At 50.0% G+C, this 133,009-nt stretch overlaps 1 protein-coding gene and 1 long non-coding RNA gene across 5 annotated transcripts; one reads left to right on the top strand and one right to left on the bottom strand.

The window, feature by feature from the left end:
- Nucleotides 1-18,926: 18,926 nt before the first annotated feature.
- On the bottom strand, nt 18,927-130,907 carry WSCD2 (WSC domain containing 2). 4 transcript variants are annotated; one of them, XM_061141671.1, is made up of 10 exons: nt 100,934-101,010; nt 76,081-76,293; nt 71,831-72,766; nt 58,648-58,762; nt 53,966-54,180; nt 38,844-38,965; nt 35,298-35,472; nt 30,239-30,403; nt 27,752-27,952; nt 18,927-20,932 (listed from the first exon to the last, which is right to left on the bottom strand). In XM_061141671.1, the coding sequence occupies exons 3-10, from the start codon at nt 72,207-72,209 to the stop codon at nt 20,580-20,582; spliced, it is 1,725 nt and encodes a 574-aa protein (XP_060997654.1). In that variant the 5' UTR covers nt 72,210-72,766; nt 76,081-76,293; nt 100,934-101,010; the 3' UTR covers nt 18,927-20,579. The 4 variants fall into 4 exon arrangements, with proteins under 4 accessions (XP_060997654.1, XP_060997655.1, XP_060997653.1 ...); XM_061141672.1 differs by lacking the exons at nt 76,081-76,293; nt 100,934-101,010 and adding an exon at nt 130,535-130,907 and having other exon boundaries at nt 53,966-54,150; XM_061141670.1 differs by lacking the exon at nt 76,081-76,293 and having other exon boundaries at nt 100,934-101,052.
- On the top strand, nt 21,160-31,558 carry LOC133056399 (uncharacterized). Its single transcript, XR_009692805.1, has 3 exons — nt 21,160-21,405; nt 22,990-23,079; nt 31,021-31,558. It is a non-coding gene; the product is annotated as an uncharacterized LOC133056399 (long non-coding RNA).
- Nucleotides 130,908-133,009: the final 2,102 nt, after the last annotated feature.

Here is a 133,009-nt window from a genome sequence, read left to right as displayed (position 1 = left end):
TCCCTGGTGTGGGAACTAAGATCCCAATTGCCACATAATGCAGCCAAAAAAAAAAAAACCGATGAGAGGAGGCCTGATGCCCAGGGCTGTTCTGGAGGACTAGTTAGAGAGGGGCGGGAGGGGAAGCCGGAGGCTGCTCCCCCATCCAGGTGAATGCCCTGGTGTCTGGACTGTGGGAGCCAAGGTGGAGCCTGAGAGACGCCGACTACTCCAGAGATAGTTAAAAGCTACCCAAAGCTTTCTCGGGGGAGCGGTTAGTGGGAAACCAACCCAGAGCTCATTTCAGCTGCATAGAGGCCTTGGTGTGTTGCTTTATTGACGGAAATTAATTGTAAATATTATTCAAATTTGCCTCCCAATGCACAATTATATTTCTCAGGGGAGCCCTCTGAGCATATAATAAGGCCCTATAAATAATACATATATTAACCTAAGAGGAACGAAAGCATATTAATGTAGCAATTGTGGGTAGTGGCTGCGGGGAATTTAACAGACTAGATGCCAAGTGCTTGAACTTGGGGTTTCACCTCGGAAGTCACCTAGAATCCTCCAGGCACCCACCAAGCACTTTCCTCTCATCATTTCACTGACTCCTTAACAGAGATCTTTGTGGTAAGGGCCATTTCTATATCCATCTACAGATGAGGAAATTGAAGTTCAGAGAGGTGAAGTGACTTGCCCAGTGTCACTCAGCTAGTAAGTGATAGAGCTAGAATTCAAACCCCAGTCTCTTTGACCCTAAAGCAACTTGTAAATATAAATTGTCCTCTGAAGAGACTCCTCTCTGGAGAAGGACGGTAAGCATGTGCTCCTTCTCCAGTGTCAGATTTTGGGGAGATGAGGGTGAGGAATCTGAGCAGTTGCTTTTTCATTTGGCGGAAGAAAATGTTGTCTGGGTGGACTTGCCACTTCCTCCTGACCCTGAGAATCTTAGGGTTGTTGAGTTTGCAGGAAACTCAGCTTTATCAGGTTCATCCCTTCCCATCCCCCCATTTTGCAGATGATGAAACTGAGGCTTCTTTGTAATAAGACTGGAGACCTCCTGTCTTACCCACTGCTGAGAGATGAGAAATGCATGGAAATGCTTACATGAGTCACTTTTAAATCACCATCATTCTAGAGACCTGGGCCTTCACCAAGCCACCCTCTTCACTTCTTGGTCTGTTGACAAGGGCTTTGGTGCTGCTCTGCCCTGAAGGACCCCTGCCTAGGATCTGGGAGTCACTTGGAATTTCCAGTGAGTCTTCCTTCCTGGGGAGGTAGGAGATCTTGGAAAAACCTGATACAGGACAGAGACGTGCTATGCTTGAAGCATAAACTGTACCCTTCAAAATTGTCCTGGGTGTAGGTGAGAGGGCTTCCCAGGTGGTACTAGTGGTAAAGAACCCGCCTGCCAATGCAGGAGACATAAGACATGCGAGTTCGATCCCTGGGTTGGGAAGATCCCACAGGAAGGCATGGAAACCCACTCCAGCACTCTTGCCTGGAGAATCCCATGGACAGAGGAGCCTGGCGGGCTACAGTCCACGGGGTCACAAAGAGTCAAACATGACTGAAGTGACTGAGCACACACACAGCAGGTGAGAGATGCTCTCTTTCTTGATCCAGGCGGTGGTTCCATGGTTGTCTTCAAATGAAAAACCTGCTAATCTGTACATATAAGATTAACACACTTCACAAGTGCACTGCACTTCATTAATTATCTCAATTAAAAGTTTTTAAAAATAAAAAAATTCATGGCACCTGCAGGAATGACTTCCCACTTGCATTGGCACCCTGGGCAGACCCAGGTCTGGGGGCTTCCTTCTGATTCAAGGGAGCAACTCAGAGAGGGGTGGTTCTAAAGGGGTCCATCCGAAGAGGCAGCATCTCAGGAAGGACTGAGCCCTTCCCACTCTGCCCTCAAACTCAAAGGGCCTTTGATGGTTAAGACCTAGGATCACATGGGCTCGGGAGTCAGACTGCCTGGGCTGGAACCCCAGCTCCACCATTACATCAGCTAAGGTTAGAACTAGGGTTAAGGCTCTCTGACTGTGAGCAAACTATTCAACATCTCCAAAGCCTCAGTTTTCTCTCCTGTACAATGGTTATAGTAAGGACCTGGAGCACACGGAGTTACCATGGAGATTAAAGGAGATGTGAAATTTAAGCATTCAGCAGGTGCTGGGCTCACATGCACTGCCCTCTTTTAGCAGACATGCATCTATCCCATCACTGGTCTCCCTATTTCCAGCCTTGCCCCCTGACAACTCACTCTCCACGAAGCAGCTAGAGTGAGTATCCATCTGGTACAGAGTACAGCAATCCAGAACTTTCACTGTGACTTACAAGGCTCTAGAGGACTGACATCACCTCTTCCATCTTTATCTCATGATGCTCCCCGGCCAGGCATTCTCTCTGTCTCCCCAGAACCACACGACATCAACAGCGGCAACAACACTAACACTTCTGAGCCCGTTCCCCGCTCAGGACTTCGAGTTTGCTGCTCTCGGGCCTCTGTTTGCATGACCGGCTCCTCCACTGCCTCCAGCTCTCAGTACGTGTCACCTCCCGAGACCGGCCCTTCCCGACCCCTCCCCCACTTCAGGGAGCCTTCCCCTCCCCACTCACGGTCCAGCAGATCTCCCGTTTCTTTTTCACCATAGTACTTCCTGTCATCTGGAATAATTTGATTTATTTCTTTGTTTAGTTGCCTTAAGACTGTCTGTCCAGGGACTACCTCTTGCCCACCTGTGTACCTCCAGCACCCAGAAGTGCTTCGTACAGAAAAAGTTCTCACCGTATTATGTTGAATGAATGAGAAAAAAAAAAAAAATAACCATCGGCTGATGTTATTTTTGCCATCATTATCATCTAATTCATGATGATGAATTAATCTAAATTTAATTCATCATCTAAATCGTGATTACCTCATTTCCAAAGTATTTTCACATTTGTTTTCTCATACTGATGGAAACTGGAAAGGGTAGGACTACCCCCCATTTCACAGACATGGAAACTGAGGCCCCAGGTAACATAGTTCGGAAGTGGAGTAGCCACAGTTCTTTCCCTTGTACCTTTAGGAGTGGTCACAGTGAAGGAGGGAGGCTACTGTTAAGTGCGTCTACCACCCCTGGCCTTTTTGCTTCCCCTTTGCTGATTAATTGCAGCCTGAAAATAAAGGATCCAGATGCCTCCCTCCTCCTCCTTCCCCTCCTTCTATTGTTTTATAGTTCTTTTCCGGTCCTGGACTCGGTTAAGGGTTTGGCTGGTGTGACCGTGGCCACAAACTTCCTGTGTTTATCCTGCCACTCAGAAATTGTGGATGGAGCAGTCAGCTGGGCTCCAGGTCTGTGTTGGGCATTGGGCAATGCTACAGCAGAAAGCACAGCGGCATGATTAGTCCCTGGCGCCCGAGGATCCCTGCAGTCCAGATGCCTAGCTTTGGGAGAGATGGATTCCAGATGATTTTTTCCCAGGCTTCCATCATACAGATGTGTGACATCTATGGAACAAACGTCCAGATAATCGAAGGAGTTTCCGGCTGACTCCCAGAGGCTGGCGCCACAGGGCAGGGACTCACTCCCAGAGGTGGGAAAGGGGGCCCTTGGCCGTGGCTGCTGGCTAGTGACAGCCTAGGAGCCCTGGTTCATGACAGGCAGTTTACGATGGTCAGGCCCCAGTGCTTTACTGGGGAGAACTGACTCATGATGGAATTTTAGGCAATTCCACATCCATCATCCCATGCAATCCTCATCAGAAGCCTGAAGCGTAAAAGCAGCTTAACTTTGGAGATGAAGAAGTTGAAACTCAAAGAGGTCAACTTTCCCAGAACCACAGGGTACTTATCGCCATCTGGAATAATTTTATTTATTTCTGTGTTTAACTGTCTTAAGGCTGTTCCCTGCCTGAGTGGTGAGCTCCATCAGGCCACAAATTGTGCTCATCTTGCTTACCTCCAGCACCCAGAGCAGTGCCTAGCACAGAAGAAGTGCTCATGATATTTAGTGGAATGAATGAAGAAATAAGCTTATGTTTATCATCGTCGTCAGTGAGTTTTATGACAACAATTATTACAATTCACCTTTTCAACTTTATTTTACCTTTTTTTCTATATTGATTACATTGTTCAGGTGCATTGATTTTTATTGAGCACCTCCACTGTGCTGGGCTTTGGAGATGTGAGAGCAGTCACTCTCTTCACTCTCCTGAATCTTACAACATGTTAGCATGGAGAAGAGCTAGAGCTTGAACCCACATATGTACAGCTTGCTTTTTCATTAGGTAGGCTGTTTCTTGTGTTCAACAAAGGACTGCTTTGTTGCTCAGTCATGTCTGGCTCTTTGCGACCCCATGGACTGTAGCCCACCAGGCTTCTCTTTCCATGGGGATTCTCCAGGCAAGAAAACTGGAGTGGGTTGCGTTGCCCTCCTCCAGGGTATCTTCCCAACCCAGGGATCAAACCCAGGTCTCCCCCACTGAAGGCAGATTCTTTACCAACTGAGCCAGCAGGGAAGCCCCAGTAAAGGAGGGATGAAGAAATTAGTACAAAAGGGAGAGAAAGGCTTTCTGTTGTAAAGCCGTGACCCTCTCAGGGGTTAGAGAGAGAAGGCTCATGTCTTGGCTGGAGTTGCTGACCTGGGATTGATTCTGGGGGCCAGGATGCAGCTGTCAGTGACTGCTCCCCCATCTCTGACTCTTCAAAATGGGGGAGTGATCTGATCCAATATTCCTTCCCACCCTTGAAACAGCAGCTGGGAGGTGGCACTGCTCAGCCCAAACGAAAAGTGTGCTAAAAGTGGAATTTCAGGAACCCTGAAGGTTGATGGAACAAGAAAGTGGGTATAGAGGTCCCCTGCTGCATTTGGGGAATCCCAAATGGGGGTTCCACACTCCCCTAGCAGGCTCACCATTGGGACGATGGGTTTTCAGCTTGTTGGAGCCTTAAATGTCACCCCTTTCTGGTTCCTAGATTTCCCAGTTGTGTCACTTGCTTATAAACCTCCTCCTGGTCCCCTGGCCACAGCATCTTCAAGGATACAGATAGTTCTATGGAAATGGTTTGCTCAGACTTAACATGCCAAAGCTGACAAGGCCCAGGTGGTCAGTCAAGTTGAGTCGGTTCCCTGCATGCCTGATGGGAAATGAGTCCCACAGTTCATTGGAGGTGGGCTAGGGCAAGAACCCAGATGCCCCCACGTCCAGCTCCTCTGTTCTCTGCTCTTCAACGTGGGTATACATCCCCTTCAATGGCTCTGTCTTTCTTTCTCTAACATTTTCGCTCAAACATATCATTCTGTGTCAACCACATATCGCTCCTTAGGGCATTAATTGCTGAGTTGATTGTGTAGCAGACCTAATAGAAGAACCACAATTTATTTAGCCAAGTCCTATTGAGAGACCTGTAGATTGTTTCCTTTTTACAAGTGTCATTGTTGCCGTTGTTTTTGTAACTCCCTGATGGGTTCTCCCCAGAGAAGCTGAGTACAGCCTAGCTTCTAAAGCCTGACCCTCAAGCCCAGGGACGCCTACAGATCTGGCTGATCTGAGCCTTCTGCACACCAGTACCCTGTTTCGGGTCCCTGCCCCACCCCTTCCCTTCAGGGAGAGGCAAGCACTCTTTAAGGCTTTAGAAAGAGGTCACCCAGCTCAGGAAAACGAGGTGGGTACAGCGGGCAGTGTTCACACACACAGCCTTTGGAATCAGGCCAGGTTGACTGGGCAAATAACTTTTCCTCTCTGAAACTTGGTTTCCCCATCCCTAAGCCTGGGAGAGTAGGAAACACGTCTTGTAGGGTTGCATGAGGATTCAATAAAATCATCTGTGTCAAGAGCTTATCAGAGCATCTGGAAAATATTACACATCCCTAAAGTTGCTAGCTCTCACTGTTGTAATGTTTTATTCCTTTTTTTTTTCCCTTTTACTGGAACAACAAGACTGCAACTTGCTTTGTTATCTCTGGGGGCCGTGCCTAATCCAAGCTATTGTTTCAGGAGGCTGCACAAATCTGCTTAAATTATGTATTGGGGTTGCACATTGAATGCTTGCTGCAATTTGAGTGTGTGAAGAAAATGTAATTGCTTTGTCTGTAGCTGATCTGGTCTTCCTTACGACTTCCATTCCCACTTCTCCCACCCCCCAGCACTGGCAGAAAACAAAATGAAAGCACAGTTAAGCTTTACCCCCGCTGCGGTTTGTAGTGTATCCCCCACACTCATGTATTGAACTCCTGACCTCCAGTACTTTCAAATGTGACCCGCTTTGGGAACAGAGCTTTCACAGAGGTGAGAAAGTTAAAATCAGGTCATCGGGGTGGGTCCTGATCCAGTTTGACTGGTGTCCTCATAGAAAGGGGAAGTTTGAACACAGACACATACAGAGAAAAGACGACATGGAGAGACACAGGGGGAAATGGCCACGTGCAAGCCAAGGAGAGAGGTGTGGGGAAGACCCTCCTGTCCGGGCTCTCAGCAGGAACCAGCCCCGCTGACACCTTGATCCTGGACTTCCAGCCCCCAGAATTGTGAGACAATGTTTTTTGATGTTTAAGCTGCCCGGTCTGTGGTACTTTGTTACAGAGGCTCTAGCAAACTAATCTAACTCTGTTTTGACATTTTAGTCCAAACGATCTTCATACAGGCTCCGGAGGCTAAGTGTCCTCTTGCTTGCCTCCGGGGTTCGTTTCAGGCATGTGCAGGGTGGGGCTTGGTCTGATGGTCCCAGGGAGTCAGGGGGGAGTCTGGAGTTCCTGAGGGCTCTGCCCCAGTGCATGTGAAGGAATGTCTCCACTCTCCCTGGTCCTGCACGTGTGAGTGTAAGACCAAGGAACAAGGATCTTGCTCTGGGCTTGGCTGATCAGTTGCCCGCCCTGGCTCCCCTGAAAATAAACCCCGGCACCCCTTCTCTGCCCTCCTCCCAGCTGGGACTGAGATGAAGCATCCTAGCTGGTGAGAAGGTCACTGCCCCTGCCCCATATCCACAGCGCATGAGAACCGAGGGCGTTGAGAAAGCCAGCGAGACCAGGCTGTGATCTGGAGGTGACCCCCTGTCCTCTGTGGGCCTGGGGCAAAGCTGCAAGGAGGACGCTAGCCAGTACCGGGGCAGTCCTCTCTCCCGCACACCCCCCCCCCCCCCCCGGCCTTTCTTCTGCCTCCTGGTTCTGTCCTTCTCCTCTCTCTGTTCTCTATTCTCCTATTATCGAGTGGTAAGCCTCAGAGTCCTTGCAGGAAGGGGGTCTGCTCCTTGCCCTGGTAGAATCCAAGAGCTGGGCTTTCTTTTGTGCTAAAACGAGAGAATAAAGGGAGGTGGGAAATCCTCCCTCAAGACAGCAGCCCGCCTTTAGTCCAGAGCCCGGCTGCAAATCACATTGCACACATCAGAGCAGATATCACATCATTCTTCCTCTTATGTAACTGGTCCAACTCTCCTCCCATGCGCACAGACTCCTGGGGCCGACTGGACAAAGATCTTGCACTTGCAGCACTAATTAAAAAAGCTCTTTCATCATTTGCAGCAGAGCCATCTACTACCAACACTTCACCCCCCCGCCCCCCCCCCACCCCGCACCGCACCGCACCGCACCGCACCGCACCATACAGCATGGCATGCAGAATCTTAATTCCCCTACCAGGGATCGAACCCGTGCCCTGGAAGTCCTGCAGTGGCAGTGTGGAGTCCTAACCACTAGACTGCCAGGGAATTCCCCCTTCTTGATTTTATCTGCCGCTCCCAACAGGGTTTGGGTCTTAAGAATTGGGATGAAAAGGTCATAATGATCACTATTAAGATCATGACTAACAACCTTCAACAGTTAATGACAATTATTCTACATTTCACATTTGAAGGATGTGTGCAGGCTCAGAGGGGCAAAGTCTCTTGCCCAAGATGACTGGGCTGGGAAGAGGATGTAGTGATTGGGAGCTGACCCCCCTTCCCCGCTACCCTGGTCTAACTTCCAGCTGTTTATCCTTGCACTATGAGGACTGCATCCTCGCAGCCCAGGAGGCTTTGGCATTACTGTAATCAATGCACAGTTGTACATGACGTTTCTGCCCACTTAGGTGGAATTGCTTCCCAGATTTCTGAGACCTGGGAATCAGCCAGGGACAGGGCTGGAAAAGCTCTGTGGAGAGGATGGTGCTTCGTGAGGTCACCTAGGACTCCTAATTCATCTGTAATAGGATTAACGCTGCCTGGAACCCTGGGCGTCTGCTCTCCCTTCCTGCGCTGTGTCCCCTGGGTCGGAGGGCTGCCAGGAATTAGAAACCCAGCCTGGATTTTTGGAGACCACAAGAACAGATGCTCAAGACCCGCCCCCCCCCCCCCCCGCCCCGTGTTCCATGTGCAGTGCTGTTTGCAGTCATTCTGCCTTAAAGGGGGCTTTCATCTGCCCGACCTCGCTGCACCCTAAACGTTTACTGGGATGGGGTGATGAGCCCTGCTTTTAATGAGGAGAAACGAGATGCTCAGAGAGGTTAAGACATGTGTTCAATCAACACAGCTAAGGAATGGCAGTGCCAAGAGGCTGGGACACAGAGGCTGCCAAGCTCTTCTGCTCGGCAACAATTTTTTTTTTTTTTTTTTAACCATTTTAAAAGTCTTTATTGAATTGGTTACAATGCTGTTTCTGTTTTGGTTTTTTGGCCACGAGGCATGTGGGATCTTTGCTCCCTGAGCAGGGATTGAACCCTCATCCCCTGCATTGTTAGGCGAAGTCTTACCCACCGGACCACCAGGGAAGTTCCCTCAGCCTCAAACTTGATGACCCTGGCCACCAAGTGCCCTCGACACTTTATGCCTCAGTGTTTTGGGCTTTTCTTTCATGTGCAAAGTGGAGAGGCAGTGCAGGTTCTGAAACGAAGTGCTAAATCAGAAGGCAAGAGACTCATGCTGGAGTCCTACCGCTGTCACGGTCTTTGTGTAACTTTGACAGTCATGCTCCCTTTCTGGGTCTAAGCCTTCCTTTCTGAAAATGTTGCAGGAAGGGGGACCCCTTCCAGGGCCCGAAGCTGGGCTCTTGTCTAACACTCGGAAATGAATTGTCCGAGGAGACACGTGCTGACAAAGCAAGAGATTTTATTGGGAAAGGGCACCCAGGTGGAGAGCAGTAGGTAAGGGAACCCAGGAGAACTGCTCTGCCACCTGGCGCCCAGTCTTGGGTTTTATGGTGATGGGATTAGTTTCCGGGTGGTCTTTGGCCAATCATTCTAATTCAGAGTCTTTCCTGGTGGCGCACGCATGGCTCAGCCAAGATGGATGCTAGCAAGAGGGATTCTGGGAAGTGGACGGACAGGCAGTGTCTCCTCTCGAACTTTCCCGAACTCTTCGGGCTGGTGGTGGCTTATTAGTTCTGTATTCCTTATCAGGATCTCCTGTCATAAAACAACTCATGCAAATGGTTACTATGGTGCCTGGCCAGGGTGGGCGGTTTCAATCAGTGTGCTTCCCCTAACAAAAACACAGGGAAGGGGAAGGAGATGGGTTTTGACAAGAGTGCACTTATCAGAAGTCAGCATATAACAAGCTCCTACTATGTACCAGTTACTTAAGACACACATCACTTCATCGACTCCTCCCCAAACCCAGGGAGGCTAGCGTGCCTGTACACATTTTCTGCTCTGCACGTGTGCTCGGAGTCCGACTCTTTGCAACCCCATGGACTGTAGCCCACCAGGCCCCTCTGTCCATGGAATTTCCCCAAGAGTATTGGAGTGGGTTGCCATTTCCTACTCCAGGGGGTCTCCCTGACTCAGTGATCGAACTCGAATCTTTGGGGTCTCCTGCATTGGCAGGTGGGTTCTTTATCACTAGCACCACCTGGTTAGGGATATGTAAACTCAGGGTCTGTGTGTTTCCAGAGCCTTGCTCCTGGCCAGACAACCTGGAAGGACCCTTTAAGCTCTGACATTCCAAGATTCCAGGGAGAGGGCTTAGACAGATCAGGACACAAATTCTGCCTTTGTCATTTCCCAGTTGAGGGACATTCTGGACAAGGTATTTCACCTCTCTGAGCCTCAGTTTCTTCATCTACAAAGTGGGTCAACTGTGTCCACCCCTTGGACTTACTGAGATAATTGGATAGGGAAGTTTGGCGTGCTGCACTCCATGAGGTTGCAAACAGATGGACACGACTTAGCAACTGAACACACACACACACACACACACACATAATTAAATGATGCAGTACACAAAAGTCCACCCTCCAGAACATGGTAGATGGTGGATCTTTTGGCTCTTTTCCTACCCACACTCATGGAATACTGGAGAAGTGTCTTAAGTGGGGATGTTGGAAGGTCTCTTCTCTCCCCAGCAAAAATCCTTTCCCTCCCTCCTTCCCTTCTGTTCTGCTCTACCACACTCAAGTTCCAGCAGCTGTGCTTAATTGGATTTAACTTAATAGTTTTATTGATGCCTTTTGGTTCAGGGGGACGAAGAGGCCTCTGGGTAATTTGCACATTTTTAACAAACCCAATAAAGAGCTGATAAGCATAAACAAGTCCGTTTTAATTGGATTAAGGAGAGGCTTGGCTTGGGGACTGCAAACCTCAGAGGAGGTGGAGAAAAAGAGGGCTCTTGGAGATTTCAGATTTTCTGCTTCCTTGGACCTCCAAAGCGCTCTGCACAAGGAGCTGGTTTCTTTCTGATCAACAGCATTCTCGAGTACGCGTGTCCATGTCTTACTTGGCACATGGGATGGCAGCATCTTTTCCCCCGCCTTCCTTCCCCACCTGTTGTCACTCTCCATGTGACAAGTGGTTCAGCCCTCTGGGCCTTTGTTCTTAGATCCGCCGAAGTTCAAGTCCTGGCCCTGACTCTTGCTTGCGTCTCTTGAACAATTAAGTGATCCCCTAAGCCTCCACTTGCTCATCTGTGAAAGGAGCTCATGGTGTTTTCTAAACCATAGGGTTAGTGTGAGAATCACATGCTGGGAAGTTGCCTGCTTCTGAATAGGTCCAGCAAAATGGCGGCCACTCATAGCAGGGGGAAGGACTGCAGTCCTTGTTCTTACGGGGGCTCACATGTCTGTGAGTCAGATGTTCTCACACTTTTTGTCCGAAGCAACCCCAGCTGATGGAGCAGGGGCGTGTTCTGTCATGTGGATACTCTCACAAAACCTAAATATTCGAACAATTAAACTCTCATACCAGCTTCCCCAGTGGCACAGCAGTAAAGAATCTGCCTGCCAATGCAGGAGATGTAAGAGGCACAGGTTGGACCCCTGGCTTGGGAAGATTCCCCTGGAGGAGGAGACGGCAACACACTCCAATATTCTTGCTTGGAGAATTCCATGGACAAGAGAAGCCTGGAGGACTTCAGGCCATGAGGTTGAAAAGAGTCAGATATGACTGAGCTCAAGCACTAAAAACTCCCATATACTCCTGGAGGGAGTACATAATGATGTTGACTCTTTGGAAAAATTTGGCAGTTTCTCTTATTAAACAGCTGTGTGTCTTGTGACTTGGCAGCAGTTCCACTCCTAGGTATCTGCTCAAGAGATTGAGAATGTTATATTCACACAAAGACCCACATGTGAACATTTGTAGTACCGAATTGGCCAAAAAGCTCATTTGGGTTTTCTGTAACATCATATGGAAAAAAACCTGAGTGAACTTTTTGGCCAACCAAATAGCTTTATTGATAATAACCAAAAACTGGAAAGAAGTCAAATTGCTATCAGTTGCTGAATAGGTTAAAAAAAAAGAGATGTGGTATGTCCATACAATGGAGTACTACTCAGCAGTGAAAAGGAATGAACTATTTATGTATGCAACAACCAGGATAAATCTCAAAAGTCTTACATTAGCTAAAAGAACAAGATGTATATGATTCCATTTACATGAAATTCTGGAAAATTATGATAGAAAAAAGACTGGTGGTTGCTAGAGGCTATGATGGTGGAGGAAAGGAATAAACTGCAAAAGGCATCAAAGAATTTGGGGGGGAAATGATAATGTTCCAGGGCTTCCCAGGTGGCTCAGGAGACGCAGAAGATGCAGCTTCGATCCCTGGATCAGAAAGATCCCCTGGGGGAGGGCATGGCAACCCACTCCAGTATTCTTGCCTAGAGAATCCCATGGACAGAGGAGCCTGGCGGGCTACAGTCCACAGGGTCACAAAGAGTCAGACACGACTGACGTGCCTGAGCACACACACACCATAATGTTCCATAGCAACGTGGTGATGGTGGTGATATGCCTGTATATGGCGACAGTTAAAATCCATCATATGCTATAAGTGAAACGGGCAAATTTTGTTATATGTGAAATATACTTCAGTAAAGCTGATCAAAAACCAAAACATTGAGTTTTCCACAGTGGAGGAAATACTGACATGGTCAACAATAATAATTAAATCCCCTACAGTGGGTCAGGCACTCCATATACATAGGTCTCATTTTCTAGATCAGAAAACCAATGCTCAAGAGCACGGACCTTCATTTCTAAGGTCGCACTCCTGGGAAGTGGCAGAGCTCAGACTTGAACCCGGGAAGGTGAAGGTACCTCATGCCAGTTCCGAGGCCCATGAGCTGGCCACCCTGTGGCTTGGGAATCTGGACGTTTGCTTGGGAAGGATGCAGTCCTAACACCTGAGGGGCTCCTGGTTTCTCTTTGGGGATTAGCTAACCATTATCGAATCCATGCATCTAATGAGGTAGAAAGCAACCTCTGATAACAATAATTAGTACCAAAGCACTATTCTTTAACATTAGCTTGCTTTGAAGGCACGTTTAGTAATTAAACACTTCCCACAGTCCTACAAGGCAAGAGAAGGGAAAATGGCTGGCTTTCAAGGACAGCAACCAAGGGGAGAAAGAGGGTGTGAATTTCCCTAGGCTGAGCTCCTGCCAGCCCGCCATCAGGACCCCGTGGCCTTAGTCCATTTAGCCCATCAACTCACAAAGAAAGGGCGTGTGGAGGATGACTGTTCTCAGAGCAGTAGGTTTGACATCAGGGAACATAGGTGTGAAACATGGTTTGGGGCCAGGCTCCTCCCTCTCCAGGCCTTGTTCCCCAGTGGGCTGGCTGGTATGATTCTAAGTTGTCCCATCCCAGGGATGACTGGATCCTCAGGGGATCGCCCAGGGCAGCGATCCTGGTTTTACGGAGGGGGAGACTGGGAAGTCCAAGATCAAGGTGTCGGCAGGTTTGGTGGGACTTATTGAGAACACAGTTCCTGGTCTGCCCTCACAGAGAGAGAGACCTACTGCCTCTTCCTTTCATAACGACACACAATCCCACGGACAGAGGAGCCTGCAGGCTACAGTCCGTGCGTGCGTGCGTGCGTGCTCAGCCGCTTCAGTCGTGTCTGACTGTTTGTGATCACATGGACTCTTTGTGATCACCTGCCAGGCTCTCTGTCCATGGGATTTTCCTGGCAAGAATACTGGAGTGGGTTGCCATTTCCTTCTCCAGGTCATAGTGATGATAATAAAGATAATACCTTGGGGCTTTCCACGCCCCCCCCCCCCCCCCCCATCCCCACAGTGTATAGAGTACTGGGCCCAGTACTTATAGTCCGCGATCATTTCCATTTTAGAGGTGAGGAAACTAAAGCTCGGAGATGTTTGGCAACTGGTCCCAAGTCACACAGCTGAGTTCAAACATAAGTCAGTTTAGTCTGATGCTGAAGGAACTCCCCACTCATTTCACTGAATGGGTCAATGAATGAGCAGAGCCCCTTTTATTGTATTACACCAGGGTCTGACAGCATTGGCACTATTGGATATTCTAGGTCAGATCATTCTTGGCTGTGGAGGTTGTTCCATGTTTTGCAGGATTTTGAGCTACAACCTTGGCTTCCACCCCCTAGGTGCAAGTAGCACCTCCCCCTCCCCAGACTGTGGAAACCAAGGACATCTCCAAATATTGCTAGATATCCCTAAGGGAAGATCCCTCCTGACTGAGAACCACTGTATTAGAGACTGGGACTTCACATCTGGTTTTGATTGAAGATAGGGTTCTGCTGCCCTAATTTGGAAGCCACTGGATTAGATGATTTATTTATATCCTAGTTTAGGTCTCAAAGAGGCTAAATGCTCTTTGCAAAACTCTGCCTGCGTGGGTGGATGTGCGGCTCACCTTTTCCTGGGGAGACAGTTCATGGCCTCCATGAGACTGATAAGCCCATCTGAAACCCCCTTCCCAGTCTGAGGAGTGGACCTGTGAGGTCTTAAGCTCCTCTTTGTTCTTTCTTCTGCCCACCCCACCCCCTCCGCCCACCAAACTTTGCTCCTCCATCATGAAAGGATCTCAAGGCCATTTCTTCTCCTCCGGCACAGTCTGTCCTGAGGAAGAAGCTGTCTCCCTGCCTCTATTGGCTGAGAGGAATGGCAGGAAAAGAGAGTGGGGTGGACTTTACAGAGAACCACTGAGCTGTGGAGTAAGAGATTATTGCTTGGCAGTTGCCATGGGAACCGGTAAACCACCTTGTCGCTAAGAAGCCAGAGTTGCTGGAGCATCAGCTCCCAGCCTTGTCTCTACCTCCTCTTTACCCCGTGGGTCCTTGGCCCCAGAAAGGCCAGTCCTTTGCCCAATTTGTTTTCATTCCTCATCTCCCACTGCAGCAATCTTCTCTGTGTTGACTTGCCAGGATCACCCTGACCTTCTGGGCTCTTGGACTGTTTCTCCTCACTGGGATACAGCATCGCGGCTAAACATATGGATTCTGGAGCTAGACTGCCTGAATTCAAAGCCCAGATCCAATCATTTCCCAGTTGTGTGACACTGGGCAAAGTACTTAACCTCTCTGAACCCCACTTTCGCTCACTATAAAGTGGGGAGACTGTGTCCCTGCCTCCCAGAGTTCTGGTGATGACTCAATGACGTTATACATATGAAGCTCCTAGCACAGTGCTCAGCATATAATTAGTACTCTGGGCTTTCCTGGTGGCTCAGCGGTAATCCACCTGCCAATGTAAGAGATGTGAGTGTGATCCTGGGGTCAGGAAGATTCCTTGGAGAAGGAAATGGCAACCTATTCCAGTATTCTTGCCTGGGAAATCTCTTGGATAGAGGAGCCTGGCGGGCTACAGTCCATGGGGTTGCAAAAGAGTCAGACACAGCATAGCGACTAAACAACAAAAAATATTAGCTACTATCATCACTGTGAGTGGTTTCTCATCCCCCTGTCCTCTGGGCCATTGTTTGGGCAGTGGCGGGGGTGGGGGTTCTTCTAGCTACTCACCCCAAAGTCTGTGATGACTGAGAGGCTGGTGGATGGTGTTAAATGTAACTGACATATCCATTCCTCCACTGGGTCAACATTTGCTCATCACCTAGTCTGGGCCAGGAAGTGCGTGGAAATCCAGAGGTAGAGTCAAGGTTCCTGCCCTAACAGAGCTCATGCCCTGAGGTCTGAGACTCATGCACCAGATTACTGAAGAGATCACAACAATGGCCATTTCCGGAGTTGTGATCAGTCAGGTTAGAGGAGGAGCTGGGATCAGGGGAGGCTGCCTGGAGGAGGAGGAGCCTGAGTTGCGTCTTAAGGAGGCTTTCCAGATAGAGGGGGACAGCACAAATCAAGGCATGGAAAAGACCAGAAGTACCACATGTGTGCCTCTGTGCCTTGGGCACTGGTGTGCTGGTAAACACCTAACAACTGGCTCTCGAAACAAAACCAAAAAGACCCTCACCCACCTGTAGTAGTGGCCAATTTCCATGGTGTAAATATTCTCACCATGGCCAATTTCAAGCTACCGATGTGATGTCACTGCATGTGAGTTTGAGACGCACACAATGGGCTTTTGAGAGCCAGTGTGAGTGGGCTGCACCACGCCATCGGCTTTAGGGGCTCAGGCTGGGGGTGAGAGAACAGAAAATCAATTCCGTGTTACTGGAGAGAAAATTCAGGGCAGCTAAGGGCCTGCTCTGGCTGATGACTTGTGGTTTTTCTCTGAAGATCCTTTAGATCTTCAGATCTTTAGTCCTCGATTCACTCATTCAGAAAATCACCAAGCACTTCTATTGCACTTGTTGTATGCCGGGCACTGTGCTGGTTCTAGGGATCATGCCTTGAGGTCAGTGGTTAAGACCCTGCCCTCCACTGTAGGGGGCTTGAGTTCAATCCTTGATTGGGGAATTAAGATCCTGCATGTCACACTGCACGGTCAAAAAAAACCAAAAACAAAAAACAACTACTAAAGTGGCACATAGATCAGGGCCAGGAATTATCAACAAGACAACTGTAAATACAATTTTTCCTCCCAGGAAGCCCAGCAGATCCTCTCATCCATACCTGGACTCTTATGTTTTGGGAAATTTGATCCTTATCCCATGTCTGGGATAAGGCATGGGCATTCCACGTTTTGGAAGCCCAGGGAACTCTATGGGTCAGGTGCTTAACGCAGGTATCAGAATAGAATCCGACCCCTAAATTGCCTCCCCCTCCCTCCCATCTCCCATTTTTCTAGGACACACACACACACTTGTCTCCACTAAGATCAACCCCCTCTCTCACATATGGCAGACGGTTCACTCCCCATAATTGTTTAGCAAAAGACTCCAGAACACACAAAAATCATTTTGTGGCCACACGTTCCGTCCTATAATGACTGTTCGTTTCAATTAGCTGTCAGAGACCAGAAATAGAGACGCATGGTCCTGCTCAGATATATCACCACCGTGGTTTGAAAGTGGATTTAAGGCAGCCTGGATGTGGGGGTGTGGATGGAGGGGATAAATATGCCATCATTTCTTCACTCCTTGATGTTCTGCGAGTTTGTTCTCATTTCCATGTCCCCCACCCCCCGCCACCCTTGCCTGCTGGCAGATTGCAGACTGTAAATTTGAGCGGAAATAGTAAATGTGCAAACATGATAAATAAACATGTTGCTTTTGTGGGGACGGATATTATTATCATCCAGATTTATAGCTCTCCACGCCTGCACGCTTTATTACATTTGGGGAAAAAATGGAGCGAGGTGTTGATGTTACATTGATCAACTTTCTGCCTTTCACCCCCGTCACCGGCTCTGACTCATTTAAATAGCAGCCTAGACTGGGGACACAGTCCATGTCCCTGGGAGTGGATGTGTCTTGACAGGTGTTTTCTTTGGGGACAGTTATTTATAGCTGCAAAAGCTATCACCCTGTAGGGGGCTTCTGTTTCCTCCCTCCCCCTTTTCTTGTTTCTCTAAAATCAAACGTCTGTTTTGTTTTCCCAGTAGGAAACATTGCCTGATCGATGATTTAAATCTCTCTTCCTGTTTTCTCTTTTCTCTCTCTCCCTGTCTCTTCCTCTCTGTCTCTTTATATTCTACCCCCTTCTGCCTTCCATCTTTGGGACAGGCTCTGGGTCCTTCCCAGGTTCCAATCCAAGAGTCACCACCAACTTTTGTGCCACAAGATCCAATGACGTGCCATCCCTGAACCTCTCAACCCACCCTCGGGGCTGTGCTTTTTCTCCCAGGCTCCTTGTTGCCAGTTTATAGGGCGAATTGCCTGAGATATTTCTGTGTCTGTTTCCACCTCCCTTCCCCCAATGTCACCCCAACTAGATGGTGAACTCTCGGGGACAAGGAGCTTACCATTCCCTCCTCTCCCACCCGCTCCTCTACCCTATGTTCTCCACCTCAAAAGCCCTCCTTCTGAAGATGCTCAGACAGAGTCTTGGTGTCCCTTTGCCTGTCCGCCCGCCCCCCCCGCCATGCATCCAGTCTGTCCCCAAGTCCTGTGGACTGCTTCCCTAGCTGTGTCCACTCTGCCTCTGACCCCACAGCCCCTCCACCTCTCATATTTTTGAATGTCCCTAAAGTGCTTATCTCTGACCACTGTCCCCTCTCAAGAGGATCCATACAGCCGTGTCTTTACTGACTTTCTCATCTCCAGGCTTGTCCCCCACCCTCTCGGTACTTACTGTCATAGCTAAGGGACGGGGCAGTGGAACGCGTGCCTGCAGATTCTGTTGCTAAGGAAACCACTTCCTTGGTTACCGGGCCGGGTAGCATTTGTCTCACTGTGTCTGGATCCCAATGAGTCGCCCCCACTCTCCAGGAAGATGAGGGGGAGGAGAGAGGAGAGGACAACAGAGGTGGAGAGGGAGAGAGAGAGCGAGCAAGAGACAGGCAAAGACAGAGACAGAGATAGAGAGAGACATGGAGAGACACATGGACAAAGAGAAGCAGAAATCAAGAAAGAGAGAACGCAGTCAGTGAGATTGGTTCAGGGATGGGGGCGGGGAGGAAGAGACAGAGAGGAGAAAGACGAGAAAGAAAAGAGGTTTAATGTGCATCTCGAGGAAATAAAAGAGACCACAAAGAGAGAAATTGAGAGCAGGAGGCAAGTGTAATAAGGAAAAACGGTGAGGGGGGGTAGGGATGAGGAGAAACACCAGTGCAAGAGAGACGGGGGAAGGAAGGAAAGGAGCTGGTTCCTGAAGGACCTTGCCCCTGGCAACCCCTCCACCTCCCCATCCTTTCCTCCTGCCCACACTGTCTACCAGGGATGTTTGTAGCAGCCTCAGGGATCCTGGAGAAATCAGGAGGCAATCCCTGCTGTCAGCAGATGCAGGCCCTGATGCTTCTCCTTGGGTCCCGGAGTCACAACGCACTGGGGGAGACAGCGGGATGGGAGTCTGGGGGTCCCGGTTTGTAGGCCAGGCATGTCCCAGGCCCTGGGGACCGCTGGACCACCGATCTCTCCTTCCTCCTTGAGGGCCGGGGTTTGGAGGAGGGGCACACAGACATGGGGTGGTCATCACACCAGCTGGCGGGGGAGGTGTGCAGTGTCCCCACACAGAAGGGCGGCTGAACACGGAGGCAGAGACAGTTCTGCACACCAAGACACACAGTTCTTCACAGGCAGTTAGAGCCGCACAGACACAAAAGCAATGATGCACCCAGAACATTCCTGTCTCACACACACACACACACACACACACACACACACAGCAGAAAAACATCCCCTGTGTAACCTTGCCTTACACGACACTCCATCACGTGGAAGAATTATCAACAAAACTTGCTTTTAATGATGGTGTTGACCTGAGGAGTCTTCAGACAGAGGCTGGTGGCCTGAAGAGACCACCAGCAAAGAAATGGCCCAGGTTTTGGACCCAGAGTCTCCCAGAGAGAAAGCTGACCTCTTAGAGGGTGGGGAGGCCAAGCCCTCTGATGCTTTGAGAAAGAAGACTAGAAATTTGCCTGGGGGAAAGAAACACGGTACAAAATACATTCAGAGCCCCCTGGCTGGGCCCTGGGGCGGCCCAAATCCTAAAGATGAGGGGCTCAGGGACAAGGACAACAGGTCCGATCCCCCAGCCCTTCTCTTTGTGTGGCTGGGTTCCAAGGGGGTGGAATGTATGAGTCATATTCCTCTTAGAAAAATATATCTCTTTACACTCGCCTTCTCCATAGTCTCTTGGCTATTTGGGAATGAGCATTTACCTGCACCCCAAGGCTTCAGAGGGGGCCACTTGGGGGGGGGGGTTGTTCCAGACAGAACAGCGAAAGAGCTGTGACCTATGGCTTTTGCATCTACATGGTGGGGGTGGGGTGCAGGTGTGCACGTGTGGGCGGGATGCGAAACCACGGGTACCCAAGGGGTGAGGGGAGAGAGGGAATTCTGGAACTTGATGCTTTCTAAGACAGATAATCAGCCACTGAGTCCTTTGGATGGACGTCTCAGCATTGAAAGAACAGTGTCTGTACGCATATGAGGAACCATCCCATTCACCCCTTTCCTTAAAGGCCCCCCCCCCCGACTATGACCAAAGCGGGGGTCGCTGGTCTGGGAAGGTTGTGGGTATCTCTTTCAGTCATGGGTCCACCTGATTTGGTGCACACTTGTTCTCCCTCCTGGACAGGGGAGGACCCGCTTGTAGGGGTCGGAAGGGCAGTGTCAGATCAATGCGTGGGACCCCACGGTGGAGAGAGGTGTCACCCCTGGAAACGGGTCACCTCCTGGATACAGCGGGGGAGGGAAGGGCAGAATCCCAGGTCCCGAGGTGGACACACCACGTGGGGGCTCGGGATGCCAGCGACCCCACCCGGTGGCCCCAGTTAACCTACCCTGAGCACCACGGCCTCTCTGACCCACTCAGAATGTCAGAAACCTAAGGCCACGGAGAAACCTCCCAGCAATCTTCCTGCAGACAGAAGCGGCCCGGATAAACTGTCAGCGGAACTTCCTGGGTGGGGAAGGGACGGGGCGGCTATGAGTGCTCAGCCCAGCGCGGGGGCGAGTCTGGGGCCACTCTGTTCCACGCCGTTCCCTTTAGCTCTTGCGCCAGGGTCCTCCACACCCGCGGTGGGGAACCCTGATATCCGGGACACCCAGGAGCCCTCCTTCCCACAGGTGCGGGGGGCAGGGACACGGGAGGCAGAGCAGGGTCCAGGCGGCAGGAACTCCCCAAACCGGCCGCCCCTCATCTCCAAGGGTGGGGGGCGGGGGTGGTTGCGAGTCGGTGGGAGGTGCCTGCACCATCTCTTCCCTTGAGCCTCCTTCGTCATGCAGGAAACTCATCGGAGGCCAACGCTAGGCCAAGGGGATGGTCCCTACACGGGAGAGCGGACTGGCAGGTGGGGATCCCCAGGGGGCCCGGAGTGCCCGGGGCCTGCTGGGTCTGGACGGCCCGCCCCCTGCCCCGGTCTGATCGTCCATCATCTGGGGTAGTAGTCGTCGGGCACGCCCGTGAGGTTCCTCCCTCGGAGCGCCGCGTCCACCGTCTTGATGTAGGCAGAGATGGTCCTCTGCATGTCCGCCGTGTAGGGGTTGTACTCCAGCTTGCGGAGCCCCGAACGCTTGAAGTTGCCGTCCTTCTGGCTCTCCACGCAAAGCAGCCGGTCCTCCCTGACGGCCACACCCAGCAGGCCCACCATGCGGCCCAGCTGCACGAAGAGGTCGCGCTTCAGGTCCTCGAAGTGCACCACCAGCACCTTCTTGCCGAACCGGAGCCAGTCCAGCGTGTGCGTGGCCCACCACGGGGCGTAGTTCCTCACGAACTCCGGCCACTCTGCGTGGACAGAGAGGGGAGGCGTGGTCGGCCACCTGAGCGCTGCATGCTGCGCCCCGAGTCGGCCAGACTCGCCCCCCGCCTCCCGCCTCCCGCTTCTGCCTGGGACAGTCTTGGTCCTTCCTGCTCTTTGCGGAGACCCAAGACACCTGTCTCGTGCTTACTCCACCCAGGCACAGGCTTATATATAAATCTTTGCTACTCTATTTTTATATTTTAACAGGCACGCCTGCTCAGTCGCTCAGTTGTGTCGGACTCTTTTTGCGACCCTGTGGACTGTAGCCCACCAGGCTCTTCTGTCCACGAGATTTCCAAGGCAAGAAGACTGCAGTGGGTTGCCGTTTCCTTCTCCAGGGAATCTTCCCCACCCAGGGATTGAACCTGCATCTCCTGCATCGGCAGGCACATTCATTACCACTGAGCCACCTGGGAACCCTGTATTTTAACATGCAGTGATCTTAATATATAATGAGGTAAATATATTAATATAGCTATTGATTCACATATTCCTCACAACAACCCTGTGAGGCAGGCATCCTCGTTATCTTCGTTTAACAGGAGAAACTGAGGCACAGAGAGGTTAGGAACTCGCTCAAAAAACTGGCTGAGCCGGGATTTGAAACCAAGTAGTCTGGTTTCAAAGTCTGGGCTTTTATCTACCAAGTTACCCCATGTAGGAATAGAAATCCTGTGTAGTAACAATTCTTCTCATGGGATAGTAACAGGGCCTTTGTATAGAGAGCTGGAAAAAGAATACAAACTTTTTAGCATGGCTCCCCGCACCCTGCAGATGCTCAGTAAACGTTGGCTATCATTACCACTGTGATTATTCTGTTCTCAGATGAGATGTCATCTTCCCTGACTCCCCAGGCTCAGGCAGGTGCCTCCTCTGTGCTGAGGGCATGATTTAAGGTGGATTATTTACAGCGTCAACCCTAAATATTCATTGGAAGGACTGGTGCAGAGGCTGAAGCTCCAATACTTTGGCCACCTGATACGAAGAGTGACTCATTGGAAAAGACCCTGATGCTGGGAAAGATTGAGGGCAGGAGGAGAAGGGGGCGACAGAGGATGAGATGCTTGGATGGCATCACTGACTCAAAGGGCATGAGTTTGAGCAAACTCAGGGAGACAGTTAAGGACAGGCAAGCCTGGCGGGCTGCAGTCCATGGGTTCACAGAGTCAGACACAACTTAGTGACTGAACAACAACAAATTTACATTGTCATCTTGACACCTTTCTATTCGACTCTTTCTCTCTTTGCTTTTTATTGAAGCATCACACACTGTTCCTCTGTGCTGTTCATTTCCTTGCCGTGGGAAAAGCACAGGATGGTTGTCACCAAAAGTGGGAACGTTTGTTTGGGATCTCCTGGCTCCAAAGAGAGGCTACAACAGAATGTAGGAAATTCCTTGGAGAAGACCTCAAAGAGACAGCCAGCCAGCCCCTGGGGCTGCTGAAACTCTGATCAAGGGGAACCCAAGAGGGGGGTCATGAAGGATGCTGGGAACAGAGAAGGTGATTTGCAGCCTCAATTCTAAGCCCCAGGTGGATAGTAGTCACAGGACTGGTCCTCAGGAACCCAGAAAGGAACCCTCAGGAACCCATGACTTCTCACAGGGGCAGTGCCACCCTGCACCTCCCAGAGGAATCTCTTTTTTGAATGAGAGTCTGCAAGTTTCCCAAGCTGGGCTGGGGAGCCCAGCTGGTCCTTCATAACTAAATTCTCACCCCTGTTGGATGATGGACACCCTTTATCTCATTTAATCATAGTGACTACCCAGAAAGGAAAAGACTACTGTTCATTTGTCACCAGTGAGGAAACGGAGGCTCAGAAAGGTGAAGTAATTTGCCCAAGGTCACACAGCCGGGAAGCACTATCCAGACCAGGCCTGCCTGATTCCAGGCCCCCATCTTTCCCAGGAACCGGCAGCCTCACCCCCAGCTCCCTCCCACTGCCTTACACCCAGCAGGGGCTTAATAAATGGTTGTTGAACTAAATTGAAATTCCCAGCAGCCAAGTGGCGATGTGATTAAGGGCTCCTCTTTCTTTGCAGAGCACATCAGAATCTGGCGAGGCTCCTGCTCCCCCAGCACCTCCCTGGAACACCATGGCTGCTTGGAAAATATTTATGCTGATGACAAAGGTATTTTTTTTAGCCTTCAAATAGATTATTTACAATGTATCTAGCTAATTGGGCCCTTACTGTTATAATGGGTTAAAACCAGATGTATCTGTGTGATTAGGAAAAAATCTAGCATGTGTATAGTCTGCTTTCCTTATTTTTCGGAAGCATTTCCCCACTCCTGAGTCATCTCACAGCATCCCTGGGGATTCAGGACAACTGCTGCTCCCGTGGCTGAAGCCCAGGTGGATGGGGATGACGATCAGTCACTCAGTAACTCACATATCTGGACTTCCAGGCTTGTCACCATCTCAAGAGGTCCCTGGAGAGTGGTCCTTAGGAAAAGGAAGGGTCCATCTGCTGATGGTCTGGGTCCCCCAGGGGATGGCTCTGGCTTTGGATGCAGGTGGGAGGGAGATGATATGGCATCTTTTGTGGATTCCAAACCTCCCTGGGGTGGGAATGTACATTGCTTGAACACCTACTGTGAGCCGGGGGGCTGTGCCAGGCACTTTGCAGGCACTGTCTCAGGCAGTGCACACACGAAGCCTGGAGAGGAGGAATTACCAGCTCCTTTTTACGCATGAGAACAAAGGAGGCTCAGAGATATGAAGCCACCTGCCCAAGGCCACACAGTGGGCGTCCGTGGCAGGATTTGAACTTGCATCTATCCCAGACTGAGCCTGGCTCCTGCCCTCCGGGCAAACCCTTTAAGAGCACCTGACTTGCCCATCTCCAGCATTCTTCTCGCCCCAGATCCTAGTCTACGATTGCTTTACCTCACCTTCAGGTATCATCTAAGATCCGGGGTCTGTTCACAGATGACTTCCGAGTCAGATTGCCAGGGTTCAAAACCCAGCCCCTCTTTATATTGGCTGTGTGACCTTGGGACGCCAAGCACTGTCCTTGAGCCTCAGTTTACCCATCTTCACATTGGAAGCCTTGCTAAAACCTTCCCGCTCTACAAGCAGAACTGGAATAGGGCTTGCAGACCCTGCCACCAGGCCTGAGACACAGGAAGTGCTGGATAAATGTTGGCCACAATTATTGGTATCTTTTTGGCCGCATGGCATGGCATGTGGAATCCTAGATTCCCTGACCAGGGATCAGACTCAACCCCCCTGCAGTGAAAGTGTGAAGCCTTAACCACTGGACTGCCAGGGAAGTCCCATGGCTACAGTATTCCTGATGTTGGTACCCGACATCTCTGAGATGCCCCATGTGGCCCGTCCTTTATGGGCAGCAGATATTTGCTCCCTCCATACCGCTTCCTACAGCAGAGATGCCTCACTTAAAGCTCCTGAATGACTTCAGGAAAGAAGAATAAAAATGAAAAACAAAAGCCCTCAATTAGCTCAGGATTCCCGGTAATTGATGGCTGCCTTCAAATTGGGTAATAAAGGCACGCTACGCCATGGACCACCGGTAATGAGTGCTGCTTCTGCCGGAACTGCTCCCCACGTGGGCCTGGCAGGACACGGGCTGACCACTCTCTGCTTCATCTTGTCGACGGGAGGAACCGGGGCCTGATTAATAGCTTAACTGTATTTAATTCCCCATGGAATCATTAAACACCGTCTCTGTTTCATTAAACAGATCCAGGACAATTCACCTTGTGTAATCATATCACATAAAACTTTGCTTTGGACTCACTCCAGGGAGATCGTAAAATTAACGTTATGGAACCAAAAGCTGGGGGTGGGTGGGTGGGGGGTGACAGGAACCTCGACCCAGCTGTAACTGGGAGGGGGACACGGGCAGGGTGGGGTGGACACGCTCAGCAGGTGGCTGACCTCTGCTCTTAGGTGGGAGTGACCCTCACATTCTAGGCCGATGGCATCCTGAAGCAACGATTCTCAAACTCTAAAGTGGCCGTGAACCTTCTGGAAGGAATCCCGTGGAAATGCGAGTTCTGATCCAGGAAGCCTGAGGTGGAATCTGAAAATCTGTGTTCCTAATTCCCAAGTGATACTGACGCTGATGGAGCAAGGACCCTAAAGCAAGGGTCTCAAACTCAAGTGCCTCCAGGGGTCAGATGTTAATGAAAATGGGAGGACTGTGAGGAGGGGGCCCTTTGGGGGAGGTTCTCAGGCAGAGCACGTGAAGGCCTGGGTGCGGTCTGGAAGGAAGCACCATCCCAGACTAATGCAGGGGCCCCAGGCCCGCAGTGGGAGATGTGTGTCCCCACACTTCCCACCCCCTGCAGTCTTTGGGTTCAGCCTCTCCTGATGTCTCCCTTATCTTTGGTTTTAAAGCTCCCAGTCATCTTGCATAGGGAAGAAGAGGCAAGGTGGCTCCTGGGAATTAGGAAATTGCCTGAACCTGAGAGGAGGGGTTATGCCAAAAGAGCGGAAACTTTGAATGCACCAGGTCAGAGATGCCCCAGGGTAAGACAGGGCCTGGCAGCTAATGCCTGGGTTTGAATCTCAGCTCAGTCAACTCCTGGCGCCTGAGACACGTGACTCGCTCCCTTCCTGGGACGGTTTTCTGCTACCAGTGGTGGTGGCGGCCCTTCTTACCTCCCCAGGGAATCAGAAGACTCAAATGAGGTAATGACTGCTAAGTGCCTGGTCACAGGTGAGCTTCCCAAGTGAGTCCCCTGCTTTTTATTTGGAGCAGTCTGCTTCCCTGGTGGCTCAGATGGTAAAGAATCTGCCTGCAATGCAGGAAACCCAGGTTCGATCCCTGGGTCAGGGAGATCCCCTGGAGAAGGGAATGGCAACCCACTCTAGTGTTCTTGCCTGGAGAATTCCACAGACAGAGGAGCCTAGTGGGCTACAGTCCATGGGGTTGCAAAAGAGTCGGACAAGACTGAGCAACTAATTCTTTCACGTTCAGGATTACTGGGAGGTGGAGAGCTGCGTCTAGTTTTGCTATCATGTGCCTGAGTGACCCTGGCAGGCCCCTGTCTCTCTTTGGGCCTCATCTTCCCCATTAACAGAGAATGAATCAATTCGCCTGCCTGCAGACTGCTTTAAAAAATACCCGTGTCCAGGCTCCACCCCTGTAGTGGTCCAGTGTGCGGCCTGAGCACCGGGATTTTCCCACGCTCCTCCTGGGATTCAGATGTGCTGGCAGGGATGAGGACCCTTGGGTACAGTGACCTCCTGGGTCCTTTCCCGCTCGACAGAGCATCTGCTGTTGGAGCAGGATCCTGCCGTTGGCGCCTGCAGGCTTCTCAGCCTGGCCACAAATAATGTTCATTTTTGATTGTTCTGCAAATAAATAATTCAGAGACCTCTTCACCCCCTGGGAACAAATGTCACCCACTGAGGGAGGGGGTCGGCAGGGGAAAGGATAGACAAACCCCCTGGGCAAACTGGGAAGCCAGGGCACACACAGTTGGTCAGGCAGGCCCAAGGGTTTTCATCGATGACATCAGTGCTGGGTGTGATTGGCTGCGTTAATGTCATCCTGGCTGCTCTGGTTTTCTCTGGGGAGGGGCTGGAATGTGGAGCAGCTGTCAGGGGGAGGGGGGCATGGGGAAGGTTTGGAGGGAGTGGGAAACACCCTCAGGGCTAGAGGCTGCAGCAGCCTGGTTCTTCGAGGCTGAATGAGGCGAGGAGGGCTCACGTTTACAGAGCACCTACTTGGCATCAGGGGCTCTGCGTCGGAGGATTTGGAGCCATGGGTGTTCTGATCAATTCATTATTGTAGCTCAGTGGTCCCTGGGTTCAAATCCCTGCTCCACCACTTCCGGGAACAGCACCTTCAACCTCCCTGAACTTAGGTCGCCCCATCCACAGCACAGGGTTAACTGTGGGGGTTTACAAACACTCACGGAGGTGGCTGTCATTACAGTAATGGAGACATGGGTGATGACTGATATGGGGGTTTGAGGGGTTTTGACTTTGGAGTTCTCCCCCACTACGGTGGGGCCGCCGCTCTGCACCGAGACATTCTCCCATTCTGGAATCTACTGAGCACCAGAGATGAACACCAAACTCAGGTCATCTTAATGAAGTTCGGCGCTTGGAGACTGATGGTGTGACTTCCCAGCTGTGACCTAGGGCAAGTCACTTAACCTCTCCGAGTCTCTGCTGGGAGGGTTTATTGGAATGATGCTCATAGGAGCTCACAGATGACCTCATGGCCACTCTGCCACTGACCTGGGTTCAGGTCTCTTGATTCCCAGGAAAGGGTCTGGAACCTGCTTTGAATCAGTGTGGGAAAAAATGAAAGTCGCTCAGTCGTGTCTGACTCTTTGCAACCTCATGGACTGGGGCCTCCCAGGCTCCTCTGTCTGAGGGATTCTCCAGGCAAGACTATTGGAGCGGGTTACCATTCCCTTCTCCAATAGATCCCATTACCAATTACATGAGGGTCTATTGAGTGCTTCTAAAGGGTTGACTTCTTGAGTTTTATTACCTCCACTTTATAAAGTGGACAATCCAAGTTCATGGAGGCGGAGGAGCTTTTCCTGGAAGTGGTGGAGTTGGAATTTGAACTCAGGAAGTCTTGCTCCAGAGCCCAACCCCTAACCACTGTGTCATGATAGCAGCCTGGCTCACAGAGGGTGATGCTCGTGGGCTGGGTGGCATGTGGGATGCATATGTTCTCAGCTGTAAGTGGGACCTGGAACCTCATACACACACCCTCAAGGGTGCCCTCCTGGATCCCTGGCAGGAGCCAGCTCTGGCCCCTCGCACTGCCCTCGGCTCCCCGGGGCCCGGCCCCCACTCCGAAGTGGTACCTTTGCCCTTCCAGTGGGCGTGGGCAGCGAAGCCGATGTGTCCGCCGTACTTGCGGTTGAACTCTGCCATGAGGGCCTTGTAGGGGTTGCGGATGAGCAGGATGGCTGCGTCGAAGGCCTCGATCTCCTTCTGGCCGCTCTCATGTGTCTTGATGCAAATGGTCCTCCCGCTGCGCCAGTGATCCCGCTCACCTTTGAACCCTTCCCGCAGCCGAGGAGGGGGCCGGGGGACACAGGAGTGAGCTGGGGGAGATAGGAGGCCTGCCCCACCCTGCCCCGGGCCACCCCCGGGATCCTCAGATGTTCACTCATCCACTCATTCAGTCACTTGCATGTTTATTGAGCACCTACTAAGTGCCAGGCACTGCGCAGGGAGCTGGGGAGAAAATGACTTGCAAAAACACCCATGGGTCACAGTTTTTGAGAGCCAGACAATTCGAACAGTGACATGAATGTAAAGTCACTGCCCTGGTTAGGACTGCAGGAGAGGGGTAGTCACGCCCAGGTGCTGTGATGGGGGGCCTGACGTGATGTGTCTGAGGGTTCCCCTTAGGGCAAAGTCTGCATTTCCACCCCACTGATGCTGGGAATGGCCTCATGGCTTGCTCTGGCCAGTGGACTGGGGGCGGAACCGGGTCTCGCCAATGTCTCAGGACCCAGCATGTTTCTGTTCACTTGTGTGTGTTTTGGGGGCATACCGGGTGGCTCAGTGGTAAAGAATCCCCCTGCCAAGGCAGAAGATGCAAGAGACACAGATTCCATCCCTGGGTCGGGAAGATTCCCCGTAGAAAGAAACGACAACCCGCTCCAGTATCTCGCCTGGAGAATTCCAAGGACAGAGGAGCCTTGCAGGGCTACAGTCCACGGGGTCGCAGAAGTCAGACAATGACCAAGCATGCTGCACATAGCACACACGTGTGTTTCTGCTGTCACTGTGAGAAGGACATGCCCTGGAAAGCTGTTGGTCTCAGAGGGTGAGAGACCCACGGAATAGACATGGGTCCAACCTGCAGTCTGGAGCTGAGCGGCCCAGCCAGCCTGGCCAAGATCACTGACCCAGTCAGGCAGCATCCAGAAAGGCTTCCCGAGGCAGGAAGTTACTTAGGCTGAGAACTGAAGGATGAGGAAGAGTTTATCATCCCAGGTGAGAAGAGCCAGTGCAAAGGTCCTGTGGTGGATGGGAAGAAATGCATCTCACATGAGCATTTGGTACAGGACAGCAGAGGGCAAGAGGGGAGCATGAGGCCAGAGAGGGTTGTGGGGGTTGTGATGACGAGTTAAGTTTGTGCTGAATTGCTTCAGCCATGTCCAACTCTTTGCAACCCCATAGACTGTAGCCCTAACCCGCCAGGCTCCTCTGTCCATGGGATTCTCCAGGCAAGAATACTGGGGTGAGTTGCCATGCCCTCCTCCAGGGGATCTTCTCAACTCAGGGATCGGACCTGCTTCTCTTCTGTCTCCTGCACTGGCCGGAGGGTTCTTTACCACCAGTGCCACCACTGGACCAGAAAGACTACACGGTCCTTGGAAGGATTAAAGCAAAAGGAAGGAGGGACCTGCTCAGGTTTTTGTTTCAAAAGCTGAGGAACTGAAAGAAGTTCTGGGTAGCTGGTGGTTGCTTCTAGAGCACCGACTCTGTGCCGGACACTGCTCTAAGTCCTTTACATGTCGGGGACAGCTTGATCCTGTCAATAATCCTTTGAGGGTTTTATTTGATTGATGAGGAAATTGAGTCCCAGAGACATGAAATAACTTGTCCAAGTTACAGAGCTAGCGAGAGGCAGAGCTAAGGTTCAAACCCAAGCCACAATGCCACCCAAGACTGTGCACTTCACCACTTCGGCCTCTCATGCCCGTGAGAGCCAGGGCATTTGGGTGGTCTCTTCAAAGCCAATTAGAATGCTAATGTACTAGGCTTTCAAGATGCTAGCTGTGTTTCCAACTCAGTGAGTGACTTGGGACATCCTGTTGCCTTTTGGGCCTCAGTTTCCCGCATGAGGTGCCCAGCATGCAGTAAGAGCTCAAGAAATGACTTAAATGGAGGGAAGGTCCCAGACACATAGTAGGTGCTTGATAAACGGATGCAGGTGAGATACCAATGACATGATACTCAGGAAATGTTTGTGGGATGTAAAGCGAAGGGAGGGTACTAAGCATGTGAAAGTGTCAGTTGTGTCTGACTCTTTGTGACCCCGTGGACTATAGCCCGCCAGGCTCCTTTGTCCATGGGATTCTCCAGGCAAGAACACTGGAGTGGGTAGCCATTCCCTTCTCCAGGGGATCTCCCTGACCCAAGGATCGATCCTGGGTCTCCAGCATTGAAGGCAGATTCTTTACCATCTGAACCATCAGGGAAGCTCACTAAGCACATAGTAGGTCTCAATCAACAGGCCCGGGAGAGCTGAGCGGCATGCAGTAGGTGCTCAGGAAGGGGTACTCCCACGTCCTTCCAGGGGGTCCAGTCCCCATTCCCCTGTGCCTCCTCACCTTTGTTGTACAGAGAACCATCGAAGTAGTAGCTGCCAGTGTAGAAGCCTGTGGCCAGCTCGATGAGGTGGCGAGCCCACGTGTTGCCGGCTCCCGGGAAGCTGGCCAGAGCAATGAGCTGCTTGGACTTGGCTGGGAGGAACCGTCTGTCCATGCAGCGGTTGTCTGCAGAGGGCAGGGCACAGACAGGGGTCAGGGTCATGGGCCAATCAGAAGGAGGCTGGCCAGAAGGGACTAGGGTGTGAGTCTCAACCCTGCCGCTTCCCAGCTGTGAGAGCTGGTGCTTCCCGAGCCTGCCGTCTCCTTATCTGGAAATGGGAACAGGGTTATGAGATAATATATGAGAGAAGGATGCACACATGGTAGGGATTCAATAAGAGCCAGACAGGAGGAACGAGCCTTCTCTCCAACCTCAGTTTCTCAGCTGAACAGTGAGGCTCTGTCTTATCACCCCCACGCTTTCCTCCAGGGTAAAACCCACAAATGGCAGCCATCGGCATGGGGCCCAGGCCAATGTTTTCATCTGGACCTCCAAGCTCTGTGCGGCCTGGCCCTTGCATCCTGCGAGGCTCATGCCACCCCCCTGCTCTCCCTTCCAACCTCCGCACCTGCCAGCGCCGGGCCCATCTGCGCTCTGCTCCCGCCCGGGCAGTGTCAGGGGCGCTGGTCCCTCAGCCACGACCATCAGAGCTGATGGAAAGTGTTATGTCTCGGCATCGCCCTCTGCAACCCCTCTTGGAGCTAAGAGGTCACAGTGGTGATTTTTTCTCTCTAACACACAGGTGATGGCCCAGCAAAGGAGATTCGGCAGTGGAAAAAGAAGAGGAAAGAATCCTGGATTTTTGGTCCTACCACTGCTTCTTCAGTCTGGACCGATGACCTCAGTCCTTACCATGAAGTGACGGCAGGCAAGCCTCCCTCGCTCCCCTGCCCCTTGAGCCCCAAGACTGCTCTCTCACCCTCTCTCCTCCCCTATGCCCCCACTTTCTGGGAAGAAGGGAGTGACCCCTGCTCTAGTGTCTCTGTTCCATCTCCTTTCTCCCCCCGCCAGCTCATAACTCCATCTATTTCCCCTATGTCTTCTCTCTCTCCCTCTCTTAGCTGACTTAATTATTAGCATTCAAACACGAACAAATAACTCCATCATTAAAAATAAAAGTCCCCCTCCAGTAAGCACTCTCTCTTTGCACCCCCGTGGCTCCCCGCGTGGCCCAAACAGTAAAGAATTTGCCTGCAACGCGGGACACCTGGATTCTACCCCTGGGATGGGGAAGATCCCCTGGAGGAGGGCATGGCAACCCACTCCAGTGTTCTTGCCTGGAGAATCCCATGGACAGAGGAGCCTGGTGGGCTACAGACCATGGGGTCTCAAAGAGTTGGACACGACTGGGCGACTAACACTTTCACTCCATACCCCATTCAGTTTCACTTTTGGCAGAGTTGTCCACACCCCTATCCCTTTTCCTCCTTCAGCCATTTCCCAGAGCTCCTCCAGGCTCTGCCTGCTCACTGCACAGAATCAGCTTCTGCTAAAGTCACCAGTGACCACCCAGCATTCAATCCAGCCTCCCCTCACTTTGTTAACTTGGCAGCATCTGCTAACCCCCATCATCCTGCACTTAGAATCCTTCCAAGATGGTACCCTGGTCTTTTCTGTTCTGTATTAGCTGCCATTATCAAAGTCTCACCATGAGCCACACTGCTTTCTCAAAAGAGCCCTTCAAGGGGAAAGTCTGAAGTCCTAAACTTAAATTCCAATTCTGCCACCTCCTTGCTGGGTAGGTAACCTTGGAAAATTGATGGATCTGAATAAACCTCAGTTTTCTCACCTGTAATATGGGACGCTGATAATGATGACATCCTGGGGTTCTCAGGAAGGTCAGAAGAGAGAACGGGTATTGAGTGTGAACACAGGGCTCACACACTGTGAGCTCTTAGTAATGATGCTACTAGCCAGAGACCAGCTCTCTTCCCCTGCCATGCACATTTAATCTGTTTGTTCAGAGGAGAGCAGACTTTGGGAAAACAAACAAACGGAAAAACATCTTTATCAAGCCAAGCAGGTGTCTGGGAATAGTTTTCATGGGAACACACTGCAAAAAAGGAGCTCAGATTCAAAACTTTCTGGAGCGTGGTTATGTTTTATAATTTTGACAGGGGTGTGGATTTGATAGGACCCAGTTGGCATTAAACAGTACACTCAAAATTTGTGCATTTTGCTCTATGTAAATGTTACTTTGAAAAACCATAAGCAAATATTGAATTACAATTAGTGATATGAGGACTGAAATGTAATCATGTTGCAACTACTTTGAAATGCATCCAGGAAGAAAAATTGAGGGATGGAGAAATGAAGAGATGCATGAGAAAATAAACAGACCGTAACACTGAGAAATGTAAAATCTGTAGGATAAGTCTAGCATGTTCACTGTGTAACTCATCCCATTTTTTTCTGGAGGTTTGACTTTTTTTTCATAATAAAATGTTGGGAGAAAGAACCAGGTCCCTCAATTTCCCCTGAAAACAGAATTCTCCATTTAACTACTGTCTGGGAGGCAAAATAAAGGTGCTTATTTTCAGCATTAAAAAGGAAGTTTATTTGGTTCTTAAGCTCCACAAATCAAAACAGATGCTGGAGGCAGTGTAGTACATAGTTGGAATCAGACAGACCTGGCTTCAGTCCAGGATGATCATGGCCTAGTTGTGCGATGTTGAACAAGGCCTTTTACCTCCCTGAGCCTCAGTTCCCTCACTTCTAAAGTGGGGCTAACAAACCTTACAGGATCAGATGGACAATGCGCGGGAAGTATACACAGTATATGTTGAGAAGCTGAGATTAGGAGTGCAGGCCCAGGACCCAGATTGCCTCGGTCTGAATCCTAGCTCCGCTCTGTCCTAGCTGCGTGACTCTGACCGAGCTATTCAGCCTCTCTCTGCGAGTTGCCATGTTTGTAAAATGGTTAATAATTGCACTACCTATGTCATTGGACTGTTGTGAGGATTAGATGAGTTAATTCAGTCTAAAGAGCTCAGATAGTACCTGGTACACAGTAGGTGCTCAATAAATGGCAGTCATCGTGGACCATGCTCTTGGTGGCCTCATGAACCACATGAACCACCACAGGAGACTGTCAAGCCTCCCCAGGGTGGGGGGCCTGCAAGTGCAACATGGGAAACTGGAGAGCAGTCGCGGCCTGGGGATGAGCAAACCCATCAATCGGGGGCTACTGAATAGGCTCCGGTGTCCCGTTCGCATCAGAGCTGCTCTTGGTCGTGGGATAATTAAGCTGAGCGTGACCCTCCCCCCAACCTGTAGCTACACAGTTCTGCACAGACAAACCAACACTTCCTGGAAACTAACAAACACTCATCCTTCCTCACTGGAGTGTAAATAAAGCCAGAGGCCACCCTGGCTAAACACATTCCTGCTCACTGAGCTCTTAGCGGGACTCAGCTGCCAGGGAGGAAGCTGCAGTTGGCCGCCACTACCCCACATCAGGCCACACAGGGGCGGGCTACTGGTGGGGCTGCCACTAGCTCTTACAGACCTCTGTGCAGATCAGATAAAGGTGCCCTCCGCTTCCCCTGAGCAGAGGCACGGTCGTCCAGGGGCACAGCACAACGGGCAGAGCACGGGCTGGCTCTCAAGCATCACTTTTCCTTCAGGTTGTGCCTGTGCACTGCTCAATCTGCCCAACCACACATAGGCTAGGGTCCTGGGAGAGGAAGAGGAAGTCTAGCCCAGGGGTGTTTTGTTAGTTCTCCAGGCTTCAGAGGGTGTGGGGAGTGTCTTTCACACTGTGGTCAGCAGTTTCTAGCATGGCCTTTGGAGTTAGAAACCTGAAAGCAAACTACTTCTGCAGATGTGTGATTACGGCCAGTTCATCTGTAAAATGGGGATGATACTGCCCTGATCATAGGCTTACTGTGGGCTTTCTATGATTAAATGAGATGAGGCTTGGCACAGGACTGGCACATATAGGTGGAGAGTGTTTTCAGAAGTTGGAGTACTCCTTCACAGCTTTTCTCTGGGCTGAGCATCCCAGCAAGTTACCTTTCCATGTGCCATCCACCCTTCATCATGCCTCCAGCAGGAGAAAAGATTTTCATCTAGAAATTTTGTAAACTCCAAGATCTCAGGCAAGTCCGGTTCTGAGTCTCAGTGTCTCTACCTGTAAAGTAGGCATAATGACTATTCCCGACTCATAGGAAAGCTGAGGGGAATCAATAAGAAAATGCACACCAAGGAGTCAACACTGAGCCTGAAACAAGGAAAGTCCCTAAGTGCCATCACCACCACCACCAACACCATCATCATCATCACCATCATCACCATCACCATCACCATCTCACCATCATCCCCCATCACCATCATCCCCCATCACCATCATCATCACCATCACCACCACCATCATCACCGTCTCAATCATCATACCCATCTCCATCCCCATCATCCCCATCCCCATCATCCCCATCCCCATCATCATCACAGTCTGGTACCCCCAAGACATGGAAGAAGAGATAAACATCAAGTGTGGGTTCCACTGGCAAAGGGAGACAGATGAAAGTAGAAAGGATGAGTAAGATGGAGAAAGAGAACAAAAAGTTATACATTTGCAGACTCCTAGAACTGGAAGGCCAGCATTTTACACATGGAGAAATTGAGGCCCAGAAAGGAGAAATGACTTGCCCAGGATCATGTGAGTGATCTGGTTGGAGGTCTGTGTTGAAGACCCAAGTCTCCCACTTCCAGCTCAGATGTCTTCTCGCTCAATCTCTCTGCCCCCTTTACAGGAAGAGGCACCAAGGGGGTCCTCAGTGTGAGGGCTGGAGAGGAAGGTCTCCAGAACCATCCCCCTTGCCGAGGGCGCTCCCCAGGCTGCCCCTCCAGGATCTCTAAGCCTGAAGCCTGGCCACGCCCGCTAGCCCTGCCCTCTGCCCTCTGTCCCCTAGCCTGTACGATTCTCTTGCTGACGGGCTGGCTGGAGCACCTCTGGGTGGGAGGTAGCCCCTGGGAGAGCTTCTGGGGGCCTGCTGCGTGGGGCGGGGGCTGGCTTACCTTGGACCTGCGTCTGGTACACGATGAAGTAGCTGGGGGTCCCGCAACTCTCTAACTCCTCCGCACTGCACTTCTGGGCACAGAGCTGCTCGTCCTCTCTCTCATGGAGGGGAAACCGTGTGGTGGGGAAGCCACAGTGGCAGGCGGTGCCCGCGAGGGCTGCCAGTGGGTACTCCTGGGGATGACGTGAGAGAGGAAGGGAAGAAAGTCACTGACTCCCCAGGCAACCTGGACTCCGGATGCAAACAGGATTTGCGTTCCAACCACCACCTTCTCCATCACTCTCCCCAACTCGAGGGTCCCCAAGCTTCACTGGGAAGATTCTGTCTTGTCTGTCTCCCTCCTGTACTGTTATATTTTCTAGCTTTCTTGAGCTATAACTGACAGATAAAAATTGCATTTATTTAAGGTGTATGACTTGATGTTTTGATATATGCCTACATTGTGAAATAATCGCCACAACGAAGCTAATTAACACACCCGTCACCTCACATAGATTTACTTTTTGCCTTCCCAGCTGGTGCGAGTGGTAAAGAATCCTCCTGCCAACGCAGAAGCAGACGTGGGTTCGATCCCTGGGTTGGGAAGGTCCCCTCGAGGAGAAAATGGCAACCTGCTCCAATATCCTCACCTGAAAAAATCCCATGGACAGAGAAGCCTGGAGGGCTACAGTCCACAGGGTCGCGAAGAGTCGGACATGACTGAACATGTGTGCATGAGCATGCACAAGCACTATTTATTTGTTTCCTTTTGAGACACAAATTTCAAGTCACCCTTTGAGACTCAGATTTCAAGGGAAACTTTTTTTTATCACCCCCAAAAGTAGTACTGGTTGAGAAGTAGCATTTTCATACCTTTTCATACTGTAGACCCTAATACTATAAAACAAAACCATGTGATTAAATTCTAACTAGGCACTCTGCCTGCCAAGAACTCGAACCTGGGGTCAACTCCATTTTTCCTGCAAAAGGGAGATTAGTGTAGTGGAGAGAGGTGTTAAAGCCACTGCAGCACTGAGAAGTCGCTTTTTCCTGGAGGACCTGAAAGAAAACTGAAAATGGAAAAATTTTCTCATAGCCATGCATTACACCCCAGTCAATCCTCCGGGTCTGGCCATGATATGAAGCCCATGCTTTGGGAAAAGCTGTCTGAAACTGTTCTTTTAAACCAAAGAGGATGTCGTTACCCATGTGTAACCACTGTCTTTGCTCGGAGTTGTGGTTCAGTCGCTAAGTCGTGTCCGACCCTTGGTGAGAGGCTGCTAATTGCTTTAATTGCTCTTTGGAAGAGCTAAGTGGGAGCAGGCTGGACCTGAGATTTAGAGTGCAACAGACTGTCCTTTGTCCAATTTGCTCAGAACCATGGAGCAGAATTCTCCCTGGTAGCTGGTCCAGGAATAATCTGCTAACAAACCAAGGTCACACCTCTGGGGCTGGATCTGGTGAGCTTGGCCATGGTAGGTTTGGTTTCTTTCTCAGATGCTGAATCTGAGCTACAACACCTAGCCTAAGATCAGAGAGATGCTGCTGGGAGGCAGGTGGCTGAGCCTGGGCCGTGATGGAGGCTGTTTTGTAGCCTGTGACACATACTGAAGCCTCCTCTGACCCGCTAAGTCTCAGACCCGCCACCACTTGGCACAAGCGGCTTTGGACCCCTGTCCACCTAATCCCCTCCAGTTTTCTCCTGTGGCCCCTCTAAGGAGATTAGGGGGAAATAGAAGAGGGAGGCTTGCAGCAGGGCCTTCCTGTGCCCCACACCCCCCCACAACCTGCCCACACCTTCCCTTCCCTCCAGTTCTGTGTACAGAGGACACTTTCCACACTGGTTTGCCCTGTGACCTCACCGTCTCCTGTTCGTCCCTCACCTCCAGCTGATCTGTAGTTCCCCTCGGGCCCTCAGGACAGATGGGTGTCCACCTGGAGGGGAGGCCATGGGAGGGGGATTCCTGCCCAAGAGAGAAAGCTGGACCAAAAGATGGTCAAACCTTCTTTAATCTTATGAACAGCACCCCTGACCTTCCAGGATGCCTCCAGGGAGCAGAGCAAGCACTCAGGAAATGCTTGGTGACCTGAAGTTACCTGGCTGCCCTTGAATGGCTCCTGGACCTTGAAGAGTTCCTGCAAGCCTCTCTCTGGGGGTCTCTGACTGCGTGTGTGCTAAGTCGTTTCAGTCATGTCTGACTCTTTGTGACCCTATGGACCATAGCCCGCCAGGCTCCTCTGTTCATGGGATTCTCCAGGCAAGAATACTAGAGTGGGTTGCCAAGCCCTCCTCCAGGGGATCTTCCCAACTCAAGGACTGAACCTGCATCTCTCATGTCTCCTGCATTGGCAGGTGGGTTCTTTACCACTAGTGCACCTAGGAAGCCCATGGAGTCTCCAGGGGAGCTCAGAAGTCAAGACCATAGATTGGGTATCAGAACCCATTCTGCCACTTGCTTATGCTGTGAGCTTGGGAAGTGACTTCTGATCTGTCTGAGTCTTGGTTTTATCATCTGTGAAATGGGGATGAAAATTCCCAGTTCCTAGCCTTGTTGTGGGAGGTAAACTGTGTGACCCATGGGACAGAGGGGTGCATGGAGGGGCTCAGTAAGTGCGGTCTCTACGATGTTGCTGCCTCTTGATCTTTCTGAAAGGTGCTTCATGAATGAGGAGACTTAATGGAAGAAACAGCCAAGCAGGATGACTCAGAACAGGTGGGAGCATTCAGAAGTTGGGGTGTGGGCTGAGCACCCAGGAGGAGCCACAAAGCGGCCCCCAGCCAATGCCAGCATCACTGAAGATAAAGACCACATCTTGTTGAATTTGCACTCCCAGCATTGAGCACAAGGGCCTGGCACAAAGGAGGTTCTCATCAAATATTAGCCGAGAGGATGAATGAAATGGGTAACCACTTTCTGGTAGTGGGGAATGGGGGTTTCTCCTGTGGACCCTCGTATAATTAGCTCACCTTGAATGAAGGAGGGAGCTTCTCAGATATCACTGGATGCCAGTGATGAGCTTAGCTCCGTGCTGGGTATCAAGAGTGGTCACAAAATGTTTCAGGCATAGTCTCTACTCTTGTGGAGTTCCCTGTCTGATTTGGGAAGAAGGATAAACAGTCAGCCATCCATCGGGGATCTCAGGCTGAGAAAGGACCATCCAACGGGACCATCCAGTCCAACTGCTGTCCAGTACCCGAAGTTCTGGGTGCCACGCCTGCCTTGCCTCTGTTTGCATACCTCCAGCGATGGGGAACTCACTCTTGTCCAAAGTGGGATTGTCCTGGGCTTTACCTGGCAATCCTGGACGCCTGCTTCTAGGCCCAGTTCACACGTCACCCTCACTCCTGAGCAGTCCTCACTGATAGAACAGACACACTTCCTTGGAGGGAAAGAAACGGACCCTGCATAGCTCCCAGCCTTTGGATCCAAGTTCCCCTCCTGCGTCACACGTCACAGTCACAACCTTCCTCAGAGCTGCCGGGTGGCTGCTCCCCCAAGGCTCTCGCTTCTCCAGCTGGCCCGCACCGCCCTCCCCGGAATTCCGTGCGCGGAAGCAGGCTCACCTTCTCCGTGCAGAGGTCCACACACTTGTCCACGGACATGTTGGGCATGGCGGCCGTCACGGGCAAGGCCAGGGAGAGGTTGGCGGGCCTGCGGAAGCAGCCTCGGAAGACCGCACTTCCGTCTGGAGAGCCAAGGGGAAAAGGAGCAGTCAGGTGCAGGCTGGGAGAACCACCTTCTGAAGGAAGCACTGATGAACTGACGCCCAGCGGAGGCAAGGGCACGTGGTGGAGATTCGTGAGCTAGAAAATTCCAAGAATGTCCTCAACCCTAGCATCTCTGTCCACAACCCGGGTTGCTGAGATGTTCTTGCTGGGCCATACAATCCCCTTTTCTTTGCCACCATTCCTACATCTCACTTTCGCATCCTTGGTGGTGGCAACTTAGATGCCATGGAGGATTTCCGTGATCTCAGGAGAGGGTTAGTCATTTGAGATGGAGGGAAGCCAAAGGGTCCAGGGGTCTCCTGCTCCTTTTTCCAGCACTGGGGTGCTTCACCCCCTCATCTTGGCTTTAGGGGAGACACTCAGCACCTCAAGAGCATCTGCCCCATGCAGTGCTACAAGAGGCTGATTTACTGGAGAGATTCCCTTTAATTCCCTAATCTGGAAGCATCCCAGCTACACAGTAGAATATTTGGAGCCCATTGCTACCTCTTTAATGAAAGTCATCCTCAAAACAATACTCAGCTGTTATGTTCAGCTGGGTTTTACCTGAAGCACATCCTGAGACAGTGTTTTATTGAGGGCTTGCTCTCAGGAGAATGGTAGGAGGGAAGCAGGCAGAGGAGGAGAGGAGCTAAGTAAGCATGTGACCTTGCTGGGTACCACCTTCAGCCTGGAGGGTAAGAGGAATCACAGGGTTGGTTCCACTTTAAGGAAAAGGGTCTGACCTTGGCCTTGTCTGCCCACCCCTCCTCAATGTCTGTCATTTGGGAAGCTGTTGGGTCAAGGATCATTTTTCAGGCAAGGGGACAGATGTGAGCCACTGGTGGTAAAGAGGATTTGGGTGGGTACCTTTTGCATCCACTACAGATGTACATAAAGATTTATCAGTAAGAATGCTCATTGCAGAAATGATTTAAATTAACACATGAAAGGTTGAAAACAACCTCAGTGTCCAACAATGAAGTGTTGGACAAATAATGTATGGAATGATGACACAGTGGGATTCTATGCCCCATACAAAATAATGAGGTTAAAGGCTACTTTATAGAGAGTTTCATCTCTCTAAAGATGTATTCAAGATAGGATGCCAAATAAAAACTGAAAAGATGACACTCCACCTATTATAAAATGTCAATTGTGTATACAAATTATCTCTCAATATAAATCCTAGAGGGTTATCTCTGAATGCTAGGTGTGATGGTTAAGTTTTGTGTCAACTTGTGAGGCTATGGCACCCAGTTGTTTGGTCAGACACTGTTCTAGGTGTTGTTGAGAAAGTTTTTCAGAGATGGATTAATATCTATAGTTAGCTGACTTTAAGGACACTTTCCCTCTGGGTGAGCTGCATCCAGTCAGTTGAAAGAATGAGAGAGAGAGAGAGAAAAAAAGAGGTCTTCCAAAAGAAGTAATTCAGCTTCTGGATGTCAGGCCTGCCAACCTCCACAATTTCATGAACCACTTCCTTAAGCCAGTGTCTTAATTTATACATTTCCACATATCCTGCTGGTTCTGTTTCTCTGGAGAACTCTGACTGACAGGATTGGATTATAGACAATTTTTATTTTCACCTTTTTTTCTGTGAACCTCTTTCCCAACCTTTTGACAGAGCACATTTATTTTTTAATATAATAAAGACAAATTTTAACAGTTAAAAGTGGCCCCTGTCAAATTTATCTAAAGGCTTATGGATGCCCATTTTAAATTGGGTTCCACGGTTCTCAAATTTGAATACATTTTTCTAGAAGCACAGCTTTCACAGAAAACAAAGGACACTGTGGACGAGTGAACCAAAGCCAGGAGCATACAGTAGGAGCCTGTTAGTGAGTGTCTGCTGTGTGCAGGTGACTACGATGTGTCATCCACCCTTCCGGGAACTTTGCAAACGCCATCTCATCTTACCTTCCTGAGACCTCTGCAGGGTCCATAGCAAACTCTCATGTCACAAATGAGAGAGACAGGACTTAGAAAGGGAGGTTGTATGACAGTGTTGAAGACCCACTGTCAGCAAAAACATGCTGAGGATTATCTCAGAAACATGATGCTAACCCTTGGGGCAAGTGAAGCAAGCTGCAAAAATCAAATATCTCCCTCTATGTCTGTATCTGGGTCTATCTACTGGTAAGCAACCCCCTCACCGCCACCAACCCCCGCCTTTTTTTTTTTTTTTTTTAGCATACCTATATTTAAGTGCAGAGAAAAAGATATGAAATTACTCCTTGGGCAGAAGGATGGTGGAGGAGGGGAAGGGAGCCTAGGAATGAAAATTTTAAATCTCAGCTGTCAAAGGCACCCTAGTGATTATCCCTACCACCTGGCACCCTGGAGCCTGAAGTTGTTCATGGTGGAGGGAAATCTAGCAAGCTGAGACGACATCTGGAATTGGGTTAAATGACTATTATCCGGAGCATGCTTCAGACTCCTGCTATCCAGCGCCATCTCCTCCACTTCCCCACCTCTCACTCCGGGTGGGGAGAAGCGATGGTGGTGGGTGTTGTGGTCCTGGCCTCAGTTTCCCCACATATAAATGATAAGGCGGAGGCAGATTCTCTTCTGTCCAGGATGGCCCTCCACCCTCCAAATGAAGAATCGTCACACCCCCAAAAGCCACTGGTGTCCGTGGTCTCCCATCCCATGGCCCGGGGTGCACAGAGGTGAAGCCCCATTTCATCGGTCACCCCAAGGAAGTTTTAATGATCTCAGAGAATGTGCCATACAAGACAAGGACGGGCGGGAGAGTCAGGTGTTTGAGCGAAAGTGAAAGTGAAAGTCCATGGAATTCTCCAGGCCAGAATACTGGAGTGGGTAGCCTTTCCCTTCTCCAGGGGATCTTCCCAACCTAGGGATCAAACCCAGGTCTCCCGCGTTGTGGGCAGATTCTTCACTAGCTGAGCCACAAGGGAAGCCCGTTTGAGCTGAAGGTTTACAGCAATGAGATGGGAGGCCAGAAGTGGTGTGCGCAAACCTTCATTTAACCAAACAACTCAGCTGGATGCCAGCTCAGGTGCCAGGACAAAGAGATGCTGGCCTTGTTCTCAGAAATAAGGGGGCTCCCCTTCTCTGTTTAGACTCTACTAGTGTTTATTGAGCCTCCACAGATGCCAGGCTCCTGGCTGGGTGCTTTGGATCCATTGGATCTTCGCAGTAGCCACGAGCAGTAGCTGCTATGGCTGGTTCAAGGAGGCACTCTGGCTTCCAGGATCACAAAATTGCTAAGGACAGAGTGAAATCAAAGCCAGATTGCTCGGTCTCCCAGTTCTATGCTTCTTCCAATAATAATAACACTACTGTGATGGTTAGATGCTTATGCTTGCTCTCAGTCATGTCTGACTCTTTTGTGACCTCATGGACTGTAGCCCACCAGGCTCCTCTGTCCATGGAATCTTCCAGGCAAGAAGACTGCAGTGGGTTGCCATTTCTTCCTCCAGGGGATCTTCCTGGCCCAGGGATTGAACTTGCATTTCCTGGGTCTCCTGCATTGGAAGGTAGATTCTTTACCCTTGTGCCACCTGGGAAGCCCCTTTAGATAGTTATAGTCACACCAACACGCTATTAGCTGGGAACTAGGCTGAATATGGAAAAGGCAATGGCAACCCACTCCAGTACTCTTGCCTGGAAAATCCCAGGGACGGCGGAGCCTGGTGGGCTGCCGTCTATGGGGTCGCACAGAGTCGCACATGACTGAGTCGACTTAGCAGCAGCAGCAGCAGCAGCAGGCTGAATACACATGGCCTCGTTGAACACTTGCATCGCCCTGGTGGTATAAGGAGCCCCATTTTTTTTTTTTTTTTTTTAGGAGCCCCATTTTTAAGACAGGGAAACTCAAGTCTCAGAGGACTGAAACCAATTCATACAAGTCACCCAGATTATGAGGCAGAGCTAAGACTGGCATCTAAGTCAGATCTTTCCACTTTTGATGGTCTTATCAAATACTCTTCATGTACCAGGCACTGTGTAAACACTTGATACACTTTATCCTCGTAATGACAAAGCAGGTCTCACTCTCCCCATTAAACAGAAGGGGAAACAGGCTCAGAGGGGCAAGTGATTCCCTAAGGCCACACAGCTGACACGTGTCTGGATTCCAGTCTGGGAACATCTGAACTCTGAGTCCCTACACCGTGAGCTCTCCCTCTCCAAGAAACCAGCCCCAGACCCTGTTTGAGCATTTCCAAAACACTGTGACGTATATTCACTCCCCTTTGACCACTAACCATTCACAAAGTCAAGGCTGTCACTCTGGGGTCTCTTGACGTTGGAGTTTGATTCTTTGTGAAAAGTAAAAGTGTTGTTGTTCAGTCGTGTCCGACTCTTTGCGAGCCCATGGACTGTAGCCCATCAGGCTCCTCTGTCCATGGGATTCTCCAGGCAAGAATACTGGAGTAGGTAGCCATTCCCTTCTCTAGGGGATCTTCCTGACCTAGGGATCAAACTCAGGTCTCCTGCATTACAGGCTGATTCTTTACCATCTGAGCCCCCAAGGAAGAGGCAGGCAAAAGTCTGTGAATCTATCTCCTTAGAGGAAGTAGAATTCCTACCCTGGCATCTCCCAGGTGGTCCTTGCCTGCCTTCCTGGATGCAGGGAGGCCAGACTGCAAGCTGGGAAGAAGGAAGACTCTGTAAGCCCAGCACAGCTCAGACAGGTCTCCCTTTGACATTTAAGCATCTGCTAATGAGTCCCTGAACCTCCCAGTTTAGAAAGCAGAGCTGAACTGAATGCCCTGAATACCAAGTGAGGTGAGTTTTCTGAGGCTTTAAAGGGCCAGGGAGGGATCAGCAGCTGCTGTGCGGGTCTCTCTGGCCAAGGTGTCCACTGGGGTGGGGGTGGGGAGGCGCACAGTTTTGGGAGGTTAGTTCTAGGAGCTGTTAGCTTGCTGGATGTGGGATGTTCCTACAGTCTGGCCCATTCTACTTTTCGAGGGAAACCATGTGGATTTACAGAGAACCTTGTGATGTCCTGTGGGAAGGCTAGAATACTAGGGGTCTGGGGAACACTTTGGAGGGCACCTCTCTCTGCAGGTTGCTCTCCATTATGGCTTGGTGATCAGAACACTGAGACTATGCGAGGTGGCCAAGATGCTGAATCATCCTTCTAGCCTCATTTCTTCCATCTGTATAATGGGTCAGGGCTTCCCTGGTAGATCAAATGGTAAAGAATTGGCCTAGAATGTAGGAGACCCATGTTTGATTCCTGAGTTGGGAAGATCCCCTGGGAAAGGGAATGGCTACCCGCTCCAGTATTCTTGCCTGGAGAATCCATGGATAGAGGAGCCTGGCAGGCTACAGTCTATGGGGTCATGACGAGTTGGACACAACTGAGTGACTAACACATTCAGAACGGGTCACTGGTTCTCCCTACCGCTGGCACGAGGCTCTCTTGTCTCATATCTGAAAACACAAGAGAAGTGGCCAGCCTGGATCCCTTAAATTTCCTAACACTCTCTGATGATACAAAGAATTTTGGACTTCCACAGCACTAGGTGGATGCCTTCCTGTTTGCAAAAGGTCTCTCATGCCCAGCAGAAAGGGTACTGGTTTTAAATTCAGACAGACCTGGGTCAGTACCTTACTTAGCTGTGTGTCCTTGGCCTGAGCCTTGGTTTCCTCATCTGTACTCAGGGATCATTGTCTCTCCTGCACATTTGGGATGGAAGTTGATACAGTGGCATCTACAGGGCCTGAGACCTACCAGGATTAAGTCAATGTCTCTTCCTGCTCCTTCTCCATCACTTGATCATGATTAAAAGGTGGCCAGACCCTACATAGGAGACATTATCAGTGCCCCATTAATACACTCCTGGCACTCACTGTCCCAGTTACAGGCTGCCAGTGATGTCACACACCTAGGGTGTGTGAAGGACGGACTACCCTTCCAGGGAGTTAATCTCCCTGGGAGCCACCCTCAGCTGATGATGGGTGAACTTTGGAGGATATTTATTTGGAGGATGCAGTATTTAACTGCAGCTTCCTGCCCCTCTGATGGGACATCTTTGAAGAACTCTCTCCACTGCCTTCCCAACAGGATTAAGCTTCCTCAGTAGTGACCTGCTTCATAAAGGGTCTGTGTTGACTCCTTCCCTTCCTTGTCTTATGTCTTCACTCCCCTGGAGGTCCATTGTGGGGTCATCGTTCAAATAAACCGAAGCTCACAGCCTTGTCTCGGGGAATCCAACTTAAAGTATTTTGGATCTTTGTGCATTCTTAATTCCCAAGGGGAATCCTGCAGGAAGTTCAGAGCTGCTGCTCTTCACAGCCTGTAATCTGTGAGATTGGCACCCCCTGGAGTTGTGCAGTACAGTTCCTGGACAGTAGCAGCAACCCTGAGTAATGTCTTCCTAATGAGCAACCCTTGCTGAAGTAAAGCAACAAAGGAAAATGATAACAGCTGTTAACTGTATGTCATTGATGCCAAGTATGTTACATGTGTGTGTGTGTGTGTGTGTGTGTGTGTGTGTGTATTGCTCAGTCATGTCCGACTGTTTGCAACCCCATGGACTGTAGCCCACCAGGCTCCTCTGTCCATGAGATTCTACAGGCAAGAATACTGGAGTGCGTAGTTCTTCCCTTCTCCGGGGAATCTTCCTGACGCAGGGATCGAACCGAGGTCTCCTGCATCGCAGGCAGATTCTTTACCGTCCGAGCCACCAGGGAAGCCCCAGTGTTGCTCATGTTACCTCAGTTAATCCTCCAAACAACCTACGCAGTAGATGATGCTATTATCCTGTTTTGCAGCTGGAGACCCTGAGATGTAACAAGATTTGATGGGTATTACAGCTCACACAGCTAGTGGGGCACAGAGTTGGGATCTGGCTCCAGTCTTACTTGACGTCACATCCTGGGTTCCCACCTCTCTGCTATTCTGCAGGAAGCCTATCAAATTCCAACCTGACTGGACTCCAGAGACCCCATGCCAGCCACCTGAATTTCCCAGAAACCCTCTCAGGCTCCACAGGAGGGGTCCAAGGATCACAAAAGCCTGTGCCCCACATTCTGATAATGTCAGCTCTTCATTGTCAGGCCAGCTGGGATGGTGCGTGACCTCAGCAGCTTGGGGTTTTTTTACTAGCAAGAGGCGAGCAGAGCAACTGTTCATCAGCTCTCTTGACTGGGGACAGCGCAAGTCTCTCTGAAGTCCATCATCTCTTTGTTCTGGGGCTTCACAAAAATGAGGGAAATGCCACCAGGCATCAGCTTAAAGGCAGACGAGGAAGAGTTCTCCTTGGTTTGAAAGAGGCCACCACCCCCCAGGGTAATTAGGCCAAGCTCTACTGCATTAAAGATGCTGGTGAGGAGGAAAGGCAGTGAGCTGGGAGCTGTAAATGGCTACCTATAATCAGAGGGAGATTGAATTACACAAAGAGCCTAACTGTCCGAAGAGAATTCAAAACCAGCTATTTTTAGGCATCACCAAAGGCTCCTGTGAGCTGTTGGAAATTCAAATAACTTGAGCTGGGTGCTGCTCGGAGTGAATTGAGGAGTTTTTATTTTAGGAAGGAAGGTGCATCACCACTACCTCAAACAGGCACTGTGCTTTCTCGATTTTATCTCACATGGCCGGCATAGCAAGCAATCTTTATGGTTGGAACTGTCCCCATTTTACAGATGAGGCACTTGGGACTCAGAGAGAATGAGTGGCATGGTCAAAGTCAAAATAGCAAGTCAGTGAAAGAGCTGGGATAGAAACAATGTGTGCCTGATCTTGAAACCTATGTCCAGAGTCTTCTGTGGTGGTCCAGTGGCTAAGACACCATGTTCCCAATGCAGGGGGCCCAGGTTCAATCCCTGGTTGGGGAACTAGATCCCGCATGCTGCAGCTAAGACCTGGCACAGCCAAGTAGATAAATGCAAAAAACCCTGTGTCCATTGCTCCCATCGCCTTCTTGGAGTTTGGTTTCAGGAGGAGTGTAAACTACACTTCCCCCACCACGATACAGAAGGAGAACAATTTTCTAGCTATCATGCCTTGACTGTACATGGCAGAACTCATGAAGACCCATCTGAATTATAAAATTCAGGGATCCCCGGCATATATCAAGGGAAAGGAGAGGCCCCCAGGCCTGGCAAAGAAGGAGCTAGACATAGTCCCTGCCTCCATCTAGTGTGACTTTCCATGGTCATCTGAGGCTAGATGGAGAAGTAGTTAAAAAGAGTATAGTGAGCATAAAGGACAAGCATTGCACCAAATTTCCCTCCTATCATTTAAGAGACAAAAAATTGCTAGAACTAAGCTGGAGAGGCAGTGGAGAAAAGGGAATCCTCTTACACTGTTGGTGGGAATGCAAACTAGTACAGCCACTATGGAGAACAGTGTGGAGATTCCTTAAAAAACTGGAAATAGAACTGCCATATGACCCAGCAATCCCACTCCTGGGCATACACACCAAGGAAACACCAAGGAAATCTGAAAGAGACACGTGCGCCCCAATGTTCATTGCAGCACTGTTTATAATAGCCAGGTCATGGAAGCAACCTAGATGCCCATCAGCAGACGAATGGATAAGGAAGCTGTGGTACGTATATACTATGGAATATTACTCAGCCATTAAAAAGAATTCATTTGAATCAGTTCTAATGAGATGGATGAAACTGGAGCCCATTATACAGAGTGAAGTAAGCCAGAAAGATAAAGACCAATACAGTATACTAACACATATATATGGAATTTAAAAAGATGGTAACGATAACCCTATATGCAAAACAGAAAAAGAGACACAGATGTACAGAACAGACTTTTGGACTCTGTGGGAGAAGGCGAGGGTGGGATGTTCAGAGAGAACAGCATTGAAACAAGTATACTATCAAGGGTGAAACAGACCACCAGCCCAGGTTGGATGCATGAGATGGGTGCTCAGGGCTGGTGCACTGGGAAGACCCAGAGGGATGGGATGGAGAGGGAGGCGGGAAGAGGGATCGGGATGGGAATACATGTAAACCCATGGCTGATTCATGTCAATGTATGGCAAAAACCACTATAATATTGTAAAGTAATTAGCCTCCAACAAATAAAAATAAATGGAAAAAAATTAAAAGAACACAATAAAAAAAATTGCTAGAACTAAGAACAGTACACAAGAACAGTATACAATTTACACTATGTAAATTGCAAACCATAAGTCAAGATCTATTTTTTCGGTGATAACATAAGCTTCACAGAGCTTTCCTTGTGGCTCAGTGGTAAAGAATCCGCCTGCAATGCAGGAGCCGTAGGAGATGTGGGTTTGATCCCTGGGTCAGAAAGATTCCCTGGAGGAGGGCATGGCAACCCATTCCAGTGTTCTTGCCTGGAGAATTCCATGAACAGAGGGCTCTGGCGGGCTACAGTCCATGGAGCTGCAAAGAGTTGGACATGATTGAAAGACTAAGCACCCAGGCATGAGACTCTTATTACACCAGGTGATCTTAACAGTGTGTGTGTCTGCATGTGTGTGTTGGGGTGGGGGGGAGGAGAGCAAGAGACAGAGACAGAGAGACAGAGACAACAGAGACAGGACAATGTTCATATTACCCAGCCACTCTGAACATTAACCAAAAGCAGGTCTGTCTAATAGTGGCTGATGACATACACAGCCCAATTCTTGTTATCTAGCTCAGCATCACTCACCAGAATGTTCTAGTGGCTGAAGCTTTCCCTTTAAATACACATAACTTTAAGGTCATCTCTTCTTATGGTCAAAGTCGCCATCCAAATAATGTAAACACCAGCATAAAGAGAATCAGTAGTCACAAAGAGTCGGATGTGACTGAAGCAACTTAGCATGCACACACAATGTAAGCTTCATAATACTTTCATCAAAGATAGAAAAAAAAAAAATAGGGAAAAGGGCTGAGTCCTGGGAGAGGCTGGTCTGCAGTCATGGGGGTTTTGTTGTTATTTAGTCAGTAAATTGTGTCTGAATCTTTTGTGACCCCGTGGACTGTAGCCCGCCAGGCTCCTCTGTTCATGAGATTCCCCAGGCAAGTATGCTGGAGGGGGTTGCCATTTCCTTCTCCAGGGGATCTTCCCTACCCAGGGATCAAACCTGCATTGGCAGGTCTCCTGCATTGGCAGGTGGATTCTTTACCACTGAGCCACCATAAAGCCCATGGGGGTCTTAGGCAGCACCGAAGGATGGTCAGCACCATGGACAGCCACCCATGGGCCCCACATATAAATGCGTTCCGTGATTCTAGTGAACCTTGCAAAGCAAATCTTGAAAGAATCTTTCAGGCAAATGGAATTTCTTGCAACATCCTATAAAGTCATAATATTCTCAAATCGCCAGCAGGTCTCTGCCCCTGGGAGGACAAGCCGCACTTGCTGACACATTTAGCAAACCTCTGTGAAAAATGTAATCCAACCAAGAAGGAAGTCCATTTCTTGGTCCTTTTGTAACAAGGGCAAAGAGTCCCCGTGCCCAAAAGTCTGTGTCAAGGAAGAATAGCAGGGTTCCTGCAGACATTTGCTCTGCCAACCTTTTAATGCTCTCGCTTTTAATGCTCTCCATCACCTCGGAGACATGGAGGCTGGCTCCCCACATGAGGCTGGCTCCCCACACAAGGCCGACACCCCATGCAAGGCCAACACCCCACCAGAGGGGTGCTCAGGAGGCAGTAAGCCTCCTTTGGATCTTCAAAATCGTTAAGAGTTCTGTGCCACTGCCCAGGGAAACACAATTAAGACACAGTGTTAATACAAACTAACGACTCTGCAAATGGAATCTGGTTTCCACCACACCTGTTTCCTGGAGTGTTTGCTCATTGCCCTGCCTAAAGCAATGCATGCCATGTCATGTGCTGGTGGAAGGCCTCCCTTCCTAACCTATTTGTGCATAAATCAGATCTCAGGAATGGGAAACCGAGCCTGTCACTGAGCCATAGCGAAGACCCTGGATATTCTGTGCTGTGTAGAGACAGGACGCAGGGCAGAAGCAGAGATTAGGGGTCAGGGGAGAAAGGAGGTAGATCAGGCCGAGGAGCACTCCCAAGGGAGAGGCAACGGGGTCCAGAATCCAACACAAGAGGTCAGGGTGTTTGTAGCGCTATATCACATTAGCACCCAAACTAGGAGTCAGAGAGCTGGGTTCCAGCCTAAGTTCAGTCCCTAACAAGCACTGTGGCCTTGAAAACATCAGGCCTGCCCATTGTCCACTAAAATTAACTCTTGGCTTTTGCACACTCTGTTCCTTCTGCCCTGATTTCTCCGCCACCCTTTGGCAATGTGTCTCGAGTCTGAATATCCTCCTCTTTCACACCAGGCAAAATCCTGTGCATCTTTCAAGGCCCTAACCAGTCAGCCTTCTTCTGTGGAGCCCCCCCCAGGGCTGTTCAATCTGGCCACTTGTGCTTTTTAGGCCTCAGTTTCTAAAGCTGCAAAATGGAACATCAGCAAGGAAGGTGCTTCTAATGGGTCATTCAAAAATAACCTTTGCTGATCCTGGATTTTTGCTCTCAGCTGGATATGTGACTCTTCCTTTCACCTGGAAATCTTAGAATGAGATTCGGCTCAAATGTTGCTTTCTTGGCTCCTATATATACGTCACCACCGCCTCACCCACTTGAGCAGACCCCACTGGTCTTGGGTCTGCCCGTCCACTGGATGGTGATCTCCTTGAGAGCAGGGACTATGCTTGGTTCCTTGCCCATTCTCCTCTCCAAGCCTAAGCCACAGAGGAGCTCACCAAAGGTTTTGGTTCAACAAACAATCCTCATGCTCTCTCCCAATACCGTGTTGCCAACCGGGAGCCCACGAGGAATTCCAACTTGACCAACCATCTGTCTCCTTATCCAAGCCACCTCCATGCTCATCTCAGACACAGTAGCAAGGTTAGCTAGGTTAGCACATTATCAAGGTCATTAGCTCTGAGGTTAGCAAGGCTTAGATTCCCTTCTGTAGTCTCCCAATGGAGGCGCCCAAGCTTCCAACCTTGCACAGCAACCATTCAGAACAACTGGGGTGGACTTAGACTCCAGGACTCCTCTCTTGGTAGAAATGAATGGGTTCCCCATCTTGAATGTAAATACAAAGACTATTTTCTCAGATGGAACAGAGTCTCACAGAGGAGGTGGGCAAGCTGAGGGGCACAGCAGCATCCCAGCAGCCTCAGGGGTCTCTCACCAGCAACCATCCAGGCAGCCTCCCCACTGCTACCAGGGCAAAACGCACCCAACTGTAAGAGAATCTCATGGTCTGTGTGTGTTGAGGCTTTTACATTTCAGGTAATGGAAACAAAAAATCTCTGATGGTCCATGAGACTGCTATTGATTGGGCTTCTTAAGTGGCTCAGTGGTTAGAGGAATCCGCCTGCAAAGGCAGGAGATGCAGAAACGTTGGGCTCGATCTCTGGGTTGGGAAGATCCCTTGGAGGAGGAAATGGCAACCCACTCCAGTATTCTTGCCTGGAGAATTCCATGGACAGAGGAGCCTGGCGGGCTACAGCCCATGGGGTTACAAAGAGTCAGACATGACTGAGAGACTAAGCACCCATGCGTGAGACTGCTGTTACACCAGGTGATCTTAACAGTGTGTGTGTCTGCGTGTGTGTGGGCGGTGGGGGGCAGGGTGGGGAGAGCAAGAGACAGAGATAGAGAGACAGGACAGTGTTCTTATTACCCAGCCACTCTGAACATTAACCAAAAGGTCTGGCTGAGAGCGGCTGCTGACATACACAGCCCAATTCTTGTTATCTAGCTCAGCATCACTCACCAGAATGTTCCAGTGGCTGCAGCTTTCCCTCTAAATACACATCACTTTAAGGTCATCTCTTCTTATGGTCAAAGTCGCCATCCAAATGATGTCAACACTGGCATAAAGAGAATCAGTAGTGGATTCCCCTGGCGGTCCAGTAGTAAAGAATCCGCCTGCCAATGTAGGGGGCATGGGTTCGATCCTTGGCCTGCGGGAAGATTCCACATGCCACAGAGCAACTAAGCCCGTGTGTCACAACGCCTGAGCTCTCCTTCTGGAGACTACGCGCCACCACTACTGAGGCTGTGCGCCCTAGAATCTGTGCTCCGAAACAAGAGTGGCCATGGCAGTGAGAAATCCATGCACTGCAATGGAGGGTAGTTGCCGCTCACCGCACGTGGAGAAAATCCGCATGTGGCAAGGAAGACCCAGCACAGCCAAAAATAAATAACTAAATAAAGTGAAAGAAATCAGTATTGTGGATGATAAATCTGCCATCAAATCAAAACCTCACTACCCTAACAGTCAAACCAGAAACTCGCTGTGCAGACATTATCCAGCCTGGATTTCACACACCCTCCGTGTCCTCTGCCAGCCAGGCCCTCAGACCTGGGTGAACTGAGGCAACGATGGAGAGGGAGATGGTACCTCCATTTCTAGAAATCAGCTGCTTTGCAAATTGGCGGCTCACTTGACCTTGCTGCAGGGCAAAGTGTGCACAGAGCTTCAAAAACATGGGGCTTGGAAAACAGGACACATTATCGAGCAAACCAGCAATGAATTTTTATCAACAATGACATTCACACGGAAGAGGCCTTTTGCTGCGTGCACACAGGTGTTAAGGTTCTGCCAAGTCCACCAGAGTGCGCAGGCCTACATTCTGGGCGGACCTTGTCAGCTCCACTGAGGTCTAAGACCTTATTATTCAAGGTATGGTCCATGGACCAGCAGCCTACCATCACCTAGGACCTCCTTGGAAATGCAGAATCTCACCTGCTGAATCAGAGTCTGCATTTTAACAAGATCTCCCTGGGATTCCCCGGCACATTCAAATTTGAGATTTGTAGTTCTGGATTCCTATTCCCAATGCAGGACCTCATCAGAAGAGTACCCAGGACAAACCTCAGCCCTCTGTCTTTCGTCAAGGTCATTAGCTCTGCTTACAGGTCTGAACATCAGCTCTGAGGTCACAAGACTGTGTGACCTTGGGCAGGCTTACTTAAATTCATTAAGCCCCAGTTTCCTCACTGTAAAATGGAGATGATTAACCATGGCAACTGCCTGAAAAGTCTGTAGGGAAGGGAAACAAAATCAGGCTTGCAATTGACTTAGCACAGCCGATGCTTGAGAAACAAACATTAACTGCTGCTAAACAGCCAAAGAAGGAACAGTGGGACAATATCCACAGCGGAGGGGGTGGCTACTGTCCTCACCTAATCACACCCTTCCCTCCCTCAGTCTGAAAACTGGAGAGTTTTTCTAATACGACCAAAACATTGGCAAGTGAGGGATAAACTGTCTCTGCATGCATGCGTGCTAAGTCGCTTCGGTTGTGTCCAACTCTTTGCGACCCCGTGGACTGTAGCCCACCAGGCTCCTCTGTCCACGGGATTCTCCAGGCAAGAACACTGGAGTGGGTTGCCATGCCCTCCTCCAGGGGATCTTCCCGACCCAGGGATTGAACCCTTGCCTCTTACATTTCCTGCACTGGCAGGCCGGTTCTTTACCACTAGTGCCATCTGGAAATTGTCTCTATGGGAGCATTAAAGGCATAAGCTATGGGACTTCCCTGGCGGTCCAGTGGTTAACTCCATGCTTCAGTACAGGCGGCCTGGGTTCAATCCCCAGTCAGGGAACGAAAATCCCACGTGCTACATGGCACGGCCAAAAGAGAAAAATTAACAGATAAGCTCTGGAGTTGGTTTAAATCTGCTGCTGCTTGGGTGACACCAAGCCTCAGTCTCCTCATCCGTAAAGTGGGAGTGGGTGAATAACTGCGGTTTCAAGGGTCATGGCGAGGATCAGGTGTGCTCTTCCAAAGAAGGCACTTTGGAAACGATGGAGTGTTTGCTGTTGTTACTGTCATCGTCACCATCATTAGGGACAACCTGCTTTCAGCCAATCAGGAAGGACAGGCCAGGTCAGGCTCTCAGTGTCTGCTGAGGGGGAAGAGGGGTTCGGCTGGCGGCGAGGCTGGGGCAGGGTGGTGGCAGCCTGGGAGGGCGCCCGAGGGCTCAGGAGGGGTGGGGGGCGCAGGTGGGCAAGGGGTGGGGAGGGGAAGGGCTGACTCACGTACACCTGCGGGCGGACTCTTGGGCCAGCTGCAGCCGGTAGACGGACAGGCGGTTGGCTCCCCCGCACACGCTGCCCCGCTCGCCCTTGCAGTCCATGTCACACTCCGCCTCGCTCACGTTTGCCGCCTGGATCTTGTGGCCGCAGTAGCACTCGGCGCCGAACTCCAGCCCAGCGTACAGGTAGCCCCTGGGGGAGGCTGCTGTCAGGCCGGGGTGCCTGCCACCACGGAGACCCCCAAGGAGGGCAGGGCGTCAAGGCCAGTGAGGAGGCCCCAGGTGATGGGTCGGCTCTGGGGACTAGGAGGTCCCGGAGGGAGACGGGGATACAGATGCTGAAGGTGGGATGACAGAGAGACTCCCAGTGGGGAGAGAGGAGACCTCAGGGGACAGGAGACCCATCCACAGTGGAGAGTGGGTAGACAAGAGGCTTCAGGAGATGGGGAGACCCTAAGGAAAGGAGGAAACTGGGGTGGAGGGGGGAAAACGAGGAAGGCTGTGGGGTCAGGGAGACCTAAGGAGATCTTGGGACAGGGATGCTCCAAGGGACATCAAGATCGAGACTAAGGAGACCCTGAGAAGGTCGTGGAGGCTGAGGTGTCTGGAATTCTTGCAGGTGCAATGGGCAAGAAGCCAAGAAGGATTACAGGGAGGTCCTGGAGGGGGGCAGGCAGGGAGACCACTGGCGTCCATCCCTGCCTGAGGTCTCACACCCCCTCTACACTTCGCCACACAGACACGCCACGTCACAGTCACACCCACCCACATATACCTTCAGCACCCTTGACATGCACCACACCCTTCCTGTGGTCCCTCTGTCCTCCCTACTCTCCTGTCTTCCCTGTCCATAGCCAGGAGCCAATCACAGAGTCCAGCCCCTTTATTCCGGCAACACCACCCAGGGATGGTACCTCTAGTTCCCCTGAGAGAAGTCTGGCCCAGGAGAAGGGGCAGGGGACTCTCACATCTCTCTGGAAAACCAAGGTCACATATCCAGCCAAGTGAAAAAAACTCCTTTCCTTAAAAAAGAAAGCCAGGCACTGCAAGATTTTCTTTTCTTTCTTTCTTTTTTTTTTCACAGCTATGGAATCATTTCCTAAAAAGGACTCTTGGTAAGGATCCGTCTGTAAACAGATGAAAAGACAATTGCTTGTTCTGGCTCCAGGGGTGGGTGTGAAGTGGTGGGGGTGGGGGGGAGGGGAGTAGGACAACGCCTGCTCAGCCCTCTTGCCCACTGTATTTTCTGAGGCACTTTCCAGAATTGAGAAAGGTTCCTGGGGGCAGGGAGCAGTCTGCAAAATACTGGTCCCGCAAGACGGGACTTATCGGAGGTGTCACTTCATGACTTCCGGGGGCTAGTTGGAGACACAGACCCACCCAGATTCATGTCTCCAAACACCCCAGCTACTCAGGGTGGCGTGCAATCATAGGTCACGGGGGCAGATGCAATTGTTGTTCAGTTGCTCAGTCGTGTCTGACTCTCTGCAACCCCACGGGCTGCACTATGCCAGGCTTCCCTGTCCTTCACTGTCTCCTGGAGTTTGCTCAAACTCATGTCCATTGAGTCAGTGATGCCATCCAGCCATGTCATCCTCTATCATCCCCTTCTCCTCCTGCCCTCAATCTTTCCCAGCATCAGGGTCTTTTCCAGTGATTCAGCTCTTCACATCAGATGGCCAAACAATTGGAGCTTCAGCATTAGTCCTCCCAATGAATACTCAGGGTTGATTTCCTTTAGGACTGCCTGGTTTGACCTCCTTGCAGACGCAGTTCAGTTCAGTTGAGTCACTCAGTTGTGTCCAACTCTTTGTGATCCCATGGACTACAACACGCCAGGCTTCCCTGTCCTTCACCAACTCCTGGAGCTTGCTCAAATTCATGTCCATTGAGTCAATGATGCCATCCAACCGTCTCATCCTCTGTCATCCCCGTCTCCTCCCACCTTCAATCTTTCCCAGAATCAGGGTCTTTTCCAATGAGTCAGCTCTTCGCATCAGGTGGCCAAAGTATTGGAACTTCAGCTTCAGCATCAGTCCTTTCCATGAATATTCAGGACTGATTTCCTTTAGGATAGACTGGCTGGATCTCCTTGCAGTCCAAGGGACTTTCTAGAGTCTTCTCCAACACCACAGTTCAAAAGCATCAATTCTTTGGCACTCAGCTTTCTTTATAGTCCAACTCTCACATCCATATATGACTCCTGGAAAAACTATAGCTTTGACGAAATGGACCTTTGTTGTCAAATAATGTCTCTGCTTTTTAATATGCTGTCTAAGTTGGTCGTAGCTTTTCTTCCGAGGAGCAAGTGTCTTTTAATTTCATGGCTGCAGTCACCATCTGCAGTGATTTTGGAGTCCCCCAGATAAATTGCAGATGCAGTAGGAGCAGCTTAAACTATCTGGGTATCTTGGGGCTGGGTCAGCCTCCTTCCACCTCTCTGTCTCTCTGAAGCCTTGGTTCTCAGGTGTCCCTGGGGCCCGTCACATATAACTGGACCCACTGATGGAAGGACCACTACTGGACAGCAGGAGCTTTTAAAGTTTCCCAGCTGGATGTGAAAGTCAGAGCAGCAGTGCTCCAACCGTAGTCCTGGGACCAGCAGCACGCGGTATCATCTGGGAACTTGTTAAAAATTCTTGGACTCCACCTCAAACCCAACAAATCAGAAATTGGGGGTGGGGTGGGGCCCAGCAATTTGTTTTGAAAGATCCCAAGTGAGCTTCCCTGATAGCTCAGTTGGTAAAGAATCCACCTGCAATGCAGGAGACCCCGGTTCGATTCAAGGGTCAGTAAGATCCCCTGGAGAAGGGATCGGCTACCCACTCCAGTATTCTTGGACTTCCCTTGTGCCTCAGCTGGTAAAGAACCTGCCTGCTATGTGGGAGACCTGGGTGCGATCCCTGGGTTGGGAGGATCCCCTGGACAAGGAAAAGGCTACCCACTCCAGTATTCTGGCCTAGAGAATCCCACGGACTATATAGTCCATGGGGTCACAAATGTTGGACACGACAGCAACTTTCACATCCCAGTTGATGCTGACGTGCGTGTCCTGGAGCTCACAGCTTGGATGCAGAGACAAGCACGTAACTAGAAAAGGGCTGCACAGTGAGATGAGGGTGACACGGAATAAATCACAGATGGTGGAAATACAGGAGGCGCCCAACATGCCTGGGATGTCAGGAGAGACTTCTCAGGAGGCGACAGCCAAGATTGAGCTTCAGAAGATGAGTCAGATCAACTTGCGTAGTTCAGTTTGGTTCCGCATGCGCTTGTTGGCTGCCCACATGTGCTTCCAGATAGAGCCAGAGGTGAGTCAGCCAAGGCCCTGCCCCCAAGGGGCTCCCCAGCTAGTCGGGGAGACAGAAGCATCAGCAGGCTTGGGCCACAGAACAGCAAGAGCTTACACGTGCTCTCTGCCAGGTGCTGTTCTCAAACGTTTGCTTTGCAAATACTAACTCTTCAGCCCCCACAAGACCCCTCTGAGGGCATGGCCCCTGCGATTTACTTCTGTCTCCCCACAGTCCAATAGATAAATTAATCAATCAATATCCTAGAGAGCTGGGAGTCTCTCCTAAGCTGGAGGTGGTCCTGAGTTCAGGATTGATGGTGGACTGTTCTGGAAGCTGATTATAAAGCAGATAGTGTTTCCTAATCAGGGAGAGAAGGAAGGGTCCCTTGGCCCCCCACTTGCCCATTTCCACTCCAGCCACGCAGCTGAGCTCTTTCAGAGCTCGTGACCTCCAGAGGCAGCAGGCTTGAGTCTGAAGGTCAGCATGTTAGAGGCCTCCCGCAAACCACCATGGGTCAGGGACCCAGGGCACGGGGGAGGAGCAGGTCCGCTCACTGCTCCGTGCCTCCCGGGCAGAGTGCTGGTTCCCAGGCCTGGCCCCAGGGTCCCCACTCGCCAGTCCTCTGGGGCCTGTCTACTCTTGAAAAGTCAGCTCCCTCCCCTTAGGGCCTGTTCTCGTTGAGAACATAATTTTCTCCTTAGATTGGAAAACATTGCCTGGACAGGTGAGTGTTTCTCCCTGGGACAGGAACGAATAGTTTCTGGGCTGGGCAAGCACTAAATATCCCTGATTGCAGGCTCCCACCTCAGCTTTCCCACAGGCATCTCACAAGCCTCATGCTCACAGACTCACACTTGCCTGCACGTAAACATCTACTTGTGCACGCATGTAAACACTCACTTGTGCTTTCCCCACAATTCTGGACCCTTGCCAACATATCCACAGAGACTCTGGCACTCACAGCCACTATTATTTAAAGGCAATTCGGTGTTGGCATTAAGCTCACAAACATGTCACCCTGCAGAGTGTATACTGTAAACTCACACCTAGGCACAGCCTCACACAACTGCACAATCACAGATTCCAACAGACCAACTCCCTACTCTTGATCTCCAGCGTCCATGAGACAGGCTTCTCTGTCCATGGGATTTTTCAGGCAAGAGAATGTGCACACGCATGCATTCACACACACTCACACACACACACACACACACTCACACACACACACACACACACACACACACACACACACACACACACACTTGCATCACCTTCCCTCACAGTGATATGTCCATCTTTCCTCATGCCCTCCCACGGGAAAACGAAAGACCACCGCAGGTAGGAAGCTGCGAAGGAAGGGGTCTGGATGCAGGGAGCCTGGGACCCTGGGGCCCTACCGTTCTGCACAGTTGTCCTGGCAACGGAAGACGGTCATCTTTTTGTAGTCGAAAAAGGACACGCCTCGGAGGGCCCGGCTCTGGGTGTCATCCAGGTAGCAGCCGATGTACTTAGCTTTGGGAAGATGAGAAAAGTCAGATCTGGGGTGGTGGGGGAGGGGGACAGAGCTGAAAGGGTTTCAGAAGTGACGAGTCTGCCTCTGGCTATGTGGCTTTGTTGACCTCTTGGTCCCAATTCCTTCCTCTGAGCAGTCAAGTGGAAACAAGAGAGACTGACACTCGTGTGCATTGGCAGAGCTTGGTCCACGGGGCAGTGCAGTCCCGTGGGTAAGGCTGTGGGCCCTGGAGGTCAACGGAGGGGAGGAAGTGACCTTCCATAGCCAGGGGTAAGGTCACACCCCTGGGCTCTACTGATGACGACTGGGCACCCAGCAACCCAAGCTCACCTCACTCCCTAAGCACCAAGACTCTTATTAAGACAGCTCTGAAGAGTTTGATAAGTTGACAGCCTGCTGTCATTTCTGCAAGATGACTTAAGGTTTTATTTATTTTTTCTTGGAAGGAACACTGGACTTGGACATCTTAAGATCCAAGTCACCATCTCACTTTGGTGACATTCCAGTGCATTTAGGCCAGTTAATCTCTCTGAGGCCCAGTTTCCTTCATTGTGGGGATGAAAATATCAGCCCAATGAGGTTAAAATGGACTTATTTGTATAAACATTTCTTCCACAGGGTCTTGCATATAATAGGTACAAACTTAAGGTGAGTGGAATAAGAAATGAGCCATTCACAGTGCTGTTTAAGTTCTTCACAGTTTTCCCACTTTGTGGGCCAAGGTAAATGCTTTCATCCAGAAGGAATTTTTTTTTTTTTTTAAGATTCTGTTTGATGTGGATCATTTTTAAAGTCTTTATTGAATTTGTTACAACATGGCTTCTGTTTTATGTTTTGGATTTTTGGCCGTGAGACACGTGGGATCTTAGCTTCTCCACCAGGGATTGAGTTCACACCCGCTGCATTGGAAGGTGAAGTCTTAACCACTGGACCACCAGGGGAGGCCCCAAAAGGAAAATTTTAAACTATGTGAAACAACCATCCAATGATATACCATTCACTTAGTTTTCTTAGATTAGTACATGTGTTCCTATACTTGTTGGTAAATAGTACATGAAGATGGTACTTTACACTTTATCAAGTCTTTTCCCATGTGTTCTTACAATCATTATTAACTTGGACATGCACTTTACTAAGTGCCTTACACATACTGTCTCAGTGAATCCTTAGAATGAGCCTCTGAGGGAAGTATTAATATTCCCAGTCAATGTATCAGAGGAAACTGAGGCCCAGAGAGGCTAAGTCACCTGCCCAAGGACACACAGCTTATACCCGTGGGGCTGGGTTTGGACACAAGCAATCTGGCTGCAGAGCCCATGTTCTGAACTACTGCACTGCTTGTTTCTCTTTGCTTTTTTTTTTTTTTTTTTAAAGATTTTTTTCCCTGCTGTGGACCATTTTAAAGTCTTTATTGAATTTGTGACAATACTGTTTCTGTTTTATGTTTTGGTTTCTGACTGGGAGGCATGTGGGATTTTACAGCTCCTGTCCCCGACTGGGGATCAAACCTGTGTCCCTTGCACTTGAAGGCGAAGTCTTAACCACCCCCAGGGAAGTCCCTCTTGTTTCCCTCTGGATCCGGGGACCTTTGCAATGACCGAGGTGCAGTGGCTCTTGGCATGCTGAAACTCTGTTCTTAGATGATTGAACAGGGGCCCAGAAAGGTGAAGTGAGCTGTCCCAGACCTGGAACTAATTGATGGAAGAATAAAGATTTAAATTTAGGTCTATGGGACCCCAAACCAGTGCTCTTGCATTTGGGAGTCACTGGAGGTGAGCCTGAGGACCCAGCCAGCCTTTGGAATTAAATGGCCCTCCTGGAGAATGATTGAGGAAAATGCTACATGCCACCTGATCTCATTCAGGCCTAGGCTGCTGTCGATTTAAACTGTGGGCTCCTCGCCCCGCCCCCCCCCCCCCACTCGTGGTGGAGAACAGGGTCTAGCAGAGGATACCAGCTTGTTAAGGAGCAATTGTGTCCCCTCAATGCCGCCCTGGGAAGTGCAGAATTTGTCAGCCTCGCTGGAGATGTGTCTCAACCCTGATCACCTTGAATTTCTTTCATAAGACAGAGGTGATTTGGTCGATTAAGAACAGTCCATCTTTAAAAGAAACATCGCCTCCCTGGAGCAGGGACATCAGATGGTGACAGCTCTGGGAAAGCCGGCATCTTGTCACTGCACTTGTTCAACAAAGGATGACTCTCCTGTGTCACAGCAGGAAACATGGCCCGGGGAGGTGTGTGTGTGTGTGTGTGTGTGTGTGTGTGTGTGACGTTTACATCTGGGCGGGGAGAGAGAACTTCCATGGGCCATTGTTGGCAAGTAACCTTAGTTCAGTAGTTCACTAGAGGACAGAGTGTCTAAGGATGGGCAGGAGGAGGAAAAAAAAAAAAAAGGAGGAAGGAGAGGAAGGGAAAGGGAAGGTGGGGAACTGTTGTTTATTTTGGCAGAATGAGGTCACTGTCATCAGATCAAAAGCTGTGTGTGTGAGAGAGGGAGAATATGCATTGAGTACCTTCTATGTGCCATGCCTCATTTAAAAAAATTCAGTCCTCACACCCTTCTTATTAACCCATCTTATAGATGAAGAGACTGATCCTAATGACTGTTATATCTGTCTGTCTTAGAAGTAAATCTTTGTATTTGGCCTACGGTATATGCTTTCTGACTGGTCCCCACTCATGTTACTCCATCTTACTTGTTTCTAAATAGAATTCGAAATTATGCAATCTGCCTGTGTGCCCAGCGCTTGGAAGCATCTCCAAATCTTAAAATTTAAGCCCAGATCTGTCCTCCAGCCGTTGTATGTTTGGGGAGGCTTCGCTTCCATGTGGCCCACAGGCTTCGGGATCACAAGGTACCACACTGGGTCCTGACAGAGAGGAGTGCTCATGACCCAGAAATGCTGGGCTTGGAGCTGGATGTACTACGACCATGGGTGGTCTCCCCAGAGGGTGAGGGTAGGTGCATTCGACTATAGGGGGGATTGTGGATTGTGTTAGATGAGAGTTTTATAATCAGATTAATAGGAGTGTGAGCACATGTACACGCACGTCCACTGTAGGGTGAGTGGGTGGACTGTCATGGTCCTCTTTGCGCCTTCAAAGCAGCCTACCCTCGTATTTTTCTGTGCATGCTCAGTCACGTCCCACTCTTTGCAACCCCCATGGACTGTAGCCCGCCTGCCAGGCTCCTCTGTCCATGGGATTTTCCAGGCAAGACTACTGGAGTGGGTTGCCATTTCCTTGTCCAGGGGACCTTCCTGAGCCAGAGATCGAACCTGCGCCTCCTTCATTGGCAGGCGGATTTGTTCCACTAGTGCCACCTGGGAAGCCCTTACCAGCTCTGATCTTGGGGAGACACTGACCTTGGAAGAGCCAATCATATTGTACCTGCCACCAGCCAGTGCTTGATGGCTCCGGGGAAGGACACGTGACCTACTCTTTGGATTCTTATAGATTGAAGCTGGGAGAAAGAGATTCGTCTCCCTTGGGTTGTGACACTGGTATTCTTTAAGTCCAGAGCTACCAACAGCCAAGACCCCTGGCACAAAGTCAGTCTGTGCGGGAGAATCAAGCGAAGTCAGAAGCAAGCAGAGATGACAGTTAGGAAGAGAATGGCACAATCCATTCATCTGACAGCCTAGCCCCTTTGGTAGTTTGGTGACAAGACACACTACATTTTCTTCTTTGGCTTAAGCTGATTAAGATGGGTTTTTTGGTCCCTGCCATCAAAGGAGCACTGACTAATATGCTGCCTGCCAAGCTAAGCTGCCTGAGTCCACCCAGCTGGGAGAGTCTAGACTGTGTCCCTGTTTAGGCTGCCCTTTCTTGTATACCACACTTAGTCTCGGCTTGGGAGGAAGGCTTCTCCATCCCGCCAGAGAGACCTTCCTGGAGGGATGATGGGAGACGGAGGGTCTTCTGGAAGAGGAGTTAATACTTGACTGTAGGTCCATCTGCCCCAAAGCCTGGGCTTTTAAATGCTGCACCACCCCTTCCCTAAGCCTCCCACCAGGCAGGCATCAGGTTGAGATGACCCACACAACAGCCGCTCAAAGGCTTATTGTGGGAACAGATGAACCTCCTTTTCTTCCTCTGTCCACAGGAGGGAAAAAGAGACTCAGGGTCCCCTTCTCTGATGCTCTGGAGAAGCGTGGGCATGCTATATATACTGTGACCTGACAGATGGGCTGAGCTCTTTGGGTCAGGAAACGGATACTGAATCTGTTTCCTCCTTGCCCTGGGCCAGGAAGGGCTGGTGACTCCTTCCCTCCTGACCCTTCAGTGCGGGCTGTGGCCATCACAACCGGCAACCCTGTCGCTGGAGCTCTATCACCCAGTTAGCGATAAGCTCGTGGGGGGGTGGGGGGGTGGGCTACCATCCAACCCACTTCCGATTTTCCTCAAGTTCTGCTGTACTGGCAGAATCTCCCGAAGACGAGGGGTAGGTCGGGTATGTAAAACAGGGACAAAATTCACAGGCCACTCGAGGGTGAATTAATGGCTGAGTTCATACAATCTATCAGCTCATCGGAGCAGCCATCTGAATATCGCTGAAACGGCAAAGTCCCGTCCCAGCCTGGCTATTTATCTCAGGCGCAGAAACCGGCGAGGGGTGAGCCCAGGAGAGCACAAGCATCTGGAAAAGAGCTCTCCTGACTGTTTTTTCCCCTTTTCCTTTCCTTTTTTTCCCTCTTTTGCTTCAATTAATCTTCCTTTTCAAGCAACTTTGCTCTCTTCAATAAAGGTAATTTGTTAAGAGGATAGCTAAACATGTGCTAATTTGTATTCCTCTTATTTATTGTTTGTGAGTAGATTTGCAGACAGGAGATATTACAGTGTCCTCAAGGGCCGGTTTCGGAGTCTACCAGATCTGGGTTTTAATCCTGACACTGCAGGTAGCCTGGGCAGTATTACTCAAGGTCCTGCCTGAAAAGTGGAAATAAAACATAAGGGAGTGGGATTTCCCTGGTGGTCCAGGGGTTAAGAATTCTCCTTGCAGTGCAGGGGACGCAAGTTCAATCTCTGGTTGGGGAAATAAGATCCCGCGTGCCTCAGAGCAACCAAGTTCCTGCTTGCTGCGACCACTGAACCCATGCCATAACTAGAGAGTTAGTGTGCTGTGACCAAAGATCCCACATGATGTAATGAAGATCCCGAGTGCCACAGCCAAGACCAGACACAGTCAAAGAAATGAAATAAAAATTGAAGAAAAAAAAAACAACAACATGAGGGTGTTTTGGGTTGAACTGTGCCCCTCATAAAAAAAGATCAGTTGAAGTCCTAAGCCCAGTACCTTGGAATGTGACCTTCTTTGGAAATAGGGTCACTTCTGATGTAATTAATTATCAGGTGATACTGGAGTAGGTGGGTCCCCATCCAACATGGCTGGTGTCCTTATAAGAAAGCAGCAAGCGGCTCTCTGAAGTCCCAGAGACACAAGGAGAAGACTGTGTGAAAACAGAGGCAACAGCTGATGTTTTACAGCTGCAAGGAAGGCCAAGGGTTCCTGCTGATGCCGGAAGCTGGGGGAAGGTCTTGCAAGAGATCCCCTCTTAGGGGCTTTGACAGCCCGTCTTGATGTTGGACTTTTAGCCTCCTGAACTGCAAGGCAATACACCTCTGTTGTTTCAAGCCACTCAGTTCATGGTACTTTGCTATAGCAGCCCTTGAACACCAATATGGGGGTATTTTAAAAAAATATTTATTTATTTGGCTGCTCTGGGTCTTTAGTTGCAGCACATGAGACTTTTTTTTTTTTTTTGGAAAGACATTTATTTATTTATTTATTTTTGGCTGTGATCGGTCTTCGTTGTTGGGCGGGCTTTCTTTCTAGTTGCAGTACTCGGGCTTTGCATCGTGGTAGCTTCTCTTGTTGGGACGCATGGTCTCCAGGCTGCTTGGGCTTCCGTAGTTGTGGCTCCCGAGCTCTAGATCACAGGCTCAGTAGCTGTGGCACACAGCCTTAGTTGCGCCATGGCATGTGGGGTCTTCCCGGACCAGGGATTGACCCTGTGTCTCCTGCATTGGCAGGCAGATTCTTTACCACTGAGCCACCAGGGAAGCCCATCTTTAAGTTGAGGCAGGTTAACTCTTAGTTGCAGCGGGATCTAGTTCTCCCACCAGGGATCAGACCTGGCCCCCTGCATTGGGAGCACAGAGTTTTAGCCACTGGACCACTAGGGAAGTCCCTACTGGGGTATTTTTTAAATTGACTGTAAGAAAAAAAATTGACTATAAAATCGATCTCTTATCAATCTTATAAGAGATTGGGAAAAGAGAAAGGGTTACTTTCCTGTTGGGGATTCTTCACTATCTTGGAAAGTTGTCCTTCAGGAGGATCACTCCAGTGCTTCTGGGCTTCCTTGTGCAGGAAATTCCATCCCTGGAATTCCTGCTCATATCTAGGCTCCCTTGGGGTAGAAGGGATGCATTTTTCAGTTTGGTCAGGGCCCAAGGATTCTACAGGCTCAGCTTAACTGTCTCCTCCCCCAGGAAGGCATGATAGAGCCCCATGACCCAACTGGATCCTTCCCTTGGGATCCCAGAGTCCCCTGGTTTAACCCACCTTAACACTTCACTAAACAACTTTCCAAGAATTGAGCATTATTTTTTCAGATTATGAAGAATTTAGGCCCACTGTGGAAGGATTTTTAACAAAATGGAAAAGTGCTATAGTGGGGGAAAGGACGACCTGATGCTATATATGTACACCATTCTATTGTTTAGGAGTCACCTACTCAACCGTGTGAGATGGTGACGCACGGGGAAGCCTCGAGCACTGCAGTCCATAAATTGCCAAGAGTCAGACACGACTCAGTGACTGAACAACAATTCCTTAGAAATAAACCCCTAAGGGAGGAAACAGGACGACAAAGGCGGAACCCAACCGCGTTGATTGTGACTGTTGGATGGGGGGACTCTGGGCTATTTTAACTTTTATCTCTTTTTGCTACGTGTTCTAATTTTTCTATAATAAGCATGTGTGACTTTGATAATCAAGAAAAAAGTTATATTTTAAAATATAATTCGTCTTTTTACTCATCTTTCTTTTCCCCGGTGGGTGTGACTATTCTTCAGGCCAAAAAAAAAAAAAAAAAAGGAAAGTGTGCTTGAATCATTCTTGCATCTCCACCTTCCAGCACAGGGCCGGGCAAACAGACACGCAATAACTACAGAATGAATGAATGAATGAATGGAGTTGGGATTCTATTAAGAGTCGGACATGACTGAGTGACTGAACAACGAACAACATAGCTCAGTGGTTAAGAATAAGAGCTTTGGGGGCTTCCCTGGTGGCTCTGGATCTTTTTTAAGCAACAGTGAGAACTGGACATGGAACAACAGACTGGTTGCAAATCAGGAAAGGAGTACGTCAAGGCTGTACATTGTCACTGTGTTTATTTAACTTATATGCAGAATACATCATGTGAAATGCCAGGCTGGATGAAGCACAAGCTGGAATCAAGATTGCCAGGAGAAATATCAATAATCTCAAATATGCAGATGACGCCACACTTATGGCAGAAAGCAAAGAAGAACTGAAGAGCCTCTTGATGAAAGTGAAAGAGGAGAGTGAAAAGTTGGCTTAAAGCTAAACATTCAGAAAACTAAGATCATGGCATCCAGTCCCATCACTTCATGGCAAATAGATGGGGAAACAATGGAGACAGTGAGAGACTTTATTTTGGGGGGCTCCAAAATCACTGTAGATGGTGACTGCAGCCACAAAATTAAAAGACGTTTCCTCCTTGGAAGAAAAGCTATGACCAACCTAGACAGCATATTAGAAAGTAGAGACATTACTTTGCCAACAAAGGTCCATCTAGTCAAGGCTATGGTTTTTCCAGTGGTCATGTATGGATGTGAGAGTTGGACTATAAAGAAAGCTGAGGGCCGAAGAATTGATGCTTTTGAACTGTGGTGTTGGAGAACACTCTTGAGAGTCCCTTGGACTGCAAAGAGATCCAACCAGTCCATCCTAAAGGAAATCAGCCCTGAATATTCTTTGGAAGGGCTGATGCTGAAGATGAAACTCCAATACTTTGGCCATCGGATGCAAAAAGCTGACTCATTGGAAAAGACCCTGATGGTGGGAAAGATTGAAGGCAGGAGAAGGGGACAACAGAGGATGAGACGGTTGGATGTCATCATCAATTCTATGGACATGAGTTTGAGTAAATTCCAGGAGTTGGTGATAGACAGGGAGGCCTGGCGTGCTGCAGTCCATGGGGTCACAAAGGGTTGAACACAACTGAGTGAACTAAACTGAACTCGTGGCTCAGTGGTAAAGAATCCACCTGCCAATGCAGGAGTCACGGTTTGACCCCTGCTCCGGGAAGACCCCACATGCCTCAGAGCAGCTAAGTCTGCACACCACAAAGCCCGCACCGTTGAAGCCTGCTCATCCTAGAGCCCGTGCTCTGCAATGAGAAGCCACTGCAATGAGAAGCCCATGCACCCTTACTAGAGAGTAGCTCCCGCTAGCTGCAACTAGAGAAAAGCCCAGGCAGCAACAAAGACCCAGCACAACCAAAAACAAATAAAATCATTTTTTTAAAAAAAGAAGAAGAGCTTTGGATGTAAACAAGAGTCGGGTTGGAGTCTGCTCTGCCAGTTGGCAGCTGTGTGACATGGGACAAGTCCTTTAACCTCTCTGAGCCTCCGTTTCTTCATCTATGAAAAAGAGTTTAATACTTCCTACAGACGTGAGGCTGAGGATGAGCACAGTCTGACCCAGAACTGACTCTCCATAACCTGCATAGATCACATCTTCTGCTGGAGGAGGTGGGGAGTGGGAGCCCTGCGGTTGCTTCCAAAAATGCTGACTAAATCTCCTGTGTCCTTCTTCATGCCCAGCCCAACACCCTCTGTAAGCTGGGGTGGGGGAAACAGAAACAGCACAGACTTTGCAACCAAACTGGAGTCGGCTCCTGGTTGTGCTCCTGACAACGGGGTCGCCTAAGGCAAGTCACAGCACCTCTGTTCTCTCCTACAGAATTACAATATTAATAATAATAGCCGGCACGCACAAAGTGCTTACTGGTTTCCAGGGTCTGTGCCGAACACCGTCTGTGCACTGAGAACTGAGACGATGTAGTGCTGAGGGTTCAAGTGTAAGATCCAAACCTCCTGGGTTCAAATGCTGATTTATCCTCTCCTCCTGCTGGTTAACCTCGGGCAGGTTACCTAACCTCTCTGTGCCTCTGTTTCCTCCCTGGAAGGGGGAGTTAATGACAGTGTCTACTTAGCTGGGCTGCCAGGAAGACTATGGGATGTAACAGCTGCAAAGTGTGCTGCAAGAGTGCCTGGCATTTAGAGAGCACGCCATCGATTTATCTTATAGAGTCCTCACAACAGACATCTGATGTTAAGTACCTTTTACCTCCCAAAGGAAACTGAGGTGACCTGCCCAGAGCTGCACAAGCCACCGCAGAACTGGGATTTGAACCCTCATGTGGCTGCTCAGAGCTCAGGATCTCGAAAGCCTAGCAAGGTGACTGGCATATTGCAGGTGGCAGCTCCACCCAGGAAGTCAGACTTCCTGCCCAGCCCCAGCCCAGCCAGGGAGCAGCTCCACCCTCCCCTCCTGCCCGTGATGAGCTCCCAGTCCCTTACAGCTGAAGTCTTGCATCGCTGCATCAAGCAGAGCCCTTGCCAACTTCAGATAAAAACCAAATGTGTTTAGCATCAGGTCAAGGAGGCGTCTGGTTTTATTAGCGCTAATCTAATATGTTGTCTTTCCTTGCTGAACTCTGAATAAGTTAATCAAGGACAGTCTGAATTTGTGTTTTCTTAATAAGACTGCCTGATTTCAAAGCTGCCTGCTGAGAGATCTGTGCTCCAGGCTTCTTTCTTATTTTCTCTTCCTTCTCTCTATTTTATAAAATATCTAAGATTTCCAGAAGCAAGGGGTGTGGGGTAGCATAGTGGACAAGAAGGCTCACAAGCTTTGGAATTAAATGAACCTTGCTTCAAACCTCAGGTTTTCTACTCACCACCTGGTTAACCTGGGGTAAGTGACTTCTGAGTTTTAAATTTTCCCATTTGCAAAATAAGATAATAATAGTCTTTAGCTTGTTGAGTTGTTGTGATAATTACATAAGGCAATGACGGTCTAGCCTATAATAACCATTCAATATATATTTAGCTACTATTTCTACTACTATTGATACTAGTGGCAGCAACTATTAAGTGACCTATTATTAGAAACCAAGAGATCTGATAAGCATTTTACATAGATCATTTCATTCAAATAACATGTGAAAAGCAAATAGAACAGTGGCTGGCATGACGTAGGTGCTCAAGAAATGGTAATAATTACTTGTAACAGTGGCAGTGGAATTTCATTCTCATAATAAATGGGGGTCGGTGTTTCTATTTTGTTGGATGTATAAGTTGTACCATTACGGAATCATATTCTATCAGAGGACCTCAACGAACACAGGAAATGACCATTCATGTAAGGGCCATGACATGGAGTACAGAGAAGGAACATTTGATCAAGCCTAGAGGGGGGTCAGGACGATTTTCTGGAGGTGAGCTAAGCTGAGACCTGGAGGAAGAGTGGGGCTAACCCTGTGGAGACACCCCAGGCAGCAGGCTGCTCATGCCTTCATTTGTCCATTCAGTGACTCAGTTACACAACCAGCGGGTACGGAGCACCAGCTGTGTTTCTGGTGCTGTCCGAGGTGCTGACAGAATGAAGCAGTCGGGACAGGTACCATCTCTGCCTTCATGGAGCTGACAGTCGAGTAGTAGAGACGGACTATGAGGAAGCAAGGTGTTTCCCTGGTGGTCCAGTGGTGAAGAATCCACCTTGAAATGCCAGAGACACCAGTTCGATCCCTGGTCCAGGAAGATCTCACACGCTGTGGGGCAACTAAGCCTGTGTACCACAACTACTGAGTCTGCCTGCTGCAACTACTGAAGCCCGCACGCCTAGAGCCTGTGTTCCACAACAAGAGAAGCCACTGCAATGAGAAGCCTGTGCACTGCAACTAGAGACTAGCCCCTGCTTTTCACAACTAGAGAAAGCCCACGCAGCAACCAAGACCAAGGGCAGCCAAAAATAAAATAAGTAAATAAAATTTCAAAAATTAAAAAATTAAGGAAGCAAATAAAAGCAAGATATTTTCAGATGGTGATAAGTACTGTGACAAAAATAGAATCGGGAAATGTGGTCCTGACCAGGCATAACATGGGGCTACTTTAGGGCATTCCAGGAAGACCTCTAAGGGATGGCACGGTTTGACTGGAGGCCTGATGGAAGGGAGGAAGGGAGCTGTGCAACGATATGGGGAAGAGCATCCCAGATGGAAGGGACTAACTATAAAAAGATCCTGAGGTAGGATCAGGATTGGTGTGTTTCATGAGTAGCAAGGAGCAAAGTGGAGAGAGATGTGTGGTGAAGTGGGTGGGAAGTGTTACATGTTAATGTTACAACATGTAACACCAAGTGTTACAACATGGTGGGCCATGCTGGGGGCTCTGGAATTTATCCTAAGTTTGATGGCACTTGCAAAGTAGCAGGAGTTTGGAGTGGCTGGGATGAGATGAAGCTTGGTGATTGGAGAAGGTGGCGAGGAAATTTCTCCATCAAGGTAGCACCTCACACCTCAGCTATGCCTACAATATGGGGTCCCTGACCCAGGTGGAGCCACAAGACCTTCCTGATCACCCCTAAGACTCTACTCTGTGCAGGCATCATGCTAGGTGTTTTCATAATCATGTCTCATCAAACTCTCAGGAGAAGCCTGGCAGGAAGGAGGCCATTGTTCCCATTTACAGATGATAAAACTGAGGCATGAAAAGGTCAAGACACTTGCTTGGACTGCGTGACTGGTTGGAGTGGAGTTGGACTATGAATCCAAGTCCCCTAAGCCATTCTGCTACTTCTCACCTTCTCCTTCACTGCCCTGTGAATTTTTTAGGGAAGTGGAATTCTAGGAAATTCCTGAGGATAAGATGATGGGGTCTTCTGGATGGCTCCTGAGCCAGAAGCAGGTTGGGACTGAAGCAGGGAAACATGCTGCCCAGGATAAGTCCCCTCCAATAGCCCTGCTTCCTTCCACGGTGGGAGAAGGGGTTTTTCACAAGTTGAATCACAGCGGAAGTGTGACACGTGGCAGGGAACACAAGGGCTGTGGAGGTTTTCCTTCTGTCCTGATTGGTGGTAGATCCTCCCAAACCATCTGGCTGCGATTCTGGAAATGTCCATTCGTGTTAGTTTCATGAATTGCAGGAGTTGTGGGGTCCTCCCCAGAATGATGCTCTGATGAGGGGACATCAGTTGACCCTGGGAAGTAGTCATAGAGTCAGCATCCAGGCCAGATGTTTCTGCTTTAGAACTCGTCACTGACCAGCTATGTGGCCTTGGGGAAAGTTTTCACTTCTCTAAGCCTGTTTCCATGTGTGTTAACTGGGCATAGGATCACTTTCCTTAAGTCCATGGAGTGTAGTGAAAATCAAGTGAGGTGATGTACTTAGGAAGAAAAGCCCACTTTGACTGTGACAGGCTAAGAAAATGCAATGAGACGAAGTCCCCTAAGCGCCCTCACTAAGGGATCCAGCTAAGTGGACGGAGAGGCAGACTGCAGGGAACAGAAGCTCTGCCACTAGCTAACTGTGTGACCTTAGGCTCCTGGGGCCTCAGTTTCCTCATCTTTAAAATGGGAATAATAGCACCTATCACATGGAGTTGTGGCTGTAATTTGATGCCTGTCAAGTGCTTGGAAAAGTACCTGGCCCTTAGTAAGTGCTCAATAGATGCTCGGGGTTTTGATTTTCAGGTGCATGTAACAAGGGCTATAAAGGGCTGCATGGGAGGGTCAGATGTTGAACTCTGACAGATTCAGGGTTCAGCTCTAAGCGTGGATGTTTATAAGCTGTGTGACCCTAGGCAAGCTACCTAATGCCTCTGAGCTGTGAAACCTCCTGCATATATAATGGCTGGCTCCTATGAAACACTGAACCCTAGCAGCTGTTACTATAATATTATTAATATCATCACTCCCTTCCCTTGTCCTCAGCCACCCTCCAGCCCAGGGGCTCACCCCTCTTACCTCGCTCCTCCTCCTTCTCCCGGACGACCCTCCCCTTGAGGGCCCGGCTCCAGGCTCCCCCGTAGTCCCCCAGCTTGGCTCTCTCATTCCCGTCCTTGCCCTTGAACCAGGGTCCGTACCTGCGGGCGATGCTTGAGACTTCACCTGTGTCCCGGAAGCCTCTGCCCAGATTTAACTCACCCAGGAAGGTCAGCTCAGCGCCCTCCGCTGGGGCCCCCGCAGCGGGGTTGGCCTGGTTCTGGGAGAAGGCAGGCTGACCCACAAAACCAGAGTGAAGGAAGACAAGGCTCCCAGCCGTCAGGTAGAGCACCAGGAAGGTAAAGAAGCGTACGGGTTTCCTGCGGAAGTACCGCTGGAATTTGAACCAGAGCTTGGCCATAGTGGGATCATTCCGGACTGGATCGCTGGGGCTCAGCTGGGGGTTGGGGGTGTGGTCCAGGGAGAGAATGGACTGGGGCTTTGTTTCTCAAGCTTCCCTTAGGGATGGAGTCCGGGGGGGTCTTCAGTCTTAATCCCGCTGTGAAGGTGACCGCCAAGTCCGGGGCAGGAGGGCAGGTCCAATGCTTGGCTAATGCCAAGAGAAGAGAGGACAGGGTTCACCAATCCTCCTGAGGTCAAGGTGAGCTTCTTTGGGCCATGAAAGGGGTTCTGAGGCTCGGGGCACTCAGGAGTTGGTCCCATTTTCCTACATCTTGTTCTCTGCCTCAGAATTCCCAAAGAACTTGGAAAATAGCAATCAGAGAAGGATTTTGTGAGGGTTCACAGGCAGCTGGAGTTCGCTTCTTGCCCCTTCTCGGATGCTCAGGTCTATGGGAGCTGGATTAATTCACCGCGGGCCTCTTCCCCGGTTGGGGACCAAGCTCGGCCTGGCCCCCTGGTGGAAACAGAAGCGGGCATGCTTTCATCTGGTGAAGCATTAGGGCTCAGGGCTGCCACCTGCAAAAGAGCACAGGTACAGACATAAGAAACCTCCTGGCAGAGGCCAGAACGTGAAGCTTTCTTGCACATTCTCAAGGGAGGGGGAAATGCAGAGTCCAGAGAGGGAGGAAACCAGTGGCCCAAAGAACCCAGCAGTGCTGGGTGAAAGCGACTCCTACTGGGCCTCGTCTCGGGACAAGCTGTATCTTGGACAGACTCAGGTTCTTAAGCCCCATTGCTCAGAACTCAGTCATGTTTGACTCTTTGCGACCCTTTGGACGGTAGCCCACCAGGCTCCTCTGTCCACGGGATCTTTCACGCACAAATACTGGATTGGGTTGCCATTCCCTTCTCCGAGGGATCTTCCCAACCCAGGGATCGAACCTGCACCTCTTGCATCTCCTGCATTGCAGGCGGATTCTTTACTGCTGAGCCCTGGGGGAAGCCCTTCTTAAGCCCAATAGTCTGCATATTTGTCAAATATACGCTGATTCATGGGGGTTACTTTAAGTCCAAATGTACTTCCTAGGTCTTTGCCAGACTGTCTGCTGGACCTGGCTGATACTGAACTAGATCAAATTTGTTCATTTTTTCCCCCCCAAACACATATTTATAGAAGACCTACTGTGTAGCAGACACTGTCCTGCATGCATGCTAAGTCGCTTCAGTCTGTCCGACTCTTTGGGATCCCATGTAGACTGTAGCCCGCCAGGCTCCTCTGTCCATGGGATTTTTCAGGCAGGAATACTGGAGTGGGTTGCCATGCCCTCCTCCAGGCTCTGTTCTAGGTGCTGGAAATAAAGCTGTGAACCCAAGAGACACAGTTCCTTCTCTCACCGGGATCACATTGTAATGGAAGAGTTCAAATCCAGAGCCTCTCTCTTCTATCCAAGGAAGAAAAGGAGAAGGAAGGAAAGCAGAATTGTTTAGCAACATACGCATTCACTCAGTATTTATTGTATGGCGTGTATGGCACGCCCTGCTCTGTACTGAGCCTTCTATGTGTATTAATTACTCTTCCCCGTGTTCCCATGGGAAGTGACTATTTCCCATTTTACAAATGAGGAAACTGAGGGCACACAGCTGGTGAATGGTGGAGGTGGGATTGGAACCTAAGATGGTCCGAACACAAAAGCACAGCTCCGAACCCCCGGCTTTTCGACTCTTTCTCCCACACAGTCTGGGCATCACTTGGGAGTTCTGAGACAGCCCCTGAAGCAGCAGCCCATCTCCACCTGCTCCCAGTGACCAGTGGCAGCTCGTTCTACGAGGGCCCCTCAGAGTGTGGTCCGAGGAGCATCTGATTCAGCATCCCTTGGGAGCCTGGCTACCCATGAAGATCCTAATCTCTCCAACTGGAATTTCTGGGTGAGGAGGAAACCTACAGGTGTAACCAGCTGCTCCAAGGTGGTGGCCATGAACACAAAGGTTTGACAACCATGGTTTTTTTCAGTAAACACTCAGGATCAGCAGTCTGGAAGAAAATCGACTGTAAATTAGAAAATGGAAAAAAACAAACTCCATTTGGCTTATGTGGAGTTCATATCACCACCAGCAGGGGGCCTCATGACAATCTTGGCCACTGCAAAGGATTCAATTGTCATCCAATGGGTGATTTGAATGGTGACAGCCCCTACCGATCCAGACAGCAGCAGGAGAGTTTAACTGTGGTTCAAGGTAGAGTCCAGTGTTCCTCCATATGCCATCCTATTCATTCAAGAAATAAGTACTGAGCACCTACACGCACTAGCTGTCATTGTAAGCACTTGGAACTATTCAATGAACAAGACAGCCCTAAATGCAGGCTCTTGTGGGGTCAAACTATCTGTTCATCCATCCATCATTCTTTAATTTATTCAGCAGTCCACCTACCCATCCATCCATCCATTAAGTCACAATCTATTCACCCATCCATCATTCTTTCTTTAATCTATCCATCAATTCCCCTACCCCTCCAACTATTCATCATTAATCTGTTCATTAGTCCATCCACCCATCCATCCATCACCCATTCATTCATCTATCTATTCATCTGAATTGTAGCAGCCCACTCATTCATCCAGCTTTCCACCCACCCACTTATCCATCCATTCCTCCATTCATTCAGCAACATGTGTTATTTGCCTACCGTGTGTGTGCTTGGAATGCAGAAATAAATAATTTGAAAAAAAGTAATCTGGAGTAGCTGCTTTCAAAGAATTCAGAGTTTACTGAGGGAGAGAGCAATTTAAACGATCACTACATTAAATCACCATACTAGAGAGACAATGATAAATCCCACAGTAGATGTATATATAAGATATAGAACACCAATTAATATTAACAGCTAATGTTTATCGAGCACGTATTATATGCCAGATACTGCCCTACAAACATAACACTCTGATTTAATCCTCATATCAATCCAACGAGGCAGATCTAGATCCATTTCAAAGAGGAGAGCAATGAGGCACAGGACGATAAAGTAACTTGTCCAGGGCCACACAGCTGGTAAGTGGCAGCTGGCTTGTGAACCCAGGCTCATCTGACTTCACAGCTTGTGTTCCTAACCACGCATCTATTCTAGTCTTGTATTCCTCTGAGAATATGGCAAAAAAAAAAAAAAAAAAAACTACAGGCATATGCCCAGAGAAGAGCGCTTGCACAAAAGTTCCTAGATGTTGGCTTACAATGTCAAGGGGTTTCTGCACCCTGGGGTAAGAAGCCCTGGAATGTGGGAGCCCCGAGAAGTGAGGGTCTGAAGCTGCCCTGAGGGGAATCAGAGAGGGCTTCTCTCCGGAAGGGCTCTTTAAGCTGGCAGGTCTTGCAGGAGGAGTCAGCTTTCTGGGTGACGAAACAGCAGAAGGACACTGTAGGGAGGAGGAACAGCACATACTCAGGGCAGGGCACGGGGGTGGAGGAAGCCGAGGAGCTTAGTGAGTGAAGTGAAGTTGCTCAGTCGTGTCTGACTCTTTGTGACCCCAAGGACTATATATAGCCCACCAGGCTCCTCCGTCCATGGGATTCTCCAGGCAGGAATACTGGAATGGGTTGCCATTTCCTTCTCCAGGGGATCTTCCCAACCCAGGGATTGAACCCGGGTCTCCCGCATTGCAGGCAGATGCTTTACCCTCTAAGCCACTAGAGGAGCTTAGGGCATGGTAGGAAGGCAGTGAAGCGATGGGTTGGGGTCAGACCCTGGGGAGCCTTGAATGTCAAGTTCAGAAGTCTGGACTATGCTCTAACTGAAGTTTCATGGTCACACTGACACTTTGGAAAGACCAGCCTCTTATCAGCTTAAAAACCTCAAGGCAGTGATGGGTGTCCCCTGGTATTGCACATGAATCACTCACATGGCAGAGATTTCCGCAGCTGGGCCAGGATGAAGAAAGACCAGCAGCCCTCGTGGGAATAGGGGGTGGCGGGGACACCAGCCCTTCCAGAGGCATGCAGGCAAGAGCATGGACTCTGCAGGCAGACGGACCTGGGCTCAAATCCCGCCTCTTCCATAAACCACCTGTATGACTGGGGCAAGACACTTCTTCTCAGCGACTGAGGCTCCTGACCTGTGAAGTGGATATAAGAAGCTTGACACTCCCCCCAAAATATATTGCTTGGAGGATTGCCTTTAAAACTGCAGGAAGACACAGGGGCTCAGCTTGGGGCTCTGTGGTGACCTCAATGGGTGGGATGGGCGTGTAGGGTGGGAGGGAAGTCCAAGAGGGCGGGGATATGTCTACACATAGCTGATTCACTTCATAATACACTAGAAAAACAACACAGCATTGTAAAGCAACTACACCCCAATTTAAAAGAAAAATTGTACTATGTGCGTCTGGCACATAGTAGGGGCTCAAGAAAAGCCCTCAGCCCCTGCCCATCCCATGAGCACACGTGAGCTGTCTTCAGAGCCCCTTGCCAACAGCAATGAGCACATCTGCTGTGGGTATAGAGACAGCAAAGATTTCCGCTGTTGTGTTCCCTGTGGCTCCGTCTCTCTGAGGATATTTCTGGCTTTAGTTCCTTTTTGTTGTTCCCTTCCCGTTCTTTATATTTCAACACATCTTTTCTCTAAGTGGGTGCCAAATGGGTTTCAAGAGGATAATGAGCTCATTAGAAGCTGGCAAGGAACGAAAAGAGACTGAGGCAGCGGTGATGTCGGACGTGAGGTTGGGGGAGATGGGGGTGCGGATTATAAGGAAGGGGGCTCCTCCTGCGGAAGGTGGATGCTGACTCGAGTCGCCCACACCAAACTGCCAGTGCTGGGAGGGGGAGGAGGTCACCTGTAAGAAGAACGCCCTGGAATCCGAGCCCCGTGTAAGCGGGACCCTGTCTGTGTTCTCACTATGTCAGCCCCATCCTCTGGCACACGGTAAGTCCCCAGGGAACACTGGTGCAGAAAATAGGGAGAAAAATCAGAGGACTCAAACCTCCACCACGGTCCCTGCCGTGTGCCAAATCCCCGAGCGACAGCCAAAGGGAGTCGTAAACGCAGGGCTCCCTGCAGCAGCATCTTGCGTTTCTCAGCTTTGGGTGGTCCTGGGGTGCAGGGGCCCCTGCTGAGCCAATCCCACTTCCCCCAGGGAAACTTCTGTCTCTCCTGTCCATCCATCATCCTTCCTCTCCCTTCTCTCTCTTCTTTCCAAGTCTCTCTGGATCTCTCTTTGTCTGTGTCTCTCCAGACAGAACTGGGGAACTGAACTAACTGCCACTGGCTGAACGCCTACCAAAGACCGAACACTGCGTTTGAAGGTTTTACAAACCTTTCACCAACTCCTCCCTCCCCGGCAACCTACAAAGTAGGTGTGAAGCTACGGACTCTGTAGCTTATGTACGTCCCACCCTGGGCCAGGGGCATGCCTTGGCCTCCAGCTGCCCCTTCTCCTCTGTTTCCGGTTGTTCATTATAAGCTGGAAGCCAGAATCTCATTAACAAGACTCGACAGGTGTCTTCACCTCTCTGAGCTGCTGTTTTCTCTCAGCAAAGCGGGTAGGCCCTAGAAGTCTCCCTCGCAGGGTCTTGGGGAGGACTTGATGAGATCACCCACAGGGGCAGAGATGGCGTTCCCTAAGAGCTGGTCGTCACTGCTTCATCCCTTCGCATTTCACAAAAGACCCGCTCTGAGCATCGGTTTCCCCATCTGCTGAAAGTGGCACAAAGCCACTATCCTGCCTCCCTCCCTGGGCTGGCGTGAGTTGCCGTGAAAGGGAGGCCGAGAGGCCCCCGTTGCAGGAATGACAGCGCTTGGTTACTACAGTTCATGTTTCTAGTCTGAGCCCCAGAGTGTCTAAACACAGCCTATTTTTAGCACCAGAATGAACCTCGGGTTCTGAGCTGCCAAGAATATGATGGGCAGGGCAGAGCTGCCCTGAGGGAAGGGAAAACAGGAGGTACAGCCTGTCCCGCGGCTCCCTCCCTGGGGCGGGGGGGGGGGGGGGGCGGCGCGTCACGCTTCCCCCTCCAGATTCTGGGGAGCAGGTATGTCTGGCTGGAAGCCCCTAAGGCTGGGCAGGGGCCTGGTTCTCTTTCCACAGCTCTCTGAACTTGACCTCAGGGCACAAGCCCAGACACCAGCTGATTCCCTGACCATCTAAACTTGCCAAGAAAAAGATGCTGAGAAATCAGGTTTGTGAAAGTTCAACTTCTTCACTGTTCTGGGTAGGAGTTCCCCCTGGGGACTCCAAGAAACTGGGAGCCCAGGTCAGTGGTTACCTTTTGGTCTTGGCTGAATAGTAACAATATCAGAAACCACTGGCATTTGCTAATACCAAATACACAGGAATTCCAGTTGAGTGAGCTATTTCAAATCCTAAAAGATGATGCTGTGAAAGTGTTGCACTCAACATACCAGTAAATTTGGAAAACTCAGCAGTGGCCACAGGACTGGAAAAGGTCAGTTTTCATTCTGATCCCTAAGAAAGGCAATCCCAGAGAATGATCAAACTACCACACAACTGCACTCATCTCACACGCTAGTAAAGTGATACTCAAAATTCTCCAAGCCAGGCTTCAGCAATACGTGAACCATGAACTTCCAGATGTTCAAGGTGGTTTTAGAAAAGGCAGAGGAACCAGAGATCAAATTGCCAGCATCTGCTGGATCATCGAAAAAGTAAAAGAGTTCCAGGAAAATCATATACATCTGCTTTATTGACTATGCCAAAGCCTTTGACTGTGTGGATGACAACAAACTGGAAAATTCTGGAAGAGGTGGGAATACCAGATCACCTGACCTGCCTCTTAAGAAATCTGTATGCAGGTCAGGAAGCAACAGTTAGAACTGGACAAGGAACAACAGACTGGTTCCAAATAGGAAAAGGAGTATGTCAAGGCTGTATATTGTCACCCTGCTTATTTAACTTATACGCAGAATACATCATGAGAAATGCTGGGCTGGAGGAAGCACAAGCTGGAATCAAGATTGCTGGGATAAATATCAATAATCTCAGATATGCAGATGGTACAACCCTTATGGCAGAAATCGAAGAAGAACTAAAGAGCCTCTTGATGAAAGTGAAAGAGGGGAGTGGAAAAGTTGACTACTATAGCCCAACACTCAGAAAACTAAGATCATGGGATCTGGTCCCATCACTTCATGGCAAATAGATGGGGAAACAGTGGAAACAGTGAAAGACTTTATATTTTTGGGCTCCAGAATCACTGCAGATGGTGACTGCAGCCACAAAATTAAAAGATGCTTACTCCTTGGAAGGAAAGTTATGACCAACCTAGACAGCATATTAAAAAGCAGAGACATTACTTTGCAACAAAGGTCCATCTAGCCAAGGCTATGGTGTTTCCAATAGTCATGTACGGATGTGAGAGTTGGACTATAAAGAAAGCTGAGCACAAAATTGATGCTTTTGAACTGTGGTGTTGGAGAAGACTCTTGAGAGTCCCTTGGACTGCAAGGAGGTCCAACCAGTCCATCCTAAAGGAGATCAGTCCTGGGTGTTCATTGGAAGGACTGATGCTGAAGCTGAAACTCCAATACTTTGGCCACCTGATGCAAAGAGCTGACTCATTGAAAAAGACCCTGATGCTGGAAAAGATGGAAGGCAGGAGGAGAAGGGGACAACAGAGGATGAGATGGTTGGATGGCATCACTGACTCAATGGACATGAGTTTGAGTAAACTCCGGGAGTTGGTGATGGACAGAGAGGCCTGGTGTGCTGCAGTCCACTGGGCTGCAAAGAGTCGGACACGACTGAGCGACTGAACTGAACGGAAATGAAATATCCAGGCACTGTGTTAAGCATCTTATTGCCATTGCACCATTCGACCCTCCCTAGAACGGTTTGAGGTGGTTATTAACCCCTGTATACCTCAGTTTCCCTGTCTGTAAAATGGGGGAAATAACAGTACTTATCTCATAGCACTGGTGTAAGGACTAAATATTAAATTGAATCAATATGTGCAAGTGTCAGTGTTACCTCTTACTATGACTTACAGAGAATATATGTGGTTTTTCTTCTCAGTGCCCCTCTTTCCTGTTCCAAGGATCTCATTTTCCTTCACAGGGCTTCCTCATCATCAGGTCTCAGCTCATATGGCTTGGGCAGAACAGAATCTCCTCCTTAGTTGCTGCAAACACTATTATCTCTGTTTCCTGATACATGTGTCCAAGATAACATAGGGTGTGTATATATCTAGGAGCACAACTGCTGGGTCCTACTGTGAGAGCATCTTATGACTATCCCAGGAAATGATGATCTGTTCTCGAAAATGGCTGTAGTGACAATCCCCCACCACCACCTTCCCCAGTAACATATGATGAGCATGCCTATGGCTACAAATCCCATCAACACTTAATGCTGTCACCCTCTTGTTTCTGCCAGTCTGGTAAATCTGTACTAGAGGAGGTCTGTGCCCTACCTATAGAACTGACTTCCAAATGCAATTTGGAAGCAGACTCAATCGATGATGGATGGGAGTCGGTGTATAAAAGCCCAGCTCCCTCACCCCACTGATGGAATAACTCCAGCTGTTTTTGTACCGGCTCCCTGAGTTTCCCCAGCCTCAGCTGCCCTCAGTGGTAGCTGACTGACAAGACCACCTTGTGTTGGCATTTTTTCCTTCCCTGTTTTTCTTCCCCACTCGGGGTGTGGCTCAGCTGGTAAAGAGTCCACCTGCAATTCGGGAGACCTGGGTTCAATCCCTGGGTTGGGAAGATCCCCTGGAGAAGGGAAAGGCTACCCACTCCAATGTTCTGGCCTGGAGAATTTCATGGACTGTATAGTCCATGGGGTCTCAAAGAGTTGGACACGACTGAGCAACTTTCACCAGGGAAGGAAAAGGATTAGCGTGCTCTTCACCTAAATAAACTACCTACCCATGGTATCCATTACTTGGAATATACCCCGACTTATCCAATCTTTTCCTTATCGTTAGATGTGTAAAATATTTCGTTTTCCTTCCTTGTACATAAATAGTGCTATGCTACACCTCCTGAATGTAGATCTTCACCCAGACTCCTGGAAAGCAATACATGACCTCTCATGAATGTGAAGTGTGGGCACGATTACACCCATCTTACAGATGAGCAAGCTAAGGCTCACAGATTAAGTAGCTTGTCCATGCATACGGCTAGCAAGAAGTGGGGCATGAATTCAAGTGCAGAACTTAGTCTCAATGTCAGGATGTAACAGCACGCATGCAGCAAACCACCAGGAGAGCAAGCCCTCTTTCTCACACTTTGCATCTCTCAGTTGAACTCCAGCCTCAAAGGAAGGATCCTTCCTGAGCTTGGAGACATCCATCAGAAACTTCTTCTCCAGCTAGATGGACCCCAGACTCCTTTAATCAAAGTTCCTCTCATCCTTCCTGCTCCTGGACTACTCACTGGGCCGGTAAAAATAGTCTGAGAAATAACCATTATAAATCCCAGTCTTGTGGCTTTCACTCACAGTCTTCAGGAATGGAGAGTTTTACTCACCCAACTAACCCTGGGGAAGAATTTTACACCCTCACCTGGTGTGTGGACCCCCACTCTGGGACACACTCTCCTCTCTCACGGGTGTGCTAGAGTGTAAGCCCACAGTGCCCAGGATGGGCGTGCTGTATTCTTTTCTCCAGTTTCCGGCCACTGTGTGAAGCTGCAATGTGCACTTCTGTATATACAGATTTACTTCCTGGGTCCAAAAATGGGGTTGCTTTCATCCAAGATTCCGCATATTCGAGCATGTGCACACAGGTTGCGCTGCGGGATCACCCACCTCCCAGGAAGAGTCTCCAGAACCCCAACTCCCCACTCCCTCAGTTTCCAGGACAGAGACTCACCCACCACCGCCCAGAGCTCACAGCTCACCATCAATGTCCCCTTTCATTCATCTTTCCCAAAACTCAAGAAAATAAATGAGAAGGCAAAGTGCCATTAGCTTAATGGCCTTTAACACCCAGCCATCTGCCATGATGTAATTAAATAAAAAAATCAGAGGGAACATATGGTGCCCGTTATAAATAAATATTAAAATTTTGTTTCCCCAGCTAATGACTCCGGCGTCTCTTGCTCCACAGGCGAACTTTACGGCCATCATCGCTTGTGACAGGGAATCGGGCTGAGCCATAGTGAGAAACGAGTGGAATGGTGTCACATCTGGGCTAAGATCTAGTTGTCAGACGTTTCTGGCTTGAACCTGTCTCAGCCACAGGGTGGCTATGAGACCTCAACAAGTGGTGTGAGACTCAGTTTCCTCATCTGTAAAATAGGAACAATCCACTCTGCCTCATTGAGAGAGCATAAGGGTGACAGAAGCTAATGAGTTTAAAATACATAGCAGGGCTTCCCCGGTGGTCCAGTAGTTGAGAATCCGCATTGAAATGCAGGGGACGCTGGTTTGATCCTGGTCCAGGAAGAGCCCACGTGCTGTGATACAACTAAGCCTGTGAGCCACAACTACTGAGCCGGCCCTCTAGACCCAGAGAGCTGAAACTGCTGAAGCCTGTGTGCCCTAGAGCCTGTGCTCCGCAAACAAAAGAAGCCACTGCAGTGAGAAGCCTGCATACCGCAACTAGAGAGTAGCCCCTACTCTCCCCACTCGCCACAGCTAGAGAAAGGCTGCACGCAGCATCGAAGACCCAGCACAACCAAAAATAAATAAAAAAATAAAATACATAGCACATGTATGTGTGTATGCATACATACATGTGCTAATATTTATGGAGCACCTACTATGTCACAGAGTTGGACACGACTTAACACACAGGCATGCATGCGTGTGCAAGGCACTGTTCTATGTATCAGCTTGTTTAATCCTTCCAGCAATCCTATATGAAAGAAAGCTCTCATGCATTAGCCTCATTTTGCAGATGAGAAAACTGAGGTTCAGTGTTAAAAGGAAATGAGCTATCAAGCCATAAAAAGACATGAAGAAAACATCAATGTATATTCCTAAGTGGAAGAAGCCAATCTGAAAAGGCTACACACTGTGTGATTCCAACTATCAATATACGACATTCTAGAAAAGCAGAACTATGGAGACAGCAAAAAGATCAGCGGTCGCCAGGGGTTAGGAGGGAATGGATGCATAGGTGAACTGATGATTTTTAGGGTGAGGATGCTCTTCTATATGATGCTACAATGGTTTAAGTGTTAGTAAGTAAATGTTAGTTGCTCAGTCGTGTCCGACTCTTTGTGATCCCATGGACTATAGCCCACTGGGCTCCTCTGTCCCTGGGATTCTCCAAGCAGGAATACTGGAGTAGGTTGCCATGCCCTTCTCCAGGGAATCTTCCCGACTCAGGGATCAAGCTCGGGTCTCCTGCATTGCAGGCAGATTCTTTACCATCTGAGCCGTCAGGGAAGCCCACTACAATGGTAGATACACATTACACATTTGCCAAAATCTACAGAATGTACAACTCCAGTAATGAACCCTAAGGTAAACTATCAACTTTGGGCAGAAACAATGTGTTAAGGCAGGTTAATCGATCATAACCAATGTCCCACTCTTCTGGGGGATGTCGATGGTGGGGGAGGCTGTCTGAGGTGGGGGGCAGGGGATATATGGGAAATCTCCCAACTTTCTGCCCAATCTTGCTATGAAAGTACAACTTCTCTAAAAAGCAAAGTCAATTTTTTTTTTTTTTTAAGGGGGAGGTAGTCACATGCTTGAAAAGGCGTGGACCCATTGGAGTAGATGTCAGCGAACCATTTAAACTCTGAGCTGGGGAGAAGGGAAAGAGTTGCAGGAAGGGACAAAGGTGTGGTGGGGAGATAAAGGTCATGATGAAATGACAGTTCTGGGTGCCCCTGGTGGCTCAGTGGTGAAGAATCCTCGGCCAATGCGAGAGACACAGGTTTGATTCTGGATCCGGAAGGATGCCACATGCCAAGGACAGCTAAGCTCGTGCATCACAACTGCTGAGCCCAGGCCCTATGATTACTGCAGCCCGGGACCCTGGAGCCCCTGCTCCAGCTTCATTCCACAAGAGAGGCCACAGTGAGAAGCTCGTGCACCGCAACTAGAAAGTAGACCCTGCTCGCCACAACTAGAGAGAAGCCTGCAGCGCAACAAAGACCCAGCATGGTCAATCAATCAATCAATAATATATATGTATATAAGAAATGACAGTTCCCCTTTCCCAGTGGTTAGACGAAGTGCCACCCAGTCCACCGGTCTTCAGGCGGCTGGCAGCTCTCCTCTGAGCCCAGATCACTTTCTTCGCCAAGAGGGACTTGAAAGAAAGGCCCCAAATCCCTATCATTAAGCCATCTGGAGTCATCCTTCTCCCTCCAGGAGCTGCTGTGTGGTGGGTCAATTAGTGCTCATTTGCATAGAGGTCCTTAATAGGCTGCTAATTGTCTGGGGGAGAAAATAGATGGCTCTGCCTGTTCTGGGCAGAATGTTTACCCAGAGGGGCTGACCTCCAGGGGGTGGCAGAGAACGGAGAGGAAGGAGGGAGGGGAGGGGTGGGATGGGACGGAAGGGAGTGAACTGAGGGAATTATCACTGACTCAGGTACAGGAAGGAGTGGGATTTTGTGAATCTTTTGCTTTAGTTTGTGTGTGTGTGTGAATACTGGCTCCTAAGGCAAAATGCATTTCTCCCTGTAGGTTCATAAAAATCTTTTGAAGGAGAATAGCTAGGGAGAGCTTCTTTGGGTAGAGTGGTTGCAGAAGAATCTACCAAGCAGAAGGCGTTTGAGCTGAGACCTGAAAAATGAGAAGGAGGCAGCCGTAGACGATCTGGGGCAAGACTCTCCCAGATGGAGAGCACGCGGTGAGACAGAGGTGGGAAGGGGCCCTGAACACCCCAGGGACCTGCACTGGGGCAGGGTCAGCGTGGAGAGAGCAGGCGCTGGGCGGCGCCCAGCACAATCCAGGGGATTCTGCTCAGGACTGTCTCCGAACTGCAGTGTGACCCATCCCTGTTTCCTCTGGTTTACAGCATGGGGATGGAGGTGAAGGAGTCCCCTAAGGACCCTCCCTGCCCCAGCGGGGGATGGCCTTGTCTCTGTGGCTCAAGGAGGCTGGAAGGGCTGCCCAGAGTCACACGGCCAGGCCAGGGCTGTGCTGGCTCCAGTTTCTTCCCCGTGTGCCCACGCCGCTCCCTGCCAGTCCCCATCGCCCCCTGCCAGGCCATGACTAGTGACTTGATGTTTGCAGGCTCCACGCTGGCCGTGGAGGTTTAAGCTCTAATTTAGAAACAATGACGGCTCCCACTAGCAGCTCTTCTCAGAGGGGAGTTTTCTGCCAGGGGTTTCCCCGGCAAGAACCACCGTCCCCACCCTCCAATCAAGCAAGCCTAGTTTTTCTGTCTAAGCCTGTGTGCAGGGGTGTGTGTGTGTGTGTTGGAGGGAGGGGTCTCTGCCCACGGCCCACCTGTGTGGGTTCAAGTTCTCTTCCACTCCGTGCTCTTGGAGGGGCCAGCAGCCCCTGCAGCTGGCTCAGAGCAGGACTAATAGGTGGGCTCAGAGTCCATCAGAGCTGGAGGGAGGACCCTTCACAAGCCCCAGGCCGGCTTCCTTATTGACAGATGGGGAAACTGAAGCTCAGAGGGGAAAGCGGAGGGACTCCCCAGAGTCATCCAGTGACTTACCCAGACCCAGACCTTAAGCCTTGGCACCTTCCCTGGGAAGGAAGGAAAGTGGATAGACTACTATTTATTGCAGACCCCTCCACCTAAACCGCGTCATTGACTCTCTCTAGGGGCTCTGCTCGGCAGGTTGGCTTTATTCTCACTGTACAGATGAGGCAGTCGAGGTGGGGAGGGTCAGTCCCCTCTCCAGAAGGCAGAGCCGGGGAGCGGCAGCGTGAGACTCGAACCGGGGCCAGCCCCACTCTGGCATGTCAATCATAACTTCCTGCAGCGGCGCCCGCCTCTGCCCTCGGCAGGGGGAATGGCTTGATTCGGAAGCCCTCACGGTCCAAGGGCCTTTCTCCAGGGAGTCTGTTCAGTCACCTGGCAATCCTTCCTGAGGCTCCTCAGCTGGGAATGAGGGAAGGGAGCCCCTTTTAGAAGGCCCAGGTGTCCCCAGCCCCTTGGGGTATCTTCACCACATCCTTCAGGGGCCCAAGGAGTTCTGGTATCTCATGCAGAAAACCACTGCCTGAAACTGACCAATACTTCAGCCTCTTGAAGTCTTATTTTCACCTCTGAGAAGCACGGCCATACATGTGCAAGTGCCAATACAGACACGCATGCGTGAACACGTGCATTCCCCATGGCGCCGCCCCCCCCAGCATGTACACACACGTGCCCATCCCTGTCCGCCCATCCCCATCCACAGCACAGGGCAGGCATCCTTCAACCCACCTCCCAAGTGAGACCCAGAGGGCGCTCAGTGACTTGCCCAAGAAATGGGTTCAGTGTTGCAGGTAAAACAAGAAACGGAAGCTTCCCGTTTAGCCCAAAGACAGTTTCTTAGCCCCTGGGATGGTCAAGAGCATAAACCAGCAGATGTCTTCAAAAGTCTAAGCCGGAGTTTCTCAAGTTCAGCACCACCGACATTGTAGACAATTCCTTGCTGGCAGGGGTATGGAAGCCATCCTGTGTATTGTAGGGTGTTGGTGTCTCTGGCCTCCACCCATTAGATGCCAGCAATGTCCCCCCAACAGCTCCACCCCGCCCCCCCAAGTTATGACAATGGAGAATGTCTCGAGATGGTGTTCTAGATTTTGCCCGTGGGAGTAAAGAGAAGTGTGGATCAGAACACCACCCTTAGACCCATCTGACTCCAGCTTCACAAAGTTATCGTCTCCACTTCTAAGGCTTAATTCTAGATTTTATCCTATTGCTCTTTCATAAGACTCTATGAGAAGGCCCCATGCTAGGATCCCTGACCTCCAGCATTCTGTGCTAGGATTCCAGGGTCAGTTTCAATGCTGGCAGGTTCTCTGATTCCGAAATTCTTTTCTAAGCCCCTGAGATCCTCTCTCCTCCAGTGTCAAGGCTGAAACTCTCCCTGGGAGACGGCCACGCCTCGCTGCCTTCCAGAGACCAGGATGAAAGATGCGCCCATGAATTATATATTTCCTGTCATCCCTTAATTGCTTGGCAATTACAGACCACCAAGGGTCATGTGCCCGGAGCAAGAACCTCCCCTTCAGCAGAGGAAAAACAGCTGGGTGGAAACTCACCAATGTACATAAAGACGTTACCTCTCGCAGGGTAGGCTGAGGAGTGGTTTTGTTTTGTTTTCTTCATTTTGTTTATCTGTATTTTCTTTCTCCACGGTTGGTCGGGGTTCAGAGAAAGAGATGGAGAATGCGTGCGCTTTGATTTCGGTAAATCCCATGGACAGAGGGGCTTGGCTGGCTACAGTCCATGGCATTGCAAAGAATCGGACATGACTGAGTCACACACACACACACAGACAGGCTGGAATCTTGGCTTCATCACTTACTAGCACTGAGAAGGTGAGGAAGCCACTTACCTTTTCTAAGCTGTGGGTTCCTCACTCATAAAATGGGATGAGGATGACGGTATCCGCTACTGGAGTTGTTTAGGGGGTTAGTTCACGTAATGCATGTAAAACACTTAGCTGGGGGTCAGGTGCACCTGAGGGTGGATCGAACCCAGGTCTCCCACATTGCAGGCAGATTCGTTACCAGCTGAGACACAAGGGAAGCCCAACACAATCACAGTGACTGCTAACTTCATTTTTGACCCAGCCCAGGCAGCTCCGGCATGGCAGAAGGCACGTGGGTTCTGCACTATGTTAGTAGTTCTGCTCTGTCCCAAGGAGGGCACATTCCCTCTCCGAGCCCTCTTTACATGTCTCTTTTCCTGATGTGTAAGATGGACAGAAACATGCCACTCCTCAAGGTCTCTCTCAGGCATCTGGTGCCAACAGGCGTGCCTGGCTATTAATACCCCATTCTGGAGGGCTGGCGGAGTGGGACAGAGCCAGGCGGGGTGGGACTGGGGCAGAAGCTGGAACTGGAGGTGGCATCTTATCTCTCAAACTTATTTCTGGTTCTTCCACAGCACAGCCTCCCCTCCACCCCACCAGCCCCAACATTAATAGGTCGCTGCTGTCATGATGTCTTTAAATTTAGAACACCCCCCCCCACACACACACACAAACACGCATCCACCCACACACCCCCAGGAATAAATCTGCCAGGGTGGGAGAGAGGAAGGTCTGTCTCATTACAGACCTTCCTCATTACAGGAGGAAGAAGGAGGCAGTTTGATGCTGGAGGCTGCAGCAGCCAGGGTCTCGGGGTAGGGAAGCTCCCCTCCTCCCTGCCCCGAGTGCTGGATGGGAGGTCAGGGTGCTCGGATGCTCACCTCATGGGGCCCACCAGCAAGGCCGGTCCAGGGAAGGAAGGGGTGGACTAGTTAGCCACTATGGTCTGTGGGCTTGAATCTGGACATCCCTGCAGGCAGGCTGGGTGCCCTGGGTGAGATGGGCAGCCTCTCTGAGCTGGAGTTTCCTCATCTATAAATTGTTTCCTCATCTATAAATCTAGAAATTGTTGTGGGGTTGTCTTCAAGGGCAGGTGGCCTGTGTGGTCCCGCAGGGCTCTGCACTAGGTTTAACTGTCTGCTGTCACTGTCTTGAATTTTGTAATAATTTTGAACAAGAGACATTTTCATTTTGTACTGGGCTCTCTGCAAAGTATGTCGCTGATTTGGGGTGGTTGTTGAAGGAGACGCATGACTGAAATTCCTAGCCCCATTCCTAGCAGGGCACGGGTGGAGATGCAGGCCTGGTCTCTCCCTTCCCTTCATCTTCCCGCTCCATCTTCCAAGCTCATTCTATGACTGTGTGGCCCAGGGCAAGTGGTTTACCCTCTCTGCACCTTCAGTTTCTCCTTTGTAAAACACCAAAACAAAAACTGACTTAAATTTTCTCTGGCTCCACTTAGTGTTCCCCCAGCCCTCTCCCCTGGCCATTCATACTACAACAAACTCATTCATTCATGCATTCATTCAACAAACATTTGCTGCATGCCAACCACCTGCCAAACCAAGGTTTGCTACACGGATCTGTCCAAATCAGCAGATCTATCCATGGAGTGGGTTTATCCCACAAAAACTTCACAAATGCGTCATCTCTGGGGGTAAATGTCTCTTTCTTCATCTCAAAACAACATTGCTCTGATCCACAGGAGCCCAGATTCTCCCCCAACTCCAGCCTGGCACATTTATACAAGGGAGTACTACTCAGTCATAAAAAGGAACAAACTATTGATAGACGTTTGGGACAGTACTGATGACTCTCCCAGACATTATGCTGAAAGCAAGAAGCCAGACTCAAAAGGATATATGGTTCATATACATGGCATTCTAGAAAAGGCCAAGGGAAAACACATTGGTGGTGACCAAGGGCTAGAATCAGGGAAGGAAATGACTTCAAAGGGGCACAGAGGAATTTTTGAGGGTAACAGAAACTTGTATATCTTGACTCTGCCAGTGGCTGCATTGCTGAATGCATTTGCATGTTTTTTTGTTTGTTTGTTTGTTTGGTTTGGGGTTTTTTTTGCCCTGCCGAGTGGCATATGAGATCTCAGTTCCCCAACCAGGGATTGAACCCAGGCCTCCTGCAGCGGAAGCACAGAGTCTTAACCCCTGGATCTCTAGGCAGGTCCTTGAATGCATTTGTTAAAAAGTCCCAGAGCTACAAACTACAATGGGTGAAGTTAACTGTAGGCAAAAGATACTCAACAAGAGACATTAGGGGGGAAAAAAAACCAACCCACTGAGCTTTTTCCTGCAATGCCAGTTGAGCTCTGAAGGGAAGAGATGCTTCCCAGAGAATCAACACCTGCTCACTTCTCATCCTGGGCCCCTGGGATGCTCACCTGGAGGGAGGGGATAGCTCAGTCAGGGCAGGACAGCTCCCATGAGCACCTGGGCTCCCACGTGACCGTCATCCCATTGCCTGCTCTGCTCTGAGAGCAAAAACATTCGGGGTTATTTTTGCTCTGAGAAGTAGCAGCCACAGGGTACTTTCTCTGCAGGCAGCCGCCACCCCCTGCTGTGTTTACATAAAAACACATTTGCACAGGGTTTTGTTTTTACATTTGCCTCAGAGGCCTGGAGTCTATTAAATGTAGGGAGGCCTGATGATCTGGCTGGAAGCAGCTGATGGGAGAGGGCAGGCTGAAGGAGGATGCTCTAGGCCTGCATTTCCTTCCCGTCCCAGGGAGCCCTGGGTCTCTGCACAGAGGTGATAAAAAGGCTCACTGAACTCACTTGTGCATGCGCCCGGCATTTCTCCACCTCAGCCCCACTGACATTTGGGGCTGGGTGATTTGTTGTTGAGGGGGGCTGCTCTGTACATCGCAGAATGCTCAGAAGCATCCCTGGCTTCTGCCTACCAGCATCCGTCCACCAGTCGAGATGATCAAAAACACCTCCAGTTCAGTCGCTCAGTCGTGTCTTTGCGACCCCATGAACAGCAGCACGCCAGGCTTCCCTGTCCATCACCAGCTCCCAGAGCTTGCCAAATGTCTCCTGCAGGGCAAAATCGCCCCCGCTTGAGAACCACTGGCATACACACGAAGATACACACGCAAGCTCAGCTCAGGAACTCTCTGCCTTTCAACACCCACCTAAAACGAGCGCTGACGCTGTCTCCCGCACCTCTGCATCCCTGGCGCTTTCCCCAGCGCCTGGCATGCGATGTTTGAGAGGCTCAAAGGCGTTTTGTGGGATGAGCAAACCACGGCAGCACAATTGATACCGACGGCCACCGGCTTCCGTGGCTTGGAGGACACTGTCCGGCATTCAGACTCTGGCCACCATGCAGGTTTGCACCACGTGTCAGGCTGTTCCCACATCACCTCACCTGGCCCAGAGATCGGGGTCCAAGACTGTCTCCATTCTCCATGTAAGGAAACTAAAACACTCAGCTAGCGTGTGGTAGAACTAGGAATTATGGGCTTCCCTGGTGGCTCAGTCAGTAAAGAATCCACCTGCAATGCAAGAGACACAGGTTTGATCCCTGGATCAAGAGGATTCCCTGGAGAAGGAAATGACTACCCATTCCAGTATTCTTGCCTGGAGAACCCCATGGACAGAGGAGCCTGGCAGGCTACAGTCCATGAGATTGCAAGGAGTAGGACGTTACTGAGCAACAAAGCACGCATGCACGCTGAGCTGGGATTTAAGCCTAGAAATGTCTGTTGCCAGGCCCCACTCTCTTAATTATCACACTCCATTTAAGGCACTTGCAGCCTTAAATATTCTTTAAGGATGGGATGGGGAATAGTGACAATGATTCTCTCCTTAACCAAACTCTGCACAGGCTCCCCTGAACTCTTTTTCACATAGATGTCTCTTATTATTGTTGTTTAGTCGCTAATTCGTGTCTGACTCTTTGTGACTCCATGGACTACAGCACACCAGGCTCCTCTGTTATCTCTGGGAGTTTGCTCAAATTCATATCCAATGAATTGGTGATGCTATCTAACCATCTCATCCTCTGCCACCCCCTTCTCCTTTTGCTTTCAATCTTTCCCCAGTGTCAGGGACTCTTCCAGTGAGTTGGCTCTTTGTATCAGGTGGCTGAAGTATTGGAGCTTCAGCTTCAGCAACAGCTCTTCCAATGAATATTCAGGGTTGATTTCCCTTAGGATTGACTGATTTGATCTTGCAGCACAAGGGACTCTCAAGAGTCTTCTCCAGCACCACAGTTCAAAAGCATCAGTTCTTCAGTGTTCAGTCTTCTTTCTGGACCAACTCTCACATCCATCCAATTTACCTTGATTTATGGACCAAACATTCCAGGTTCCTAAGCAGTATTGTTCTCTACAACATCAGACTTTCCTTTCACCACCAGACACATCCACAGCTGAACATCATTTCTGCTTTGGCCCAGGCGCTTCATTCTTACAGGAGCTACTAGCAGTTGCCCTCTGTTCTTCCCCAGGAGCACATTGGATACCTTCCAATCCAGGGGGTGCTCATCTTCTGTTGTCACATCTTTTTGCCTTTTCATACTCTCTGTGGGGTAATCCAGGCAAGAGTACTGGAGTGGGTTGCATTTCCTTCTCCAGTGGACCACATTTGATCCATGGAGGGGAGGTATCTCTGCATTGACCAGTTCTAATGAGACTCCTGCAAATTCAGTTTAGCAGAATTCCCATCCTCCATATCTGCTCTAATTGGGTTTCTCACCCTCTACCATTCCCCAGGTAATATCAGATCACCTGACCTGCCTTCAGCACCAATCCTGTTAGGTTGGTTCAGTCAGAATCCTCCCCAATTCTTTTCCTTTCTATAATCTTGTAATTTTCCATCCATTGACCATCTCCCTATGTCTGGCCAACCTTCTTGCTTAATTGTATATGCCCACTTGCCCACGCTGTATTTGGAATTGAGCTAGTTCTTTCCAGAGGCCTCTTTTCTCCTATTGCAATAGCCCTGAATAAAATCTGCTTTTTCCACTTCAGCTACTCTCCAGCTCTGATTTTTCTTTAACGATAGATCCAGACACATGTATCTACACACATGGGGGAGGGAATGTGGTTGAAAAGCATTGAGTCAGCCAAGATTAACATGGTAAGGAGTGTGGATTTAGGTGCAGGACCTACCAGCATCCAAATCCTGTTTGGCCACTTACCAGCTCTGTGAACCCAGGCAGGTGGCTGGGGTTCCCCAGCCAAATGGGGGTCCCCGTTTGTAAATGGGGACCATGACAATAATACAGGACAGGATCTTTGTAAAGGTTAAATGAGGTAATGCTGTAAGGCGCTTGCTGTCCTGCACGTGCTCAGTCATGTCCAGCTCTTAGGGACTCCATGGACTGCAGCTCGCCAGGCTCCTCTGTCCATGGGATTTTCCAGGCAAGAATACTGGAGTGGGTTGCCATTTGAGATCCCTCCAGGGGATCTTCTGGACCCAGGGATCGAACCCAAGTGTCCTGCGCCTCCTGAATTGGCAGGCAGATTCTTTACCACTAGCTTCACCTGGGAAGTCCATAGAAAATATCCCGAGCTCAATAAATATTGGTTGGATAGATACATTCAATAAGTTTTGGGGAGAAGAGTCCCAGATAAGGTGGAAATCAGGAGAGGTGACTTTACATCAAATCACCCAGCAAAGCAAGCGTGTTTGAATCCCAGAGAGTCCCCATCACACACACACACATACACATAGAGTGAGACACAGCTGGTTACTCCTCAATGGCCTCCTGCCCTTCTGATTGGACCAAACCGAGGTCCACTGTGCGTGTGCTGGCCAGTGACAGGCTGCCTGGTTGGGTAAGAGGCCCATGCAGGTCCCTGGACCATAGGAGTCAGGAGGCTGCTGACCCCTGGAAACTGTGGAGCCTAATTCAGCATCCCTTGACCCCCTTCTCAGCAGACGTGCTGAACGCAGGCAACTCTGACCTGACCTCGACTGTGACTGCCCTTGTGGGAGCTACCAAGAGGCACCACGGTCCCTCCCAGGTCTGACCGAGGGACAGGACAAAGGGGGGCTCCGGGCCATCAGCCATAGAAGGTTCTGCTCCTCCGTGTTAATTCAAGAGCATCCACGGCTCCTGCTGAGCGGCTGAAGAGCTCTCTGGAGCCTCTTTTCGACTGAAAACAGTCATTTGCAAGAGCTCACGATGCAAGGAGCAGACGGAAGGGCACAGTTGCAGCACAGCCGGCCTTTCTCACAGCCCAGAGCCTGTGGAACCACTTGGAGGAGCCGCAGCCCCGCGGGCCGGTGGGAGGGTCTGGGGACACGGAGGAGGGCCCATCTCCACGGCTCCCCGGGACAAGCCAGGGCTTTCACAGCCAAGGGGCAGCAGGCATGTCATGCCTGGTGCATTTGTTTCCTAGGGCGGCTATAACAAATTGCCAAAACTGGGGTGGGGGGTGCTTAAAACAATAGGAACTTAGGCTCTCAGAGTTCTGGAGACCAGACGGTCCAAATCAGGGAGTCAGCAGGAGGCAGGCTTAGTTCCTTGTGGAGGTTCTGAGGGAGAATGTGTTCCATGCCTTTCTCCTAGCTCCTGGTGATTGCTGGCCCTCTCTGGCATTCTTTATATGGTAGAGGCAATACTCCAATCTCTGTTGCCATCTTCAAATGCATTCGTTCTCTGTGTGTGTCTGTATTTTCTTCTTCTTTTTTTTAAAAAATATTATTATTTTTTTGGCTGTGCTGGGTCTTCGTTGCTGTACAGGTTTTTCTCTAGATGGGGCGAGCGGGGACTACTCTCCAGTTGCGGTGCAAGAGCTTCTCACTGCGGTGGCTTCTTTGCTGCTGAGCGTCGTGGGCTCTCGGCACGTGGGCTCCATAGCTGCAGCTCCTGAGAGCTCGAGCGCAGACTCAGAGCCGTACATGCAGCATTGCGGTGCACGGGCTTAGCTGCGCCATGGCGTGTGGGATCTTCCTGGATCAGGGATCAAACCCGTGTCTCTTGCATTGGCAGGCAGATTCTTTACCACTGAGCCCTCAGGGAAGCCCAGTTTTCTCTTTTATAAGGACATTGGTTATCGAATTAGGGCCCCACTTGAATCCAGTGTGGCCTCATCTTAATCAATGACACATTTCCAAATAAGGTCCTGAGGTTCTAGATGGAGGTGAATTTGGGGGAGGACACTGTTCAACTTAGCAGGTATTGAATTTCACTTCTGCCACTTGCAGCTGTATGATGGCAGACAAGTGACTTAACCTCTCTGGTCCTCTTTCCTCATCTTTAAAAAGGAATAATGACAGGATTATTGTGACGATTGGATCTGTTGATGCAGTAAAGCAAGTGGCTCCAGGCACAGACCCTGGAGCCAGATGACTTGCTACCTACCTGCTGTGTGACCCTGAATAGGTTGCCTAAACTCTCTGGTCATCTGTCCCCCTGTCCACAAGGGTGAGGAGATTGAAGGATACTATGGTCCTTCTCTCCCTCTCATAGTTCTTAAAGCTCCCCAAGGGCACTAGAGGGGTCCATGGGATCTCTTAGGATTTCTAAAGCCCCCAAATTATACTTTAATCCACAAGAAATGGTACAACTCTGTGCTTTTTTTTTTGACTGGAATTGGATTGACTCAATGTCAGAGTCCATTCATTCTCAAGACAAGTAGAATTTTTCATCAACAATTATTGCTCTAATACTTACTTTTAGTGAAAAAATTATTTAAAATCGTGAAGCTTGTTCAAGAAACAAAACACAGACACAAATAACAAGACAGTTCTTGGGTCTGGAGAGGTCTGGGCTCCATGGGGTTAGCTGATATCAGCTAAAACGGACAATGTTAACAGCTCTTAGTTATGAAATACTCACTTCATACCAGGCATTTTATTCACCGTTGTCCACATCACCTCTCATTTACCCACACAACAACCCTATGAGGCAGGGACTCTTATTAACTTTACAGGTGAGGAAACTGAGGCCCAGAGAGGGGCAGTGACTTGCTGAAGGTCACACAGCTGCTCAGGGGCTAAGTCGGGGGTTGAATTCAGGTCTCTTTGACTCGAGGGCTGAAACTCTTAACCAAGCTGTTAAGTGGCCCTGGTTGACTACAAGCTCTAGAGCAGAGAAATACAGCGTGAGCCGTATGCATAACTTAAAATGTTCTAGAAACCACAATAAAAAAGGTAAAAAGAAACAGGTGAAATTAGTTCCACAGAATACTTAATTTAACCCAATATGTCTAAAATATTGTCCTTTCAACATAAGTATAAAATAATTTATCAATGAGATATTTTATATTCTGGTTTTTTTTTTCACATGAAGACTTCAAAATCTGGTGTGCATTTTACACATACAGCACATCTCAGTTCAGTGGCCACCACAGCGGATGGTGTAGCTCAGGAGAGCTGAATGTCTGCTGTGGATTTACAGAGCTGGAAAAACTATCGAGATTCATCCGTTTCCAAACCAAGAAGCATCACCACTGCAGTTCGGTGGCCTCCTCATGTGGGAGGGAAGAGAGGTGAACAGTTTGTTCCTCTGGCATCCAGACTAGTGTAGGTACCAGACGACTCATTCCATGGACCCAAGAGCTCCAGCCTCTTCATACGAACCCCACCCTGTGGGCAGTCCCAGGCCACCCCAACTGTGGCCTCACTGGGAGCTGACTGAGCCCGGCTTGTTCTGGAGGCAATCTGGGCTCCTGTGGGCCCCCGAGCCCAGCCTAAGCCCGGGAATCTGGTGGATCAGAAGTGGCCCTGTAGAAGCAACTAAAACAGGTTCTGCAGGCCAACGGGACTGAGAGTCTATGCCTGGCTTTGAACCCCAGCTCAGCCACTCCTAACTGGGAGAAGTTGCCCACTGTAACACTGATGTCATCGTAATAGCTCCTTCTTCACAGAGTTGGCAGGAGGGTCAAATTGATACAGAGAGAGTAAAGGGACAGAATAGGTGATTAAATAGTTAATCTCACTAGGGGATTGTAAGTAGAAAAAAACACGGGAGACCCCTGTAAGTTAATGATTACTCAGGAAAACAGGTTTGCTTAACTGCGAAGCCAAGCAGGCTTGCTGAGTGACAAAACCTTGAGAAGCCCGAGACGTGCCTCCAGACGATAAAACAACGGTGGCATGAGACCCACATCCTCCCAGTGAGCTCAGCAAGTTAGGACATGCTCTCTGCACATATCAGCTGTTGCTGAGTTGCTAAGTTGTGTCTGACTCTTGTGACCCCATGGACTATAGCCTGCCAGGTTTCCCTGTCCATTGGATTTTCCAGGCAAGAATACTAGAGTGGGTTGCCATTGCCTCCTCCAGGGGATCTTCCCAACCCAGGGATCGAACCCATGTCTCTGGCATTTCCTGCATTGGCAGGCCGATTCTTTACCACTGTGCTACCTGGGAAGCCCCTCAGGACACACATAAAAAACAATAATTAGATAGCCATTGTAGGGACAAGGAAACTCACCTCCTCAACCTGGAAGAGGAACTGATGATGGAAGCATGACGTCTGCTCAAGAAAGATAAAGAAGCTCTTCTCTTCCACCCCATTTTTCCTTTGACTACAAAACCATAGCCGAGTAAGTTCTTGGGGCACGGCACCCCATCACCCACCTGCTTGTAAGCCTCACAAGTGTCCTATTCTAATAAATCACTTCTTATCTATCACTTTGCCTCTCGCTGAATTCTTTCTGCACCGGGACATGAAGGACTGTGGTACCAGAGTTCTTCAGAGTCCCTCAAAATGACACCCAGTGGTTTCAAAATGAGGAACCAAAAGAGTCACTTTTTATCTCCTATCTACTTATGTCAAACTACATTGACTACATTACAGAGAAATGCTATTTTTCTCCCCATTTTACAGATGCAGAAACTGAGGCTCTGAAAGATGAAATACCTTGCCCAGCATCACAAAACTAGCCAATGATGATGGATTCAACGATTATAGACCCTTTCTCATAAGGAGGTTGTGAGGATGGCATGACTTAGTAAAATAAATGAAAGCACTTCAAAGAGGGCTGGGTACACAGACTTTTTGCTCCCATCACCATCACCATCACCACCATCCTCACCATCATGGTCATCATCACCAACATTTACATCATCATCATGATGGTGGCCATCATCTCTGTCATTATCCTATCGTCTATGTTATCACCATCAGCCTCATCTTCTGCCTCCCCACGTGTGTTATGAGCACAGAGCACAGTGTTGGGCTCAGAGTTGCCAGGCCTACTCTGAGCAAATTTCTTTTTTTTTTCTTGAGCAAGTTTTTTAACCAGGTTAAGCGCGTGCGCGCGCGCACACACACACACACACACACACACACACACACACACACTGCCCCCTCCCCTTACTCCTAGGACATTTTCTTTGGCCAAAGAACGCTGTACCACACAACTTTGAGAATGTCTTTGGGGAGAGAAAAGTAAGTCACCCACCACAGGTCCTGTGGAATTTATTCTCTCCTCCTAGCACAAGAAGGCTCAAGGAGAACAGCCTCCATGTTTGGCTTCTTGGCCACCCACGGGGGAAGCTGCCAAGTGAAATAACCCCCCTTGGGTCTTTGATGGGCCACTCAAACAGAAGGGGTCTTGTTTGGGGCATTTTATTTATTTATTGCTAGCACTACTGCCAACCCAGTTTATACAGAGTTGCTACAGGTCAAGGTCTGGGCAGAACCTAAGGTCTGGGCCGACTCTCCTCTCACCCAGGGAGGTCGCCTCTTGACAGCTTTTCCATTCCTTCATCCCCGACTCCACAAAGTCTATCAGCCCACTGTCGTGCTTCCCTCCCCAGACTGCTCTTCTAATTAATTCTTCAAAGCCAGTGACACCAGGGTGATGATGAATTTATGCACAGATATTTGCATGTTAGCGGAGGGTCTTCCGGAATTTCAAGGCTCTGGGTGGGTGGGAACTGGAGAGAGTAGAAAATGGAATTTCAAAGAAGGGAAGTAATTTTTAGCACTGCTCAAACTGTTGCACAAGGAAGCCTCCCACTCCCAGTTCACACTGGCCTTGCAAACTTGACATTTCTCTTGAGACCTGTGGATAACTTAATTGTGCAATTCTGGGCTCTCAACAGAACTAGGGGAATTCCCCAGAACACACTGAACAGGGACATTTATTCAACATAGTCTATTGAGCATCTCTGACTTAAGCCAGGCACACTTCTAGATGGTGAGGTAGAGGAGAGGATGAAATGAAACTCTGGTTCTGTGTATTTTAAATGATAGGGAGCAGAAGCTTGATTTTGCTAGCTTGATATTCTGTGTGATTTTCAGAACCATCATTCTTTAAGCTAGCATTTACTGAGGCTGGCCATGTGTTAAATGCTTACAAAAATTTTTGTTTCTCAGTTGCCAAGTTGTATCTGACTCTGTGACCCCATGGACTGTAGCACACCAGGCTCCTCTGTCCATGTGGATTTCCAGGCAAGAATACTGGAGTGGATTGGCATTTCTTTCTCCAGGGGATCTTTCTGGATCAAGGATCGAGCCTGTGTTTCCTGCATTGACCAGGTGGATTCTTTACCACTGAGCCACCAGGGAAGCTTCTTGCAAAAATTACCCCAGGTAATTACCACAACAACCCCATGAGACAGGCACTATTCACATCATCCCCATTTGACTAATGACAAAACTGAGGTGCAGTGAGGCTGACAAACTTGGCCCAAGTTATTCACAGGGCTACCGAAGTACGTGGAGGGACTTACAATCTAGTTTTGAAGTGAGAAATCAGGCTGTGACCTGAGAGATGTGTAGGGGGTGCCTGGTGAAGAAGATGGGGGCAGGAGGAAAGGACGTCTCATGGGGCATGCCTGTGGCAGGGTGAGTGACCTACTTGAAGATTCCAGGTCGAAAGCGGTAGAGCCTGGTCTGGCCCCAGGACTTCTGCCTCCAGGCCTATGTTTCTGTTCCTTTTTATACCCTTGACCTCAGGAGCCCTGCTCTCTAACCAGCTAAGCTAAACCAGGGCTCAGCAGGAGCCCAAAATAGCTATGGCTTCCAGGCAAAATTAGTGCCGAGTCAATCCTGCCCCATTCATCACTCTGATTCCAACCTTGTTATTTTCAGGCAACACGGCACTAGGAACAAGTTACAGAGAGCGAGACGGGGAGAGAAGGAGACTCCTATAGTTCTGTTATATCGCCAGGTTTCTAATGGAAAATCTGTTGTTTCTTGAAGAAAGTTTTTAAGACATTGGTTCATGCAACTGCAGCATCCTTTGACCCCTGCCCACTTCCTCTGGCTTCAACACCCTGCAGAACCCACATCTCCTCCAGCCAGTGTGGTATGAGTAGAGTTAACCCCACATTCAGCTCCAAAGACCAGTCCTGACTAGACTAAGCTGATCAGCATAGCTGTCTCCCTCGCCTACCACAGTGACTGGTTCAGGAGCAGGCAGATAATCTAATGAGAGGCAACGAGACTGGTTGGGAGAGGGAGGTCCTGGTTTCTTGTGGATTAGGACAAGTAGGAGAAATGAGACTGGGCTCTTGGAGAAGTCTTATTAACATCAGGCAGCCAAAGACAGGGTAAGGTAGAGATGCAGAGAAACTAAGAGCTGATACTTTTTGTTTCAGCCTGGATCAAACCATAACTGAAGCAAGTGCTTGCAGATTTAGATGGCTGTGAGCCAAAATAAAAGATTCTCTTTTTTGAAAGTCCATTTGAGTTAGGCTGTTGCCACTTTCAATTCCCCATATGGCTCAGTGGTAAAGAGTCCTCCTGCCAAGGACATGCAGGTTTGATCCTGAGGTCAGGAAGATCCCCTGGAGAAGGAAATGCAACCCACTCCCGTATTCTTGCCTGGGAAATCCCATGGACAGAGGAGCCTGGTGGGCTACAGTCCCTGGGGTCGCAAGGAATAAGACATGACTTAACAACTAAACAACAACAATTTTCAATTTTAAAGAGTTTCACCTGTGTTAGAGCTATTGCAGGATTCCCACCCAGGTTTGTGAACACCTGTGGTCTGGGCTGTGGGGAAAGCAGATATCTGGGATGGAACTGAAGTTGGACAGTGAAAGGGCTTCTTTCTGAGATGAAGATTTGAGATGATTATAAGTCTCTAAGAGGAACAATCTGCTCTGCAGAAATTTAAATGCAGCCCATGGCTTCCCCAAGAAAGAAGAACCACAATAATGCTTTTTGTCTATTAAATATCTGCCTATTGTATTTTGTATATTATCTATTCTGATCAATCTCACCACCTGAGGAGGTCGGAGTGAGGACTCCTATTTACAGTTGAGCAAACTGAGACCCAAAGAGGAGAAGTCGGACACTCGAGGTACACAGTGAGCAGAGAGCTGAGCTTGGAACCCAGGTGGGTCCTCCGTGGAAACCCCCGATCCCAACACGTCCCCACCTCCCTAACAGCAGCTGCCCTGGGGAGAGCCTGCTTACCCTCCAGGAGACAGGGTTTCACATCAGTGCCTGGAAGCAAATGACACAGCGAGTGAATTTCACCAGGACCATTTTCTCCACTTAACCTTGGCAGGATCCCAAGGGCAATAAACACTTCCCCAGAAAGTCTGAGGACTTTGCTGAACCTAACAGATGACTTCACTTAGGAGTGGAAGCTCCAGCAGAATCACAATGCAGGAAAGTCCCTGTGGGTTCCACCCATGAGATTCATGAGATGTCCCCGTTGCCATCATACCAAGACCAGAGCCGTGGAATGGGTACCTTACAGGCACGGAAGGAGGCTCAGGCTCATAGTCCCTGGACATTAACTGTATCTGGCTGGAACTGCTCAACTTTGGTTTGTTTTTTTTTTTTTTTTAGTATTTATAGTCATCAACCTCTCTTTCGGAGAGTCATATTGGTTTCAGAGGCTTACAATGGCTCAGAGGGTAAAGAATCCTCCTGCCAGTCAGTGCAGGGGACACAAGAGATTCAGGTTTGATCTCTGGGTCGGGAAGATCCCCTGGAGGAGGAAATGGCAACCCACTCCAGTATTCTTGCCTGGAGAATCCCATGGAAAGAGGAGTCTGGTGGGCCGGGATTGCAAAGTTGGACACGACTGAGCACATGGCACATATTGACTTAGAGTCTCAGGTAAGTTACCTTCTTAAGTAAAGGGTTTTCATTTTTTTTTTTTTAAAAAAGCAATTCAATTTAAAGAAAAATAAGCAAATGTGGCAAAAATCACAAAGGTGGTATGCTGATGAGTTAAGTCTGGGAGACGTCTCCCCCACCACCTCCAATGAACCCCAAAGTTTTGTCTCATTAACTTAGCAAATGGGAGAATCCAGCAGATAAAGAACGAGGCCTGAGTGAAAAGGAGAGTGGGCCCCCTTTCCTCTCCATCCTCTCCATGTCCCGCCTGTCCCAAATCTCCGAGTCAGAGGGTTAGGTGTCCTGAGCTAGGCTGTCTCATGATTCCTGTTACCCGTACAGTGTGGAGCTGGAAGATGGATCTTCTGGAGAGAAAGCTAATGTGGGCAGGGAAGGTGTTTCTAAGATGAGCTCCAGGTGGGAGGACCAGCAGGGTCTGTTAAAGCTTAGCATCCACCTAGCCCATGACCCTGCAATTCCACTCCCAGGCACACGCCTAAAAGCAATGAGTGTTCTGTCTACTGAGAGACTTGTACGAGGATGTTCCTAGCAGCTCTGTTCCCCATGGCCCCAAGCTGGAGAAACAACTCACGTGTCCTTCAACTGGACAGTGGGTGAAAATGAAACAAAAGGAAATGAACTGCTGTGGACTGAATAAATATAGAGAGGGTGAAAAAGAGGAAGGACACGTGTATGATGATTTGGGCAGATGACAGATATTGGTGCTGTGTGGGGAGGAGATACAGAGGACCCTATGGGACATGACAGGCCCATTTATTCTCCTGAGAGATAAGCATTATTACCGCCTTCATTGTGTGTGTGAGCCTCCATGCCAGAGATGGAAATGAAGACTCAGAAGACAAAGCAAGTTGCCCAAGATCGCTCGGCACGGAAGGGGAGCTAATGGACTCTGCTTCTATTGCTCTCTTGACCACTCCTCAGTCTGTCCCAGATGCCCTAATCGGAAGGACCATTCAGGGGCTTGCTGTAGGCAGAAGGGAGGATGCACTCTCACATCAATCTGGTTCGCATTTCACAGCTTAGAGACTCAGGTCCTTCCCGAAAGTGAAACCCTGAAGCCAAGTTAAAAGGCCGCCTTCATTTCTGCCTGTGTCTTGGCAAGGGATGCTCTGGCCTTGAACCTCCTCCTGTCTCTCTCTGCACTTGTCACCACCTACTCCATCCGCCCACATCCCCACCCCTCCGCCTCCAGGGGCAATTTAATCTCTGGGTGTCCAGTTCCCTGACACGCTCCAGGAAGGAGGTCAGTAGGGTGAATTGCAGCATTAGCATAAATTATTGACCCAGCGCCGTGGCGGCCACTGAAGGACATTGTACGTAACCCACGCTGGGGCCCCCAGCCTCAGATCACTGGGAAGTTCAGGCTGTGCAGAGAAGGCAGAAGAAATCTGCCAAGTGTAGGATGTTGGCTGACCCTGTTCCGACCTCAGACATCCCTCCAGCTGGGTGTCTGTGGATCTCGGATGAGCCTCCCACAGGTGACAGGACAGTTTTCAGAGGATTTAATTTGGGCGTGATTTCCCTAACATGGTTCTCTCTTCCCCACCTCAAGCAGGTATCCAGTTTTGTTGTGACACCTGGTCTCAGGGATATATTTGCAGGGTGGGAAATAGAAGCAGCCCACGAGTCAAAGGCTGTTCTGATGTTTGTAGGAAGCCAGAGCGGGGCTGCAAACTCATATGCCCACAGGGGCCAAGGAAGGGAGTCAGGGGCCACATGTAAGTTGATGTAGAAACAAGAATGAGAGACACCAACAGCCTCGGAGAGGGCAGCTCTGAGTCCTCAGCTCCAGGCCACGGTTACCTGTTTTTGTGTGCTTACTCACTCAGCCGTGCCCGACTCTTGGCGACCTTTTAGACTGTAGCCCACCAGGCTCCTCTGTCCATGGGGTTTTCCAGGCAAGGACACTGGAGTGGGTTATCATTTCCTTCTCCAGGAGATCTTTCTGACTCAGGGACTGAACCTGCATTTGGGCATTACGAATCTTCTCAGAGATACTAGACATCTAGTGGCTTCCCGAACAGCTCAGTGGGTAAAGAATCCACCTGCAATGCAGGAGACACAGATGTGGGCTCCATCCCCTGGTCAGGAAGATCCCCTGGAGGAGGAAATGGGAACCTGTTCCAGTCTGGGTGCGCTAGTCACTCAGTCGTGTCCGATTCTTTGCGACCCCATGGCCTGTAGCCCGCCAGGCTTCTCTGTCTCTGGGATTCTCCAGGCAAGAATACTGGAGCGGGTTGCCATCCCCTTCTCCAGAGGATCTTCCAGACCCAGGGATCAAACCCTGATCTCCTTCATTGCAGGTGGATTCTTAACCATTTGAGCTACGGGGAAGTCTGACTGTTCCAGTATTCTCACCTGAAATATCCCATGGACAGAGGAACCTGGCGGGCTATAGTCCATGGGGTCACAAAGAGTCAGACAGGACTGAGTGACTAAGCATGCATCGGACATCTGGATTTTTATACAAAATATTCCACTTCTTAAATCTTGGAAGCTAAATTATTCATTTGAAAAACACAGAAAAGTCAAAATTATGGAGACAGTAAGAAGGTCAGTGGTTAGCCAGGGGTTGGAGGGAGAGAGGGATGGAGCAGAGGGGGTTTTCTAGGGCAGTGACGTTATTCGGCATGATTCAGTAACGGTGACTACATGTCATTATACACTTGTCTAAAGCCATAGGATGCACAACACGTAGTGAACTCTGGCGTGAGCTATGGATTTTAGGTCATAATAATGTACCAGTACGGGCTCACCAGTTGTACAAATGAACCCCACTAACACAAGATGTTAATCACCAGGGCAACTGGGTGGAGGGGGTGTGGGGTGTGTTGAAAGGGTGTATAGAAACTGTTTGTACTTTCTGTTCAATCTTTCTGTAAGTTTAAAAGTGCTCCCCGCCCAGAGACTTTCCTGCGGGGCTCAGTGGCTGGGACTCCATGCTCCCAGGTGCAGGGGGCCAGGGTTCCACCCCTGGTCAGGGAACTTGATCTTACGTGCCCCAGCTAAGGGTCCCACATGCTGAAACTAAGACCCAGTACAGCCAAGTAAATAAAAATGTTCCCCCAATTAAGCCTATTAATTAAATAAATATAGCAAGCCAGAGTGAAACATCTGGGAGCCTCGTTCAATCTTAGAACTGCTTATTAGCAAACCCGGTTGAAAGCTCATTGATGGGCCTGCAGGGGGGTCTTGGAGAGGAGGTTGGGGGAGCGGAAACAATTTTTCTGTGACAGGGAACCAGACCAGAGATGGAAAACAGGTCCTGGCAGAGGCCCAAGAGGAGTGAGTGGATTCTTGATGCCAGAAATACTGACCTAGGCACACATTCCTAGCTTGGCCCAGAAGCAGCACGTTTGCAGACTTGGAGGAGACAGACAAGATCGATGAATGGATTTTGATGGTGACTAGGTGGACCCAGTGATGATGAAAATTAAGTCTCCTGCAACCCAGTAGAGACTCCAAGTCTAATCTGAGTTCACTCAAAGAGATATAAGAAAGTGAATGCTTCTGGTACACCTGAATTTGTGGCCTTAAATAGATTCCTTGATACCCACCGCCCACAGCTGCCCGCTTCAAAGGAATTCAGCAATCTGTTGAACCAGATTCTTAAATGCGCTGGCTCCTCAAATAGACAGACAGGGCTGGATTTCAACCCATTCTTAGAAAGGCTCTGCTCAAATCCATCCATAATTCACCCACTGGTCCCTCTACTACTGAGTCCAGCTTGCGGGAAAACTAACATCTGGGAAGGCCATTTCACAGATATCCTTTCAGTTTTAACGGCTACCATTCATAGGCGCTGAGCGGTCCTGATTGGTTAACCTGTGAATAACGCATCGCTCAGGGGAGGAAGCATCTCTGAGATGCTGAGTGACCTTCTGAGGCTACCTGGGCGACCAGGGACAGTCAGGTGCGCACCCAGCACCTCCACCTCCTCTTTGGGGCGCACTGAATCAACTGCCTTCATTTTCTCTCCATCTGACAGTCTATTTCCACAATGCAAAGCTGATGAACTATTTTATTTTTCGTTCACGTGGGACCGTGAAGAGTTTTGGCAAGCATTTAGGAAGCATCTTAAAAATAGTTTCAGAAATATTACATTTGAACAATATTTGAACGGCACAGATGGCTTGCTGATGCAGAATGATGGGGAAGGGAGTGCTGCATCGGGGAGGGTGCTCAATGTCGATTTCAAAGAACCTAACATGCCTCCTCGTACACGGGGTCAACAACAGTTCCCTACATCCCCTGAATGGCCCAGGAAAGGTATGGGCTTTTACTGGATCATCTACATCTTCCCCCAGACAACCAGCATGGGAGGCAGAATGACAGCAATAAGAACAGTCGTACATGACCATCCCAAACTCCCTGACTATCCCTTCCCTCGGCAATTGTAAGTTTGTTTTATATGTCTGTGAGTCTCTTTCTGTTTTGTAAGTTCATTTGTATCATTTTTATTTAGACACACTGCTATATTTAAAATGGATAACCAACAAGGATCTATTGTATAGCACGTGGAACTCTTAATGTTACATGGCAGCCTGGGTGGGAGGCAGGGTTTGGGGGAGAATATATACATGTGTATGTAGGGCTGAGTCCCTTCTGTTCACCTGAAACTCATAACATTGTTAATCGGCTAGATTCCAATATAAAATAAAAAATAAACCAGTTGTTGCTAATATTTATAGAGCACTAACTACGTGCCAGGCACTGGGCTGTGTCTTTTGCATAGATTGTTATTGTTCAGCCACTAAGTGATGTCCAGCTCTTGTGACTTGATGAATTGGAGCCCACCAGGCTCCTCTGTCCATGGGATTTTTCAGGCAAGGATACTGGAGTGGGTTGCCATTTCCTTCTCCAGGGGATCTTCCTGACCCAGGAATTGATCCTGTTTCTCCTGTGTCTCCTGCATTGGCAGGTGGACTCTTTACCACTGAGACACCAGGGACTTTCCTTTCAAACTTATGATTCAGTTCTGTTGTTATCCCCATTGTATGGATGAGAATGCTGAGGCTCAGACAGGGGATGTACCTTGCTCAAGGTCATGGAGCTCCTCCTATGCAGTGGCTCTAGGATTTACCCAGGTCTGTATACTCACCACTCATTTATGAGGGTTTCCAGTCCTGTGAGGGACCTTTCAGTGTATGTTGACTTCTTGGCATTATCTCACTCATGATGCTGACTTTTCTTCTACCAGTCAATTAGTTTTCAGCAACCAGATAATATACCGAGTCCTTATTCCAGGCCTGGTGAGACGGCTACAAGACCAAATAAAACAATCTCCCTACTAACAGCCACAATCTATGTGTGCATACGGTGCCAGGTGAGGTCCAGGAAGAATGAGTCATGCTAGTCCTAGGGTTGAATAGAATCCTCTGATGCCTCCAACTGTACCACATACTCCAGGCATCCCTGTCAAAACTAGCCTGTCTCATCTTCCAGTGTCTGATCATTAACACACCAGCAGGCTAAGAGCAAAACCACATCATGTCTGAACTAGAGGGAACCTCGGGGATCATCTGCATCACACAGATTTGGAAACTGAGGCCCCAGGAAAGAATGAGTCTTGGCTAACGTCACACAGCAGGTCCAGAACCCAAACCTAGGTCTCTTCACTCCCCTCTCAGCCTTCTTTTCACAACATCAGTGTGATGGCTGATTTTGTGTGTCCACTTGACAGTGACTGGGTGCCCACACATTTGGTCAAACATGACTCTGGGTGTATCTGAAAGAGTCTCTGGATGAGATTAACATATGAATCCATAGCCGAGGAAAGCAGATTATGCTCCCCAATACTTGTGGCCCTTACTCTTGGGCATGGCAATGGGAAGATACTTTCCTTCTCAGAAGCTTTCTAGAACCACATTGTCGTGGGCAGAATAAAGAGCCCCCAAAGATGCCCATGTTCTAATCCCTAGAACCAGTGACTCTATCACCTTACAGGCAAAAGGGACTGTGCAGATATGATTAAGTTAGAGTTCTGGGCATGGGGAGATTACCTGGGGTTAGCCAGTGGGCACAACATTATCACAAAGGTCCTTAGAAGAGGGAGGTGGGAGGGTCAGAGTCAGAGGAGGAGAGGTGACATGAGAAGGTGGCCTAAGGGGGAAGTCACTCTTTGCCTGACTGTCCTCCAGCTAGGACACCATGTCTGTCTTCTGCCTTTAGCCTCAGACTGGACTGTATACCACCAGATCTCTTGGGTGTCCAGCTCGCTGACTGCAGACCTTGAGATTCAAAGCTACTGAATTAAGTCGATCCCTTATAGTACATCTGTCTCTCTCTTCGGTTCTGTTTCTCTGGAGAACCTTGACTAATGCAAGGACTCTGCAGGCAGCAGGCTGGGAATCGGGGCAAATTTGCCATCGAGGAAACCTAGTCGCCTTTTCCTGTGGCAATCCAGAGTCCTCTGCTGTGTGGTATACACACGCTCGTAGTATTCCACGAGGCACTTTTAGGTGCTTCACACATCAACTTCCCTGAAAATGTCAATAGTTATGTAATTATTTAAATGGGAATACTTAGAAAATTTATAAGTGCACATCGAACCTTGATTTTATATGTATTATCACTTAGGATGAAGCTGAATAAAATAGTGAGTTGATAGAAGAGCCACTTAAAGAGGAACATGCAGCTCTGGGGAGTTCTCGGAAGGTAAATCGAGAAATGTTGGAGTTTGGGGACATCATTCCTCTAAAAATGATACGTTAATGGAGGGGATCTTGAATTCCTGAGCATGGGGGTGGGAACATACCTCCCCTCTGAGAAGCTTCCTAGAACCCTTTTGTCGTGGGCACAATGAAGACCACCCCCCCCAAAGATGTCCATATCCTAATCGCCGGAACCTACAACTCTGTTACTCTACATGCAAAAGGAACTTGGCAGTTAAGGGTCGTGAGATGGGGATTATCCAGTGGGCACAACACCATCACATGGGTCTTTAGTAGAGGGAGGCAAGAGGTCAGAAGTCAGACAAGGAAATGCAACATCAGAAGTTGAGACCAGAGTGACATGATTGCTGGCCTTGACAACAGAAAGGGGTCATGAGCCAAGGAATGTGGGCAACCTCTAGAAGCTGGAAAAGGCAAGGAAACAACTTCTTCTAGTGCCCCTAGAAGGAACACAGCACTGCCCATATCTTGGTTTTATCCTAAGGAGACCTACTTTGGATATCTGAGCTTCAGAACTATAAGAGAATAAATGTGTGCTGTTTTTAGCCTTTGAGTTGGTGTTGTTACAATAGCAATAGGAAGCACACACACCCATTATCATCTCTAAGGGGCTGATCACATACTCCGAGGACACACAGAGGGACTCTCCACCCTCCCTTCCAGCGCCCCTGCCTTCCCTCCTGCGAAAACAATGAGAATACCTTCAGCCTGTCACTACAACTGTGTGTTAGCATGACCTGTTAGCTGGCTAAGGAAATCCTTCCAGAATCCAGGAGGGTGGTAGCATCACCTGTCATTCATTTGCCCCCACCCCCATGTCGTCTCCTCCCCTTCTCCACCCCATTCTCTGCCTTAGTTAGGGTGGTCTTCAGGGACCACACCTACAGGCTCTCTGGTTCTCCGGCTTCCACATTGAGTTTGGCCAATGTGAGGGCAGGCAGGGAGAAGGTGGGTATAAAATGGGCAGAGCATTCCTTCCCCCCAGCCCCTCTCTCTCTGTGGAGTCACCAGGGTTGGCTGAGGGTCTCCACCAAAGACCTGATCCCTCTCCACACACTCTGCTCTGGGCTTCTGCCACCTCTCTCGCACTTTGCCTTTTCAGGACTAGAGGCGGTAACAGATCCTCTCGGGCACTAACCCTGGAGTGCCGCACCATCCACTATGATTTCCCCACTTCACACACCGTCCCCCTTCATAGACTTGTGTCTACTGCCCAATCTGAGTGAGTCATCGCTTCCTCCAGGCTCCTACTGATACCATAGATGTTGCAAATATGACACAGACAAGTAAAGCCACTTGTCCAGGGTCAAGAACCAGGCAGCGGGAGAGACAGCACTGGAGCCCAGGTCTGTCCAAAACCCCTGGCTAGAGGGTGCCAGGGCAGCCCGTGGTCTGTGGGCCGCAGAGAGCCAGGGGACAGGCTGTGCTTGTTCATTTTCCAATTTGAGTTCACGGCCAACAGTTAATGATTTGGTGCTTTGGAGTGCAAGCCCAGAGGTCCTGCTTCTCTTGAAAGATAAACCAGCACTGCTGGTTCTAAGTGCTTTTGCGTGGTATGTCACCCTTGCAATGACCTCAATGAGGTAAGTACTAGCACTGACTCAATTTCCTACATGGGTAAACTGAGGCATGAAGGTTAAAATCACTGGTCTTCGGTGACTCAGCTAAGCAAGCTGAAGAGAGGGAGCTGAACCTAGCTCAGTGATCAACCACGGTAAACGGAGCCCCATGGGGCCTGCGTCAGGCCACCTGCCTGGCCCCTGAGGACATCTGAGCTCGCCACTCCTTCCCTGGGCTCTTCGATGTTTCCAGGGCAGGAAGATCCAGCCCTCCCCTCAGCCTCCTGGGTGGGCTTGGCTCATTCCTGGGAGTCCCATCTTCATCCCTAGCAGCCTTGGCCACCAAGAGGGGGAATCTGTCATCATCCCAAATGCAGCTCACTTAAAAAAGCTCTGCTCACGGCTATCTCGATTATCCCGCACCGATGCCACCCAACCCAGTATTTCTCCAGCCTTGCGGATTTCTGAGGGCATCCGGCACCTGGCTGGGGCCTGTGGTTCCCATCCCATGCCCATGAACACACGGAGCCCTTGTTCTCCTGGCCCCTGACCTTCCCAGCACAGGTTGGACCCTTGCCTCGCTTGTCTGAACGGAGACTCTAACTTGGTCCTGCCTTGGGCACCGTCCCCTATCAGCCCGCCAGTGGAGAAAACAAGCCATGCAGAGGCACTTTCTAAAAAAAAAAAAAAAAGAAACCAACTCAGAAATCAGAGCTGGCCAGGCCTCCTTCTCCCACTGCGTCACCTTCGGAATGGGCAGTCTTGCTGGGTTTTGCTTCCCCCTTTCTCTTATTCTCCCTGCAATTTCTGCCTCTGCGCATCCCAGAGGAGGAGGGTCTGGCTAAATGCTGTTGTTGTGAGGGTAACTGAAGCTCCCCAGACACCCTGAGACCGGTCCAGGAGGGCGGAAAGGGGATCAATGGCTCTCTTATCGCAGAGCAGCCGTCCCCGACGTCTGGTGTCCCAGTGTGGGCAGCGGAGGGTGCGGCGAGATTAAAGAGAGCTGTTGCAAAGAAGTGATCAGACCTTGGTGGTGGTGGGGGGCGAGGGTGGAAGGAATTTCTAGAAAAAAAAAAGATGTGTTATCTGGCCAAAGAAAGTAATTAATTGGCCATTAGCCTCTGGAGTAGGTTTTCATCTCCCAACCTCTCAAGATTAGAGAGGGAACTGAATTAGCCCCAGGGAGCACCTCAGTGAAGTCCCCGGCCAGAATGGTCACTAAATATTTATGCGGCGTCTTTGTGTGCAAGGCATTCTGGTCCTCCCTGCATGGGGGTGGGGGTGGGTGTGGGAGGCGGCCACAAGGAAGGGGACCCTGGGCAGAGTGAGCCCTAGGTTCTAATCGTGACTTTGATCCTGACTGGCGATGTCTCCTGGCAAGTCCCTTCCCCACCCCGGGTGTCAATTTCCCCAGAAATAAACTGAGAGGGTGTGTCCAGGCGATCCTGGCTCTTCCACCTCTGGCCAAGCGACCTGAGAATTTCTCCAAAGATGCTGAAGCTGGATGACAGTGAGGGTAGCCCAAAGGTACGAGTGTACTGAATACACCGAAGTGTTAAGACGGCAGACCTTATGTCTATTCTACTGCGATTTAAAAATTGGGAGGAAAGGGTAAACAATTTTAAAAGAATGGATTTACTGTCTGTTGCACGGATCACACTCTACAAAGGAGGTGGTGAGCGCGGCAGTGCCTGCCTTACGAGGGGCCACTTTCCCTCAAGGAAGAGAGGCTTTTGGTTTCCTCTTGTGGTTGTCATCATTTTAAAATAAATTCCAAGCATCTGTAAACTATATCCAAAGGGTCAAATGCCAGATCCGGCTGCCTGTGTTTGTAAATAATATACAGAACGTTTTGTTGGAATAAGAAAGAAAAAGGAAGGAAGAAGGAAGGAGGAAGAAAGAAGGAAGAAAAAGACAGAGGAAGGGAGGGACAGAGGGGCAGAGGGAGGGAGGAAGGAAAAGGAAAAACTCTCTACAGCAATAAGCATGGCACACACTATTATATATCTTGTGTGTATATATATCCTTCCCTCTACCTGGATAACAGAACCCCTATCTTTAGAAGGAGGTAGCAATTTGCCAATTCCCAAGGAACGTGTTATGATTGATCTAAACCAGTGGTCTTAAATGGAGGCGATTTTGTCCCCCAGGGGGCATGTGGCAATGCCCAGAGACATTTGTGGCTGTCACAAGTGAAGGGGGCGGTGTTCCTGGCATTGGACGCAGCTCAACATCCTAAAGACACACAGGACAGCCCCCAACAACCAAGAGCTGCCCAGCCCCAAACGCTCCTACTGTAGATGGCAGGTCAGTAGCCAGACCAGTAAACCAATCAGCAGGACCTCATCGGAGCAAGAACTCTAGGAGACAGCGTGTGATATGGTGAGGAACAGTCCGAGGAGCCTCGAAGCGTGACAACACCGGGCCCCCACAGGGCCGAGGCTGAGCCCCGGGGACGGGGTGGGGAGGACAGGCAGCCACAGAGGGGCCCAGAGCCCCATCTCGGGAGACAGACTCAGGTCAGAGGAGGCTTTATGAGGCACGGACCCAGGGCCAGACCAGTGGCTGCAGAGGGAGGCTGGTCCATGGCTCCAACAACAGGCTCTTTTTTATTAAGAGCCTCTCAAGGAGGTCTGCCCAGCGTGTCTGCTCAACCTGGCCATGGCGAGCCACAGTGGGCCTGGGGCCTGACTTCCGAGAGGGGGCTGTCTGTGTTGCTTCTGGATCCAGGGTCAGGATGGGATTGGCAGAGAGCCCGCCAAAGGGAAGGCCCAAGTGAGGACCGGGACCCACTCCCAAGCATGCACTACGGCATCTGGAGTCCGCCCATCTCTCTCTGCAGCACCTCCTCCCTCTTCTGCTTCTGAGCCGCAGCTGGACAAATGCACGACGCACCTCTGCAACATGTCATCTCCCTGAGCTGAGCTCCCCCCTGGCCCACAAATATTCTCTACCCCGTTCCTTTGCTCGGTCAATTCCCACCCATCCCTCTCACACCTGTCTCCACATCCCTTCCTTGGAGAGCCCCTCTTGACCTCCTGAAATAAACTGAGTCTCCTTCCTGTAGGTTCCCACAATGTGCCAGTCTTTCCCCTTGGATAAGCTCAAGACACATCCCTGAAATTACTTATTTAAGATCTGTCTGATGGGAGGGGAAGGAGAGCAGAGTGGTTAAGAGCAACAGCCTTCCGCATCAGAGAAAGGAAGAGGTTTTCCGTGGCCAGGGGGCCTTGTGAAATTTACAGAATCTCCTTGCAGGACACTTCAAAATACAGCCTTGAAAATTAACATGTCAGTGGGAATCCTTTGATCATTTCTCCTTTGCAGACTAGAGGGAAAGGAAAAGCACTTTGGGTGAAGCCATTACTAATAGGGGAAAGGGGAGTCAGCCTCAGATTCCTGAGGCAGACAGCCCTGTTCCACTCCTGGCTGTGTGACTCTGGGCAACTCTCTTCATCTCTCTGATCCTCACAGTCTCCACTTGCAAAAATGGGATGACAGTAGTAATCTCACAATGTCGTCAGAGGCTTTAACGAAGCGATCTATCCAAAGCACAGAACCTGGCATGCAACAAGAACTCAATAAATAGCTGTTATTATATGACAGTATCTGACACCTGAAAAAAGAACTTGAACTTGGTTCCTAAAGATCTGGGTTCAAGCTTGATTCCACTACTCATTTCCTTTTTTTTTCCCCCTCACATCACTTAACCTCTCTGACCCTCCTCTGTCATATGATGAAAGGACCATGAGTCCCAGGAAGGATAATGAAGAGGGCTGCAATCACCACCATAATAAATACAAAGGTAGTTCTACTTATTGATCCAATCACTTTACTGTCTCCCAAACCCTTCACAGTTTTCCAAGCTCGTCCCCTATCATCTCACGCTCATTCATTTAACAAACACTCAGTGAGCACCACTATGAGTGAGCCCAGCTTCACACTGTAGGTGCCGGGGAAACAACGGTCAAAGACACAAAAATCTCAGTCCTCACGGAACGTAAATCCTTGTGCGATAGGTCTTGACTCGGGGGCGATATGGCCCCCTCGCCCCGCCAGGGACATTGGTCAAGGTCTGAAGAGGTTTTTTCTAGGTCGTCTCCTCCCAGGAAGGGGATACAACTGGCATCTAGTGGGTGGAGAGGCTGGGGATGCTGCTGAAACATCCCAGAATGCCCAGGACAGCTCCCAGCAACAAACAATTACGTGGTCCAAAATGTCAATAGCTTCGAGGTTGAGGAAACCTTGTTCTTGAGGGAAGAGGCAGAGAGTAAACAAAATAAACATGCCAATCACGTGGTAGATTAGAAGATGATAAGAGCTGTGGAGGAAAAGGGTGTGGGATGCCAGGAACGGGGGTGGCAGTGGCGAGAAGGGGCTGGATTTACTCAGAGTTGCCTGTGGGGCGGCCAATGAAGCACGGGAGTCAAAGATGACTCTGAGGCTCTTGGCCTGAGCATGTGGACGCTTTAATGAAGAGCCCTGCCCAATAGTCTCTTTTCAGCCATTCTCAACCCTTTCCCATCCCCACCTCCACAGTCAATTCCCCCTCCACGCTTTATACAGCAGCCCAGGCAATCTTGAAATAGAAATTTGGAGCCTTCACTTCCCTTCTCCCTTCCCTTCCCACCCAGGTTTCCCAAATGCCAGGTGAGTGCCCCCCTAACTCAAAAGGTCATCCATGACCTACCCCTCCCTTGGCCCTCTCCCCAGCCCTACTCTTCTCTACCATCAGCCACAGTCCACCTGATTCACCTCTGAAAACAAGCCTCTAGCTCTCTTTCCCATCAGGAATACTGTCTTTCTCCCTCACCCACTCTCCAGCCCTGCTTGGCCCTACTCCTCTTGAAGGGCTTGGTTCAGATGCCACCTCCTGCAGGAAGCCTTCCTGGAAACCCTCCACTGGTATGAGAGACCTCCTTTGGAGCCCACGCCTCCTCCACTGAAACCCTGACGCACTGGTTTGTATTTGCCCACCTCCTCCACTGGACTGAGAGCTCTACGAGGTTGGTCATCAGAAGCATCCTGCTCACCATGGGTCAACTGTCTAGGTTTGCAGGGGACTGAGGGGCTCCCGAGACACTTAGATGTTAAGCGCTTAAACTGGGAAAATCCCTGGCAAACCAAAACCAGCTAGTCACTCTCATCGTATCCCTGATGCTTAGCAGAGTCCAGCCCAAGGTAAGCGCAATTCATGCTTGCTGAATGAATGGTAAGTAGGAGATTTATGAATGTTTTCTAAATGGATGGATGAAGTTCATCGTCAAGGGAGTTAATAACCCCAAACCATCAGCCAGGCTTCTGAAAGCATCTGGAAGACCTGATACATCCTATGTTGAGCTCTAAAAGGGAAAGTCACTCAGTCATGTCCGACTCTTTATGACTGCATGGACTGTAGCCCACCCAGACTCCTCTGTCCATGGAATCTTCCAGACAAGAGTGCTGGAGTGGGTTGCCATTCCCTTTTCTAGGGGATCTTCCCAAACCAGAGATTGAGCTGGGGTCTCCTGCACTGCAGGTGGGATCTTTACCATCTCAGCTACCAGGGGAGCCCCCTCAAGCTCCAAGGACAAACACAAATCACAGTATTTCTGCTCTCCAGCTAAGGTTCAGGTTCAAGAGCAGGGCCCAGGGCCCCCCTCCTATCTGCACGGAAACGGAGGTCAGGGTGGCCGGAAAAGATCTGGGGCAGTAAGTCCGCTGACCTAGTTCTCCCGGACAGGCGGCCAGCCCACCCCCCCGCCCCGGGGCCGGGCACTCACTGCCCCACCTCGGAGCCCCGGTCCTCACTCTGAGCCCCGCCCCAGCTGTGTTATCTGACCCTCAATCCAGGACAGCTGATGCCCTGTCTTTCGGTGGCCTGCAAAACTAGAAACTTGAAAATGCTTCTCAGGTTTTGTTTTTCTCTTTCTTTCCTAGTTTCTTTCTTTCTATTTTTTTTTTTTTTTTTCTTCTGGGGCCATCAACCCTCACCCCGCACTTATCATGGTCTGAGTAAAAGGGGATAATTGTGTTCTCTGGCCAGGTGGCCTCCGTGCCAAAACAGAAAGCTACTGGGTTATTTTTACACATGTAAATTTGGAGTCCTGGGGGCTTATAGGATAGAGAGGCACACCCCACGCCACTGAAAGTAGAGGAACCTTTGCTTAAACAGGACGCCAGAGATGTTCTCTGTGTATAAACCAAGGCAGCGTGGTCTAGGTGGCATTTCCCCCCCGAGAGGCAATTATCTGCGGTGGGTATAGGGGGTCTTTCCATGAGACCTGTGACCCACAGACAAATGAAAACACAAAACAAAGGTGTACAATTTGATGAGTTACTGCAAAGTGAACACACACCCATGTAACCACCTTCCAGGGCCAGAAACCAAAGCCAGCTCCCCAAAGCCCCCTCTGTGCGTCTTTCTAATCACCCCTCCCCCCTTCCTCACCCAAGGTCATGACCGTCCTGACGACTTCTTCCTTACTTTTCTCTATAATGTTTTCACCTAAGCATGCATGCATTCCTAAACTCTATAGCTTAGCTTCTATTTTGAGCTTTGTGTAATTAATATTGTATAGTATATGCCCTTTTGGGCTTCCCAGGTGGGGCAAGTGGTAAAGAATCTGCCTGCTAAGGCAGGAGATGTAAACGAAGTGAGTTCAATCCCTGGGTTGGGAAGATTCCCTGGAGGAGGGCACGGCAACCCACTCCAGTGTCTTGCCTGGTATATCCCATGGACAGAGGAGCCTGGCAGGCTACAGTTCATAGGTGTCACAAACAGTCGGACACGACTGAGCAACTTAGCAGGCACATACACACATATGCCCTTTTGTGTCTGGATTTTTTTGCTAGGCATTATTTGTGGCACGAAGCTGTAGCCAATCCATTTTCACTGCTGTGTACTATTCCATGCTATGAGGGGACCTCATTTTACTTGTCTGTTCTACCATAATGGACACTTGGGTAGTTTCTGATTTCTCATGCTTATGACTACTACATGTATAAAAAGAACATATATCCTCATTTCTATTGAGTCTATATCCCAAAGTAGAATAGCAGATTAGAGGATATATCATGCCATGTAAGTAAATATAGTCCAGAAGTTTTTCAAAGCAGTTGTACTAATCCATACTCCTACCAGCAGCATCTGAGGGCCCTAAGAGCTCTTTTTAAGTTTCAGTTGATAACCACAACCTCTCGCTGTAAATATGTGGCAGGCCTGGAGTGTGGGTGTGGGAAGAGTTCTAACTGACACCCCAATCCCCCTCAAGTGGGCGATTCTGGCAGAGGTGACACAGGTTAGTTAAATCATCACACAGCACTGGAATCGCAAACCCTGAAGAAAAGAGACAAATCTGGGGAAGCACACAGTGAGGGAGGTCTGATCTGGTCCAGGGGAGCTCCACAGGAATTCTCAGAAGCCATGCTTCACCCAAGACCCGAAGGTGGAGTTGCAGTTAACCAGGTAGAGAAGGGTGGAGGCGGAGAGGGGCCCATGCCGGGCAGCTGGCACAGCATGTGCAAAGGCCCTGAGGTTGGAAGGGAGGAGCATGAATCTAAGGAGCTGAGAAAACAAAGGCCCAGAGAGATCCAGAAACTCTCCAGAGGTGGCATAGCAAGTTAGCAGCAGAGCTACCTACAGCCCATTGCTAAGGGGTCCTTGGTGCCCAGGGGTCTCTGAGAGTGCAGCTGATCCCCTTAGAAGGTAGCACCCCTCTCAAGAGCCAGGGCTGCCGGATGCAGGCACACTAGAGCTCAAGTCTCAGCTCTGGCAACCCCTAGCTTTGTGACCTTGGGTAGATCCCTTCTCCTCTCAGAGCCTCAGTTTCCTCATTTGTAAATAAGGAGAATGATATAAGGCCACAAACTTCAGGGCTGCTGTGAGCCAAAAAGGTCCATATCGTCAAAGCTATCATTTTTCCAGTAGTCATGTACGAATGTAACAGTTGCACCAGAAAGAAGGCTGAGTGCCAAAGAACTGATGCTTTCAGACTGTGGTGTTGGAGAAGACTCTTGAGAGTCCCTTGGACACAGCAAGGAGATCAAACCAGTCCATCCTAAAGGAGATCAGTCCTGAATATTCACTGGAAGGAATGATGCTGCAGCTGAAGCTCCAATACTTTGGCCACATGATGCGAAGAGCCGACTCATTGGAAAAGACCCTGATGCTGGGAAAGACGGAAGGCAGGAGGAGAAGGGGGCGACTGAGGATGAGATGGTTGGATGGCACCACCAACTCAACGGACATTAGTTTGAGCAAACTCAGGGAGATAGTGAAGCACAGGGAAGCCTGAAGCACAGGAAGTGCTGCAGTCCATGGGGTTGCAAAGAGTGATACGACTGAGTAACTGAACCAATGCTTGGAAAGAGCCGTCCATAGAAAGGGTGTTAAATCTATACAAGAAGCATGAGCAGGTCTCTCCCTTTCCCCGGGTCACTGGGGCTGGAGTTTCACAGGAGGAGCTGAGGTTGGTGAGTACCTGCCATGTGACCGACACCTCCTTAGGACGCGGGAGCTCTGAGGACCCCCCAGGCTGCAGAAGAGAAAATCAAAGCTCAGACAGGTGAAGTGATTTGCCCTCTGTCACACAGCAGGAAGTGGGATGGGAGAGCCAGGATCCAGCCCTCCCTCACATGGAGGGATGGCGGCTGAATTACCTTCACAGCCTCTGCAGAGAAAGTTTTATCCCAGGAAATCAATAGAGTGAAGCAGGAAATCAGAGAGAACATTAATAATCTCAGGCAGCAAAATGAACTGCTTCTAAGCGGCCGTTCGCACTGAAGCCATCCGCGGAGCCTGTTACAAATGGTGCGGCTCAGAATGAAAAGGAACTCCTGTGGGGACATCCAGGGGGACGCTGAAGGCAGGCGGCACACGACCCGATTCTAGAACAAGGGGCTGGCGAGTCTTCCGAGGGCATCCCCAACACCAGCTCTCTGTGGTTCGGACAGAACAGGCTCCGTGTCCCCCGTGTCGTGGAGACCTGGCTTTACAACAAAGGTCCAGCTGAGCCCACAGACACGCCTGTTTGCTCCATCTTGTGTTTCAAAATTGCCTGAACTGGGTGACCAACATTTACAACCAGGTAGAGGTTATGCATAACACCTTAAAGACCATTGAGAGATGTGGGGAGACAGCTGGGTGGGAGTGGGTGCTCCCTGTAGCTGGCTCCCCAGGTTTCTGGTTCATCACTGCCCCTCCTAGGGGACCTGCCTGCCCCTAGCAGCATCTGTCACCCTCCCTGCATCCTTTGAGCCATCACCAGCTTTTAGCTGGTGAAGCGATCCATGAGATGTGGTTTGTTAGGGAATGATGGCTTTTGGCAACCAAAACTGGAGGGGCATGGACAGGTCCAAGACTCTCAGGGGCCAGCGGGGTGCCCAGGCTGAGTCATCTGGTCATGGGCGTCTCCCATCACCCTTGGTACTCACAGAACCCCTCCCCGGCCTGTATTATCGCATGTCAATAATAGCATAGAAACAGTAGGAATAGCATTTACTGTGTACAGTGCATGCTGGGCTCAGTGCTAAGCACCTTGCATGATCAATACCATTTAATCTTCGCCTCACAACAACCCTCTGAGGTGATGACAGTAGAAAGGTCATCTTAGTGTGACCGGCATTTACTTCTGTTGCTCAGGTTAACTGGGTCCCGATTATCCTTCAGGGACCCGCTTCTGCTATTGGTCTTTGTGATTCAGGAAACCACAAGAGCTGATTCACACTCTCCCCACCCGAGGAGGGACCAAGGTGTCCATATGACCTCAATCTGACTGAACAGTATAGTCTATTTCTCTGATTTCAGGAAACCTGCTGCTGCTAAGTCACTTCAGTCGTGTCCGACTCCGTGCAACCCCATAGACGGCAGCCCACCAGGCTCCCCCTTTCCTCGGATTCTCCAGGCAAGAACACTGGAGTGGGCTGCCATTTCCTTCTCCGATGCATGAAAGTGAAAAATGAAAGTGAAGTCGCTCAGCCGTGTCCGACTCTTAGCAACCCCATGGACTGCAGCCCACCAGGCTCCTCCATCCACAGGATTTTCCAGGAAGAGTACTGGCGTGGGGTGCCATTGCCATTGCCTACAAACTCTCAACTCCAGGACTAGTGGGAGGAGGGCTTGCGGCTGACACTATGTAATCATGGAGTTACTGATAGGCATTTGTGCAGAGATGAAGATAGCCAGAGCCCACTGGCGAAGGAAAGCCCACCACCGAAGAAAAGGAGAGTCAAGGGATCAGGAGGGAAAAATAAAGAGACACACTGGGAGCGAGGGAGAGAGAGAAAGTGGGAGAATGTCCTGTGACACTATCAAACTCCTGAATCAAGCCAAACCTGAAGCTAGTTGTCAGTTACATGAACCTACACAGTGCTTATTTGCCTGAGAATAAAAGAGTGTAATGATATTTAAGTTGGACTTTCTGTCAGTTACAACCAGAAGGCTCCAACGAATATAAATACTATCATTATTTCCATTTTACATATGAGTAGTGGGAAGCTAGGGCTTCCCAGCTGGTGCTAATGGTAAAGGACCCACCTTCCAATGCAGTAGTCATGAGAGACACAGGTTCAATCCCTGGGTTGGGAAGATCCCCTGGAGGAGGGCATGGTGACCCACTCCAGTACTCTTGCCTGGAGAATGCTATGGACAGAGGAGCCTGGTGGGCTACAGTCCAAGGGGTCCCAGAATCAGACATGACTGAGGCGACTTAGAAAGCATGCACGCAGTTAGAAGCTAAGGGGATTGAAATAAATTACCTGAGGTCACACAGCTGTGAATTGGCAGCACTTGGATTCCAGCAACTTTTGCCCTGAACCTGAAGCTGTTAGGTCAGAACTCTCGGTCTTTTATCCGGAGAAGGCAACGGGAACCCACTCCAGTACTCTTGCCTGGAAAATTCCAGGGACGGAGGAGCCTGGTAGGCTGCAGTCCATGGGGTCACAAAGAGTCGGACACGACTGAGAGACTTCACTTTCACTTTTCACTTTCATGCATTGAAGAAGGAAATGGCAACCCACTCCAGTATTCTTGCCTGGAGAATCCGAGGGACGGGGGAGCCTGGTGGGCTGCCGTCTATGGGGTCGCACAGAGTCGGACACGACTGAAGTGACTTAACAGCAGCAGCTCGGTCTTTTATAGGGCTGTCTCTCTTTCTCTAGGGGCCAAGAGTTGGGAATTTTAGAAGCATCCTATGTTTGGAGCTGCTGGTACACGCTGGTGATTTGGGGGAGGCCAGGAAGGGCTGAGGAGAGGCTGCATCAAAATGAAACGTAATTATTATTTAAATCAGTTCAGATACAGAAGGAGAAAAGTCAGAGCTTTCTGTGGCATTCCCCCCACCCCCAATGCCCGTTTTTAATTCTATCTTATCAGAACACAGCTGGGATTTGTTTTTCAAAAGGAAAAACTCCTTTAATTAAAAAAAAAAAAATTCTCTGATAAAAGTGAAAATAGCCCACAGGCCATCAGGTGACAATGGTAGGGAGACAGGGCGTTTTAGCAACTTAAAGCAGATTAAAAAACTAATTTGTTGACTCTTTTTTGCCAAGCCTACCTCTCCCCTGGAAAGCTGTGTGTTTTGCATAATGAAGCTGAAATCCTGAAATCGCTGCAGTCCGCCCAGCTCCCTCTTTGTGGGCATTTCAATGGGCTCCCACCTCACGTGGGGGTGCAGTTTCTTCTTATTGCTCTGGCTGGGGTTTAATAGCATCATTTCACTCCCTGTACTGAAAATCTGTACAAGTCCTCCCACTGCAGGAAGGATAAAGGGCAAAGCGCTCATGGGGCTGGTGAGGCCCTGAGATTTGTCCACTTCATGTACCAGCTCTTTCCTAGTCTGAAAGTGTGTCCGTGTCTTTGATTCATGCCACTTTCCTCACCTCAGGGCCTTCGCACATGCTATCTTCCCAGCCTTTTTCACCTGGTCAATCCTCTTCAACCTTCAGAGCCGGGCTCCTTTTTTTTTTCCTCTCTCAAGGAAGTCTTCATTTCAGAGGCCCTAAATTCTGGCAGTTACTTCAAGTTGTAATTATATGAGGTTGGGGTCTTGTTTTTCTCTTCACTTTTTCCACAGGGTCTGGCATACAGTAGGTGCTCAATAAAAATCTGTTGACTAGACCAGTGGGTGAGCCCTGATGAAAGGCAGTGCATGGTGCCAGCATGCCATGGGTTCCTCAACGCCTCAGGTCTTCTTCCCTCTGCTGCGTCCAAAGCCCCAGTCCACATTCCCCCAGCTTGTTTTCACAATCTGCTTGCACACCCACTGTTGGGAGTACATAGTGCTCGGAGGGTGAGACCATGTTGTATGGGGAAGAGAACATGGGCTCTAGGGTCAGATCTTGGTTTCAATCTTAACCTCTCCAGACTTTAGAAACAAAATTTTTTTTAATTTATCTATTCATTTTTGGCTGCACTGGGTCTTCATTGCTAAGCACAGGCCTCCTGTGGTCTCAGGGCATAGGCTGCTCCTTGCAGTGGCTTCTCCTGTTGTGAAGCATGGGCTTTAGAGTGCATGGACTCAGTAGCTGTGGCCCATGGGCTTAACTGCCCTCCTGCATGAGGAATCTTTCCAGACCAGGGACTGAACCCGTGTCCCCTGCATCGGCAGGTGGATTCCTAACCACTGGACCACCAGGGAAGTCCTGTCTAGACTTTTAACTTATTCACTTTGTTTTCATCCTGCCAAAATCTGTTGTTGTTCAGTTGCTTAGTTGTGTCTGACTCTTTGCCACCCCACAGACTGCAGCACGCCAGGCTTCCCTGTCCTTCACTGTCTCCCGGAGTTTGCTCAGACTCATATCCATTAAGTTGGTGACGTCACACACAGCATAAAATTTCCTACATTAACCATTTTTAAGCGTACAGTTTAGTGGTGTTAAGTACATTCACATCGTTGTACAACCATCACCACTGTCCGTCTCTAGAACAGTCATGTTCTCAAACAGAAACTCGATCCCATTAAACACTAACTCCCCATTTCCCCCTCCCCCAGCCCCCGGAGACCACCATTCTATTTCCTGTCCCTATGAATCTGACTACTTTAAGAAAGTCAATTTTAGTATATGTGCTGCCGAAGTGAGCACTACTTTAAGAAAGTCAAAGTGGAACAATACATTATTTGTCCTGTTGTGTCTGGCTTATTTCACTTAGCCTAAGCATCCTTGAGGTTCATCCTTGTTGTAGTGTGTGTTAGAATTTTGCTCCTCTTTAAGGCTAAATACTATTCCATGGCACGGATGGAGCATACTTTATCCCAAGTCGATGGACACTTGGGTGGCTTCCACTTGTCTGCCATTGTGAATAAAGATGCTGTGAACATGGCTATCCTCCTTACCTGAGAAAGAGGGTAAGAGAGCATCTTCCTTGGAGGGATGTTGTAAGGATCAATGAGTGAAAACACAAGAAGAGCAGGGCACATTTCCTGGCACGTCAAAAGCACCCGTCTCGGTCAGGGACCAGCGGGTAGCAGACAGCCCACCCCAGTGGGGTGACCAAGGACAGTTACAACGGAGGGCAGAGTGTAGAGAAGTCACTAGAAGGGGGAAGTGCAGCACCCACGGCCTGGCAGCTGAGGAGGACCATGCCCACCCCCACACCAGAGGGGCGGGGGAGGAAGCTTCCTCGACGCAGAGGATCCCGACAGGGGTGGTTAGAAGACGCCACCTCCATCACCTGCTGTGCTTTCCTCACTGAACTCATCACTATTTACATTTAAGCTGTTCAGTTACTTATTTATGCATTTCTGTTCTGACTCGCATTCCTGGAATCACCCCCCAGGACACCAGGGCCTCTGTCTGCTCAACACTTCATTTTCAGGACCTAGACAGACCTAGGTGCATGGCAGACGCCCAGGAAATACTCAAGCCCCGTGTACTTAATAAATATATGTTGAATCAATGCATGTGGAATGATTCATTTGTTTTTTTCCACCGTGGTAGCCAGATAAAAAAAAAGAAGTGAAAATGTTGGTTGCTCAGTTGTGGCTAACTCTTCGACCCTGTGGACTGTAGCCTGCCAGGTTCCTCTGTCCATGGGATTTTCCAGGCAAGAATGCTGGAGTAGGTTGCCATGCTCTCCTCCGGGGGATCTTCCTGACCCAGGGATTAAACCATGCAGATTCTTTACCATCTGAGCCATCAGGGGGGCCGGGTAGCCAAATAACTACTCTCCAAAGATATCTGTGTCCTAATTCCCTGAACCTATGGTGACGTTACCCTACATACTAAAAGAGGCTTTGCAGATACGAGTAAGTTAAGGATCTTGAGATGGGGAGATTATCTTGGATTATCTGAGGGGGCCAATGCCATCTAATAAGGTGATAGTGGTGGTTTAGCCGCTAAGTTGTGTCCAACTCTTGCGACCCCATGGACTGTAGCCTGCCAGGCTCCTCTGTCTGTGGGATTTTCCAGGCAAGAACACTGGAGTGGGTTGCTATTTCCTTCTCCAGGGGAACTTCCTGACCCAGGAATCGAAGCCAGTTCTCCTGCACTGCAGGCAGATTCTTTACCGACTGAGCTATGAGGGAAGCCCATCTAATAAGGGAAGCAGGGAATTCAGAAGTCAGAGATGGAGATATGACCGTGGAGGCGGAGGTCAGAGTGACGTGGGGCTACCAGCCTCGGGACGTGGGCAGCCTCCAGGCCATAGAAAAGGCATGGAAATGTTCCTCCCCTTGAGAGTCCAGTAGGAACGGAGCTCTGCTGACCCCGTCTAGATTTCTAATCCCTAGCAATGAGAATAAGTTTACATTGTTCTAAGTCCTTGTACTTGTGGTCATTTGTTACAGCAGCAAGAAACTAATATACTCACATGTGAGAGCAGCATGGGATCTAAGAGACTGCGGACCTGTCACCGGTCAGGATGCAGAAGGCCCAGGTTCTAACCTCAGCTCTGTCACCAGCCCTCTGCACCCTCGGCCAAAGTCCCCTTTCACAATGCCCAGGGGATGGGTGGGAGGGCTGACGGGCTGAGCTGACTTAGTAAACATGCCTAACGACTCTGGGAGAAGGCACTGTCATTATTGCCATATTACAGATGAGCAAACTGAGGCGCAAGCCTTCCTTCTGTTATTTCCTAAGGTGGTAAACTGAAGCTTCTGTCCTCAACCTGAGACTCAAGAAATGTGGGGCTCGGATAGTAACAGGGAAGCTGGGCTGGACTCCAGTCCTAATCTGCCTCCAGAACCCAGGGTCTCCTGCTTCCTCCCCAAACTGTAAGGTCCTCAAGGACAGAATTGGGGCCTGCTATTTCTGTATCTTCAGGGCCCGGGACAAAGTACGACTCTTAGAAGACTCTGAGCAAATGCTGAGCATCAGCAAACCCTGACTTTTAATATAGAACAAATACATGAATGAGAGAATGAACAAATCTCCCCTCAACCAAAGAGACACTTCCCATGCCTGTGACCTGGTTCCTTCCTGCCTACCTGGCCTCCAGGTGAGCCCACGTGAAGGTCAAACGTGCGCTTGCTTCCCAGGAATGGCAAACATGCCTGCTAGCACTGGGGAGGCAAGACGACATCGTGGTTAAAGGCATGGTCTCTGACATCTGGTGATCTGAGTGCAAATCCCAGTGATGCCTCTCCTGAGTTGTCAGTTCATCTCTCTGAGCCTCACAAGTTAAAACAGAAGTCATAACAGAAATATCTCAGAGAGTAGTTGTGAATATGGGGAGTATGTATATAAACGCACCACAAGCACTAACTGTTATTATTATTATTAAAACTGCTGATGTTGGGATGAGCAGAGATCCAGGTAGGAACGGGGTATCCATGGTGAGAAGTACACGGTACATCTCTGAATGAGTACCAGGGGTCCCACAGGAGCAGGAAATACAGACCACTGGTAACTGCATCCGTTAGCTACAATCATGATAATGGTATGTAACAACCAACCACAAAGCCCCAGTAACATGTAATAGAAGCATTTAATTACCTGACCTGTTTGTGGCCAGCTGGAGTGTGGCTGAGCTAGACTCTTCACTGAGGTCTGGGCTAAGGGTTGTTCAACATGTGTTTGTTCCCGGGGCCAGACTGGGGGGAGGGGGGCAGTTACCTTGGTGGAGCCCTTCTCCCAGCCTTGGCAGAAACATGCAAGGCCCCTGGACACCCAGGCTTGGAAAGGACACACCATCACTCCCGCCCAATGGCCAGAGGAAGACACAAGGCCAAACCCAAAGTGAAGGATGCAGAGCACAGACCCTGCCTGCCTCTTGAGTGGGAAGAACAGCCACGTCTCATGGCTAAGGGCGTGGATACAGGGAGGAATTGGGGCCCGTGATGTGTTCCCCCCAACAACCAAACACTAGGCCAACCTTAGAAAGGGTTCTCATGCTGCCCTGGCCTGCTCGCCTCACCAGCTTCTGCAGCCCCAGCCTCATCAACTCCTGGTCAAAATTTGGAAGACCCCAGCAGCAACATTGGCAGTCTGTGGGGACCCCCATCCTCACCTTCCCAACATCTGGACCTGCTCCAGGGAGCCATTAATCTCGGGCAATTTCTTTCCTCACTTGATTTGTTTATTTAAGGAAAACAAGTTGCTCTTAATTAGAAACACTGCTGTCGAAATGTTCAGTGCATCCTAGGCTGCCTATGTTCAGACCTTCTGCCTAAAATTATACCTGCGCTCTGAACATCTGTGAGTCTGTTCGGTGACTGGCCTACGTGCAGGCTTCTGGCGGGGGAGACGTGGGTTGTCGTGGGGGCTGAGGGAGCCGGGGGGCAGAGGAAGACACAGCCTCAGAGCAAAGGCACTCAGGAAAATGAACATCCGACACCCCAACACTCTGCTCAGAGCTGGCACCAGCGATCGCTGAGTCAACACTCGGAAGGTACACACACGAGCACAGTGCAGACGTGCAGAGCAGACAGAAGAGGAGCTTTTAAAGGGTCAGAACTGTGCTCTGTTTGGACGCTCTCAGCAGTGTTTACAGCTCCCCCCCGCCCCCGCCAACACCTCATCAGCCCCAGGGACACTGAGTCACACCCGCGCAGATGCGTGTGCTCAGAAACACACACATACACATGCGGCACACACAGAAGTTACTTTGCCCCGCAGACAGGCAAACACACGAAACACACATCATACACCCAGGGACACGCAAAAAGATGCAAGGCCCCATCCTAGGTACACACACCCGGAAACTCACGCACACACAGGAGACATGCACAAATGTCACACTGCAACATCCAGAAACACCTCACGTGCACACCGAGACACACTCAAATGGACACAGCAACCAACAGACCCAACAGCAACACCAGGAAACACACACCTATACACAGAGATAAAACCAGGCATGCAATGCTTCACACAGGTGCACACACTCAGAAACACACGTGTACACACACAGGTGACTAAGTTTGCCCTGCAAAACACACAGGCACACATCCATAGACACACACACATCCACAGAGACACAGCCAAATGTACCCTCTGTCACTCACAGACACACACGTTCAGAACCTAACACACACACATAGAGACACAGAGGCTGACCACAGCAAGCAAGCATATGCACACAAAGGATGAGCCGTGTGCAGCGCTATACACACACATGCATGCAGAGACACAAAAAAACATGTAATAGACACAACTGTAAGTTTACACTCGCATCACTGCGTACATGCACACACATGCAGGCGCCCACAGAGGCCCACACAGACAACACACACATGTGCCCTGGCCACCCCGCATAGCTCCTCAAACACAGAGATCGGCACACAGACCGTCACGACACATGTGTGCATCTGATCACACACACACCACTGCTTAACACTCACAAGTGCTTGTGCATACCCACACTCACACTGCCTCACACAGGCACGTGCACACACATACGCCTAAGTCAGTGGACAGGCAGTCTCCTGAGTACACATACTGACACTAGTCTCACATGTGCCCACACACGCTTCAGGGTTTTATGTAACTCATACTCACATGAGCACACGTACGCATCCTACATGAGAATGTATACATAGGCACACATTCACACACATGTGTCTACACAGACACACACGTCCTATTCCGCCAGGAAAGCAAACTGTTCGTTTTCTGAAAGTCGAGTACGCAGATAAGAGCTAACACACGGTGGAGCTGCTCCCACTCCAGGCCCGACTGCATGCCTGTTAACTCACTCCGTGTTGGCCGAGATGAGGACTGTCTTCCCCGTGGAGGTTTTAGCATGAACCCAGGGCTTCCCCGGTGGCTCAGACAGTGAAGAATCCGCCTGCAATACGGGTCGATCCCTAGGTTGGGAAGATCCTCTGGAGGAGGGCATGGCAACCCACTCCAGTATACTTGCCTGGAGAATCCCCATGGACAGAGAAGCCTGGCGGGCTACAGTCTAGGGGGTCGGACACGACTGAGCGACTAAGCAGAGCACAGGGGTTACCTAGTTCAGGGAAGGATGTAGACATCCCAAGCCTCGGAATCATTCAGAAAGAAATAAGACTGACTAATCGACAGCTTCCTCCACAATCTCAGCCACCTGCCCACACACACACACACACACACACACACACACACACGCAAGACGCTTTCCTGGCGTGGCTGTTCCTGCAGGGAACAGCAGCCTCGCCTGATCAGACAGCCTCAGCAGATGGAAGGCTGCCCAGACATACTTAACTTCTCTGCCCTGGATCCCTCCACAGCTGCAAAGTTGAAGCCATGGAGACAGCTTACCTCTACCTCCTGTTGTCATGGCGACACAGCAGCTGGATGCATCCAGTGCTCCCAGACCGCCTGGGGCTCCCCACTAGGAGCTGCTGGTCCAGAAGTGCTTTTATGAGGAAGGAGTGAGGGGTGGGGGGAGGAACTGCAGGTGTCAGATGATCCGAGAGAACAAGGGCCCTGCTCCCCAGCCAAGGAGCAATCACCTGGTGCTCAGGGCCAGCCTCTCCGGGGACAACAGCACCCAGATGCCTATGCACAAGACTCAAAACAGACAGCCCTGCTGCTGCATTCGGGCAGCTCCAGCCTCACCAGGTACACCAAGCACTTCCCACGAACTGTCTCCGTTATCAGCTACTCATTTGACTGTGGAGGGACCGAGGTTCAGAGGGTGAAGTGATTGGTCAGACTCAGCTGTGTCTCAGTCCTAGCCCTCTTACACACTATGTTACACCACCTCCTGGGATATGGAGGATTTCATCTCTGACAATCACTCAGGGCTATAAGAATATCTGAACGGGGACCTCTGAGGATACAGGAAATCTCTTCCTTTTTACAGAAGCAGCAACTGGAGCTCAGAGAGGTTGAGTGATTTGTCCAAACTCACAAAGCAAATTGACAGCCGACTTGACATTCAACCTCTTGACCTGAAGACAGGGTTTCCCCAGGACATCAAATGCCAGCCTCTGACACCCTCGAACCATCCCCAGGTCCTGGCAGCCTAGAGAAACAGCCCCTAAAGTAGCCTGCCTGGCCCCAGGTCAGAATCCCAAGCAACGGCAGGAGGTTCTCAGACTCCCACCTCGTGTCTCAAGCACTGTCCAGGAACCACGCAGCAATGTCGTTCCCTAGAGGCAGACATCAGGTCTGACCACAGGGCCAGAGGAATATATCCGTTAGGTCACGAACAGAAGCACCTCCACTACCTGCCTCACGGACCAACTAGTTCATGGAGATGACCCCGGCCCTAGGCTGGAACCCCAGGGAGGGAAGCAAGGCTCCATTTCAGGGGCTGTGACAACAGGGATGGCTCCAAAATGACCCCTGGAGACTAGGTGGCCTCTTTGGAGCATGTTTTTCCTTAAGAGGAAAAAAATGATCTGGCCAAACTCATGAGGCTCTGCAGAGCCTCGAGGGGCCTAGGGTGTGACAGACCACCCACAGCCTCAGAGCTGAGGATGACAGTGCCAAGAGTCCCCATCCAAATGTCCATTCCAACCTCTTTTCTACTGAAGTTTGCACCTCGCCAGGCTCCAATCTGAATGGTCTCATTGAGCAGCTCAGGAAACTTCTCCCAAATCTTTAGCTCATCTAAGAAGCTGCAAGGGACGGGAGCTAATCCCCACTGCTTCTAGCGTCTCTGCCAGTGAGGTGATTCGGCTCTGGCGATGACACTTGGGGCTGCTGGAAGGGCTTGGATAGGGGCAATCTGGCTGGAAGGGTCCCCCTGCTTCCCTCTACACACACACACACACACACACACACACACACATGCACGCACGCACCAGAACGGACATAAGCAAGACTGCAAAGCACTCGACACAGAATCCATCACCCAGGCAGCCCTGGCTGCTTCTCCAGATGATGGGGAATCTCGTTTACCAGAGTATCACCCCCAACAAGAACCCTATAAAGTCAACTTGAAAATACGTCCAACTCCTCCTCCCTCAGCACTCTAACTGGCCAAGAAGACGGGTGATTCATGAATCAAATGAAAGGGGCCCACTGCCTTCCCCCCTGGCCCAGGTCATCTGAGAAGCCCTGGACGTCCTGCCTTAGGAACCCCAGGGGATGGCTGGAGGATGGACGCGGGATAAGCCAGCACGTCCAACCCTTTGCGGGAGGAGACAAAGTTTGTCATCCACCCAGAACCGGGCTGTCACCACTCGGGGTTCTTTACTCACCTGGCTCTGGACACTGAACCCCAGGCTCCAGGCAGCATCTGGAATCGGCAGCCCAGCTGGGGGACAGACGTCCTTTGCAGCAGCTCTACGCCCTCTCCCTAAGGCCCCCTTGCTAGCAGGACCAGGCCCCTCAGCCCTTACCTGAGGGTCTCAGCCACTTGCAAACTCTGCCAACGGTGCCCAACCAGCGCCCGGGGTCTCTCTCTCGTCCCAGCTTGGCGCACCCGTTCTGGGGGCGCCTTCCCAGCTGCCAGCTGCTGCAGTGGCACCCAGGAAGGGGAGACTGGATTTTCTTTCTCGCCGCGCGGTCTCCTTCTGGCGGGCCCCGGGGGCTATTTCTCCGGGTCTGGTGCAAGGGGCATCCTCCGCACCTCCAGCGGGAAAGTGGAAGAGTGTGCGTCCTGGATTGCAGCAGCCGCGACAGCGGTGGCCGGGGACAAGGAGGCGGTGGCGACGCCAGCCGGTGAGCCGGAGAGGCGGGCGGAGGCGAGAGGAGGTGCAAACCGGGCTCCTGCGAGCCTGGCGCTCGGGCGGGCTGGCGGGCGGGCGGCACTGCGGGTGCCCCGCGCCACGGCGAGGCCCCGCGCAGGCACCCGCCCCGGGATGCCCAGGCCCGCTGCGCGCCGGGCGCGGGCTGCGGCTGGGCGCGGGGCTCCGGCCGCCTCGCCTCCCTCTCTCTCGCTGCCTCCCTTCCTGCCTTGCTCGCTCCCCGGGACTTCACGTCTCTGGAGCCCGAGCTCCCAGCGCCGCTGCCGCCGCCGCCGCCGCCGCCGCCGCCGGCAGCAGCACGCCTCAGCCCGGCGCGCTCCTCGCTCGGAGCCACAGCACTGCCTACCGCTTAACTCCTTGCATGCCACCTGGCCCTCCCGCAGCCTCCCTGGGAGCTGGGCAGACCCGGTGCCAGGCCTGCTGGGGCCCTGGGGAAGGACCTCGGCCTCTAAGCCTCAGTTTCCCCATCCGTAAAATGGGCTCGAAAGACGCACGTCATAGAATTGTCTGGAAAATTAACTGAGATGATTGTGGAAAGTGCCAAGATCCCTGGCATTGGGTAAGCACTGATAAATGGCAGCGGATTTGTTGTTGCTGCTGCTGCTGGTTTTGTTCAGGAGGCTTGCCACGGCGCCTCATTAATGGTAACCCCCCAATAAAGGGCACTCTGGGGTTTTGGGGGGTGGGGGAGGGTGTTTAGTTTGTTGTTTTACAAACTACGCAGGCAGCAAGTTAAAGCTGTGCGACCTTTGTCTGATCACTCACCCTCTCTGAGCCTGTTTCAGAATTTCCCTTCAGAGCTCTGTGACCTTGGACAAGTTTCCACCCTGAACCTCTGTATCCTCCTCTGTAAAGTGAGATGGTAGGTAATGCCCACCTTCAAAGGATCTCCAATGAAACTCTGGGAAAGGAGCCCTCTTAATGGAAGGGTCACCACTGAGTGAGTGCCTCCTAAGTGCCAGAAACATGGCCATGTAGTTTCAAACATATCTTATCAAGTCCTTGAAAACAAGCCTTGAAGGCTGCTAGTTTCATTTTCATTTTTCAGATGAGAGAACTGGGGCCAACAGAGGTTAAGAGACTCAGCTAGCTTAGCACAGCTAGAAAGGAGCAGAGCTGGGGTTGGTACCCTGGAATTTCTGACTCCAAAACCATTGTCTGTTTAAGCTTGGAACTCAAGGAGAGGCTTTAAAGTGGCCCTTTGCAGACTCTTCTTCATTTAAACTAACAAGAAGAATTCGTATCTGCTTTTCTTCTTTATCAGAGCAATTATTTTCCCAACTATAAAATTAATTCTCATCTAATGTACGTAATTCAGAAAATACTAATTAAGAAGAAGAAAAGCAAATCAACACCATTCTTATCACCCAGAGATGATGATTTTTAACATCTTGATGTAGTTCCTTCCAGTCTTTTTTCTATACCTACATGTAAAAGCATGTAGAATCATCCATTCTGTATCAGGAGATGGGGGAGGGCTTGGCAAATGCAACTCATAAATCCTTTGCTAAGGCTGAGCCCCCAGTTTCACAAGAGAAAAAGACATGTAAATGCTCGATCAATGGCAGCTGCTGCTTTTTATTAGAAAGAAGTGATCTGAATAATACTAACACCGATTGCTGAGAATTGCTGAGTCCTTACTAAGCAATAGGCACCATTTCTGTTAATTCTTTACAAACACCTTAAGGGATACATCTTGGAGTTGGTTCATTTAAAGATGAAAGACTGGAAAGATGGTTCATTTAACAATGAAGACTCAGAAAACTGAGGCCCAGAAAGGTGAGGTCAGTTGTTCAAAGGCACACAGCAAATTCATGGCAGAGCTGGAATTAGAACCCCAGCTCATCCGCCCACCCCACCCCAGTCTCCAGCATGATTACAAATGACAGACCCTCCATGCCTTTCCCAGGCCACCCTCTTCCCAACACAACTCACAGCCCTCTTGCTCTATCCCGGGGACAACTGTCCTCCAGGGAGCGATCCGGGGACTGACACCTAGTCAAGGAGCCCACTGGGGGGTCTGAGAAGTGTGCGACTGACCTCTAGCCATTTCCAGTCCACCTCCACCAAAGCCCACTTCTCCCTGCCCCTCGTCGTGCCCCTCAGGAAGGAGCACTGGGCTTCTCA

The sequence above is a fragment of the Dama dama genome, chromosome 5 (genome assembly GCF_033118175.1).
Source record: "Dama dama isolate Ldn47 chromosome 5, ASM3311817v1, whole genome shotgun sequence".
Lineage (NCBI taxonomy): Eukaryota > Metazoa > Chordata > Mammalia > Artiodactyla > Cervidae > Dama > Dama dama.
This window is presented reverse-complemented; position numbering and strand designations above follow the sequence as displayed.

What these genes read in the sequence shown, in the direction of transcription:
- WSCD2 (XM_061141670.1), bottom strand. Translation starts at nt 72,209, where the DNA reads ATGGCCAAGCTCTGGTTCAAATTCCAGCGGTACTTCCGCAGGAAACCC. An exon ending in TGGACCTCTGCACGGAGAAG is followed by an intron (nt 35,473 to 38,843) that starts GTGAGCCTGCTT and finishes CGTCATCCCCAG; the next exon opens with GAGTACCCACTGGCAGCCCT. An exon ending in CGCCCACTGGAAGGGCAAAG is followed by an intron (nt 20,933 to 27,751) that starts GTACCACTTCGG and finishes CTGTCCACGCAG; the next exon opens with AGTGGCCGGAGTTCGTGAGG.